At 46.1% G+C, this 143,724-nt stretch overlaps 6 protein-coding genes and 2 long non-coding RNA genes across 13 annotated transcripts in view; 2 read left to right on the top strand and 6 right to left on the bottom strand.

Moving 5' to 3' along the window:
* lingo2 (leucine rich repeat and Ig domain containing 2) overlaps positions 1 to 37,197 on the top strand; it is an 81,034-nt gene extending 43,837 nt beyond the window's left edge. The window contains exons 3-4 of the mRNA XM_030368938.1: positions 8,818 to 8,889; positions 34,365 to 37,197. Of these exons, the coding sequence (XP_030224798.1) occupies positions 34,396 to 36,204 (1,809 nt within the window). The 5' untranslated portion in view covers positions 8,818 to 8,889; positions 34,365 to 34,395 and the 3' untranslated portion in view covers positions 36,205 to 37,197. The remainder of the gene's footprint in view (positions 1 to 8,817; positions 8,890 to 34,364) is intronic.
* A 17,671-nt stretch (positions 37,198 to 54,868) lies between these two features.
* LOC115552751 (uncharacterized) lies at positions 54,869 to 62,076 on the bottom strand. Its single transcript, XM_030369066.1, has 3 exons — positions 61,726 to 62,076; positions 55,240 to 56,247; positions 54,869 to 55,039 (listed from the first exon to the last, which is right to left on the bottom strand). Exons 1-3 carry the CDS (start codon positions 61,789 to 61,791, stop codon positions 54,869 to 54,871), a joined length of 1,245 nt encoding a protein of 414 aa, XP_030224926.1. The 5' UTR covers positions 61,792 to 62,076.
* A 7,240-nt stretch (positions 62,077 to 69,316) lies between these two features.
* On the bottom strand, positions 69,317 to 83,523 carry anxa5a (annexin A5a). Its single transcript, XM_030367381.1, has 12 exons — positions 82,825 to 83,523; positions 79,009 to 79,093; positions 78,264 to 78,358; positions 74,759 to 74,872; positions 74,047 to 74,137; positions 73,879 to 73,958; positions 73,467 to 73,517; positions 73,251 to 73,344; positions 72,463 to 72,558; positions 70,774 to 70,832; positions 70,320 to 70,442; positions 69,317 to 69,686 (listed from the first exon to the last, which is right to left on the bottom strand). The coding sequence occupies exons 1-12, from the start codon at positions 82,825 to 82,827 to the stop codon at positions 69,612 to 69,614; spliced, it is 966 nt and encodes a 321-aa protein (XP_030223241.1). The 5' UTR covers positions 82,828 to 83,523; the 3' UTR covers positions 69,317 to 69,611.
* A 4,868-nt stretch (positions 83,524 to 88,391) lies between these two features.
* LOC115552244 (uncharacterized) lies at positions 88,392 to 90,894 on the bottom strand. Of its 4 annotated transcripts, none has more exons than XR_003978291.1 (5): positions 90,740 to 90,892; positions 90,534 to 90,654; positions 90,182 to 90,275; positions 89,561 to 89,682; positions 88,392 to 89,292 (listed from the first exon to the last, which is right to left on the bottom strand). It is a non-coding gene; the product is annotated as an uncharacterized LOC115552244 (long non-coding RNA). The 4 variants fall into 4 exon arrangements; XR_003978292.1 differs by having other exon boundaries at positions 88,392 to 89,211; XR_003978289.1 differs by having other exon boundaries at positions 88,392 to 90,105; positions 90,740 to 90,894.
* A 543-nt stretch (positions 90,895 to 91,437) lies between these two features.
* Positions 91,438 to 98,541, bottom strand: ccna2 (cyclin A2). The gene is made up of 9 exons (XM_030368146.1): positions 98,307 to 98,541; positions 97,918 to 98,200; positions 97,064 to 97,301; positions 96,522 to 96,631; positions 95,995 to 96,218; positions 94,555 to 94,759; positions 93,677 to 93,790; positions 92,101 to 92,234; positions 91,438 to 91,979 (listed from the first exon to the last, which is right to left on the bottom strand). The coding sequence occupies exons 2-9, from the start codon at positions 98,146 to 98,148 to the stop codon at positions 91,931 to 91,933; spliced, it is 1,305 nt and encodes a 434-aa protein (XP_030224006.1). The 5' UTR covers positions 98,149 to 98,200; positions 98,307 to 98,541; the 3' UTR covers positions 91,438 to 91,930.
* A 637-nt stretch (positions 98,542 to 99,178) lies between these two features.
* Positions 99,179 to 110,999, bottom strand: bbs7 (Bardet-Biedl syndrome 7). 3 transcript variants are annotated; one of them, XM_030368144.1, is made up of 20 exons: positions 110,703 to 110,999; positions 110,515 to 110,611; positions 110,315 to 110,380; positions 110,170 to 110,232; positions 109,785 to 109,960; positions 109,241 to 109,427; positions 109,033 to 109,105; positions 108,581 to 108,688; positions 107,216 to 107,346; positions 105,868 to 105,952; positions 105,341 to 105,443; positions 104,854 to 105,046; positions 104,160 to 104,234; positions 104,019 to 104,084; positions 103,465 to 103,604; positions 102,458 to 102,622; positions 101,965 to 102,074; positions 101,120 to 101,223; positions 99,918 to 100,041; positions 99,179 to 99,554 (listed from the first exon to the last, which is right to left on the bottom strand). In XM_030368144.1, exons 1-20 carry the CDS (start codon positions 110,720 to 110,722, stop codon positions 99,421 to 99,423), a joined length of 2,220 nt encoding a protein of 739 aa, XP_030224004.1. In that variant the 5' UTR covers positions 110,723 to 110,999; the 3' UTR covers positions 99,179 to 99,420. The 3 variants fall into 3 exon arrangements, with proteins under 3 accessions (XP_030224004.1, XP_030224003.1, XP_030224005.1); XM_030368143.1 differs by having other exon boundaries at positions 104,019 to 104,087; positions 110,703 to 110,998; XM_030368145.1 differs by having other exon boundaries at positions 104,019 to 104,087; positions 110,515 to 110,998.
* Positions 111,000 to 111,371: 372 nt separating this feature from the next.
* On the bottom strand, positions 111,372 to 118,785 carry tmem33 (transmembrane protein 33). The gene is made up of 8 exons (XM_030368147.1): positions 118,668 to 118,785; positions 117,360 to 117,440; positions 116,210 to 116,304; positions 115,108 to 115,295; positions 114,637 to 114,704; positions 113,806 to 113,939; positions 112,946 to 113,029; positions 111,372 to 112,516 (listed from the first exon to the last, which is right to left on the bottom strand). Exons 2-8 carry the CDS (start codon positions 117,411 to 117,413, stop codon positions 112,387 to 112,389), a joined length of 753 nt encoding a protein of 250 aa, XP_030224007.1. The 5' UTR covers positions 117,414 to 117,440; positions 118,668 to 118,785; the 3' UTR covers positions 111,372 to 112,386.
* A 1,311-nt stretch (positions 118,786 to 120,096) lies between these two features.
* On the top strand, positions 120,097 to 132,239 carry LOC115552871 (uncharacterized). The gene is made up of 3 exons (XR_003978388.1): positions 120,097 to 120,409; positions 130,954 to 131,256; positions 131,650 to 132,239. It is a non-coding gene; the product is annotated as an uncharacterized LOC115552871 (long non-coding RNA).
* The last annotated feature ends 11,485 nt before the right edge of the window (positions 132,240 to 143,724 follow it).

Here is a 143,724-nt window from a genome sequence, read left to right as displayed (position 1 = left end):
TGAGTAATGACACGGCGGCCCTGCAGGTGTGCCGCCCGCTGTTCCATGCGACGGAGCCACGCTCCACAGCCCAGACTACAAACCGTTAACCGGTGTGAGGTGTCAGCGGCCCCCTTCATTAGAGACAGAGTTCCCCTCTGAGGGGGATTCACGTCAGGGTGGACCTGCTGGGTCTCCTGATCAAGGTGGGGGGGGGTTGGAGGAGGAGAGGAAAGGAGGAGAGGAGGAGAAGAGGAGAGGCTTGCTCGTACGTTCAAATGCCTTTCTGAACACTGCTTCTCTGTCTCTTTCCTCACCCTGTCCACCTCCCTCCCTCCCCCTCCTCCCTCCTTCATCCCCCCTTCCCTCCCTCCTCACCCTGGCTCCTCCCTCCCTCCTCTCCTCCCTTCTTACCCTGTCCTCCTCCCTCCCTCCCCCCGCCACACACGCAAGCTTTTCACCAATCGGAGAACCAGACCATGTTAGGCTGAACCAATGTGTAGATGTAAGGGTCGTATGGAACGGATTATCCGTGACTAGGTGACCGGTTGACCAAGTGACCGGTTGACCAGTAGACCAGGTGACCGGTTGACCAGGTGACCAGGACTAGGACCAGGTGAGACCCCATGGCTGACCTCCACAGCGCGGGTGTCAGGGCGTGTGGACCAGCGGACGAGGGGACAGCGATGCCACAGTATTTTGCCGTCTGCTTCTGAGGACGATGATTGGTCGTGGAGTTGGACGGTTCTGTATTCTGGTGTGTGTTCCTCTGTTCCTGCTGCTTGTTACCGGCTCCTGTGTTGAGTCGCGGGCTGCGCTGACAGGACGCCGCCGGCTGAGGCAGAGTGGAGGAAATGTTGCACATTAGGTCTGAGCGGTGATGAGGCCATGGCCGCCGTGTTATCTGGAACGCACAGCTCACCGCCAGAGCGCCCACTGCCAGTTGTATTAAACTATCTATATATATAGATAAATATATATATATATATATATAATGTTCCACACACTGATGAGTCACACAGGCTTGACGGAATAACAAACAAACTCCAATTGTCTCTAAACAATCAAGATGTCACTTTTTGTACTGAGATCACTGTTCAAAAAGAGACAAGTGAAATCACTGGATAGCACCTCGTAGCAAAGCAAGAAGCCTAAGCCTTAACACTTAACCATATTCCTCTACTTTATTTTCAGAGTATTCCTTAAAATGTCTTAATCTGTTCTTAATATTAAGTGATAGACCTAACCCTAACTACCTCGGTAATGTTAGAATACCTTTAACTACCTCTGTTATGTTGGGATACCTTTAACTACCTCTGTAATGTAAGGATACATTTAACTACCTCTGTTATGTTAGGATACCTTTAACTATCTCTGTTATGTTAGGTTACCTTTAACTACCTCTGTTATGTTAGGATACCTTTAACTATCTCTGTCCTCATGTTAGGAGACCTTTAACTTCCTCTTTTATTTTAGGATACCTTTAACTTCCTCTGTTATGTTAGGATACCTTTAACTATCTCTGTTATGTTAGGATACCTTTAACTATCTCTGTTATTGTAGGATAACTTCAACTAACTGTTCAGATCAGTGAATGTCTGAACAGAGGTTCCAGAGGAGGAGATGCCTGGATGATGGCGGTGGTTTGTGGTTCTACCATCGGCTTTCCGGTATTCCGTGTTCTTTAGGGTCAGAAAGGAGTTTTAATTAACGGTCTTTCAGGAAAACCCAGTTAATCGAGAGTGAGCAGTTGAAGGTTAATTCAAATCCCCGAGCGGCGTTTCTCGTAGCGTAAGTCTCATGGTTGTACGAGTGTAGCGTGAGCTGCCTACTCATCCAAGGGCAGCTTGTGTAACACACCAAAGACCCTCCCCCACCTCCTCCACCTCCTCCATTTAGACTCCGATGGTGTAGCAGTTGAGCAGTTAAACACTGACCTCAGCTCCACCACGTCAAGTGTTTTTTTTATCACAAACGATGGACTACATAACCTGACTGAAGCCATGTTTTATAACATGTTTTATAACATGACTGAAGCCACGTTTCATTACATGGCTGAAGACATGTTTTATAGCATAACTGAAGCCATCTTTCATAACATGTTTCATAACATGACTGAAGACGTGTTTGTAACATGTTTTATGACATGAGTGAAGACATGTTTTATGACATGACTGAAGCCATGTTTTATGACATGTTTCAAATCATGACCGAAGACATGTTTTATAACATGTTTTAATAACATGACTGAAGACATGTTTTGTAACATGCCTTGAGCAATGTTTTATAACATGTTTTGTTTTATAACATACCATCTGGACTGAATCCAGATGGTATGATGCTAACTAATAGAGATTGCTTGATGTTAACGATAGAGAGGATGTTATTGATAGAGGAGATGATTTTAACAATAAAGAGGATGTTATTGATAGAGAGGAGGTAATGTTAACGATAGAGAGGATGTTATTGATAGAGAGGAGGTGATGTTAACGATAGAGAGGATGTTATTGATACAGAGGAGGTGATGTTAATGATAGAGAGGATGGTATTGATAGAGAGGAGGTGGGTAAAGCCTGATGGAACATGACGAGAAGGTGCTGGCTGCTCTTGAGTCATGTTGGTGTCATGTTAAGTAAAGACGCTAAAGACACCTTCAATTACACAGGTTAATTAACAGACATCAGTCATCCCTCCATCAGGACCCCTTCACTCATAGCCTTGTCATAACCAGAGTTTACTACTATCGTTACTGCTACTACTACTAAAGTAGGGTTAGGGAAGTAGTAGGAGTACTGTAATACTACTACTACTATAAAAATACTACACCTTTATTGGGTTATTGTCGCCCTGACTGTCTGCTTGCCCTTGTGTTGACCTCTGACACGCAGTTTTCCTCCCTTCATCTCTCTCATTCACACTATTCTTCCTCTGGCACTCTGTGCCTCTCTCTCTCTCTCTCTCTCTCTCTCTCTCTCTCTCTCTCTCTCTCTCTCTCTCTCTCTCTCTCTCTCTCTCTCTCTCTCTCTCTCTCTCTCTCTCTCTCTCTCTCTCTCTCTCTCTCTCTCTCTCTCTCTCTCTCTCTCTCTCTCTCTCTCTCTCTCTCTCTCTCTCTCTCTCTCTCTCTCCACACTGTCTCTCTGTCCCATTTTATCTTTTGCCTTCTAAATCCCTCTCTATCTCCCTCCCTTATTGTGACTCCTTACCTGGCTCTGTGTGTGTGTGTGTGTGTGTGTGTGTGTGTGTGTGTGTGTGTGTGTGTGTGTGTGTGTGTGTGTGTGTGTGTGTGTGTGTGCGCGCTGCGGTACTAGTGACCTACTTTCCTGACAAAAAGAAGCACAGAGGAGGTGGGGGGGAAGGGGGGAGGGGGAGGGAGGTGGGAGAACAGGGTGAGGTGGGAGATCGGGAGGGAGGGAGGAGGACGGGGTGAGGGAATGGGAGGGAGGAGGGGAGGAGGGAGGAGAATAGGGTGAGGAGGGAGGCGGGGAGGAGGGAGGAGAACAGGGTGAGGAGGGATGGGAGGGAGGAGGACGGGGTGAGGGGGGAGGGAAGGAAGGGGCTAGGCCTAGAGGGGGGAAGGCGCGATGGCTTCCTGTTCTCAGGTCTGTAGATTAATTACGCTGCTCATGTCGGTAACGCCAGACTCCTCACGACCATCAATAATGCATCCCACTGTCCCTCCATTTAATCTGGACCCAGCCTTCACCTGATACCTCCTCCTCCCCTTCCTCCCTCCCTCCTCTCCTCCTCCTCCTCCCTCTCTACTCTCCCCCCTCCTCCCTCTCTCCCCTCCCCCCTCCTCCCCTCTTCTGCCCTCCCCCCCTCCTCCCCCCTCATTCCCCTCTACTCTCTCCCCTCCTCCTCGCCTCTCTTCTCTCCTCCCCTCTAATTTCCTCTCCCTCCACCTCTTCTCCTCTCTCTACTCCTCTCTCCCCCCCTCCTCCCTCTCTCCTCTCTTCTTCTCTCCTCCTCTCCTATCTTCTCTCCTCCCCCCTCATTTCCTCTCCTCCTCCCCTCTCCTATCCTCTCTCTGCTCCTCTCTCCTCCTCCTCCCTCCCCCCTGCTGAGTGGAGCCTCATTGTCTCCCTGTCCACTGTGGGATTCAGCCCCCCCCCCCCCCCCCCCCCCCCCAGCTAGCTGATACTCCAGAGCCATCTGGGTTTACTGCTGCAGAGAGGAGGAGGGGTCAGGGGGAGTGGGCGGAGTCAGGGTTAGGGAGTAGAGTCAGGTTTAGGCAGTAGAGTCAGGGTTAGTGAGTGGAGGGGAGTCAGGGTTAGGTAGTTGAGAGCTGGAAAAAGGGATTGTTACCTGAGGCAGGTAGGTAATCTGAACTTGACCCTAACTATCAACTCTGACCTTGTCTCTGAACTCTGACCCTAACTCTGAACCCTGAGCCTAAACCTGACTTCTGACCCTTACTCTGAACTCTGACCCTAACCCTGAACTCTGAATTCTGACCCTAACTCTGAGCCTAACCCTGAACTCTCACCTTAAACCTGAGCCCTGACCCTAGCTCTGAACTCTGACCCTAACAGTGGACCCTGACCCTAACTCTGACCCTAACTCTGAGCCCAACTCTGAACTCTGTCACTAACCCTAAACCCTGACCCTAACTCTGAACTCTGACCCTAACCCTGAACTCTGACCCTAACCCTGAACTCTGACCCAAATTGTGAGCCTACCTCTGAACTCTGACACTAACCCTGAAATCTGACCCTAACTCTGAATAATAGTACCTTTGAATGCACTTATATTGGTGGGCAGGAAGTTCATTACCTTCACTAAAATACGGTTGTGCTTGTTATGCAGCCTTTAGAGACTAGCAGGGTGTAGAATGTACTTTTAATGCTACTTTTAATACTGTTATTGAGATATTCTATATCTTAATACTGTGTTCTTTAGATAATTTGTACCTTAAAAGCGGCCTATTTTAAAACCTCTAAAGAGGTCGACTGTGTTCATTAGATACTCCATCATGTGGATGCTCTGTAGTTAGGTTCAGGTAATGTAAATTTACCTTGTTTCTGTAATAACAATTACCAGAGCAGTAGTAGTGTGTGCGTGAGCGTTTGTGTACATGTGCGTGAGCGTTTGTGTACATGTGCGTGTGTGTGTGTGTGTGTGTGTGTGTGTGTGTGTGTGTGTGTGTGTGTGTGTGTGTGTGTGTGTGTGTGTGTGTGTGTGTGTGTGTGCGTGTTTGATTGTGTCTGAGCATGTTGATCATGGCTGTATTTTATTCTATTCTGCGGTGGTAATTCTCCACAGTAAATGGTGTCGTAAGGTTAATGTTGATTTAATAAGCAATTCATTTCAAGCTGTTGTTCTGGAATTACAGAGTAAAACAAGATTAGATATTCGAACATTTTGCTTTGCCCTGAACCAATGAAGAAAATCAGATTATGTTGGGAAAAATATCTTAATGTAGATAGCTTTATGACATAGGTAGCTATGACGAAGGTAGCTTTATAATGTAGATAGATATATCTAGAGCTTAATAGCATAGGTGTTTATATAACGCAGATAGCTTTATAATGTATATAGCTGCACCATCTAGAAAGCTTAATAGCATAGGTTGTTATTTTACGCGGATAGCTATTTAATGCAGGTAGGTATCTACAAACATAGTATGTTAACGTTGGTGGCTAAATAATGTAGCATCTAAAAACTCTTCTCACCCTAACACTAGCTCAGAGCTAACAGCGCTAGGTAACTTGAGAGTGGAGCATCTATAAGGTAGATATGTATGTATCAGGTTAGACCAATCAGTGATCTGCTCATTGTGTCTCGTCCCGGTCGTCTGGTGATCGGCCGACACACGTTGTCTCTGCTTACGTCCTGGTCCTTCATCACGGAGAGGAGGAACAATGCATCACGCTGAGCTGACAGTTTGTGTGTGTGGGACGCCAACTGGGAAGCACACACACCTGTCAGATAAGATAAGGATAGGATAACACCGCCACTCCAGTGAGGCCAGCTCCCCTTATTGGGTCCTGATTGTTATTACTGCAGTAACTCGTTTAGGTGGAGCTAGCACATGTTAGGACGTCCGCCCACCAAAGCTTGCAGGTGGAGCGCGTCTTCTCCAGCGTGTGAGGGCCGACATTTGGCTCAGGAGGTAGAGCGGGTTAAATAGTTACCGGAAGGTTGCTAGTTCAATCCCCTGCTCCTTATAGCTGGCTGACGCCCTTCGTGGTTAACTCTGCTGTCGGTGTCTGATTGTATGTATAAATGGGTGAAATGTATGTGAATGGATGAATGTTAGGCACTATTGTAAAGCGCTTTGAGTGGCCACTGGTTAGAAAACCACGTTGTCCAATCAGAGAGCCCCACGGTGTGGTGTCTGACGAGCTTACAGCCTTGTGGGGTTTGTGTTTCCTGTCTGTTTTCCTGCCGCTGCCCTGTATCGGAGCCGTCTGCACAGCTGGTCCAGTTAGCCGGCTGCGGTGAGGGAGTCTGCACCAGTTAATGTTCCTCTGGTGGGAAGGCGAGGACACTGGGAGGTCCAGACTCCTCCTGCAGCTCCACTAGAGAAGGACTAGAGGTACTATGAGAGGAAGAGGAAGAGTAGAGGTACTGTTAGAGGTTATGAGTTAAAGGTAGAGTAGAGATCATGACAAAGTTAAAGGTAGAGTAGAGGTCATGACAGAGTTAAATGTAGAGTAGAGGTCATGACAGAGTTAAAGGGAGAGGTGAAGGCTTAAAGGTAATGCCAGACCCTTCATGTCGGAGACTCAGAGCACAAATCTTCTATTTCCCGAGGCTGCCTTATAAATAAAAAAGCTACTCTCTTGTTTCCAGATAAATGGACAGAAGCCCTAAGGGAGGGGGAGACGGTGTCTTTGTAAACTCAAGAGCTAAACTCCACAGCAAAGCTGCAAGTGTTGAAAAGAGAAGGTCGTTTTTGCTCATCTCAACCACTTCTCGTTCCGTCTGTTGCACCTTCTCAGGGAAAGATACCCTAACCTCACACCGCTCTCAGTAGTTAACCAGTCATCAAATATTCACCATGTCTTTAGTTAACATGTTATCTAATATTTACTACCTCTTAAGTTAAACTGTTATCTAATATAATATATTTGATTAGTATAATAATATATTATATCTAATATTCAATACACCTATAGTTATCCTGTTATCTAATACAACAAATCTGATTATTATAATAACCTAATATTCAATATATATTATTCAATATGTCATGCATTATGTGAAACCGTTAATCGGTAGAAGAGCTCATCCTGAACAGTGCCATGAACTGCTCCGCCTCTGAGGGGGTCGACCCCGTGGTGTCCAGGCCGAGGTCGGTAGAACCCTCAGGAACCTTTCGGAGAACCTGAACCACTTGGTCTTCAACACGCATAATGACACGCAGTAACACACTCTGAGAGCTCAGCCCTGCTGTCCACAAAGGTCAGCAGTAAAACACCCCCAGCGTCAGAGATAATACCCCCAACACCGGGTCAGGGCTGGGGGGGGAACACCAACGACACGTCTCTATAGGTCAGGGCCCGTCGCTAGCGTTAACCTTAGCTCTCAAAATATCTCCTTGGAAAAACAGAAAGCTTTTAATCTGAACCATTTCTAACTCAGCATTACGGTTAATGGTTTAATAATCATAATTATAAATAATTTATTATGATTATATATTGCTTATCATTTGAGCTGGAATAGCAGTGGATTATTCAAACCGCTAACATTAGCACTGTTAGCATTAGCACTGCCAACATATATATATATATATATATATATATATATATATATATATATAAATAAACCCTGCTTGCTCTCTCCAGCCAGGACTAGACTGACTTAAAGAATCCTTTAGATTCAAGTAAAGACAGAGAGCAGAAGAGATTAAGAGTTTAAAACTAAACAGAAAGTACATCTCTGTGATTGACAGGCAAGATGGATTCCCTGAACCAATCAGCGAAAAGTTGCCCTTATTGGTAGGAATTATACGGGAGCGGTCAAAATCTAAAGTGGTTCACAGGAGGCAGGCGCTGTGGACTGAAACAGATTCTCACCGCACATTTCACTCTCTAATCGCTGACGGATTGGGAGGCTATTTCTAACTAATTGAAGTCAAAGAATAGCTCTTTAATCTTCCCTAGCGTTCAGGTCCAGGCTGCTGTACAGGAGGCATCTCCAAGAGTCCACACTAAAGTGATAAAAACATTTGCTGTTAGCCGTTAGCCATTAGCCATTAGCCGGTAGCTGTTAGCCGCTAGCTGCGGCAGAGGGGCCGCCCATCAGGTCTGATGGGGGACCCTCTGATTGGATGTTATACGTCCTGGCACTTATAGTACTTAGCATTGTGTAGCATCTTATCCTGGCTTCCTTTTTGTAGGAGAATGGGTTAACCTAGCGATTGTTATTGCTTGACACGTCTATCAACATCTTTACTGTACCGACAGCAATATGTTGCTTCTCTTTCTTCTGAGAAAAGTAGCCTATTTACTGTAAGTCGCTTTGGATAAAAGCGTCTGCTAAACGCCCTTGACTTAAATGTAAATAAAAAGACTGAATGACACTCATAAATCCCACAAAGAGATTCCTCTCTCTTAGCTATTCTGGAGTCATTCTGGGGTCATTCTGCTATCCTTCAGCCGTTAATAAAACCAAACAACAAACTAACTTACGGACCGACTAACGAGGTTCAGATCCTCTCTCCAGGCTGGGGGGGGTCTGATGTTCAGCATTCTTGGAGCCACCCCCCCCCCCCCCTGGGGTTCTGTTCTATTTGACTTCCTTCTCTCTGAGACCTCACCTGACGTCATTTGAAGCGGTTTGCGTCTGCGTTGATGCTGTTTTATAAACCCTGGTGTTCCTCTTGTGTTCCAGAAGAGCCGGGGGAACCGGGACAGACCTCCAAACAGCGGGCCATGGCACAGAGGACCCCTGCTGCTCAGAGCGGTGAGTGGGGAGGGACCCCTACAGAGACCCCCTAGTGGGAACACCTAGAGAGACCCACTAGAGGGACCCCCTAGTGAGCCCCTAGGCTATAGGGACCCCTAGAGAGACCCCCTAGTAGGACCCCCTAGAGCAGGCATCTCCAAACGGCGGACCGCGGTCCGGGTCCGGACCAAGTGACGTTCCTATCCGGACCCATGACCAATTAAAAATAATAATAATATATATATATATATATATATTTTTTTTTTTATGATTTCACTATACAAAGCATGATTATGTTAGTAAAATAATTTCTCACTGAAATACAAATTGAAAGGCAGAATAGTCTGTTGTACAGCATAAAAACAGCAAAAAGCAATGATCTTCACAAAGCGAAGATCATGCACTCACCGAACTCCCCCCCTCCCTCCGTCTGTCACGGCATGTGCGTAATAGCGTCACTCAAATAATAGCCAATAAAAATTTTTGTTTACCGGAAGAGCGATTTGGAATGAGAAAATGGCTTGCTCGAAAATAAGGAAATTTGACCCCGAAAACAGACATTTTAGAGATGAATAGACTGACCAATACATGTTCATTCTCCCGCAAGGCAGTACAAAACCTTTGTTGTGTATTTTATGTGTTGAAACCATGGCGCTGGAATATGCGGCATTACGAATCCAAACAAAGATCCTTCGAGGAAAAGTATCCCCAGAAGTCAGAAGTAAGAGTGTGGAAAATATCCGAGCTGAGAGCTCAGTATGAGAGGTCTACGCGTATCTTCACATACTCATTTACAGGCCAGCAACTGGCAAATGAATGCTCACTTAAGATTGCATGGATTTTGGGGCAACATAAAAAAACTTTCAGTGACACGACTGTTGTGAAGGAGTGCTTGAACGCCGCTGCCGAGACGTTACTTGAAGGTAAACAAAGGGATGAATTGTGTGAAAAAATAAAGCAAATCCCAATGTGAGCTGCAACGACAACCAGAAAATCCGAAATGTTATCAGATGACGCACTGTCAGCTTCATGCGGCTGTTCAGAGTGCCCCATCCTTAGCCATTGATCTGGATTGGTCTTCAGATGTAACGGATATGCCCAGCTTTTGGTTGTGCGATTGTTTTATCAAGACAAGAAAGAGATCTGTGAGTACCTGTTGGGTCTAACACCACTTGAGACACTGTTTTGCTTGCTTGAAATGAAGGCCTAATGCACCTCTTTTGTGTTTATTTGAAATGTAGGCCTGGTGTACCTGTTCTGCTTACTTCACATGTAGGCCTTATGCACTTTTTATGTTTACTTGAATTACAGGCCTAATGTACCTGTTTTGTTTACTTGAAATGTTAATATGCGTTACTTTGTCTTACTAGTCTTTCATGGTTAAAAGTAAGCTATTTGGAAATTGGAAATAAATACACCTGAAATTATAAGGTAATATGCTGATTGTATATATATGTTGATTGTATTTGACAAAAGAAGGCTATTATGACGTGGTGTTTCGGACCTTCCTTGGAAGGAATTTTTAGTAACTGGACCTTGTTAAATTTTAATTGAAGACCCCTGCCCTAGAGCGACCCCCTATAGGGACCCCTAGAGGTACCCCCTAGAGCAGGGCTCTACAGTGCGCCCATTTCACTCGTATTTGCAAGTGAATATTTCGGCGTGCGAACGAGAAAAACAAAACAGGAGCACGCGTGCGAGTGACTTCTCCTAACGCTAAGTAACGCGTTAAGTAACCTAACTACTTTTTCATGTAAAATAGATAGTCGATAGAAAGGGCTTTAAAGAGATTGTCAAAACACTCGATCCCAGGTACGCGTTACATGCCCGCACACACTTCAGCCAAATTGAGATGCCAAAACTATACGGTAAGGTCCTCAAGCAAGTGGAGAAACAAATCCATACTTCTAAACATCAGTGTGTTTCAGAGATAGAAGTAACTTGAATTAAAAAAATATATATATATGCAGTTTTGCTGCCTTACCAGTATTTTACCCCTTCAGAAGCATTTATATCGAAATTAGCAGATACAATTAACATTGGTACCTTGATATAATACCGTTACCGTTTATGCCTCAAATCATACCGTGGTATAATTTTTTGTCCATACCGTACAGCCGTAATTTGAAGGAACTATCTAATGTTATATTCAAGGGAAGTCAATCTTTTTGGAGCAAAAATAACAGCTATTTGTTTGCTTGATTCAACTAACGTTAGTTGAATATGTTTTGATGTGATATAATTTACAATAATATTGTATTTTTAGGACCGAGTCAACGCCGAGTAGGCCTACTGCACGAACGTAGACTTTGCATATAGTCATTAAATTCTAACAACATAGGGCTATTTTGATAAATAATCTGGCAAGGGTGTTGTCCTAGGCTAGTTCACCAACAGCAAATTTATGTATTATAAAGGGCCACATTTTCCAAGTCTGTCATTTGAAAACTTTCCCTTTTGTTGTGTGCTAAAACCGCTGTATTGAATATTCACACCCAGGGTAGCTTAGTTTTCGAGTAGCCGTGTATCCGATCAGTCAGATGATTCCCCCCCCCCCCCCCCCCCCATTGCAATTTCAGCACGCTAATAAATGAAATGTTCCAAACAAAAACCTAAAACCATTTTTTTCTCTGTGCTCCTAAATCTTTTAGCTTAGGGGCACGAGTGCTCCTGAAAAAAAAAGTTAGCGTAGAGCCCTGCCCAAGAGGGACCCCCTGGTGACCCCCTAGGCTAGAGGTACCCCCTACAGGGACCCCCTAGTAGGACCCCCTAGGCTAGGGGGACCCCCTAGAAGGACCCCAAGACACACAGCCCTCAGGTCAGCCATGACGCTATGGGGTGAAGAGAACCTTCACCCCAGAACCTTCACACTATGATGGAAGCCCACCGTGGCTTCCACCCAGTGCTCCCAGCTGCAGCTCTTCCCTCTGTACTGGGAGTCGACAGTAACTTGGTCGGTGGTAATCAGGACCAGCATCTCTGTTTCCTCTGCTACAGGAAAAACAATCAATTATTTACGATGTCATTATCGCTACAGCTGTGTGCCTGTTTCAGAGAGAGAGAGAGAGAGAGAGAGAGAGAGCGCCTATTTTCACAAACACTGTTTGCAGAGTGATGGACAGTAGTGAGGTTACACCCTGCCCAGGTTACACCTGTTAGAGAACTCGTATCTAACCTGGTTGGACTAGTTAAAGAACACACCGACCAGACTAGTTGGAGACCACACTGACTAGTTATGTAACAGACATACTACAGTGCATTGCTACTTAACAGACGAGACAGCTACAGACATCCTCATGCCAGTACGGCATCTCTGCATTTATATGAGAGGGAGAGAGAGATTTTTGAGACATCTTGGGTAATGATATGGAAATATGGTAACGTATAATATATTTATGAAAGGTCTTTCCTTGGTTGTTTGTTATTCCGGTCTGTTGTGCACAGACTGACGGACGGGCTGAAGATAGAATGGGCGAGAAGAGAGGAAGGACTCCTCCTCTTCATCACACCTCCCTCCTCTTCTTCATTACTCGTCCCTCCTCCTCCCCCCTCCTCCTGATCACTCCTCCTGGGTATACAGCGAGGTGGCGGTAACCCACCAAACATAATAAACATTATAAATATATAAATATTATAAATATGCTACGCATGGTAGGACTGCAGACTCTAACCATCGGAGAGGGCGCACGGAATACAGACACGCTCAATATTTCATGGAATACTTTAGCACCGCTCAGTCGAGATGGATGGAAGGGCGGTGGCTTACAGCTATCATAACGCTGGTTCAAACCAGTCTGACACCACTTCATACAGAGACCGTTCAAACCGGTCTGACACCACTTCATACAGACCATTCAAACCGGTCTGACACCACTTCACACAGACAGTTCAAACCGGTCTCACACCACTTCATGAAGACTTTTTTTTAAACAGGTTTGACACCATTTCATACAGACAGTCAAGCCGGTCTCACATCATTACATACAGACCATTTTCAATCAGGTCTGATACCACTTCATACAGGCAGTTCATATCGGTCTCATACCACTTCATACAGACCATTTTTAAACACGTTTGACACCACTACATACAGACAATTAAAACAGGTGTGATACCACTTCTTACAGACAGTTTTTAAACAGGTCTGACACCAATTCATACAGACCGTACGGTTCCTTCCAGGTGGAGATAGGAGTAATGAAGAGTCACATCTCTAAGGTAAAGAATTACTTTAGCTCCTTGATCTATAGATCAAGACTGGAATCTCCTTCTAATACGCTCCTAGTAATGTATCTCGCTCTCACCCTCTCCCTCACCTTCTCCCTCAACCCCACCCTCACCCTCACCCTCACCCTCACTCTCACCCTCACTCTTGCTCTTGCTCTCGTCGTAGAGTTAGGGGGTCCGGGTAAGCGAGTGAGGGGTTTTCGGGTTAAGGGCCAGAGAAGAGGGTTAGGGCATTAGCTCAGTGTAAGACATCAGACTTTTCCCATTAAGGGAACGCACTCCACCCCTCTCAGAGCGGAGTTTATTCCGAACTGGACAGAGGTTAAGACAGGAGAGGAGGATGAGAGGAGGCAGATGAAAGAGGGTTTGTGAGGGAGATGAGAGCCAGCACAAGTGCCGCTGGGGCCCTTGTGATCACCAGCGTCTGTCAGATATTCAGGAAAATAAACAATAAGCAAAGGCTTCAGGAGCCTGGAAGCCCCGTGCTCCGCCAGGGGCCTGGAGCCATCTGATGCTGCCTGATATTAACTTTATATTAGCTCACCTCGGGCCCTGGTTGCCTTATTACAGCGCATTTAAACATTTAAATCTGTCTTCTAGGGGAATCGTCACACTTGGCTGTTTACTACTATCAGAGTGTGCTGTGTATTTAATACAATAACATAGTACTGCTCTATACTTTTGCTGTGTATTTATACAATAACACAGTACTGCTCTATACTTGTGCTGTGTATTTATACAATAACACAGTACTGCTCTATACTTGTGCTGTGTATTTATACTATAACACAGTACTGCTCTATACTTGTGCTGTGTATTTAATACAATAACACACTACTGCTCTATACTTGTGCTGTGTATTTATACTATAACACAGTACTGCTCTATATTTGTGCTCTTTATTTATACTATGCCAGAGTACTGCTCTATACTTGTACTTTGTATTTTATACTCTAACAGAGTACTGCTCTATACTTGTACTGTGTACTTTATACTATAACAGAGTATTGCTCTATACTTGTGCTGTGTATTTTATACTATAACAGAGTACTGCTCGATACCTGTACTTTGTACTTTATACTTTAACAAAGTACTGCTCTATACGTGTGCCGTGTAGATTATACTATAACAGAGTATTGCTCTATTGTTGTTAAATATGTGTAGTCTGCAACGTCAACAAAGTTTCTGTAAACTATCTGTCAACAAATTGGACCATTGATGTACTTTTTCCAAATCCAAACAATTGAAAACCAAATCTCAGTTCAGTGATGCCAATAATCCCATTTTAACGTGATTTTACCATGGATAAGGAGTTTATGTTGCAGCTGCTTTTATTAGGAAGTACATTTGGCTATCAGGTTATAAATATCAATGATTGTATCGATTACGGTATTAGATGGATGAATGTATAGATTAGGGTTTATGCAGATTAGATTAGGGTAGTAGGGTGAGAGTAGATGGATATAGGTTAGATTACGGTATCAGGTTGAGTGTAGATGGACATAAATTAGATTAGATTGGGGTAGTATGATAGTATGATTTGATTTGGGTATTAGGGTTAATGTAGATTTATACATAGATTAGATTAGGTTAGAGCATCAGAGTTAATGTAGATTGGAATAGATTAGATTAGATTAGGGTAGTAGGGTGAGTGTAGAAGGATATAGATTAGATTAGGGTATCAGAGTTAATGTAGATTGAAAAAGATTAGATTAGAATAGGGTATCGGAGTTAATATAGATGGACAGAGATTAGATAAGATTAGGATAGTAGGGTGAGTATAGATCCACTAATTGGTATCCCGTGCAGGATGTAGGGTTGGGCGACATCCGTCCGTTCCACTCGGCCGCCTCCCTCCTGAGCAGGGAAGGGGCCGGGGAGCCAGGTATGCTGGGGCAGCGAGTGTAGAGGAAGGGGGGAGGTTGTCAGTTTGAATCGGCTCAGGGCTGGAGTGTGTCAGGGTCCAAAGATAGAGATTCTGAAGGATGAGGCTAGTGACTCACCGTCACCATTAGCACTCTGCTAACTGAGGTCAGAGGTGACTCAAGATTTATTTTAGGGCGAGGATGGTGTGCTAATGCTAATGAGATATGCTAATGCACTGGCTGGTTGTTTGCCAGCATTTGTTGACGAGCTAGACGGAACATCGCTGGCATTTCGCTGCCATTTGATCGTCACACAGCCGTTTCCTCGCTGTTGAGTTGTGTAGCAATAAACACTAAATATCACTCAAACATGTGAGCTTCATTCATGGTCTGTCGGATTATCTGTCCGTCGTGTCCGATTACAGCAACCTAACACGCAGTAATTAACATTAACAATTACAACAACCTATCATGTATTTATTAACATTAACAATTCCATCAACCTATCATGTAGTTATTAACATTAACAATTACATCAACCTACATTGTAGCTATTAACATTAACAATTACATCAACCTACCAAGTAGTAATAAACATTAACCATTACATCAACCTAACATGCTGAAGGTATCACATGTAATCTAGTTAGGAACTTGGTTTAGTTATGACATGTAACCGGGAGTCTTCGGTTTAGTTATCACATGTAACGTGAAGTCTTTGGTTTAGATATCACATGTAACCTGGATTCTTTGGTTTAGTTATCACATGTAACCTGATTAGGAACATGCTTATCCTTTATTATTATTATTATTATTTATGTGAATCGCTTTGGATAAAGGCGTCTGATAAACGCCCTTTATGTAAATGTAGAACGTGGTTAAGATATAAAATAAACTTGGTTAGGAACATGGTTTAGTTATCACATGTAACCTGTAGAAGCAGGAGGAACATGAGATAAGGTACCCCTGTTTGTACTGTCCTGTATTTCTGTTGCCGAAGACAACAAAAGGGAATAACAAAATGTCTTCGGTAACACAAAGGTACACAACATGTCCTAGGGAGGAAGAACGTTAGGTTTGAGAAAAACATGAGGACTACCAGCAGGCACAGAGAGAGAGAGAGAGAGAGAGGAGGGAGAGATGAGAGGAGAGGGGAGAGAGCGAGCGAGAGAGGTGTGGACCTCTCTCTCTCTCTCTCTCTCTCTGTCCATATTGTCCATGATTTTTTTAGTTAATATAATTTGTGTTTGAAATTGTAAATAATTATACTTGAAGGAAATGCTTTTGTTTTGAGAATTCAAAACAAAAGTATTTAGTTAGTTATCACATGTAATAATAAATGACTCGTCCTTCAACATATATTTGTGTAAAAAAGAAGAAAATACTTAAAAATCCTATCAATTTAGATTAATATCGATTAGTTTCGAGATGAGAGGAGAGGGGAGAGAGCGAGCGAGAGAGGTGGGGACCTCTCTCTCTCTCTCTCTCTCTCTCTCTCTCTCTCTCTCTCTCTCTCTCTTCCCCCCCCCCCCTCTCTCCCCCTCACTCCTGTCTCCATCCCCTCAGCTCGGCATGGGACATGATGAATGTGTTGAAGGAGTTTCAGACCATGACAAAGCCATATTTGAATTGATTTATCTTCTGTGTGGTTCTTTCAATGGGGTTTCGTTACAGTGATGGCAGCTCCAAGACTGAGGCTGAGATATCGAAGCCAACTCTCGGATTGAGGCTGATATATGTAGGTTGCCTCTCGGATGAGGCTGAGATATTGAGGCCACCTCTAGGACTGAACCTGAAAGATGGCTGCCTCTAGGAGTAAAACTGCATCTCCTAGCTCTGAATCAAGCTAGCAGGCCTAGATCTGTCTCCAGCTAGCAGGCCTAGCTCTGTCTCCAGCTAGCTGGCTTAGCTCTCACTCCAGCTAGCAGGTCTAGCTCTGTCTCCTGCTTGCAGGCTTAGCCCTCACTCCAGCTAGCAGGCCTAGCTCTTGCTCTTGGCCAGTTAAGCGTCTGTTGAAACAGAGATCCCAGGTGACAAAGAGCACAAAGTAATGAGTTTGGAAGGCCAAGCTTTCTGGCAGCATTGCTCCAAATCCTTTTAGCTGAAGAGGGCTTGGCAGTTGTTCTGTCTCTCGCGATGGAGAGAAGGAGCCCAACTCGAGCTGCAGCTGTTTCGGGGCCGCTGCTGGTCTCTGTGTGTTCTGGCAGGAGGAGAGGATTTGTAACGGAGCTATCTAACTGATCACTGTCGCTCGGTCCAACTGGAGGCTTTAGCCCCAACTGACCCGCTGTGAACACGATAGGCCGCCTGGTTACACTATACTGGGTGGAGCTGGGTGGAGGACCTCCTCCTGGTGTCAGGAGGATACACTATACTGGGTGGAGGAGCTCCGGGTGAAGCTGGGTGGAGGACCTCCTCCTGGTGTCAGGAGGATACACTATGCTAGGTTGAGGAGCTTGTGGTGGTGTTGGGTGGGGGACCACCTTGTCTAGCTGGATGGGGGACCACCTTGTCTAGCTGTCTAGCTCCTCCAGCTTTGCCCTAGTTAATATTTCAGCAGAGCTGTTTCAGACAGTGCTGGCATCAGTTAAGATAGCGCTAACCTGAGCTGCCACAGCCCAAGAGACGCCTCTATCAGCGTCTCTGCTGCTTCTGAAGTATCTCCGTATCTGTAGTCTGACAGAGGAGACCACCATGTTTGTAGTCCGACCGAAGTGACCACCATGTTTGTAGTCCGAGGTTTGAAGCGCCTTTTTTATCTTGCGGATGCGGCTCTATCGACCAAACAACCGAAGCTCAGTAGATCCATGTAAATCGTTGTGTTTAGCACCCGCTTGATTTATCGACAGCCGTTGCGAGTTGCCCACCGACCTCCAACGTTATTTAACTCTGGGACAAATATCTCCTCTACACGATTCATCAGGAGCACAAAGGTGTTTTTTGGCACTCCCAGGGGCCTCCCTGCCAATCACCGAGCGTTGATTGGATTAGTGCCAGCTCCTTTGCCCGAGCTTCCGCTGAGCGATCAGAGATTAGACGAGTGTGAAGTTCACCTCCCTCTCTCAAAGACAGCTCGGTCCGGAGAGGAGCCTGACGCGGCGGCGGACTCGAGAGGAATGCCAACGAGGCCGTCGCTGTCGGCTGCTCCCAGGATGTGCCGGGAATGCAGGAACACCGCTGGGATCCCAGCGGGGCCGGTGACCGCGGGAGGAGGAATATAGAACACTGTACACTGAAATATTGAAGGGCGCTGTATGAGCCTTGGAGCACGGTGATCCTTAAAGGGTCCGGACATCTGGAGTTAGATGTCATTCTTATGTCCAGGATTCCAGATCCTTGTCCCTAACCCTACTTTATACCTTATAGGTGGAGCAGGGCATGTCTCTTTGTGTAGCATCGGGTAGGAGGTGGAGCAGGACATGTCCCTGGGTGTAGCATCAGGTTCTAGTAGGAGGTGGAGCAGGACATGTCCCTGGGTGTAGCATCAGGTTCTAGTAGGAGGTGGAGCAGGACATGTCCCTGGGTGTAGCATCAGGTTCTAGTAGGAGGTGGAGCAGGACATGTCTCTGGGTGTAGCATTGGTTCTAGTAGGAGGTGGACCAGGACATGTCTCCTGGTGTAGCATGAGGTTCTGGGAGGAGGTGGAGCAGGACATGTCCCTGGGTGTAGCATGAGGTTCTGGGAGGAGGTGGACCAGGACATGTCTCTGGGTGTAGCATGAGGTTCTTGGAGGAGGTGGAGCAGGACATGTCTCTAGGTGTAGAATCAGGTTCTGGGAGGTGGTGGAGCATGTCCTTGTGGTGTAGTATCAGGTTCTGGGAGGAGGTGGAGCATGTCCTTGGGTGTAGCATCAGGTGGAATAATGATCCATCTCCACCTCCGGTGGAGCAGGTTTCATCCCGGCTCTTTTAAGACTTGACAACATCTGAACAAACATTCTTCTCCTCTGATGAAAAGGAACTAGAACGCGAAGGCACTTCGAGGCATTTGAGAATCATTTTATCCCTTATTTTCCTTATGGTGTCATCATGAATAGTGTATTGTTGTGATAAATTACTGTACTTTATTGGTTGGTTGATGTGAGAGTTGAGGACCAATGGGAGAGGACATTTCCAGGGGACCATATCTCCTCCGAATGAATAATTTTGTACTTCTCAACCCCATCTGAATAAAGAGAAAGTGCAAAAGCCGACCAAATGAAATATAAAGTTTGCAATATGAGCTGTTCGTTTCAGATCAACACTTGGATGATTACAGCAGACAACAGAATCATCACTGGTGTTGTGACTTTTGGTAATACTAGAAATATTCATTGTTACAGTGGACTCTTTGATAATTTGAAAATAATTCTAGTCTATCTTTTCCAATGATCGTAGTTTATACTTAATATTGACTGTATTTTATACTTATAATAATGGCTGTAGTTTATCTTCAACGATGACTTTAGTCTATATTATTTACTAATGACCGTTAATATGTAATAATGATTGTACTGTACCAGTTCCTGTCTGTCCAACTGAACTATTATAGACATGGTCAGTACTGTAGCTTTAGCTAGTAGCTAGCTAAAACAGTGTTAGATAGCTAGCTAGCTCTGTGAACTGGCTAGTCAGCCTGTGTCTGTAGTTTATATATCCTGTTCCATCAAAGCCTGGTTCTGAATGATGGATGAGGTTATGTGTGCTGCAGCCCCCCCCCCCCGCCCCCACACCAGCTGCTGGGCTGGGAACTCCTCACCTGGTATCTTTGTTTCTGCAAGTGTCCAAATGAGGAGTTAGGAATGTGGAGTGGTCTCGCTGGTGATCACTTCACTGAGGCCTCCAAGTATCTGGTTAGTTAGGATTGATTAAAGGGTGAGGCTATTTGCACCCCTGGTACAATTATCAGTATGCTATTTGTACCCTGGTGCAATTAGAAGTGAATGCTATTTGTACCCTGGTACAATTATCAGTATATGCACAAAGAAATGTGTTCTATTAATTTATTTCACCAGTGCAAATATCAATGTGTATGCTATTTTCAACCCGGTGCATTTACCCTGGCATATTGATCACACAATGTAAAAAAATAAATAAGAACTGCTGCAGACAAATTAAACCTTAGAGAGGTTCTCTGAACGTTTTAAGTACAAATACTTTTTGTAAACACCCATTATTGCCTCGGATAGCATTGGGAATAGTTACGCTATTTTGCATTGTTAGCCTCCTCACCCGCTGTTTTACACAAGTAAAACAGCTTACTTTAACCTTTGACATATTGGCAGAATCAGATGTAGTGTGTTAGTATTCTCCAAGTCTTAGGGCTTGTCCTCAGAATATCAGGGAGGCACTGAATTTGAAACTTTATGACACAGGTGGTCTGGCCTACTGACAAGCGACGGGATCATAAAAGCGTGACAATTTGACAAAAGCGTAAATCTGACAAATTAGTTATCCGCCGTTTTACTCATCTAAACTATATTACGCTACAACTAAGAACTATGTAAATTAGGTATCTTGTTAGACTTCATGACATTTAACAAAAAAAATAGGCTATAGAATATATAAAATACATGAACCCCATTCATATAAAGTACACGAATGCCCGGGAATGTGCAAAGTACATGAATGCCCGGGAATGCGCACGCATGCGCGATGCCCATGCGCATGGCAAAGGGTGTATTTAGCTCAACTGTGTGGCCAAGGCTAAAAGTACCAGGGGTACGAATAGACAAATATTTAATGAAACCTGTTGCTATGTCTTAATCTAGGACTTAACATAGAACTGTCCCTAAACCTAGCCATATCCATAAACTTATGGATAGGATATCCCTTAATCTTATCAATATATCCCTTAACCTATACTTATGCCTTAACCTAGACTATCTATACCTGTCCCTAAACCTAGATATTTACCTTAACCAAGACTTTCTATACCTGTCCGTAAAGTAGGGCTGCTCGATTATGGGAAAAATCATAATCACGATTATTTTGGTCAATATTGATATCACGATTATTCAAACGATTATTTTTGAGTTTGAAAACATGCATTTATTGACACAATCAATTATGACATAGAAACACGTGTAAGTATCCAAAATAAAACCTTTTTTGTGTGTAAGTGTACTGTCTGCCACAACATTCTGAATCTAACATTTGATTTTTATAAAACATTTCATGAATACAATATATTCAGCCAAATGCACTGACGAGTGACTCGACTGAAATAATACATTCCCTATTTAATGTCTAGAGAACAACGGTCCCAGCATTTCTCCATAGCAAAGTTAAAAGTCACAAAGCCATAACAAACACATGGCTAATAAAAATCATATTGTTGTGAAACAGAAATACATATACAAGATGTACTTGGCAGTTCTGCCTTAAAGAACTCTTAGTTAAAGTCTGCTATAGGAGCTTGTTATCGTTCATCAAACTGTAACGTTACTGAAACTTTAATATTCCACACGGTAGGTCTACTCCAACATGTCTGTCAACAGTCGATGCTGCTGATTGGCGGTTCACTGGCATGTCCCGCCTCCTGCCAACGGCATACTTCCTGATGCAGCACGCCTGCCTGTTAGATTGTACTCCCTCTCGCCGCGTTGAATGCTTTCGCATGCGCGTCTCTTTCATAAACTTTCATAAACTCTCTAGGCCTAATGTAAAACGGAAAATGTCAAATTAATCGTTTGAACTCGATTATACGAGTTTGGAGATCGTTTGACCCCAAAATCGATATCGCGATCGAAATTCGATTAATTGCACAGCCCTACCGTAAAGCTAGAGCTACCCCTTAACCTAGACATTTCCCTAAACCTAGTCCTATCCATAGACTTAGATCTATCCTTTAATGTAGACATTTCCCTTAGTCTAGACCTGTCCCTTATCCTAGATCTCTTACTTAACCTATGTTTGTGTGTTTGAGTGAGTGTGTGTGTGGGTGTGTGCGGGTGAATATTTACATATGGGCATGTATTTTTACAGGGTATATATGGTATATGTGTGGGCGTGTGCATGTGTGTGCATGTCAAGATGAATGGACTGTGTTCCTCCTGACTGACGCCACACAGATCTACTTGTCCTTCGGTTGCCATAGAAACTACTGTTTTGATAACAACTAGTGCGGCAGTGGAAGTGTGTGAGGCGTCACGGCCCCTCTCTGTGGCTGTGTGGGTAAAATAACTCAGAACTCAGAGAGCGAACCTTTCATTTAGAAAGCCCTCCTCCCTAACTAGTAGACGGGTTAGAGAGCCCTCCTCCCTAACTAGTAGACAGGTTAGAGAGCCCTCCTCCCTAACTAGTAGACGGGTTAGAGAGCCCTCCTCCCTAACTAGTAGACGGGTTAGAGAGCCCTCCTCCCTAACTAGTAGACTGGTTAGAGAGCCCTCCTCCCTAACTAGTAGACGGGTTAGAGAGCCCTCCTCCCTAACTAGTAGACGGGTTAGAGAGCCCTCCTCCCTAACTAGTAGACGGGTTAGAGAGCCCTCCTCCCTAACTAGTAGACGGGTTAGAGAGCCCTCCTCCCTAACTAGTAGAAGGGTTAGAGAGCCCTCCTCCCAAACTAGTAGACAGTTTAGAGAGCCCTCCTCCCTAACTAGTAGACGGGTTAGAGAGCCCTCCTCCCTAACAAGTAGACGGGTTAGAGAGCCCTCCTCCCTAACTAGTAGACGGGTTAGAGAGTCCTCCTCCCAAACTAGTAGACGGTTTAGAGAGCCCTCCTCCCTAACTAGTAGACGGGTTAGAGAGCCCTCCTCCCTAACTAGTGGACCTGTTAGAAAGATGGAATCTTTCTAACAATCTGTCAGGTTAATATCATGACTTTAAAAGCATCTACTGACTTCCTTTAACAAATTAACGAGTCAAAATGTTGAGATGGACGGTATTTGTTGTACCAGGGCAGTATCTTTAGTGTCTTTTTCTTTCTTTCTTTTATGCTATGCCGACCCGCTTAGCACACGTTTCTCCATTTTCAATGTGAAATTGACCGTTGACCAAGCACTACGACATTAACGTTCCGTCACGTTATTTTTTTTTTAATGTGATGTATTTATTTTACAAATCAAAAACATTAAAATCCTTTTATGACCAAAGAATGAATTTTGAATTTTTTTAAATAAATAAAAAAATAATCTATCAGGGGCCGTGGACATGTGCCCACTTTGCCCATGCGGTAATCCGTCATTGCCAGCGGCCCTTTATAACGACGGCACTAGCTTAACGAAGATCTCACAGAGTCGCTCTGCCCCCTCTCAGTCCAGAACCCAATCTTTCTGAGTTCCACTGTGTTTGAGCAGTGCTGAACAGAGTGGCCCTTCAGCGGACGTGTGGGCAGACAGTGGCTCAGTGCTCAGAACACACATCGATGGGTGGGGCTGTGGTCATAGCTTCAGTTACTAGGTCTTAGATGCTACTCTAGCTATATATGCTACCACCCTATAGTGTGCTGTTTCTTAACACGCTGTATATTAGATGAGGATGATGCTACAGTTACAAGCTAGCAATAGCATGTAAAGATCTGACATACCGCTATTCAAGCTATTGCATGCTAATATCTTAGAATGTATGTTAGGTTACAGAGCAGTACAGACTGACAGGGATTATGAATATCTGAATTGGCTGCAGATGTTTTGGTGAGAAGGTTTACTTCACCACTGACCTTGGAGGAATCGGTGAAACCTGCGTCAGAGATGTCCTCCTCTCCTGGTTTATCAGCAGACAATACCCAGCTGACGTCAGCACCCCGCCGTGTGTGTGTGTGTGTGTGTGTGTGTGTGTGTGTGTGTGTGTGTGTGTGTGTGTGTGTGTGTGTGTGTGTGTGTGTGTGTGTGTGTGTGTGTGTGTGTGTGCGTGCGTGTGTGCTTCACCATCGGTAGAATCTGCTAAAGAGTTGTTGTTGTGGTGACAGCAGATTCTGCAGATTGGTTCATATTTTGACGACACAATAAGGATCAGTGCGTATGGGACAGGAGTTTCATAATGCTCTACAGAATACACTGGTATACAGCTTCATAACATGAAGCTCTAAGCTGTATCATACTTTAGCTATAGCTTGCTGAGATCTTAATGCAACTCTAGCTATATGCTACAACTTAATATTGTGCTGTTTCTTCATGCTGTATATTGGATGAGGATGTTGCTATAGCTACAAGCTAGAGAAGTATGCTAAGATCTTTCATGCCTATATAGCTTCATGCTAGCAAGGTATTGAATGCTAATATCTTAGCATGCTATGTATTGGAATCTGCTGCAAATACATCCAAACTATTATGTGCAAATATTTTAGGAGGCTAAATCAGCTATAAGAGTCTGCTGTGGTTACATGCTACACATTTAGCAAGCTATAGCTACATTGCAACATGCTATGTGTGTAAGGATGTGTGTATGCAACCATCGTGTGTGTGTGTGTGTGTGTGTGTGTGTTTTTGTGTGTGTTTTTGTGTGTGTGTGTGTGTGTGTGTTTCCTCATTGTTCCCAGTCAAAGAAGGTGGAATAATGAATCCATCTCTGGTTTCTGCTTATAGCGAGAGGAGGGACTTGTGTCACCATACGTTATCAAAAGATATTTCTAAGGCATTATTAAACGCTTTAAGTAGCTCCTTAAATGGCCATCCAAACTGCGGCCTTTCAGCCGTTGTGGAATCCAACGTCGATTCAAATCAATACGCGTTTACAGCCAGGGGCTGGCCTTGTGCGTGTGCATGAACATGTGTGTGTGTGTGTGTGTGTGTGTGTGTGTGTGTGTGTGTGTGTGTGTGTGTGTGTGTGTGTGTGTGTGTTTGTGTGTGCACGTGCGCGTGCCTACGCGTCTTTTCTGAAGTGCTCTGAATTTCGTTGTGTCAGCGATGTTCTCTCTGCTATACAGGGGGTGAAAACAGGGTGAGGCAAAGCTCTCTTCCTCTCTCTCTCTCTCTCTCTCTCTCTTCCTCTCACACTCTCTCTCCCTCTCGCTCCCTCCCTCTCTCTTCCTCTCTCTCTTCCTCTCTCTCTCTGTCGCTCTCTCTTCCTCCCTCTCTCTTCCTCTCTCTCTATATATGCATATATTTATATGCATAAAGACGGTCTTTGTCTCTCTCACTATCTATGTATAGTATGACTCTCTCTCTCTCTCTCTCTCTCTCTCACTCTCTCTCTCTCTTTTATTTTCTTCAATTATATAGTCTCTCTCTCTCTTCTCTTTAATTATGTAGTCTCTCTTTCTCTCTCTCTCGCTTCTCTCTCTCTCTCACTCACTCTATGTGACTCATATCTCTATCGTATGTATCTCTCCCTATCTCTCTTGTCGCTCCCCCCCTCCCTCTCTAACTATTCTGATGTGAACGTCCAGAGATATGTTGGGATGTCTCGCTCCCCGGTCCTGACAAGATAAGCTGGGGAACATTGCATATCACGCCACTATATTGTTTGATTCAGATTAGTAGAGATTTGAGCACATATCTCCTCGCCCGTGGAAACACCAAGGGAGGATTGTTTTGTGTTTAGGACCAGAAGTTGTGTTGGGTTGGATGTTTTATTCAGTGCGTCTTTGGTCTCAGAACCGCGGGTTGATTGATGGGAGATGTGATGAACATCGGAGGATTACAACACATTGTTCTGCTTCCTCTGTTCCACTGAGGATCAACAAACCATTCATCAACCAACACTGAACCCAGCCATTCATCAACAGCCTATTCATCAACCAACACTGAACCAAGCCATTCATCAACAACCCATTCATCAACCAACACTGAACCATTCATCAACCAACACTGAACCAATCATCAACCAACACTGAACCCAGCTATTCATCAACCAACATTGAACCCAGCCATTCATCAACAACCCATTCATCAACCAACACTGAACCATTCATCAACCAACACTGAACCCAGCCATTCATCAACCAACACTGAACCCAGCCATTCATCAACAACCCATTCATCAACCAACACTGAACCATTCATCAACCAACACTGAACCCAGCCATTCATCAACCAACACTGAACCCAGCCATTCATCAACAACCCATTCATCATCCAACACTGAACCATTCATCAACCAACACTGAACCAAGCCATTCATCAACCTACACTGAACCCAGCCATTCATCAACAACCCATTCATCAACCAACACTGAACCATTCATCAACCAACACTGAACCCAGCCATTCATCAACCAACACTGAACTCAGCCATTCATCAACAACCCATTCATCAACCCACACTGAACCATTCATCAACCAACACTGAACCCAGCCATTCATCAACCAACACTGAACTCAGCCGTTCATCAACAACCCATTCATCAACCCACACTGAACCATTCATCAACCAACACTGAACCCAGCCATTCATCGACCAACACTGAACCCAGCCATTCATCAACAACTTATTCATCAACCAACACTGAACCATTCATCAACAACCCATTCATCAACTAACACTGAACCCGTCCGGGTGTTCACAGATCAAACCCTGTATGCAGATCAATGGAGATGAAGGTTGGGGTTAGACACACATTTCAGCTAATAGGAGTGGTTAGACACATGGGTTTAGCAGGTTAGCTAGTAGGTAGGGTTAAGTCGTAGGTAGGGGTAGGTAGTAAGGTTTAGCAGCTGAGCTAGTAGGAAGGGTTAGGCAGTAAGGTTTAGTAAGTTAGCTAGTAGGTAGGGTTAGGCAGTAGGATTAGGCACTAGGTTTAGTAGGGTAGGCAGTAGATGGGGTTAGGCAGTAGGTTTACGAGGGTAGGCAGTATAGGTTTAGTCAGTAGGTAGGGTTAGGCAGTAGGTTTAGTAGGGTAGGTAGTAGATGGGGTTAGGCAGTAGGTTTACGAGGGTAGGCAGTAGGTAGGTTTACTCAGTAGGTAGGGTTAGGCACTTGGTTTAGTATGCCAGGCAGTAGGTTTAGTAGGCTTAGGCAGTAGTTTTTTTAGGGTAGGTAGTAGATAGGGTAACTAGTACGTAGAATTAGGCAGTGGGTTTAGTAGGGTAGGCAGTAGGCAGGGGTTAGGCAGTAGGTTTACGAGGGTAGATATTAGGTAGGGTTAGGTAGTGGGTTTAGTAAGTTAGCTAGTAGGTAGGGTTAAGCAGTAGGTTTAGTAGGGTAGGTAGAATTAGGCAGTGAGTTTAGTAGGGTAGGCAGTAGGTAGGGTAAGGCAGTAGGTTTAGTAGGATAGATAGTAGGTAGGATTAGGCAGTGGGTTTAGTAGGGTAGGCAGTAGGTAGGGTTAAGCAATAGGTTTAGTAGGGTAGGCAGTAGGTAGGGTTAGGCAGTAGGTTTACGAGGGTAGATAGTAGGTGGGGTTAGGCAGTAATTCCTCCAGCATGCGGCGGACTGCTCCAGGAGCTGATTAATGGTTCCCGGGGGAACAGGACAATGTGTTTACTACAACACTTTGATGCTGTTTACAATGTGGAGGTGGTGCATTGGACCAGCCTGCTGCACACTCTGGGGTTTAATTAGAGCGCTAACGAGATAGTGGCCCGGCCTCACCCTCACCGCTATGGCAGACACACTCAGCACTTCAATTATTTTCATAGTTTTGTTCAACAGGTTTTTCTTTCATCGGATTGTGCCTCATTCATCACATTTCTTTATTGGAACTTATTTTATATTTTTCACCTAGTGCTAGTTCGTTAGCGTACTGTTGGTAGCTTAGTGCTAGTTGATTTGTGTACTGTTGGTAGCTTAGCGCTAGTTCATTTGTGTACTGTTGGTAGCTTAGTGATAGTAGCTTAGCGTACTGTAGGTAGGTTAGTGCTAGTTCCATAGCGTATTGTAGGTAGCTTAGTGCTAGTTATTTAGCGTACTGTTTGCAGCCTAGTGCTAGTAGCTTAGCATACTGTTGGTAGTTGAGTGCTAGTAGCTCAGTACTACTAGCTTAGAGCTGTATCACTTTAAGGAAACAGGCTAAACATACCCCACCCACCATGACCTCATCACCATGAGCTCATCACCATGAGCTCATCACCAGGCTAAACATGACCTCATCACCATGACCTCATCACCATGACCTCATCACCAGGATAAACATGACCTCATCACCAGGACCAATCAGATCCCAGGTTTAGAGGTCATTGGGGTCAGAGTTATCTGCCCAAGAGAAGAAGACCAAACGTAAACATGGGTCCACAATGAGCATACATCAACGATGGACACTTTGGAAGGGAACAGAACCTCTCACATCACATCAGGTATATATTTCAGCGTTACGGCCGCAATCAGCCAGCGGCCGTTCCAGAGCTCCTCTCGTCTCCATCACCATGGCGATCGAAGGCCAATAAGGAGCGGACATCTTTGTGACCGTGTCCCCCGGGAGTGACTGTGAAAGTGGCCATCTTGACTCCTCCCTGGGGGACCCTCCCCCCTCCGCTATGCCCCGCCCCTCTCTTTCCCCCTGACCCCGCTCAGCCACGCTCTGCTCTGATTGGCCCTTCACAGGTGTACTACGGTCTGGGCCGCCGTCCATTCTGATTCGTATCGTTTGATTCTGATCATCCTCATCATCATCATCATCATCATCATCATCATCCTCATCATCAACATCATCAATCTTCATCGTCTACCGTTCTGCATCCATTCTGCTTCTTTCTTACCATGGAAACCTAACATCTGTAAAACCCTGCTGTATTCTTGATGTTGATAATATTTTTACAACATCATCAACATGTTGTTAATGTTGTCAAAACATTTTCAACATTAACCACATGTTGATAATGTTGTTCAAACATCATCCACATTAACAGCACATTACGTAGTGACATAAGGTGCTGTTTGTGGACATAATATAGAAGTAAAAGAAACAAATGTAGAAATAGCAAGAGAGACGTTATAATTAAAACAGTAAATGGCATTTGTGTTAATAAAGAGTGCCAGTGGAAGGGTTCTAGATCTACCGTGTAGCTCACGATAGATTTATGGCGCTTATCTGAGAATAGAATCACCTTCCTGGGAGAATATAGCCTACAGCCGTAATGGAACGGTAACAGTGTTATTGTAGGGCAAAGGTTGCGATATTGATTAGTTGAAGAGATAACAATCAAGTGGTCTATGGTTCTCTCATGACCCGAGACAGAGAAAATAACAGGTTCCTCTACAGCGGGGGCTGGTGCCTTCATGAATAATTCCAAAAGTGTCCTTAAAACTGACGCCGCAACGACTGTCAGGAATAGTGTAGCTCAGCACATGATGTCTTAGAACAGACTCGTCGTTTAGCAGGTCACAGAAGAACAGAGAGGAGAGAGGAGGGGATGAGGGAGGAGGAGAGGAGGGGAGGATGGAGGAGGTAGGAGGGAATTGGAGAGGAGGGGAGGAGGTGAGACACATGTGATTAACACATTCTGTTCCCGTTTTGACTATCTTGATAAAACATTATTATGTGGTAATACAGTTTTATTTAAAGTCTGCAGTATTTAGAAGTCTGTCTTGAATATCTTGTTAAAACATTATCATGCCATAACACAGGTCTATGTTCAATCTGAGGTCTGTACTCTATAGAGTCTGTCTTGTTAAAACTTTACCATATGCAGGTAATTAATGTACGCACTTAATGTACGCACTTATTGTATGTTGTACGTCCTAGCACTTAAAAAATAGTACTTAGCATTGTGTAGCATATCCTAGCTATCTTTGTTGTATACGGGGAATGGGTTAACCCGGTTCTATGAACATCCTTACTGTACCGACAGCGATATATTGTTGTTTATCTTCTTCTGACAATTTACTAATCGTAAGTCGCTTGTGATAAAAGTGTCTGCTAAATGCCCTGAATGTAAATGTAAAGGAGGTCTACGTTAGATCTAAGGGCTATGGTCTATAGACTCTCTAGTCTAGAGTCTTGTTAAACATAACCAAGCCGTTACACAGGTCTGTGTTCAGTCTATCGAGTCTGCCTCAGTAATGACTCTCATCCATATGTGCATTCTTACGTCCACAGATTGCAGCATTTCATTTTGTTCACTCCAAACAAACAGACAATGCTGGCCTATTTGTGTGTTTGTCATGAGGAGGAAGGCTGGGCTGCGAGGCAGCAGCCCTACTCATCGCCTGCAGCTCGTGGTGATTCAGTAGTGTGACTTGTTAGGCTGAGGTCCCGGCTCTACATTGTTCTGAACTGTGTCTATTCCAGGAACGACTGGCATTTACACAAACTAGTTCCATTAGAGCACTCGGTGATGAGAAAGATGATGGTGAGCAGAGCTGATAGCAAACACAATGGAAAACTTAAGTTTGGACGCAGGAAACACCACGACTCATAACGATAGGATTGGATGTTCATGTTCTTATATTGTAACATTATTAGCGGATAATACTTAATGGTATTGTCCCCGTAGTTGTTTGATGCATTAGTGATTAGTCGTATTCATATAATCATGGATTGTTTTATAGATGCATCGTACAGTTCATCAGCATAATGTTACTGAACAGGCTCATTAATATAAATTACCAAATGAATAGCTTGTAGGTGTAGGAACTCTGCACGGCTTCTGTTGTAAGAAATGTGAAAGGGCTAGAGTAAGGATTCTTAGGCTTAGGGTTCTTGGGTCTGGGTACCAAGGTAAGGGTACTTGGGTTAGGGTTCTTGTGGTACTACGGTTGGGATATTTAGGGTTAGGGTTCTTGTGGTACTGCGGTTAGTGTAATTAGGGTTAGGGTTCTTGTGGTACTGCGGCTAGGGTATATCGGGTTAGGGTTCTTGTGATACTGCAGTTATGGTATATCGGGTTAGGGTTCTTGTGGTACTGCGGTTAGGGTATTTAGGGTTAGGGTTCTTGTGGTACTACGGTTAGGGTATTAAGGGTTAGGATTCTTGTGGTACTACGGTTAGGGTATTTAGGGTTAGGGTTCTTGTGGTACTACGGTTAGGGTATTAAGGGTTAGGGTTCTTGTGGTACTACGGTTAGGGTATTAAGGGTTAGGGTTCTTGTGGTACTACGGTTAGGGTATTTAGGGTTAGGGTTCTTGTGGTACTACGGTTAGGGTATTAAGGGTTAGGGTTCTTGTGGTACTACGGTTTGGGTATTAAGGGTTAGGGTTCTTGTGGTACTACAGTTAGGGTATTAAGGGTTAGGGTTCTTGTGGTACTACGGTTAGGGTATTAAGGGTTAGGGTTCTTGTGGTACTACGGTTAGGGTATTTAGGGTTAGGGTTCTTGTGGTACTACGGTTAGGGTATTAAGGGTTAGGGTTCTTGTGGTACTACGGTTAGGGTATTAAGGGTTAGGGTTCTTGTGGTACTACGGTTAGGGTATTAAGGGTTAGGGTTCTTGTGGTACTACGGTTAGGGCATTTCGGGTTAGGGATCTTGTGGTACTACGGTTAGGGTATTAAGGTTTACGGTTCTTGTGGTACTACGGTTAGGGTATTTAGGGTTAGTTGCCATAGGGTGTTGTCAGAAATATCAAAGGAGCGTCAGAGTTAATCAAGCGGCGTCTGCTGTAATTAGTGGGCTTAGTTGCGTGGATGAGTTGGTTTGGGCACTGTGTGCTGAAGCAGAAGGCCGCCGCTGGCCTCGGGCACTCTTCTGTTTCGCTGCTCCACAGATTTATGCTCACATTGATCCCTATTAGGCCCACTGGTCCTCACTGCTCCTTCTGGCCAGTGCAACCCTGAGAGCAGGATTTACAATTAACAATTCTGCTTATGATGAGGGCAAAAACATGTTTTAGTTTAGTCGTTATTGTTATCATAATTCATGCAAAGCCCTGAGACTTCACAGTATCCCGCTCCGCTCCTCAGTGATCGAACCTCCACGTCTGCCACAGCCGGCTCAGGGATTAATTCAATACATGACAGTTTAATAGCTTTATCTTGCAATTATGCTGGTGACAATTACTCATCGACAGAATTAAACCATTTGAAGACTCACACAATGATTACAATTCCATTGTGTGTGTGTCATAGCATGTTGTACAGGGTCCTACCATGTTGAATAGACCTTCTGCCATTTTCTTGAGCACCCAATCATGTTCTAGAGTGTCCTACCTTGTTTCAGAGCACCCTACCTTGTCTACCGGGTATTGCTCCTGTGTGTGGAAGCTGTTCTCCCACAGCGTTCTCTCCACTCACTCTCCCCTCTCTCTTTATTGACATGACTTTGTTCAATACCGGTCCATGAAGCCTCTGCAGGGAGTTATAGGAGGAAAGGGTCTTGTTTGTTCCCATTGATTTGTAAATTACCTTGTAAAGGCAACAGTCAACAGTCAACAATATGTGGATCAAAAACACTTCATTCCAAAAGTCGATTGGATTTCTCCCATGGATCAGCTGCCTGTGATCAGCCATAGGTTGTCTGTGATAATCCGTGTTTCCACACCGCCTCAGCACACAGGCCGTGAGCAGGCTGCTGAGAGAGTTGCTGAGTCAGGATCCATTAGGCGTTATCTGTCCTCCCAGGGCCGCGGTGCTGATGAGGACCTTCCCGAGGAGGAGGGAAGGCTTAGAGGGGCTGCTCTGCATATCTTAACAAACCATTTCATTCACCAGGTTGACTCTGCTTTGTGCTTCTTTCAAACACAAGCTCCATTGAAGAGACGTCTCACAGATACGATACATACCTTTGTTTACAAAGGTGTTTGTTTAGACTATTCATTGTGAGAAACCATGATGCATTTATGTCTATTATTGATTATTGTAAAATATGAAGGTTTTAATTTGAGCTCCATGCTGATAAGCCTGCAAGTGTAAAGGTTAATAGGGCTTGAAGGGGTTAGTATGTTCAGGGTTAGCATAGTAAAGCTAAGTATGGTTAGGGTAAGCATGCTTTGGGTCAGTATGGTTGGGTTAGTAGGGTTGGGTAAGTATGGTTAGGGTTAGTATGTTCAGGGTTAGCATAGTAAGGCTAATTATGGTTAGGGTAAGCATGGTTTGGGTCAGAATGGTTGGGTTAGTAGGGTTGGGTTAGTATGGTTAGGGTTAGTATGGTAAGGGTTAGCATAGTAAGGCTAATTTTGGTTAGGGTAAGCATGGTTTGGGTCAGTATGGTTGGGTTAGTCAGGTTGGGTTAGTAGGGTTTGGTTAGTAGGGTTAGGGTAAGCATGGTTTGGGTTAGTAGGGTTGGGTTAGTCAGGTTGGGTTAGTAGGGTTTGGTTAGTAGGGTTATGCTAGTATGCTTGGGTTTAGTAGGGTTGGGCTTAGTAGGGTTGGGTTAGTAGGGTAGGGGTTAGTAGGATTGGGTTAGTAAGGGTTAGCATGTTTTGGGTTAGGGGTCCCCCTCAAATCTTTGACAGAAAGACATTTAGTCGAATCCGTCTTCAATCGTCTAATCACCATGTCATGTTGCTTGTGTAGCAACGGGATATTCCATGAGGAAGATGGGGTGTTGCATGGTACCACAGTATAGTAGCGGCGGGATGTTCCATGAGGAAGATGGGGGTGTTGGATGATACTACAGCGTACTCAGTCTCTCGAGGAGATCCTCCAAGATTTCTGTGTGCAATTCTCTGTTATGTTTTGTTTCGCTTTCAATAAACGTCCTTATTGTTAGTTTAATAACCCCTTTGTGTAATGGCAGTGGCTGTATCCAATCCTTTGATTTCCTAAGTAGAGCACATTCTAGACCGCAAGTCTGGCAGAATACAACATATGAGGAAAAAACTTCCAGAGTTTGGCAGCCTTTCAAAAATATTAAAGATGGTTCCAAAAAAAGTCAACTTCAAAGTGTGCCAACAGCAGCTGTTGTTTCGTACACTGCCGGTGAGATGGCTCTCTCTGTTGTAGCTCAGTAGTCCATGTTCGCTGTTCTGATAAATTGACGCTGTGTTGATGTGTCAAACGCTTGTACAGTCTCTTTATTGATGGGGTTGTGTCACGATGGGAATATCGTTATCAGACAGAGCTCTCCGCCTGCACATAGACTGCCCACTGAATTCAGATTGTTTCTATAAACCACAGTGTATTATATTTTCATACGATATTGTATACAAGTATAGATATTGGACAGAAAATATAGGCTACTATGAAGTTGCTTTTATTTTCTGTCCAATTGGATGCAGATGCTGACATAAAAGCACATATTTTTTTCATATTGTAAATTAGTTTGTGGAGGCAGTCATTTCTCGCTGTGTCTGGCCTGGAGACAGCCGTGGAGAACCCCACTGACTGATCATATTCAAAGAGGAACATCAGATTAAACCATGCAGACACCGCTAACACTTTCTCTCCAGGTGTCCAGGACACCCCTAGTTGGGTTATTAGGGTGGGGATGATATGGTTAGGGATAGTAGGGTAAAGAGTTAGTATTGTAATGGTAAGTAGGGTTAGTCTTAGGGGGGTATGTGTTAAAAGAGTTAGGTTATAAGTAGGGTAAGGGCTGTGGTTATAGGGTAGGATTTGTAGGGCTGGGGTTAGTAGGGTTAGGTGATATGTAGGGTTATCATTAGGTCTCTGGTCATTTTAAACATAAAACTGTGTATCAGCTCTAACCCTGTCTCCTGATCTCTCTGCAGAGCCGTGACAGGGTGGACTTCGACCGGAGTCATGATGGCCTCATGCTGGCCCCTGTTCCTGGGTCTGGCCCTGCTGGCGGTCCTGCTCGGTGCCGCTCGGGGCTGTCCATCCCGCTGCGAGTGCTCCGCCCAGAGCAAGGGGGTGGTCTGCCACCGCAAGCGCATGCCAAGCATCCCAGACGGCATCCCCATCGAGACTCGGCTCCTGGACCTCAGCAAGAACAAGCTGACCATGATCAACCCCGACGACTTTTCTGCCTTCCCCGGTCTGGAGGAGCTGGACCTGAGCGGGAACATCGTGAGCTACGTGGAGCCGGGCGCCTTCAACGCTCTGTTCACCATGCACACGCTCAGCCTCAAGAGCAACCGCATCAAGCTGATCCCCCTGGGAGTGTTCACAGGATTGACCAACCTCACAAGGCTGGACATCAGCGATAACAAGATAGTGATCCTGTTGGATTACATGTTCCAGGACCTGCACAACCTGAGGTTCCTGGAGGTGGGGGACAACGACCTGGTTTACATTTCTCACCGTGCATTCAGCGGACTCTCCAGCCTGGAGATACTGACTCTGGAGCGGTGCAACCTGAGCGTGGTGCCCACGGAGGCGCTGTCCCACCTGCACAACCTGGTGAGCCTCCACCTGAGGCACCTCGGCATCAGCTCCCTGCACCCGTACTCCTTCAAGAAGCTGTTCCGCCTGCAGCACCTAGAGATCGACAATTGGCCCTCCCTGGACCTGGTCCCGGTCAACTCCCTGCATGGCCTCAACCTGACCACCCTCTTCATTACCAACACCAACCTGTCCGCCTTCCCCTCCCAGGCGCTGAAGCACCTGCCCTTCCTGACGCACCTCAACCTGTCCTTCAACCGCATCCGCCACATCGAGGCGGGGATGCTGCTGGAGCTGGTGCGGCTGCGGGAGCTGCACCTGGTGGGGGCGCAGCTGTCCAGCATCGAGCCCCACGCCTTCCAGGGCCTCCGCTGGCTCCGGATCCTCAACGTGTCCCACAACCACCTGGACACCCTGGAGAAGGGTGTGTTCCAGGCGCCCGAGGCCTTGGAGGTGCTGCTGATCGACCACAACCCCCTGGTGTGCGACTGCCGGCTCATGTGGCTCCTCCAGAAGCGTCAGTTCGTGTTCTTCGGCGAGGCGCAGCCGGAGTGCAGCACACCAGAGGGGATCCGCGGCCGCGCCTTCAAGGAGTTCAAGGAGATGCTGCTGTCCTACTATGTGACGTGCACCAAGCCCAAGATCCGGGAGAACCGGACGCAGACGGTGACGGTGGACGAGGGCCAGCAGGCCCTGCTGCGCTGTACGGCCGAAGGGACCCCACGGCCCACCGTGTCCTGGCTGTCGCCGAGGAGACGCCTGCTCACCAGCAAAAGCCACGGGAGGGTCCGCGTCCACGGCAACGGGACGCTGGAGATCGTGTCGGCGGAGGTACAGGACAGCGGCGTGTACCTCTGCCTGGCGTCCAACACAGCGGGGAACGACTCCCTGATGACCTCGCTGGCGGTGAAGAGCTTAGGGTCGCTCTACGCCAACAGGACCCAGTACCACGCCGACACCGGCAATGCCACCGGCAACGGCACCGCCAACATCACCCTGGGCTTGGACCTTAAGACTATCCTGGTGTCGACGGCCATGGGCTGCTTCACCTTCCTTGGGGTAGTGTTGTTCTGCTTCCTGCTCCTGTTTGTGTGGAGCCGGGGCAAAGGGAAGCATAAAAACAACATTGACGTGGAGTATGTTCCGCGCTCCAAGTCCAACGGGACCAACGTGGATTCGGCCGACGCACAGGCCGGGCCACGCCGCTTCAACATGAAGATGATGTAACCGCTTTTTTAGAGACGGGAATCCAGAGGACATTCAGATGCCGGAGAAGATTATGTATTTTTATTGTAGACGGGATGGAGCGCCCTCCTGGCGTCGGGAGCGATGAGGGGCGAGGAAGGGGATTGCGTGATCTTGTGATTCCCGAAATGCATTAAAGTTGACATGTGTTCTCGCGTCGTTGCCAGAGCGACAACTTCTTCAATTTATGGAAGGGGCGACGGACATCCGCACCACAAATACTGAAAGTAAAGGACCTCCTGCTTTTGGGAATGTATTAAAAAAAGAAGGCAAACAATCACGGCCGTTTGGGGCCCCAGACTTGGCTGAACCGTGTACAGTGAACATTTGTATCCAAGCTATTACTCGACCTTAGTCTTGCTCCATGCTTCTTCTCTCACTCTGCAGAGCCACGCCCATCCCTCCCTATGTTCGGTACTTTGCACATGTGTACCCCTGCTTCATTGTGTCCATGTTCGTACGTATCCATCCTGAAGAACAACTCATAGCAATACTCATAGGATGTGTAATCCTGGAGCTTCAAGCAGACCTGGAGCAGGAAGGCTTCTGTGGGGGACCATCAGATATGAAACCTGTTCCTCGATTGACTCCACATTATGGTATATTTATATTTATATATATTATTATTAAATATACAAATATTTTATTTATCAAACATTCAGAAGGTTTCCGAACGGAGTCCTTGATCGATACGTGGGCGGGGCGAGCGTTTGAAACCTCCGCCATGTTGGACCAGGTAGCCGGTCTCTGAGAGGAAGTGGGTATGGCCGAGGAACCAATCAGCTGTCCTGTCTCATTGTGTCTCCTTCCATTCTTTTGATCATGCTTGGCGCCATTTTAAAGTGACTATCATATTTTCCCCCGTAACAAAGTTGTGGTAGGTTCCCATTTTGTTGTAAAGTCATTTAGATTCTGAAAAGTTAAAAAGTAAACAAAAAATCAGATGTATGTGAAATAAATGAAAATGTATTTGTACCATTGAGTTGTTTACAATGTTTAATAATACAGATCTTCTCCTCTGGTGGCTCTCTCTGGTGGCTCTCTCTGGTGGCTCTCTCTGGGATCTCTCTCTGGTCTCTCTCTGGTCCTATGTCTGTCTCTGGTCTCTTTATGTTCTCTCTGGTATCTTGTCTCTCTTTTGTCTCTCTTCATCGTCTCTCTCTATGGTCTCTCTCAGGCCCTATGTCTGTCTCTTGTCTCTCCATGGGCTCTCTTGTCTCTCTCTCTTTTGTTTCTCTCTCTGCGCTCCCATTATGGTCTCTCTTGCCCTGATCCCTCCCTATGGTCTCTCTTTCTGGTCCCTTTCTGGTCCCCCTCTCTCTTTGGTCTCTCTATGTGGTCACTCTCTTCGGTCTCTCTATGTGGTCTCTCTTTGGTCTCTCTCCGCTCTCTCTTTGATCCCTGGTCTATCACTCTGTATTCTCTCTCAGCTATCCTACTGGGATAGAGAGAGAAGGAGACAGTGAGAGAGAGTGTTAGGAGACAGAGGCGAGGGAGAGAGAGAGAGTGTTAGGAGACGGAGGAGAGGGAGAGAGAGGGAGAGAGAGAGAGTGTTAGGAGACAGAGGAGAGGAAGAGAGAGAGAGAGTGTTAGGAGACAGAGGAGAGGGAGAGAGAGAGAGAGTGTTAGGAGACAGAGGAGAGGGAGAGAGAGAGAGAGAGTGTTAGGAGACAGAGGAGAGGAAGAGAGAGAGAGAGTGTTAGGAGACGGAGGAGAGGGAGACAGAGAGAGAGCGAGAGAGAGTGTTAGGAGACAGAGGAGAGGAAGAGAGAGAGAGAGTGTGTTAGGAGACGGAGGAGAGGGATAGAGATAGAGAGGAGCGAGAGAGCGGCAAGAGAGGGAGGTAGAGACAGAGAGTGAGAGAGACGGAGAGGGGATCAACACAGTGACAGCCTCACGTCCGGGCACCATGCCAGGGCAGCTGCACATTCTGAGGAACCCTTTCAGAGACGCTGGGCTGAGCGATGCAGACAGGGAGGAGGAGGAGGAGGAGGAGGAGCATGGCGTTAGAGAGGGAGACCAGCAAATTAGATATACCCAGGTTATTTAGATACACCCAAATTAGTTAGATATGCGCAGGTTAGTAATATATACTAATGTTACTTATTCACTCAGGTTAATTAATATAATCAGGTTAGGGATATATATACTCAGGTAAGTTACTCAGGTTATTGGTATCACGTCAGGTTACCTACAGGTTAGTTATACATACAGGTTATCCATCTAGTCATGCTAGTTATCCCTAAAGGTTAGTTATATATACAGGTTATCCATCTAGTCATGCTAGTTCTCCCTCCAGATCACCTTCCCCTGCCCGGTGACATAAGAGGTAATAAACGCTGGTATGAATGATCCTACATTAGGGTTATCTGCCCGCAGAACCTCAGTGCTTTAAGGTGCGATCCTCTTGAGGACCTGATGCCTCTCCCGCTCGGCTCAGAGGAATGGAAATGCAAAGCAGTCTGCGGTCCGAAACCCTGCCCTGCTCACGGGCGCTGAGCTCCTTACCTCTCAATAATGGCACTTCTACCGTGGAGGCTCATCCCTGGAGCGACTGGAGGAGGCATGTCTCTGTGGATGTTATGTGGAGCTCTGAAGCCTCTCATCCTCATCCAAGACTAACCCCAGTCCAACTGCGCCCCAGAAGACCCCCTGGGGGGGACCTCACAGAGCGCAGGAAGCTGAATCATACCCGGTTTCCTGTTCAGAGACATTAAGAGCGGTTAAACCGCGAGTGCAGGAGAGAGATCCCATAAGAGTGCTTTGTGTCTATCTGCAGAATGTTGGTTTGAAACCTTAACTCTTCTTCTGAGAACCGGAGACCTGGTGTCCTGGAGATCCCTGTAGAACCAACAGACCTTTCTCCACTAACCCCTCTGCTCTCTCAGGATAATAACATCTAACCCACCCAGTCAGCTCCATAGCTACATCTATAGAGCTATATCTATAGAGCTGCACTTGTGATTAGTTATAGTCCAGCCCCATCTATAGAGCTACACCTGTGATTAGTTGTAGTCCAGCTACATCTACAGAGCTACACCTGTGATAAATTATAGTGCAGCTACATCTTTAGAGCTATATTCATAGAGTAAAATAGTAAAATACATGTTTGCGTCTCCACTATGGTCAAGTTTAAATCGAATTACCTCAAATGGTCCCGCCCAGGATGGACAAATGCAGAAATAATGTAAAGAAATAAAAGAATAAGTCACATATCCTCATCCTCGTCCTCATCTCACAATTCTAGTGAATAAATGTTGTACATAAAGAAACAGTGGAAAGAAATTAAATAATCTTAAGTAATAAAGCAGAGAAAAAAAAAAAGGTAAGAGATGGTGTGAAGAAACAGTGGAAAGAAATGAAGTAAGGATTTAGTGTGAAGAAATAAAATAAAGGAATGGTGGAGAAATGAAGCCATACCTCTGGCTAATGATGTCTCCTGTCTCCGTCTGTGGGAGAGCGCGAGACGTTTCCACGTCTTGATTCCCGGCAGAAGACAATGCTATTATCTGCAGCTACAGCGCTACTGGGCTCCCAGCTAGTAAATAATACAGCGCAGGCTCGGGCCACTGCTAATCCTGCTATTATTTCACTTTTATTGTTGGATGTGTGCTCATTATTCCCCATCTCCTCTGGCTGAAGACAGCAGCCGAAATTATTTCTGCTCCATTGTTTGCATTTTTATTTTTATAGAACATAAAACCCAGAGGAACAGGCTTGTCCCTGGCCTTCTCAGCGGGCACCACTTTAATACACTTGTTGTAATATGTTGTAGTAATGCTTTAATACACTCTGTCTTAGTCCCGCTTTAATACACTCTGTCGTAGTCCTGCTTTAATACACTCTGTCGGAGTCCTGCTTTAATACACTCTGTTTTAGTCCTGCTTTAATACACACTGTCATAGTCCTGCTTAAATACACTTTGTTGTAGACCTGCTTTAATACACTCTGTTGTAGTCCTGATTTAATACACACTGTCGTAGTCCTGCTTATAAACACTTTGTTGTAGTCCTGCTTTAATACACTCTGTTGTAGTCCCCATGGTTTTAGAAGGTTCCAGGTGGTTCCTGGAGGTTTCAGAGGGTTTTAGGTTTAGAGGGTTTTCCGAGGGTTTTAGAAGGTCCACGAGCGTTTTAGAAGGTCCAAGAGGGTTTTAGAAGGTCCCAGAGGGTTGTAGATGGTTTCAGAGGGTTTCAGAGGGTTCAGAGGGTTTTAAAAGGTCCCAGAGGGTTTTAGATGGTTTCAGAGGGTTTCAGAGGGTTCAGAGGTTTTTAAAAGGTCCCAGAGGGCTTTAGATGATTTCAGAGGGTTTCAGAGGGTTTTAGATTGGTTTGAGTGGTTCAGAAGGTTTCAGAGATTTTTGGTAGGTCCCAGAGGGTTTTAGATGGTTTCAGAGATTTTTAGAAGGTACCAGAGGGATTCAGAGGGTTTCAGAGTGATTTGAGGGGTTCAGAGGGTTTCAGAAGGTCCAGAGGGTTAGGAGGGCTTTGCTCTTGGCTACATGCTGGCTGTCTTAGATGTTAATAGACCAATCAAAGCTGGCAGCCTCAGAGCACGATAGGGACTGACAAGATGCATGGGCAGCCTTTGAAGCAGGTGACAGGTGCTGTGTCTCCTCTGGAGGCTGACAGACATCTCTATTGTGAGATAAATCTGTTACCCAAAAAACACCCAGCCGCCTCTATTGTGTTGAGGAAGTCTGTTTGGAGACCATTTACATGATCCACGGTGTCTGAAAATATTGTTGAAGATAGAAGTGTCAGAAAGATGTCAGACTGAGGGATGTTCAACCCAATGTAAACTAATAAGAACACTCATCCCTATGTTGACTTAACTCTGTTCTCAGAGTGACTATAGTATTTAGGCTTCAGCCTGGTAACGCTGGCTTATTGCTGTGACTGCTGCATGCTTCTGCTCTGTAGAAGGGACATGTTCCATGCCATCTCCCCTGTCCTAATTACACGACTCCTCCAAGAAAATACTGGCGAATTGAGGTCGATATCTGAGGTTTTCCCCTTGGGGGGTATGAACGAGTTACAGAGACTTTAATCAAACATTTAACAGATGTGATAAAGTCCCTGCCCACACAACCATGCTTCCACAGTATGTTACTGCGGTGTGCTATATGTTTTTGTTCCTTCTCTTTGCTATGTTATTGGTATATGTTACTACTGCTATATGGTGTTGTTTGTTCTCTATGCTATGTTATTGATGCATATTGCTACTGCTTTATCTTGTTATGTTACTTCTGTATGTTATGTTATGATATATGTTGTGCATGTTTATATGTTTCTTTGTGAATTCTCCCTATGCACTAGGGTTGGTCCTCTGTGCAGTGAGATAGTAAGTGTGTATCTGGTGAACTAGGGTGGGTCCTAGTAGTGAGATAATAAGTGTGTATCTGGTGAACTAGGGTGGGTCCTAGTAGTGAGATAGTAAGTGTGTATCTGGTGAACTAGGGTGGGTCCTAGTAGTGAGATAGTAAGTGTGTATCTGGTGAACTAGGGTGGGTCCTAGTAGTGAGATAGTAAGTGTGTATCTGGTGAACTAGGGTGGGTCCTAGTAGTGAGATAGTAAGTGTGTATCTGGTGAACTAGGATGGGTCCGCCGTGAAGGACAGCCGTAGCCAGCTAACACTCAGAATAGTTCATTCTGCAGGTTGTTGTTGGTTGTCATTGTGCTTCTCCTCAGCCTCGTTGAGACAAACAAAACATTCTCGTCGTATTTTCCCTTTCTCTTTCATCACATAGAGATACATCCGTGATTATTTTATGATCGTTCTATATCAGCCCGAGCTCTAGATAGAGCTGTGGCTTCCCAGCACGGAATGACACATGATGCATCTTGTTGTGAGGATGTTGGGCAGAGAGCTGCATGTCTTTGATGTAAAGCGGCGAGTCAAGGTAACAGAGTATCCCACTCTCTGAGCCGGCCCTGGCAGGCCTCGGCGGTCTCCCGCTAGGCCAATGAGGAGATTCTCTTTGTCGGCACAAGGCTTCTTTTGATCAGGTTGTCTCTTTTCTTACGTAACCCTTTGGTCTGATTAGACTTTCAAATTGGATAATGGTTTGTGTCAACATTTGCCAGAATAAATTTCCATGTTTCAGAACAGCGGCTGTAATTTGTCATGCGTTTTGTAAAAAAAAGAACACTCGGTAGAAAAAACGGAATGCGGCTCGATGTTGAATCTATGGACCCCCCCCACACTATCCGTCTCACATCTCCTACCCTACTCTGGACTTAGAGACTACTCTAGAACCTAAACAGCCCCTAAACACCACCATACCCTAGAGACCACCTTAGAGACTACCTTAGAGACTAGAGACTAGCTTAGAGACTACCCTACCTCATGCATCCCACCAGGGGAGTGGGATGTAGTCCTACCTCATGATACCAGGACGTTCTTCCATAGTCCTACCTTATGATACCAGGGACGTACTTCAGTAGTCCTACCTCATGATACCAGGGACATTCTTCAGTAATCCTACCTCATGATACCAGAGATGTTCTCAGTAGTCCAACCTCTTTATACCAGGAGGTTCTTCAGTAGTCCTACCTCATTATACCAGGAGGTTCTCCAGTTGTCCTACCTCGTGATACCAGGGATATTCTCCCGTAGTCCTTCCCAAGAGTGTAACTCCATGAGTGCCAGATGGTCAATGCACCTTGAAAGAGGAGCTCAGATCCTGACCAAGACGTTCACAGGTGGAAGAGAAACAAGGGAGGCGAGAGAGGATGAGAAAGAGGTGCAGTAGAACGAGTGAGAGGCGAGAAGCAGCCTAGCAAGACACAGAGAAGGAGGGAGAGGTGGAGCAGAAAGATAAAGCAGAGAGGTGGAGCAGAAAGATGAAGAGAAGAGATATCAACTTTTTTACCTCCGTCTTCTGAACCTGCTTCTTGTTGCCTGGTAACCACATTCTCTTTTGAAAGGAGCAAATATCATTCTAGATTCTCTAAAGCATCAGTTCAAACACTGTTAAATAAAGTCAGGTGTACCATTTCTTTGGATAATGTTAGGACTATTGTTGAGTATTAATATTGCAAGAGCAAAGATTTGTGGAAAATGAGGCAGAGTTTTGGATGTTTCTGAGAAACAGCCAAATGGCGCACCCTATGCTTTATATTTGTGAAGAAAGGAGATTAAGTATGAAGTTAAGTGGGAAGGCTTAATATGAGCTATGGACAAGCTAATTATGAGGACCTAGTATGAGCTAAGTATGAGGACTTAGTATGAACTAAGTAAGAGGACTTAGTATGAGCTAAGTATGAGCTAAGTCAGGGTGAGGGCAGCTCATTCACCTCTGGAGCAGCAGCACCTATCAAGGAGATTGTCCTGTTTTTATATTTACTATTCCAGATATAACTCTGAACTCCAAACTGATTTATTCTGTTGTCCTCATCGGTTTATTCTCATTCTGTATCCCAGCAGCCTACACAATGGACTGAACATCGGTCACATTATAGTATATATTAATGTATGTTTAATGACCCAAAAAATAGATAACCTTGAATACCGATCACAGAAGGCAGCAGGGGCGTTTCTAGGTTTCTGAAGCATCCGGGGCTTAGCCCAAGAGGGAATAGGACAGTGCGAGCGCGGTAAATTTTGTTGTATACTTTATTGTGCATGCACATTTTTTTTCATAATGCTTTCCCTAAATAAACCAAATAGGCAGGTAATTATAGCTTTGCTACCTGACTGCTGCTTATCCCCAGACATCTAAAGTTCCATTCAAATTATTTCAGAGTAAAATGAATACAAGTGAGACAGACCTTACATTACCTATATCAGGGGTGTCAAACTCATTTTCACAAAGGGCCACTCTATGATGAAATGATAATCACACTAAGGGCCGACACAGAGTTTACTGACATGCCTTCTTTTTAATCCAAAAAGTAAAGACAACATATCTATGAATATATTGCATACAACCTGCGTACAGGGTCATATAGGCTAGGTTCATTTCAACATTTTCGGGGACAAATTAAAGATTTTTTGAGCGTCAAACATTTAATTTCCTGCATTCTGGTGGATTCTTATTCATCTATCTGTGCCTTTTCTGCATCATTTTATGGTGGAAATATTTTTTTTTCTGTGAAGGAAAAGACAACATTCAGGTTCCTAAAGAAACAACTATTATGGAATATAATGCAGTAAGGCTCTCAGGCATCCTGGATTTTTCAAAACTTTCTGCAAATTGAAAACATATCACATGTTTTGGGTGTTTCCTTTTTAGGAATCATGACCACCAGTGTTAACTATTTATGACACTTAACATTGGTAATGAAATGACGGCCACCATTGGAAGGGTGGGCAGCTAGCAAGTTAGCTAAATTATAACTTAAGGCAAAAGTTAGAAACAAATCATGTTAGCATTCATCCTTAGTCAGTCATCAATATTGGCATGCTATTTAGCCTCATAGATTGGCCTACTTACAGCCCACAGAAAACTGACATATTTTCTTCAATGCAAGTTCATCAATTCATGGCTTAAAATCTTGAGCATTAGAACAGAAATTCCTAGCAGTAAACTACGCAAGAGTCATAACAAATGGGAGAATGTGCGACGTGCGGATATGGCACAGGCTCTGCATGCAGCAAAATATAAAAAAATATATATTTTTTATTTTTTTATTTTTTTAACAAAAAAGATTCGGGGCTAATCAAATTAGATCCGGGGCTTTAGCCCCGAATAAAACAGCCTAGTGACGCCACTGGAAGGCAGAGATCAGTTCAGTTCTCCGAAAGGTCAACCCCATTACTCTGATAAAGTGGAGCCCGCTCATTAATGTAAGGAAGAAGCAGGCCAACATCCAGGGAATAGGAATCAATTGAACTATCATGAGCTTTATGACACTGGCAGCTAATGAGTGGCCAATCATTAACTCTAAAATGCATTACTCTGCTATGGGGATTAGTCTAACTAAGGTTTAGTTGATTGTATTGGTAATCGAATGCAAAAGAAAAATCAGGTTCTTCCTTTGTAGCACACCTTAATGTAACCTACTGTGTAGCACACCTATCTGATGTAAAACTTTTAGGACGATCTTTTAGAAAAGACCACAGCCGGCATTTACGTCACAATTTAGGAGCACCCTTTTAGCATTAATGTCAATAATGTAAACAAAGCACATTTTCAACACTGAAGTGACGGTTCTTTCAGTCTAGGAAAGTAAAATGATGTATTTTTTGTCTGTAGTTTCTGTACGCACATGGTGGTGTAACCTCTGGTCTGCTACATGGTGGTGTAACCTTGGGTTTGATACATGGTGGTGTAACATCTGGTCTGTTACATGGTGGTGTAACCTGGGGTTTGATACATGGTGGTGTAACCTCTAGTATGATACATGTTGGTGTAACCTGGGGTTTGAAACATGGTGGTGTAACCTCTAGTATGATACATGGTGGTGTAACCTCTAGTATGATACATGGTGGTGTAACCTCTAGTATGATAAATGGTGGTGTAACCTGGGGTTTGATACATGGTGGTGTAACCTCTAGTATGATACATGGTGGTGTAACCTGAGGTTTGATACATGGTGGTGTAACCTGGGGTATGATACATGGTGGTGTAACCCGGGGTTTGATACATGGTGGTGTAACCTCTAGAAAGATACATGTTGGTGTAACCTGGGGTTTGATACATGGTGGTGTAACCTCTAGTATGATACATGGTGGTGTAACCTGGGGTTTGATAAATGGTGGTGTAATCTCTAGAATGATACATGGTGGTATAACCTGAGGTTTGATACATGGCGGTGTAACCTCTAGTATGATACATGGTGGTGTAACCTGGGGTTTGATACATGGTGGTGTAACCTCTAGTATGATACATGGTGGTGTAACCTGAGGTTTGATAAATGGCGGTGTAACATGTGATTTGATACATGGCAGTGTAGCCCACACCCTGCATGCTGGATCGTCTCCCTAACAGGTGAACAAACTCTCTTTTTAACTCCTATCTCCCAACAGTTGAACAACGCTATGCTCATGAACACGTAAACTGAGACCTAAATGCATAATACTCTGGTTCACCAAACACGGCGGACAGCCTCCAGCCATGTGCAGAACGCGCTGCTGTACTCCTAACTAGAACCACACAATGAAGATTCTCTCCTCCTTCCTTTTGCTGACAATTTATGCAAGGGCGAATATTAAGGTGCTACTACATACCTCTGAAATTCACAGTTTAGTATTCCTACCTGAGAACCTTATCATTCCATGCTGTCCTTCTCCGCCCTGCAGTTTTCAGGATCCTTCTATTGATTCCAGAAGTTCAAAAGAAACCTGCAGGAAACAGAGAGCTCTCTTATTGAGAGCCCATCGTGGAACAGCCGGCCCCCGTAATCAGGGAAGCTGACTCTGCTGAGAAATCCAAATCCAAACGTAACACCTACCTTTTTACTATCTCATTTGGCTGCTCCGAGTCCCTCTGCTCTCATTACAACAGCATCGACCTGTTGGCCGGCAGCAGCCCCCCCCCCCCCCCCCCTCCACCGCTGCAGATAGGCTCCAGATTAGAGGTTCCCCACATGTCTCCTGTCAGCCGAGACCCATCAAACCATAACTCTGTCTCTGTTTGAGTGTGCGGCGGTGGTCGTGACTGGGAGCCTGGACTGAGCTGAACGTAACCAGCTGGCTCCCCCATCAGCATCCCTGCCCCGTGGATAAAAACCCATTTCAAAAACCTTTGTCTTTACAATGTTTGCTTGTGTAATAATGATGTTTGTCAGTTATGGCGCCCATTGCACTCCCCACCCTCCCTGGATCCCCCCGCTCTGCCATTCCTCATGAATGTGAGAATAGTTAAGGGCTGTACAGATACGGGTGGCTAACCTGGCGTTTGAATCCTGTGGCTCCAACACGCCAACCCGTTAGATATCAAGGGAAGTCAGGCAGAGGCAAAGTTTACATGTAGCAGTAATTGTGGCCTCATTTGGGCTTCGCTAATCGCCCTCTTCAGGACGGCTGCATGGCCTCTCCTGGGGTCTGTCAGATAAGATCCTATTACTGCAAGGACACTTTGTTGACAATGAAAATAATGGCTTTGGATAGCTTTCAAAATTAAAATGCCAGCGGCTGTTATTGGTGATCCACCACAATCTTCTCCCGCGACAGCCTGCCCTTTGAGCGGCAGTCCGTGAGCCCGGAAGGTTCTCCTAGCAACAGCAGCCCCTGGTGCTACCTGCTGGATCAATACTGGAATCAAATACTGTGTTACGAGTGTTAGCCTACGGTTATACTGACCTACTGTGGAACTATCCGCCTATTGTATTACGTGTGTTAGCCTACTGTTTTACTGACCTACTGTAAGACTATGTGCCTTAGTTTTACTAGCATTAGCCTACTGTTTTACTGACATACTGTAGGACTATGAGCCTTAGAATTACTAGTGTTAGCCTACTGTTTTACTGACATACTGTAGGACTATGAGCCTTAGTATTACTAGTGTTAGCCTACTGTTTTACTGACCTACTGTAAGACTATGTGCCTTAGTTTTACTAGCATTAGCCTACTGTTTTACTGACATACTGTAGGACTATGAGCCTTAGAATTACTAGTGTTAGCCTACTGTTTTACTGACATACTGTAGGACTATGAGCCTTAGTATTACTAGTGTTAGCCTACTGTTTTACTGACATACTGTAGGACTATGAGCCTTAGAATTACTAGTGTTAGCCTACTGTTTTACTGACATACTGTAGGACTATGAGCCTTAGTATTACTAGTGTTAGCCTACTGTTTTACTGACATACTGTAGGACTATGAGCCTTAGAATTACTAGTGTTAGCCTACTGTTTTACTGACATACTGTAGGACTATGAGCCTTAGTATTACTAGTGTTAGCCTACTGTTTTACTGACCTAATGTAGGACTATGAGCCTTAGTATTACTATTGTTAGCCTACTGTTTTACTGACATTCTGTAGGACTATGAGCCTTAGTATTACTAGTGTTAGCCTACGGTTTTACTGACATACTGTAGGACTATGAGCCTTAAGGTGCGGCCACACCAGACGTGTATCTCGCGTAATTTTTACGCGAGATACGCGCGAAAAATGTTGCTTGACCATTTTGTGTCAAAAATGGTCGCATACGCGCCATACGCGCCTACGTAACTTGCCTAGATGAGTCCATGTCCATGCAAGTGAACGGAGCGTTCCCTCTTCGTCATAACTATCAAACCAAACATCCTTCACATTCACCGAGCGAACATTACGAAAGTAAAATGCACATTTCTCGCTAAAAATGTTTCCATAAACGCATTTAATGGCGTAACTATGTTACTATTGCCACCCAGACTGAAGAAAGTTGTCGGCCGTGGCTGCGCTGGAGTCCGAGGTAGGAAACCCAAACGCCGCCGTGTTTGGGTGATAGAGTTTAGATCGGGTTCGATTAAATAGTCTCGGATATCAATAACAATAATCGGGTTAAATAACTTCACATGGTGTGTCTGGTGTGTTTCCTGCATTCGTAGTGTTGATCAGGAGATATATAGTCCGCCAAGACGTTGAGGTTGCTTAACCAGAGACTCTGTCCATGCAAGTGAACGGAGCGTTCCCTCTTCGTCATAACTATCCAACCAAACATCCTTCACATTCACCGAGCGAACATTATGAAAGTAAAATGCACATTTCTCGCTAAAAATGTTTCCATAAAAGCATTTAATGGCGTAACTATGTTACTATTTCCACCCAGAATAAAGAAAGTTGTCGGCCGTGGCTGCGCTGGAGTCCGAGGTAGGAAACCCAAACGCTGCCGTGTTTGGGTGATAGAGTTTAGATCGGGTTAGATTAAATAATCTCGGATATAAATAACAATAATCGGGTTAAATAACTTCACATGGTGTGTCTGGTGTGTTTCCAGCATTCGTAGTGTTGATCAGCAGATATATAGTCCGCCAAGACGTTGAGGTTGCTTAGTAACCAGAGACTCTGTCCATGCAAGTGAACGGAGCGTTCCCTCTTCGTCATAACTATCAAACCAAACATCCTTCACATTCACCGAGCGAACATTATGAAAGTAAAATGCACATTTCTCGCTAGAAATGTTTCCATACAAGCATTTAATGGCGTAACTATGTTACTATTTCCACACAGAATAAAGAAAGATGTTGGCCGTATGCTTCTGTCCAAGCTCACTACTCTCTGCCAGTGACGTCGGGTCAAGCTCAACGCTGATTGGGCAACGCTGCTAATCGTCATGCGTATGAGCGTAAAAAGTTCAATTTTTTGAACTCTTGAAATGTACGCGATATACGCGCTTTACGCGCGTTACGCGCGTAAATATACGCGCCTCATACGCGCGTAAAATGTTGCTTTTACGCGTGTAACGCGTGTACGCGTCTCATACGCGTGTAAACCAATGGTTCCCTATGGAAAAAATGGCGATTTTATACGCGAGGTACGCGAGATACGCGTCTGGTGTGGCCGCACCTTTAGTATTACTAGTGTTAGCCTACTGTTTTACTGACATACTGTGTAACTATGAGCCTAGTATAGTATTAGTGTTTGAATTGTATTCTACTATATATATGTATTCTCTATTGTATGCCTACTGTGTTCGTATATTTATTATGTTTATTATAGTATAACATTTTAATTAATAGTTTTGATACTTGATCTGATATGATCTGTTATATTAATTGATAATGTTAATATTTAAGATCATAGGCCTACAATATTCTTTCATATTTATACAGTGTTATTCAAACGTTCTTCTATAAAATTGTCAAATTATCTATGAATATTGTTATTGTGAATGACGTGAGGCGCACACTCAACGACTTCACAAGAAGCAGGAATACAACATCCCCACCGTGCGCTGGACTGCGGTACTACACGAGAATTTCATGAAAATATTCACCACATTTGTTGAGTTTGGCAGGCATTTGTGTGACATCTCCTTTCCTGTCTCCTCTCCTCTTTCCTAAACTCATAATGATGGTTAGGATGAGGGTTTAGGAATCTTGAGGGTTTAGGGGGCTGTGTAATCATAGACAAATCAATTTTCTTTAATAAGGTCAAATATTTAGAAACACATGGCCTACTAATTATTACTAGTTATTTCTGCTAAATCATAGCAGAAAGTATATTTCCGTGCTAGTAAATGTAGCCTGACGTTGCTAAATGCTATATTTTCGTGCTGGTAAATCCAGCCTGATGTTGCTAAATTCTATATTTCTGTGCAAGTAAATGTAGCCTGATGTTGCTAAATGCTATACTTCTATGCTATTAAATGTAGCCTGATGTTGCTAAATGCTATGTTTCTGTGCTAGCAAACGAGCCTGATGTTGCTAAATGCTATATTTCTGTGATAGTAAATGTTGCTAAATGATAGCAACAGTCCGTTCATTTCCCATGACGCCTCCGCCGCTGCCCTTTCAGGTAATATGTTTCCTTGTTGTTCATTACCATATATGCTAATACATTAGCATATATATGCATAATGCAGGAGAAAATGGCATCTCAGGGAGATAAACCAATGAGCGGGCTGTATTTTTAGCATGCAAGTGTGCACCTGGCCCCGCGCACTCGGTTCCGCAGATTGGGTTGTGGACGCAGCCGCAGCCCGCACACCTCGAATGTATTTCGGAACAATCAACATTTCCCTGCTACCAGCTAAGGGAAGCAGTCCATCACTCCACAGCTAAAGTGAAAAGTCACTTCGTCTTTGACAACAAAGGCAGGAGAGGCACAATCATGTTCAAATGGAATTGTACTATTTCTCAATTTGACAAATCTCAAGTCTTTTTCATTTTGTTAGAGTGGTACTCTTATAAAAACATTTGAAACCTCAAAGCCACGTTTTTGTATCTGTCAGCTCACAGATGGTGTATAGACAATTACATTTAGAGTGTCGTACTACTTCTAGTGTCTTTACTATGTCTGGTGATCTTACTCTCTAACCCTAACCCTACTTTCTACACATAGCTTTACTCAACCATAACCATACTCTCTCGCCCTCCTAACCCTACTATCCAACCCTATTCTCTAAACCTTACCCTACTCTCTAATACTAACCCTAACATCAACCCCAACCCTAACCCCTTATCCTAATTCTAACCCTAACCCAACCCCAACCCTAACCCAACCCTAACCCAATCCCAACCCTAACTCGAACCCTACTCTCTACCCTAACCCTACACTGTAAAAAGAAAATAGTTGGATCAACTTAATTGAATCACTTCAATTGGTAACACGTAAATGAATTAAGTTTATTCAAATAAAAATAGCAAGTTAGACTAACCCAATTGTTTCAAGTCGGATCAAATGACTAAAATGTTAGTTTTCAAATAAACAATTTGCATCAATCAAACTTAAAATTAATGTACAACAAATTATAATGTCCTTTTTTTCCAACTCAATTATTTGCTATATCCTAAAGTAAGATACTGCTTCCTTAGAACTCAATATTCTGACTTGAGGTTAAGAATATTTTTAAAGTAACCTGAATGTGAAATGTAAGTTTACTCAACATAATTAAAATACTTTCTTACAATTACAATTTTAAGTTGGCTTTCAAAAAAATATCACATTTTCAAATCTTTTTTTTTTTTAAATACTTTATTATATGAAAGTATAAAACACAACATGCCGATATCTTCCAACACATTTCACATTAAATGCATACAGGTTCAATTTACAGTTTATACTAAATAAAGATTTTAGTCATTTTCAATTGCTTAACCATTCCTGTAACTGCATGCATTTGATATAGCAGTCGACAAATGTCGCTCATCCAGGATAGCTTAAAGGACAATTCCAGTACTTAGCACATTGAGCCCCCTTTCTGGGTTGTCTTTCATCCTAGACAACCCAGAAAGGGGGCTCAATGTGCTAAATACCGGAATTGTCCTTTAACTCAAACAAGTCCCAACAAGCACACAGGAGTATAAGTGATATTGCAAAGTATTCTTTTGACCTGCTCCCCTTCACTACCAGTGTTTGAGCCGGAGTGTGAGGCAAAAAGCTATACATTACAAATGTTTAACCATTCATCTAAATAAAGTCCAAAGTAGGAACCAAAGTATTATGCAAACATGCATTTTAACAATCACAATACTAATGCATAAAAAGTGCATAACAGTTTGGGGAAGCAAAATCTTTACCATATAGAACACCTCTACCAAGCAAATAATCCTGCAAGTTATTATAACGCAACTATCAACATTTCATCCTATATTTTGAAAATACATTTGAACTAGTAAGTCCAAATATGGTTATATTTAACCAACATATTAAGATAATATAATGAGTTTCTCAATATAATGACTTGCAGGTTGTTATTTTACTTCCAAAAAAAGAAACAAAAGTATACATGAAAGGCACTTAAATTAAATCGGACTAACAGTGTGCATAACGATGGATGACAACACCTCAGTTAGGTATTTGAGCTCTAAGCATTAACAGATTGTATTTTTTGTTATTTTGAAAACACATGGAAACAAAAATGTAACCTTTCCACAGAAAATGAAAAAAATTCCTCTACGAAAAACCTGCAACAAAATCAATGTGTATCATCTTGGTTTGAAGAATATTTGTCTCTTTAAACACAAAGGCAAAAAAAAAAAAAGAGGCTTGAGTTTCACAGGCCCCATGTCTTAAAGGATAAATGTGGTGTAAAATGGATCTGGGATGTTTAATATGATAACGAGATGGTATGTCCGTTTGGGAGCAAAATAGCGCCTCTAGACGCATTCTTAAGTTGGCTGTTTTTAGCAGATTCTACCATCGGTAGAATCCACGCTATAAACTTGGAATCATGGGGGCATCGTCTCATGTTAAAAACGAATAATAAGGGTCTTAAAATATAAAAAGAGGCATTGATAACTTTGTAAGTGTACAGATTGTTTATTAAAAATGACATTCTATACACACAATACCATCAGTAGTTCACCCGTCGACGCCATTTTGTATTCAAGACTCGATTGACAAACACAGAGCTTGTGACATCCGTGAACAATACGCATGCTCCATGTTCGCCAAGATACTTATCGAGTCTTAAATACAAAATGGCGTCGAAGGATGAACTACTGATGGTATTGTGTGTATAAAATGTCATTTTTAATAAACAATCTGTACACTTACAAAGTTATCAGTGCCTTGTTTTATATTTTAAGACCCTTATTATACTACCAAAGAAGTGTCGGGCTACCTCTAGCCTTTTAAGTGGTTTAAAATAGTGATTTTGTTTTTACCATGAGACGATGCCCCCATGATTCCAAGTTTATAGCGTGGATTCTACCGATGGTAGAATCGGCTGAAAACAGCCTACTTAAGAATGAGTCTACATGCGTTTTTTCTCCCAAACGAACATACCATCTCGTTATCATATTAAACATATCCCAGATCCACTTTACACCGGATTTATCCTTTAACATTGTTCTTCCCTAGGCCATTTTTGGGTCCAGAAAAGGAATCAATTGTGATGCGTGTCATTACTGCGAGCTTTGAAGTCTGCCATACAGATTTTGGACTTTGGGGGACATCTTGTGTTGCTCAAGGTGCATGATGATTTTCTGGAGCACTTCGAAAGTAAAACGAAGGGGTTTGGGATAAGCAAGGTTAGTGCATATAGCAAACCTAGAAGCAGGGCACAAGCTGAGGCAACTGAAGTCAGTCCATGCAACACCTTCACGCCCTCGATGACAATGCCTATGTCTTCAGGTGGCTCCTGCGGTCCTTCCCCGTCCTTTCGAATGACAAACACTGCCACAGTGAGATGCTCCAGATCCCTTTGAATGTCCTCTGGTCCAGAGTCCTGAAGTACATGACACAAAACATCACTGTCATCACTTTGCACTTTTATTCACGCCTCACATTAAAAGACAACTGCAAAATCACATTGACTTCATTTCACTGAATAGTGCTTTATGGATTGGAGCCCTTTATAGGCTCAGCCACACATCTCATTATTGGCCAAGCCTGGTATCATGACAGGGTCAAGTACTTTGTGTCTTGATGTTTTGCAGGACTCCGACCTTTTCACCAGAAGCTCTACGCAAGAATCACTACATATATTATAAATACAACATGTAGTCAATCCAAACAGGTTTCAGTAATTATAGTTGACAAAATTGTCTATGTTTTACAGGATAAAAATGATGAGATGAGCTGAAATGCAAATTGCTGTAGAAACGTACACGATATTCCTTGATCAGGTCATCTGCATCCTCGCCGAGGAAGATGATGAGGGCTTTCAGGACACACTCCCTTCGAAGATGAATGTCCTCAGTCTAGGACAATAAAATCTTGATTAATTTAATCTTCAAAATCTCTGAAACTCTTTTCACTAGGAGCACTGTGGCCCCTAACTGAAAATGTATAAATCTAAACGGTTCTGGATCTTCACAGCAACCCCTCTTCTGCTCCTTATAGTCACTGACGTCTTGTTTACATCCCATGCGGTTTCCTACTGGTATGCATTTGGTTCTAAAATAACACGTGCCAGAAATAACGAGCATAACATAACTTGGTAAATAAACAGGAGCGTATAGTGATTATTTTAGTTCATCTTCTTTGCTGCCAGCGGAGGCACGCTATTGCTCCCCTTAGCTACCGGTGCTGGAGCTAAGCTAATCCGGATGATGCATCTTTAATAGTAAGGGGTACCGTGACACCCTCTAAGCAACCAAGGAAACTTGTTATTTTTGATGCTCTAGATGTACCTGGTCCAAAATGTCAGCATTCTTTTGGCGTGTTGATCCACCTTTGGCCCGGATGACTCTGATTAGCTGACTTGAGTGGATGTCCAACTGGGCGAAGAACATATCCTCAAGAGGAACAGCCATGAGCCTCAGGAACTCTGTATCGATCTAAAACAAATGAGAGTGAATAAATAAAAAGGAAATGCAAATTACCTCACATACAATCTCAGTTTTAACAACGTCAACACTGAAGCCTGCATACACAACAGGCAAAATGTCAATGCAACGAAAAGTTTAACTGAATATGTAAATTCTGTCAATGAACAATGTTCAATTCAAGAGTCATTTCAGTTCCATTGTTACCATACCTCTTTCTGATGGAACAAGGCAGGCCACCGGTCTTTAAAGTCTTGAATGCTGGGTTCTTGGTTGACCACCTCTTGTCGTCTGTAGGCAAACGTGCAAGCCATTTTGTCCGTGATTACCCTTTCATTGTTCCTCATCTTGACATCTGTCAGAAGTTCTATTCTCTCTTTTTCCATGCTGTCCTGAGTTTCTCCAGTAGGGAAGGATGGATAGAAGTTGGCTTTGGCTCGTTTTGGCCTCTTCACCTTTTTAGCAGGGAAAGCATCCATCGTTGATTTCGATCTCAGGGAATTTACTGACAGCTCTGGACACCCCAGCACTTTGAGTTGAGTCCGGTAGTTTCCCATTTTGTACTTCAGTCGCTGTTTCCAGCCGTAGCAGCCATTGAATGAGCCAGGCTCTTTTAAACAAGGGTGCTTTTTGATTAAGGCCTCTGCAACTGTGCAGAAATGTGCATCCTCCGGGTAGGCCTTATATCGGTAAATTTCTTCAACTACTCTATTCAAGATATCAGATTTTATTCGGGAGCTCAAGGTTAACAACTTGTTTCCAACCTGGCACTCAGAATTACCTTTCACTAACTGCAACTCCGTGTCGTAGGAAAATTGAGGAATTGGAAATTCCTCTGGCCACTGCTTGGTTCGAGATGACAGAGACTCGGGGGATGAAAGCAGTATAGTGTCGTTTGATGCCAGTGAAACACAGTCATCCGACTCGGATGAAACAGAAGCAGAGGATGCAGTGGCACTGATCAACGTTGTTTGCTGGATGACCTTGATTGTCCCCAAATCCTGGAGTTCAGCAGTAGAGTTCAGATTGAAAAAGTCATTGCCAAAATCTTGGTCCATGTACTGCAGTTTCAAGCTGCACTTTAATCCGAACGTACTCCTTATCGTGCCGATAAGGTCATCTAGTGACTCTGGTATTCCATTGGGAAGTGTCAGTTTTTCAATGTTGTTGTCCCCCAAAATCACTTTAAGTCTGGCAGTTGTGGAATGAGCCATGGCAGTCTGAAAGGAGAGCAAGAGCACAATAAGGTGTGAGGCAAATAAAAAATACTGAACTATCCCTTTTTAATCATTAAAAAAATAAATAATTGATGTCCTGTAATTTACCTTCTGTAAGTGGACCACATTTGGCTTTCGGTATGAAAAATAAAATGTATTGAGAACAAAATAAAACATTACATGGAGAGGGCTCATCCTTTAAACATGGATATATCTTTTCAATGTGACAAGACGCATCCCTCCAATTTTGTAGTCCGCCAGTGGGTATGTATCATGTAGTTCTTGTGGCTCAATAAGATCCACTTTCTCGACTGGGGATGGTTTGAGATCAAAAGCTCTATAGTGTTCAATATACCATCCAATGAGCTTCTTCACAATGAAGATCAACTTGTCCTGCAGTATCACCATTTGGATGATTTCACCAAACTCTGGCAGTCCTCCCAGTGAGCCTTGGATCAAGATCATTCCACACTTGTAGTTTAGTCCATCATATGTCACGCTTTTGGCCATGCCCACTGTGTCCATATCTGAAGACATCTGTCTCAGAGCATTTGAAATGTCCTTGTTAAGAACATCGATGTGTACAGTGGAAACATTTGTCACTTCCAATAGAGGTCTGGTAAAGCTACATGCATGCAAATGATGGGCAATCTGATGCTGATGTCTCTCTGAAAGGGAAAGTAGCACATTTTTGAAGCACCTGATATTCCTGGCAACTCTTTTAAAAAAGCTATGCTTTGCTTCAAAACGCATCGTCCATAGGGAAACTAGTGGACCAAACTGTTGGATCAAATATGGGTAATGCTCTAAGAAATGGTGTTTTGGTTTAAGGTGACAGTCTGGGAAAACCTCTTGGAATCTAATTCTGTGCTCAGAGATCTTAAAATCAAGATATGCAATGGAGTCCTGGGTTTGAATGGGACTGACGACCAGATCAACAATACCCTTCAGGTCTGTTAAGATCTGCCAAGCTGGCTCTTCACAGGGAACTCTCCGCCCAATCAACAAAGGCAAAAATCTGATTAGACTCCAGTTCTCATGCACATTTCCCCCAACAGTTTTTCTGGACCCAAAACTGAGAGGCACAGGATGAGGTTGATTAGTTTTGTCATCCCACTTAAAGTTGAAAGATGATATTGCATCATTTAATGCAGGTAATGTGGTATACTTTTTTTTTATGAATACACTCAGGCAAAGTGCAAGTTCAAAAGGAACAATACCTTCGAAAAGATCATGCACGATATCAGGAGGAAACCCAGAAGTAACGTCAAAATAGGAGAGGTGCTTTGATAAAATACACTCCGATTTCACACCATAATAATTAGGCAACCCATTTTCCTCAATTGTTCTTAAATGATCAGCATGAATCTCTTTGGTTCTCAAAGGAAAGACGCCGCTTCTAACTTCTTGAGTCTGGATGTCAGCTTTTTCTGCAGTGCAAAATCTGCATACATATGACCCTGAGAAATTCTCTACAAATCCAGCAATACCGTGTGCCCCAAGGTTGTCAGCAACCACACACTGAACTGTGCCTTTTATTGTTCTGCCCAACTTCGACACAAATATCCCTTTCTGTTCCAAAATGACTAGATCATTAAGAAAAGGTTCCAACACTTTATCATAGCCATAGCACTTCAGATCAGTACTTTTGATTAAAGCTGCCAAAAAGATGGAGGACAAAGCAGAGTTACAGCCCGGTGGTAAATTGCCCAGAATCCAATACAAACCACAGATTTTATGCTTCCTTCTGGATGTGCCAAGGGGATTACATATTTCAAAATCGTCAATATATAATATCAAGGAAATGCTTTCCTGTTTAGACAAAAGTCCATTTTCTTTGAACAAGGCACCATCAAAGAAGGATCTGTATATCTGTGCACAAGTTCCATGTGGTTCTTTATCTACATTATTCAAATGAACAGCCTGATCCAAGATTGTCTGGCAGTCAAGAATTTGTACCAAAGACTTTAAAATTGAAATATATTGGAATGACTTTCTATTCTTTTGGTCTAGTATATATTCCACTGGTTCCACACATTAAAGTGTAACTTATAGTAAGCCTTTCGCCTCCAAGCACTGGAAAGTGGGCCTTTATCTCCAATTGCTTTTTTAACAGGGTTTGAATCACAGAGTGCACTGGCTAGTTTTTTAACCACTGACTGGTCAAACTGGCAACCATTATCTTTTAATACTTGGCTAATAGCCTTTTGAGTGATTGGCAGAGAAAGAGAACCAATCAAATAGTTAAACTCCTGCAGAAGTTCATCTACCGCAGCATTTGACACAAGAAAGATGTTTTCTAACTTAAGAAGGACTGACGCAAGTTGAAGCTCGATATCCTTCTCTAAGTTCTCAGGATCCACATCGACAAAAGCAGAATCTAAATCGTCATTGCTCTCTATACGTTCCCCATCTGAAATATCACTGGCAACACTGGCAAAGGATTCTGTAACAGAATTATTACCAGGCTTAAAGATATTTCCTGTCCCAGAATGTTTCCTGTATTTATGGCTTTTGAAGTTCTCATATACGTTGGTTTTATATTCACAGTCTTGGAACACGCATGTAACAGTCTCCTTATTTTTAAGATGATTAAAGATGTGTTGAAAAAATTCCCTCTCAGTGGAGAGTTGATTATGACCACAAATATGGCATGTGAATGTTGATACGGCTTTGTTGATAGCTTGTTGGGCAGGGTGATTCCTTGATAAATGGCTCAGTAGGGCATTCCAAGTCTTGAATCTACATGTACAATGTAAATAGGTACATGGATATGAATGTAGGGCTGTCGCAATAATCGCAAAAATGAAATATCGCGATATTTAGAGCACACTGCGGTAGATAATGGGCCATCGCGATCACCGCATATGACCTGGTGCGGGTTGCGCGTTCATGAAACTGACCGTGGAATTCTAGAATGAAACGTGCGTTGCCATGATAACCATTCATTAACGTTCATTAATTTAGTAATGGTGAACTTGCGTTGGATAACGCGAGTAACGCGCCTAACCTGACGCTTGATCATTGTGTGGTGGTTCAACGCTTCCAACGCAGCTAGATGAGTCCATGTCCATGCAAGTGAACGGAGCGTTCCCTCTTCGTCATAACTATCAAACCAAACATCCTTCACATTCACCGAGCGAACATTATGAAAGTAAAATGCACATTTCTCGCTAAAAATGTTTCCATAAACGCATTTAATGGCGTAACTATGTTACTATTTCCACCCAGAATAAAGATAGTTGTCGGCCGTGGCTGCGCTGGAGTCCGAGGTAGGAAACCCAAACGCCGCCGTGTTTGGGTGATAGAGTTTAGATCGGGTTAGATTAAATAATCTCTGATATAAAATCTCTGATATAAATAACAATAATCGGGTTAAATAACTTCACATGGTGTGTTTGGTGTGTTTCCAGCATTCGTAGTGTTGATCAGGAGAGAAATTGTCCGCCAAGACGTTGAGGTTGCTTAGCAACCAGAGACTCTGTCCATGCAAGTGAACGGAGCATTCCCTCTTCGTCATAACTATCAAACCAAACATCCTTCACATTCACCGAGCGAACATTATGAAAGTAAAATGCACGTTTCTCGCTAAAAATGTTTCCATAAACGCATTTAATGGCGTAACTATGTTACTATTTCCACCCAGAATAAAGATAGTTGTCGGCCGTGGCTGCGCTGGAGTCCGAGGTAGGAAACCCAAACACCGCCGTGTTTGGGTGATAGAGCTTAGATCGGGTTTGATTAAATAATCTCTGATATAAATAACAATAATCGGGTTAAATAACTTCACATGGTGTGTCTGGTGTGTTTCCAGCATTCGTATCAGCAGAGAAATAGTCCGCCAAGACGTTGAGGTTGCTTAGCATCCAGAGACTCTGTCCATGCAAGTGAACGGAGCGTTCCCTCTTCGTCATAACTATCAAACCATTCTCCATGGCAACTGGTTCCACACAAACCTTCAGCTCCGTTGTGTCCGAAAAGTTCGCTGACAAAACTCCGGTTACGGGTGTGTTTTGAATTTAAATGTGCATTATCTCGCTTAAACGGCATTTTAAAAAATTGTGCAATAATATCGCATACAAATACAATATTGCGCCCCCTGTTTTCACCGCGGTGAAAATTCCTCAACCGTGACAGCCCTATATGAATGGCCCCGTCCGTAGTGCCTATGATTCAGTTTGTAATGCTTGAGCAGCTCAGATCTTCTTTTTAACACAATCCCACAGTCCTTGCATCTCCACATGAAGCGGAAAACTGAAAAAACAAAGAAACAGGCTTTACTGGGAGTTCCTTTGTAGGTTTACTTTTTTAAGGAGATAGTGGTGGTGGAGCCAATTTAAACACAACAGTTTAAACAATCCGTATGCCACTGTATCATCCTATCATCCACCGTATGCCATGCTTTTGACTTGAATCATAAGCCCTTTTTTTTTAAATGAAGCCCCTGGAGTAGCCCCAGTTTCATTTTATAAAACACAATAAACTCGAAATGTGTAGCAGCCTTTGCAACCTCATGCAACGGCCATAGTTGCCCGTAAATAGTAATTGAAATGCTGCAAATTAATATTTATTCACACGGACTGCGTAAAAGGTGATCGTTGTAAATGGTATGATAAATAATAAACTGCATTCCTATCTGACTGAGGCATCAAAGACAGCAACAACCTTAATATAAATGACAATAAATTCCATAACATGCAGGTATTGTTTAAATATTACAGAACATATTTCAATAGTTATTTGGGAATAACATATCTCTGTATTCATGATGCTGAACGTTTTTAAGAGGATTGAGAAACTGTGCCTTAAGGGATACAGTTATCAAGTCTGGCTTAAGGGAAATACACACATGCCCATTGGAAGTAATTTGCACTCCACCTTAACTGTTGAAATTGATTTCGGTTCAGATGGTATGACCAAACATTTCATGACATTAAAGCCATAAACAAATCACTGTCTTTTAGGGATGCAAACAATTAATCGATTATCGATTGTCGATAAGAGATTACTCGATTAAAATAAATTACTTGCAATTAATCGCATTTTTAACCCGTAATTCCCCAACCGTCCACGTGAGGGCGCGCTTGACGCCAGAGGTACTTGACGCACACGCGGGAACACAAGCGGGAACACAAGCGGGAACACAAGCGAAGCAGGACAAGACAAAGAAAAGCGGGACACTGACACGATGAAGAGGGCAAAACGGAGTGCAGTATGGAGCCACTTTAAGTTGGTTAATGACGACAAAGACGCCAAATGCACAATATGTGGAAGTATTTTAAAGTACAACAACTAAACGACTTTGTTGAATTACCACCTAAATGTGTCACATTCAGAAGGAAATTCAGCTTCTCAGAAGAATTGCCGCTTATCAATTAATCGATCATCGATCGATAAGATGAAACAACTATCGATTAATGAATTACTCGATAATTTGCATCCCTACTGTCTTTAGCACTCTAATTCTGCAGTTTAACTTACCTTTGGGTAGTTTGATGAGTTGTGTCCAGGGCTGATGTAACCACCACCAATCAGGGAAAGAATCATGAAGAGCAAATAGAAAATGAATTAATATTAAGGGAGTGGTGATGTTTCAATTCAGTGTTGAGCTTGACAATCAGGTTAATTTCCGCAAATGTGGGAAAGAGGGAGAAAACAATGCAACATGAGCAGCCAGCCAATGTAGTTGGCCCGAAGCTCTGCTTCAGGGCTTCGTCATTCAGTACGTTAACATGCACATTTTAATCCGATTACAGCCATAGTTCGACTCTGCTCCTCAATTGGACAACTGCAATTGTCCATGAATTCGATGCATGTCATTTCTCCGATGCTAGCCCACAAGTCCGACGTCCCTTATAGGGGGCAACCACATTGACCGTAAAATAAATGCCTTTAAGTATCCACACTGTTGTGCAAATAAGCAGCATAACCAGTAAACTACATGACTTGCATTTACTTTCAGTAACAGTATTACACCACAAGACTACCTCGCACAAGGTTACTAACCAAAGGTTTACTCCAACTCTCCGCTAGCAAACTGACAAAAATGCTAAAAGGAATAGCAGCAGAGCAGTGGTGTTGTTTAATTAGCGGCCGGATTCACCACTGTGCTTCATGAGAACGAAATCGACCTCTCTCGTCGCCTGTGTCTCACTAAATACGTTAACGGAGACGATGGCGGCAATAAAACACCCACCCCCACACACATCTTAACAGAACTGCGCAGCACAGTTGCAAACACATGTAAGCCTAAATGTATCCGTGTTAATGTGCAAATAAGCAGCTTAACCAGTACACAGTAGTATGACATACGTAAACTTAAGACTACTTTCAGTAACAATATTACACCACGAGAGCCCCGCGTGGAAGTTATTTGCACATGTTATTAATTTAGAAAAATGCTAAATGAAATAGCAGCAGCGCTGCTATTGATCAGTTAATAGCAAAACGATCACTATACTTTTTAATGCCACATTACCTTTAGCACACCAGTGGTTTGAACATATGGCTAACACATTTCACAAAATCCGTTAAATGCATCGAACATGTTACGCTAACCTAAAGTTAGCATGACTTAACTAGGGGGCCTGCCCGTAATTCCGACGCCTCATTGCTCCGACGTCTCAAAGGTCCAAAATATTTCCCATTGGAAAGGCGCATTAGGCCGACGGTTATGTAGGCCTATTCGGCATATTGAACCGTCGGCCTATAATGTGCCTCTTGTTTGACTTATCGGACAAACGGCCCTTCGGAACACTGGGTTCCGTTTTCGTAAAATTGAACCGTCGGCATTAGTGGCATCTAATGGGAAATATTTCGGACCATTGAGACGTCGGAACAATGAGTCGTCAGAAATTACGGCATGGCACCTTAACAAGCTGGTCCGGTGTTTCAGTTCAAGTGGTGACCGGTTTAACTGGTGACTTTCAGCCGAATGCTTCGCTTGTTGTCGTGGCTACGCCAGATGTTGAAAATCGGGACAAGACACGTAGCTGTCCTTGCGATTGCCTCTTTGATTTGTTATTCAATAAAATGTCAAAAACATTACAATCTCATTCGTTTTTGGAGTGTAATTGGAAGAAACTTGTCACGTAGAACCGTTCTAAGCCGAAATAAATGGAAAATGAATGTTTAAAATATGATACATTACGGGATTCGAATTCATACCATTGCGGGGAAAAAATATAACAATCCGCAATTCCATTCCATTGTGCCGTTGACCCACTGGGGAAATTACCGCCGTAGTATAATAGAATTCGCAAATACTTCTTGAAAACACGAAAGGCAGCCAGATCAACTTGTGACCCTACTTTCCATGTAGTTATGACCATGCATTGGTCGCGTATCCCAAAAATAAGACGCCTTTACATCCAGTTAATCCAAACCTAATGTTGTGTTGCCCTCCACTGCTTGAAACTAGCCAAAAACCCTGTTATGCGCTCATTCGATCATTTCGGTCGCCTGATGTGGTGTTGTCGCGTCCTCCTTCTTTATATCCTCTCTGTAAGCAAAGCAGCGACTTCGGAAATCAATGTGACGCAAGGCGATATCTCTTTGAGACACAACGTTTATTCACATGAAAACATACATTACGAGATTCGAATTCGTACCATTGTGGGGAAAAATATAACAATCCGCAATTCCATTCCATTGTGCCGTTGACCCACTGGGAAATTCGCCGCCGTAGTAGGCTATACTAGAATTCGCAAATACTTCTTGAAAACACGAAAGGCAGCCAGATCAACTTGTGACCCTACTTTCCATGTAGTTATGACCATGCATTGGTCGCGTTTCTAAAAAATAAGACGCCTTTACACCCAGTTAATCCAAACCTAATGTTGTGTTGCCCTCCGCTCTTGAAGCGTGGTAAAGTTAGTTTTTATTGGACGTTGGATATTCGACACATTCGAAAATTCTATTTAGCACTGGCTTCGATGGACGAATTTGTGTCAAACCAACTTAGATGTGTTAATACAAGGCCTACCTATGTAAAACAAAGCACCATTTGATTTTATAAAAAAAAATGTAATGTTAAAAAAGGCCATAAATCTATTATGCGGCTTGACCTTTTGACCTACCCATAGCAAAACACATCTGGTGTAATCAACTAACTGCCCCACACATAACACAAAGCTTATTTTCTCAAAACACCTACCCTTTGATTTTATAAATATTTTTTTAACATTAAATTTATTTTATAAAATCAAAACGTGAGTTTTTGGAAAAAATAAGCTTTGTGTTATGTGTGGGGCAGTTAGTTGATTACACCAGATGTGTTTTGCTATGGGTAGGTCAAAAGGTCAAGCCGCATAATAGATTTATGGCCTTTTTTAACATTACTTTTTTTTTTTATAAAATCAAATGGTGCTTTGTTTTACATAGGTAGGCCTTGTATTAACACATCTAAGTTGGTTTGACACAAATTCGTCCATCGAAGCCAGTGCTAAATAGAATTTTCGAATGTGTCGAATATCCAACGTCCAATAAAAACTAACTTTACCACGCTTCAAGAGCGGAGGGCAACACAACATTAGGTTTGGATTAACTGGGTGTAAAGGCGTCTTATTTTTTAGAAACGCGACCAATGCATGGTCATAACTACATGGAAAGTAGGGTCACAAGTTGATCTGGCTGCCTTTCGTGTTTTCAACAAGTAAGCCTATTTGCGAATTCTAGTATACTACGGCGGCGAATTTCCCAGTGTGTCAACGGCACAATGGAATGGAATTGCGGATTGTTATATTTTTCCCCACAATGGTACGAGTTCGAATCTCGTAATGTATGTTTTCATGTGAATAAACGTTGTGTCTCAAAGAGATATCGCCTTGCGTCACATTGATTTCCGAAGTCGCTGCTTTGCTTACAGAGAGGATATAAAGAAGGAGGACGCGACAACACCACATCAGGCGACCGAAATGATCGAATGAGCGCATAACAGGGTTTTTGGCTAGTTTCAAGCAGTGGAGGGCAACACAACATTAGGTTTGGATTAACTGGATGTAAAGGCGTCTTATTTTTGGGATACGCGACCAATGCATGGTCATAACTACATGGAAAGTAGGGTCACAAGTTGATCTGGCTGCCTTTCGTGTTTTCAAGAAGTATTTGCGAATTCTATTATACTACGGCGGTAATTTCCCCAGTGGGTCAACGGCACAATGGAATGGAATTGCGGATTGTTATATTTTTTCCCCGCAATGGTATGAATTCGAATCCCGTAATGTATCATATTTTAAACATTCATTTTCCATTTATTTCGGCTTAGAACGCTTCTACGTGACAAGTTTCTTCCAATTACACTCCAAAAACGAATGAGATTGTAATGTTTTTGACATTTTATTGAATAACAAATCAAAGAGGCAATCGCAAGGACAGCTACGTGTCTGGTCCCGATTTCCAACATCTGGCGTAGCCACGACAACAAGCGAAGCATTCGGCTGATAGTCACCAGTTAAACCGGTCACCACTTGAACTGAAACACCGGTCCAGTTCGTTAACTAAAGTTAACCCTTAAGACGTACATTTTTTGACCCATACAGGCAGAACATTTGTTATCTGACAAATAAAATTGGTAAAACATGACTTTGTCTACATTAAACGTACCGTTTTTCAGAGTGACCTTGACCGCGTGGATGATGAGATTGACGAGGAGAAAAAATGTCCGCTTCAGCTACAGAAATCTGGCTGGAAAAGACATTGGGTGTGTTCGAAACCGCCTACTTGCTTACTGCTTACTACCTACTAAATATTTGGCTTACTTCTCGAATCCTTAAATAATGATTGAGTAATCCATTTGAGTAATCGACGTTCAGAAGACCTTCCTTACTTAACCACCTCAGATGACGTGAATCAAATGACGTGTCAATAACCTACCGGCCGGGCGTCGTTAATAAATATTATAAATAAACATATAAACGTCACATTTAACGTCACAGTACACCTTCAACCTAAGGATTTGCGGTGATATGTTAAAACAATTATTAAACAATTATTAAAAGCACTGCTGCTGCGGCTCCCCGTTTAGCGCCATTGCTTCCACTGTTCTTTTGAATAGACGCAGTGCATTCTGGGGCGGTTGAGTACGTCTAGTAAGCTAGCGATGCTTACTCAAAATCTTTCCGGAAGTAGAAGACATTCGATACTACTCGCTTACCTAAACTCGCTTACTAAGTTCTCGCTTACCCAATTTGACGTCATAGTTAGTAGGAGTAGTAAGCAAGTACGCGGTTTCGAACACACCCATTGACGTTCAACAAATAAACGTCTACGTCATGACGTTAGGCAGGGAAACCTAATTTAAGCGCTTTCATTTCCATAAGAAAAGCAGGTCAATGTAATAAAGTACAATTTCAATTTGATATAATACACAAAAGTACAGTGCCGTCGCTAAAGCAGAAATCTGAATCAGACTTATTCAAAACAGTGCTTTACTTCAACTTTTCAAAAATATACTTTTTAGAGTGTATGCCTAACAAGGTCATAGCTTCCCAGCCCCCTTCAAGCCCCAACCCACGCTTCACAAGCATAACAAGTGGGTCGGCCGGGGCTTGACCGTATGTGACCGTAAGTCCCAGCGCCTACGGCCAGGGATCGGGGTAACCCATTCAACCGCCGAGCTATTGGGTGGTCCGACATCGGTCTCTGTTCGAGCCGTCGTGGACCCCAGCGTCCCTGACCCACTATATCCAGTTCTCTGGGCACTCATCAATTCCCCTCCTTTTTTTGTCACCTTTATTTCACCAGTTTTCTTCACATACACATGCCAATCAAAACAACCAAAATTAATAAAACTAAACGAAGGGAATGGGAGATATTGAGGTGCCAGTGCACCCAATGTCGCAGCTTTTTGTACCACGACCGAAGGCGGGAAGAGCCGTTGTGTTAATCGGCTGCAGGCATTCGTCCGTTTGTCCTGCAGCCGTCCAGCGCTCTGTCGCCCCCTGGTGTCCGATCCCACACCGCGGAGATCTGCCCACGGACCACAATCAAGAGATTTAGAGAGATAGAGACATTCCCCGAGGGATTGACTCCATGGATGGACGCGCTGGAGGAACTTTCTAGTTCTGAACAACTTTTAATGGAGTAAATAGCGGCAGCAGATGAGCTGCAGGTTTAAAATATGGAAACAGGTCAGGCGACGCGAGGGCTGCGCTTCCATTTGAATCCTTAAACATGCTAATCGTTTGTTTCCTCCATCTTTGCATATTGCTGCTTTTTGAGTTTCACAAAAATATGGATATGAAGCGATCATACAATAGCTCTCTATAGAGTGACAATTTGACTCTTGCCAACAATTATAAACAAAATGCAGAATCGAAATGGGATTTGGTGGGCTTTGGTAGGCTTTTCGATAACAGTAGCCTATATTCCACTTCCAGAACTAAATGAAGTAATGTAGGCCTATTCATCAGGAGGAGAGTCATGTGTTCATCATGGGGAGAGTCATGTGTTCATCATGAGAGTCATGCATTCATCTTGAGGAGCCATGTGTTCATTATGAGAGTCATGTGTTCATCTTGAGGTGTCCTGTGTTAATCATGAGTCATTTGTAAATCATGAGAGTCATGAGTTCACCATGAGAGTCATGTGTTCATCATGAGAGTCATGTGTTCATCATGAGGAGTCATTGATGTGTTCATCCTGAGAGACATGTGTTCCTCATGAGGAGAGTCATTTGTTCATGAGTCATGTGTTCATTAGTGTCATGACTTCATCATGATGAGACATTCATGTGTCCATCTTGAGGAGTCATGTATTCATCATGAGAGACATGTGTTCTTCATGAGGAGAGGCATGTGTTCATGAGAGTCATGTGTTCATCATGATGAGTCATTCATGTGTCCATCTAGAGGAGTCATGTATTCATCATGAGAGACATGCGTTCCTCATGAGGAGAGTCATGTGTTCATGAGAGTCATGTGTTCATCATGATGAGTCATTCATGTGTCCATCTAGAGGAGTCATGTATTCATCATGAGAGACATGCGTTCCTCATGAGGAGAGTCATGTGTTCATGAGTCATGTGTTCATGAGAGTCATGTGTTCATCATGAGTCATAAGGTCATCATGAGGAAAGACATGTTTCATCATGAAAGGCATGTGTTCATCTTGAAGAGTTATGTGTTCATCATGATGAGTCAATTGTTCATCATGGAGAGAGTAATGTGTTTATCATGAGTCATGTGTTCATCAGGAGAGTCATGTGTTCATCATGGGGACAGTAATTTGTTACTCATCAGAGTAATCTGTTCATCATGAGGAGAGTTATGTGTTCACCATAAAGAAAGACATGTGTTCATAATGAGTCACGTGTTCATCTTGAGGAGACTAACGTCTCCTAGCATATATTTCACATATATTAAAGTACACATCATATTCAGTTAGGTAGTAATGGCAGACAGCGGCCACTGGGAATCAGCATCGACACATTTCACATGATGTTAATGTTGACTCGCTGATTGGCAGCGCCGGTAACCCCCAGCAGAGGGCGCAACTAGCACACTGTGATGCGTTCTCTACACAAATGTACACAAAATGATACTGAACCCTAGAGCCTATTGAATACCCAATGCCTAGGACCAAAGACCAAACCCTAGACCCACCCAATAAGAACCAATGCAGAAGTGTACACACTTACACACTTATTCTATGTTGTACGTCCTTGCATATAGACAGTACTTGGCATTTTTTGTATCGACTTATCCTAGCTATCCGGGAACGGGTTAACCTAGCGATTGTGAGTGGTCATGTTCCTCAGTCAGTAGAACAGGTTCTTCCACCCCCTTGTGGTTCATCAGAAGACTTCCACTTCCAAAGCTTTCAATCTGTTGACCAATCCAGGGAACAGCTTCCCTTACTCACCGAACACGACCGGGGGTTTAATTAATAAGCAGCAGACGAGCTTACATGGACAACTTTAATAATTCACCTTCACTCACCGCTTCTCAAGCGATTAACGTGCAAGCATGCAGACACACACGCACACACACACAAATGCAGACACACACACATGCATCCATCAGTGTCACGTGACGTAGAAGAGGAGTGACTAGGGAAATCAATAGAGATGGTCAACGTTAACCAAACAGACATTTAATGAGATAAAAACGAGGACAGAGCCCAGCGACACACCATGAATCTCCTTCATATCGTTAGATTTAATATGTATAGATGATACGGGCTCATTAAAGCTCAAGAAGTTCAGAGGGAAGCTTGAGATGTGATGGGGTCATCGCTCTGAAACTCCCGGATATGGCTGACGTCCACGACAACAGACGGGGGTCGATGAGGAGGTGGTCTCGGTCCCGGTCCTGGTCCCGGTCCAGGTCCCAGTCCCGGCCCAGGTCCCGTTCCCAGAGGGGGCATCATCAGAAGTCTCTGGCGCGGTCGTTCCCACCGCAGAGGTAGAGGAGAGCCTTCCCATAGTCCCCCTTGGTGTCCTCCTGGGAGGGGGGGAGGTTGGGTTACGAATTCAGACCACTCACGTTCCGTCTCAGTTGCCATGGAGACCACAAGGGAGTGTGGGGGGGCGGGGGGGGGGGCGGTTGGTTGAATTAAGTAGTGATGACTGATAACATCAACGCTGGATTGTAGCGTGCCGTCACCGCTACGCCACGTTACGTAATTGTTACATCACGCTACGTAACAGCTAAGCCTCTGCTACAATATGCTACGTCACCGCGAGGTCAATGCTCTACAGCACGCTACGTTGGCGCTAGTATAGAGCAGACAAACATAGAGAGGTGAACTATTTCTAGAGAGGAGAGCTGTAGATCTAGGTGAACTACTTCTAGAGAGGAGAGGTGTAGATCCAGGTGAACTACTTCTAGAGAGGAGACAGATCTAGGTGAACTACTTCTAGAGAGGAGAGGTGTAGATCCAGGTGAACTACTTCTAGAGAGGAGACAGATCTAGGTGAACGACTTCTAGAGAGGACAGGGGTAGATCCAGGTGAACTACTTCTAGAGAGGAGACAGATCTAGGTGAACTACTTCTAGAGGAGAGGTGTAGATCTATAGGTATGGATCTCGGTGAACCACTAGGAGAGGTAAAATCTATAGGTATAGATAGTGTACCTGGATGGTGTTGTACAGCGACACTTTGTAGGTTTGGCAGAAGACCTCTCTGATGTCCAACATGTCCACCTCGCTCCGGGACACCATGACCCGGATCAGGGTCCCGTCGTCCGTCCCCGCACGCTGGCCAATCACAGACAAGTTTTAGAAACACCCACACACGCTGGCCAATCACAGACAAGCTTTAGAAACACCCCCACACGCTGGCAAATCACAGACAAGCTCTACAAACACCCCCACATGCTGGCAAATCACAGAGAAGCTTTACAAACACCCCTACACGCTGGCCAATCACAGACATCCTTGAGAAACATGCAAGCCAATCACAGACCAGCTTTAGAAACACGCTGGTCAATCACAGACAAGATTTAGAAACACCCCTGCACACTAACCAATCAAGTACGATTGTGTGTGTGCGTGTGCGTGTGTGTGTGTGTGTGTGTGTGTGTGTTACCCTCATGGATCCATAAAGCGACACAGCGAAATAGGCGGGAACACTTCGAACGCACTTCACTGGTAGAAGAAAAAAAAACACTTATTATTATACTACTGCTACTACTACTAATAATAATATTACTACTACTGCTAAGAATATTACTACTACTGCTAATACTATTAATATCAACACTGCACTATTAATACTACGAGTATAATGTAGAATAGTGTATAGTACACCATTGCTACACTATTTATACTTGTATTACAACAGCGTATACTACTGCTTAATGTGTGTCCATCTATCATGTGTCCATGTGTGTGTGTTCATCCTTCATGTGGTCACCCTTCATGTGTTTATCCTTCATGTGTTAAAGGGATACTTCACCGGCGGAGACATGAATCTGCATTGAAAGTGGGTCATATATTTAGTCGAATAGTAACATAAATTTCAAATTTTGTGCCTCCTTGATCGAGAAATGGCAGACAGTGACTTTCGGCACTTGTGGATTGAAAACGACAGCTCCCACAATGCCAATCAGTGGTCACTCCCTGAGGGATGTAGCATAACAGCCCATCAGCGTTCACTCCCTGCAGTCCAGAGTTAACTGCAGCATGGAGGAGAAGTGATTGTTGCCGTTTGCGGACTCCCGGAGCTCTATATCTAAATAATATAATATGATATAAAATATAGGTATCTATATGATATAATACAATATATAATATTACGGTCAAAAGCTGTGTCCGCCTCCGGATGATATTATAAATTAAAAACTGCGTCAGGTTCTCGGACGTCTCTGATACTTCCAAAACAGGTAAAGACTCGTAGTGGGGTTTATCTCGGCCAGACTCCTGCACGGGTTCGGTTTACCCGACGGGTGAACCGCACAATTTCGATGAAACGGGGGAAAAATAATGTATGTACTGTATTGGACACGGGTGCTGGTCGGGTCGGATGCCTGAACAGCACGTGTCGGTCGCAGGTTTTGCGATTGCGAGCGAGACTTCTCCGTTGCTGGAGATGTTATTCAGGAGCGGAGGAGTCAACCAAAATCGTGCTGGCGGAAGACTATCGCGGTCCACAATCGCGGGCAACAATCCCATTCTCCTCTATGTCAGAGTTCAGTCTACTTCAGATTGATGTGGAAGTGGAAGAACCTGAGACGTCGGAGAACCCGACGGAGTCATTTGAGACGATATTATGAATAAACGAATGCGTTGGGTTTTCCGACTTCTCTGGTCCTTACACATCAATCTGAAGTTGCAGTTCAATCTGGACTTCAGAGAGTCAAAGCCAAAGTTTCTTCCCCCAATTCCTTCTCCAACATGGCCGAGAATCAATACACGGGTCTCCACTTCGGTTTTTCCTCATGCAAATTTGCATCTGCCATGGTCGGAGGTTTGTGTCGGTCTAGTTCTCTAGCTAAGTGGTGGAGAAACATGGCGGACATTGTGTTTACAAATTTGCGGAACCAGTGGTTTGTAGCCCTCGGCCCTTCTAGCAGGCAAGCAAATTTCTCCTGACCTGACGTCAGACGCGTCATTTGACGTCAGGTCAGGAGAAATGTAAGGAGGACAGCTGGGCCAAGGGCAGACTGGGTTAGACTGAGGGAAGAAAAAACAGTTTTTTATATTATAATAGCGATTTTATAATGTTAGAATGCCGGTTCTGCATCGGTGAAGAATCCCTTTAATGTGTTCACCTCACCGATGGCCACCATGAGGTTCTCCAGGTTACCGGTGGTCTCGCTCTTGATACTCTCCTCGATGTCAGTCCCGGCCAGCTTCTTATAGGCAGCGAACACTGGAGGAGAACGTAAAGCTACCACTTATTGTGTGTGGTATGACCTGACACTTAATGTACGCACTAATTGTGTGTTGTACGTCGTGACACTTAAATATTAGTACTTGTGTGGCATCTTATCCTAGTTATCTTGTTGTATACGGGGAATGGGTTAACCTAGTGACTGTTAGTACTTGCCACTTGGTTCTATGAGCATCCTTACTGTGCCGACAGCCATATATTGTTGTTTCACTTCTTATGACAAATGTACTTATTGTAAGTCGCTTTGGTTGAACGCCCTGAACCTGAATGAAAATATCTATCAATACATAATGTAACACACACGTGGTGAGGGAAACATCCTGTACATATTCAATCATAAACGATTCAGTCACGTTCACACTATTGTTATTTTAAATGTTTTGAAGTGTACATATCAAACAGTAATCTGGGTTATGGCGAGTTAGCTTAGAGTTAGCTTAGACTTAGCTTAGGTGAGTTTGGTTACTATAGTGACTTAGGGGGTGGGTGTGGTTAGTAAAGATAGTAAGGAGGTTAGTGGACAGCAGTGAGTTAGGGGGTGGGGCTGGTTAGTAAAGATAGTAAGGAGGTTAGTGGACAGCAGTGAGGTAGGGGGTGGGGGTGGTTAGTAAAGATAGTAAGGAGGATAGTGGACAGCAGTTTGTTAGGGGGTAGCTAGAGAAAGACCAAACCCAGTCTGAGGTGTTCATGACTCCTCTTGCCCAGGATGGAGATGAACACCTCTTCATCTGTTCCCACCTTGGAGGCTCCTGCCTCAAACAGGTCCTACACACACACACACACACCCACACCCCCACACAGTTTAAGACTCGATGTAAACTGGTTTTAAGACTCAGTGTAGGCTGGTTATTTATTGGTTTTAAGACTTCGTAAAACTGGTTTCCTACCTTGGCGTCTTTCTCAATCTTTCCCTCGTTAACCCCTTCTTCCCTGCTCCCCTGGAGAAGGACAGACAGATGACAGACAGGCAGATGACAGACAGACAGACAGACAGACAGACAGACAGACGGACAGACGGACAGACAGACAGACAGACAGACAGACAGACAGACAGACAGACAGACAGACAGACAGATCAGACAGATCAGACGGATCAGACGGATCAGACAGATCAGACAGACAGATCAGATGTCAGACACCACTAGGTGTCACCATAAGGTGATTCCAGGAAGTACAAATCCAGCTGTATATCTACCTCCCTCCTCCTCCCCCCTCCTCCCCCCCCCTCCTCCCTCCCCCCTCCCCCCCTCCTCTCTCCTCATCCTCTCTCTCCCTCCTCCTCCCTCCCCCCCTCCTCACCTGAAGGAGGACTAGCAGGAGTTTTTCGTAGTGGCCCGACGTGTCGCTCATGATGTCTTTCTCGAGCTTCCCGCCAAACTCTGAGAGGAGAAGGAGAAGGAGTAGAAGGAGGAGGTGAGGAGGGGAGGAGCAGCTGGTCTAGGAGGAGGGATGAGATGAAGGTGAAACCTTTCTTGTAGGTCTTGATGACTTCCTTCAGCCGCTCTGGGCTCCGCGACGCCAGGACCTCGATCAGAACCTCATCGTTCGTCCCTGCACCCTGACGACCAATCAGAACACTCCATCCTCAGTTAGACATACATAGACTGCTACTATAACCAGGCTGCTACTGTAACCAGCCTGCTACTGTAACCAGCCTGCTACTATAACCAGCCTGCTACTATAACCAGGCTGCTACTGTACCCAGCCTGCTACTGTAACCAGGCTGCTACTATAACCAGGCTGCTACTGTAACCAGGCTGCTACTGTAACCAGCCTGCTACTATAACCAGGCTGCTACTGTAACCAGGCTGCTACTGTAACCGGCCTGCTACTATAACCAGGCTGCTACTATAACCAGGCTGCTACTATAACCAGGCTGCTACTATAACCCGGCTGCTACTATAACCAGGCTGCTACTATAACCAGGCTGATATTATAAACAGGCTGTTACTATAACCAGGCTGTTCTCATAACCAGGCTGTTATAGCATGAGGATAACATGTTGAGTTAGCATGTTAGCATGTTGAGTTAGAATGCTAACATGTTGAGTTAGCATGCTAACATGCTGAGTTAGCAGGTTAACATGTTTCATTAGCATGCTAACATTTTGTGTTAGCACGTTAACATGTTGCGTTAGCAGGTTAACATGTCAGCAGGTTAACAGTGGCCGGCTGAGTACCTTGAGGGCCTTGTTCAGCAGCGAGGCATCGTAGAGGATCGGGGGGGTCATCAGCGCTACGATCAGACTCTCAAACAAACCGTCCAGCTCAGACTTCAGATGGCTCACCAGGTCCTGAGAACACAGATCACTAGGAATCAATACAGTATCACTGTCTCTGGATTACATCTCTGCAGATCTGAACAATATATAAAGAGAAAATCATAACATTTTCTGTAGCAGGTTTCAAAGGTTTCAATTAAACAAATGATCCCCTATAAGGGGGGTTATTTGTTTATCAACACGGCTGATGCGCGAGCAGAAAGGTGGCGAAAAGATCATTTGTTTGACCGGTTGCAATGGTTATCTCCATGTGGCTAATTGGCAGTTGCGGTGTTAATTTTGTCAGCTTACTGTTACATTAAACTGTAATCAGAAAAATTGGTTATATGCTATAGATCCTATAGTATCTGTGCTATAAAGGCTGGGACGAATTTCGAATTATAAACATGTACACTTTATGTTGAAAGTATAGGCCGTCGCAATTCACATTAAACTGTAATCAGAAAAATTGGTTATATGCTATAGATCCTATAGTATCTGTGCTATAAAGGCTGGGACGAATTTCGAATTATAAACATGTACACTTTATGTTGAAAGTATAGGCCGTCGCAATTCCCATTGAAACGAATGGCGCGGTGATTATTCTTCAAAACGAGAGCTGGTAAATTGTGAAAAATTATTTAAACTGTAACCAGACAACGCGTTTATATGCTATAGACCCTAGAGCAGGGGTCTCAAACTCGCGGCCCGCGGGCCAATTGCGGCCCGCGGGACGATATTTTGTGGCCCCCTACTTGATATCAAAGTTAAGTGTTAGTGCGGCCCGAACGTTTTAATTGTATTTATTTTTTTTTTGCCGAGTCGCTGCGCTTGCCCATTGGCCTCATTTATAAAGCTTGCTGCGCACAAAAACCTTGCATAAGACGGAGGTGAAATGTGCTAGGCCAACGGTATGGCTTCTCCCAAGTCTGTGTGCACTGGAGATACGCCCTTTCTGTGTGTATCTCTTTCCAAACACCATGCACCTGACCGGGTTCTCTCCTGTTTGACTCCTCTGATGTATTTCGATCTTACTGAAGCATCTGAAACTAACCGCTTAGCAACCGAGTTCCTGAAGTTGTGGAGCTTCATATCCCTGAGCATGAAATGTGCGTCAGTTTTTTTTCACTGCAAACGTTGGTAGGCTATTTATAGAAAATGTCTATGTTCTGACAGGTTTGATTGCATTTTATAACTGCATGGGCCTGGATACGTCGGTAGGTGTGTGTGTGTGTGTGTGTGTGTGTGTGTGTGTGTGTGTGTGTGTGTGTGTGTGTGTGTGTGTGTGTGTGTGTGTGTGTGTGTGTGTGTGTGTGTGTGTGTGTGTGTGTGTCCAGTGGGAGAGGAAATATCGACGTGTGAAAGAGTGTTTTGTATCAAGTTGAGGCCGACACATATTAATCTAAATTTATATATCATAAGTTACACATGTATTAAAAAAAAAATTCGGGTTGAATTCGGGCTCGGGCTCATAATTACAGTTAATGTGTCGGGCCGGGCCGGGCTCGTACAGAACATGCACGGGCCGGGTCGGGCTTGACACACACAGACACACACACACACACACACACACACACCAACATTTGCGGTGAAAAATGCTTATGCACATTTCACCCCGTCTTAGCAAGGTTGTTGGGCGCAGCAAGCTTTATAAAAAATAGATATATAAAGCCCTGGGCTTTATATATATTTTTTTTTTTAAATAAAGCCTTTGCTGTGAAAGGGTTGGGACCCCTTCCGGAGGGGCTTGTTGTCAAGTTTGCTAACGCGAATAAGCAACATTAGTCGCTTGGTTGAAACGTGATTCCGGAGTGACACAAAGTGGCAGGAAAATATATCCTGTTCTCCAGCCCCAGTCATGTCTTTCTCAAACCTGCCGTGAATAGAAAGGTTAGTGACGAGCACAGACTATTTCAGGAAAAGTGGGAGACGGAATACTTTTTTGTAGAGCACAGGGGCATCCCAACGTGTCTTATATGCACAGAGAAAGTTGCGGCGCAAAAAAGCATTCATGTTACAGAACTGCTAATAGTAGAGGTTGAGAAGACTGGATATTTGTACTTTTTTGTGGAAAACTTAATGCGGCCCAGCCTCACCCAGAATCTACCTCCAGCGGCCCCAAGGTAAATTGAGTTTGAGACCCCTGCCCTAGAGTATCTGTGGTATAAAGGCTTGGATGAATTTCGAATTATAAATAGGCACACTTTACAGCCCCTCCAGAAAAATGCGGCTTTTTTTGTGAATGTGTGAAAAATCCTTGATTATGCGGCACGTTTTCTTAAAAAATGAGATGAAATATGCGGCATATTTATGCAATTTTATGCGATGAAATTGCGGGAACTTCCATAAATAGCGGGAGCTTGCGAAAAAATGTGCGTGATTACGTCACTTCATAACGTTCCCATGGCAACAGGGGGAAATGGCTGATGTTGTGTGAAGTAAACGCAACATTTTTCAACTGTCTGCTACGATATATGTGACTTTTGCAACGAAAATGCGGGATTATGAAATAATGCAAGCCCCGCAGAAATCGGCATGTGGTGAAGGTGCGGCATATTTGAAAAAATGTTGCCCCCGCATGAATATGCGGACTTTGACTGATTATGCGTTGAATTATGCGATCGCATAATCGCGTTTTCCTGGAGGGACTGACTTTATGTTGAAAGAATAGACCGTGGCGATTTCCATTGAAACAAATCGCGCGGTGATTATTCTTCAAAACGAGAGCTGGTAAATTGTGACAATGAATGAATCAGACAACGCGGTTATATTGACCCTCGAGTATCTGTGGTATGAAGGCTGGGACGAATATCGAATTATAAATATGTACAATCCACAACGTTAGCTCTCTGGCTCATAGCTCAGCGGACTAGAATACCTCCCGTTGACAAGTCGTAGCTACAGTCCGTCCTATTTATGTGAAAAACGTTGTATTTGGATTGTAAAACTCATGGAAATATGAATGGTTGATCTTGATTTCTTTTCTTTGGCAAGTGACCATGGTATAAGCGGGATAATGCCCTTCGAGGTGTCAAAAACATGTTTGATCGATCGTAATTAAAGGGGACTACTTTTGAAGGGAGATTAACTCAAACAGAGTATACATTTGATAAGCATGCAATACAAATAAGAAAAAGCATAATTATTAAAGTATTTGAATTGTTTCATTATGGTGGCAAGCAAGAAGTAGAATAAATGGGATTATCAGTCTAATTAAAAGGGTTTGTGCAACCAACCGCACAACATGACATGATTGCGGCTCTTGTCGTCTTGTCTCTTTCTGCCAACGACATGCGCGTAGAGTGGGGAGTGAAATAAAGACGTAGACTGATAATCCCTCTATAACAACTCCCCGAAGCCATGGGGGCGTGTCTTCAGGCTCCGCCCACATAGTGCATGGGGTGTGTCTTCAGGCTCCGCCTACCTTCTTGTAGCTCTTCTTATAGGCCTCTTTGATCTCCTGTCGCTGGCCGTTGCTACGAGCCGTCAGCAGCATCAGCACCGCATCCTCGTCCGTTCCTGATCAATACATCTGATCAATCAATACCTGATCTATAAATAGATCAATACCTGGATCAATTAATACCTGATCTATAAATAGATCAATACCTGAATCAATTAATACCTAATCTATCAATAGGTCAATACCGGATCTCTCAATAGATCAATACCTGATCAATTAATAATTGATTTATCAATGCATAAGTCTATTTCTTAGGTTAGAGATGGTTAAGGTTAGGTTAAGGGTATAGATGTATAAGTTAAGGTCAGAGACGGTTAAGGTGAGGTTTGAATTCAATTTATTGTAAATGTTTTTATTTCGAACAAGAAATAGAAAAGAAAAGCAATAATAAACAGTAAAATAAAATGATGAAACAAGTGGACGGTTACAATAAAGTAATATTTACACACAATGAATGGGTTGGAGATGTAGAGAGCTGGTAGCTCAGTCATCCTGGCTCCGCCCACGCTAACGACACGCTAACGACAAGCTAACGACCAGAGAATGACACTTTAACGTCTCTGGGACTGACGGGGGGATAGGAGTTCAAAGGTCAAACTGTCAAACAATAATCTAAAACCCATACATGGAGGAGGAGGTGGAAGGGGAAAAGGAGAAGGAGGAGGAAGGGGAGAAGGAAAAAGAGGAGGAGAAAGAGGAGACTGACCTATTCCTTTCATAGCCTTGTTCAGGAACTCGGCATCTGATTTTGGGTTGAAGTTGACGAAGGGACGGACAGTTCCTCGGTAATCCTAGGACCAGACCAGACCAGAGCAGGTAGGGGTTAGACCAGGGGTCTCAAACTCAATTTACCTGGGGGCCGCTGGTGGCAGATTCTGGGTGAGGCTGGGCCGCATCAAGTTTTCCACAAAAAAGTACAACTATCCAGTCTTCTCAAGCTTTACTATTAACAGTTCTGTAACATGAATGCTTTTTTGAACATGAATGGCTCTTTTGAACATGAACGACTTTAAAACATGAACCTTCTTCAGAACATGAAGTGTCCTTCTGAACATCTTGCCTACTCCTTACTGCCAGAGACCTGGCAGCGCTTCCTCTCACACAGCTCCTGCAGGGCCCATGCAGGGCTTTATATATATTTTTTTTATAAAGCTTGCTGCGCCCAACAACCTTGCGAAGACGGGGTGAAATGTGCAGTTGCATTTTTCACCGCAAACGTTGGTGTGTGTGTGTGTGTGTTAGGGCTTTGACTTTTGCCCAAAAATCATATTCAAAGTTTGTTTGTTTATTAATATTAATATTCGAATATATTCGAGTATTTATTAACAATATTTTGACCATTAAATGCCTTCAGTAAGACCTGAGGTGCGTTCAAGTTCAGCGAACATAGGCGAACGTTCGCAACGAACGCGTTGACATTAAACAATTAATTCTGAACGATTTTTGAACACCGTTCTAAACAAACTGTAAACGAAAAAAATGGATACGAAGGCCATGGTATTAGCGGAAGCCTCCATGTTAATGGAAGAGTTTACAGAAGAGGGTTTGCAAGTGGTCGACCTCGTTGAAAGCCTACTGCAGACAACCAGTACGGAAAATTCAAGAATAGAGGGCTACGTCACCGAAGTTGTACCCACTTACTGCGATATAACGTTCAAATCGCATTTTAGGATGTGTTACGTATTTTAAAAATCTAAGCTTCCCTCACTTGTCCACTAGGAAGTAGGACCAAACATATAAGCTGCGTTACCCTCACATAGCCACAAGGGGAGCATGACGTTATTGAAGGCTGCTCCTTCTTCACCTTTAATTAAGTGAAGAAGCCGAAGCCATAACGTCACCCCGGCCACGCCCACTAGGCCACGCCCACTGCATAGGCCACACCCACTTGACGTCCTGTACGGAGGACGTCGAGTGAACAGCCCAGAGATTTTCAGCGACACCCGCCTCAACTCGGCCTCAACTTGATACAAAACACTCTTTCACACGTCGATATTTCCTCTCCCACTGGACACACAGGAACACACACACACACACACACACACACACACACACACACACACACACACACACACACACACACACACACACACACACACACACACACACACACACACACACACACACCCCTACCGACGTATCCAGGCCCATGCAGTTATAAAATGCAATCAATCATGTCAGAACATAGACATTTTCTATAAATAGCCTACCAACGTTTGCAGTGAAAAAAAAACTGACGCACATTTCATGCTCAGGGATATGAAGCTCCACAACTTCAGGAACTCGGTTGCTAAGCGGTTAGTTTCAGATGCTTCAGCAAGATCGAAATACATCAGAGGAGTCACACAGGAGAGAACCCGGTCAGGTGCATGGTGTTTGGAAGGAGATACACACAGAAAGGGCGTATCTCCAGCGCACACAGACTTGGGAGAAGCCATACCGTTGGCCTAGCACATTTCACCTCCGTCTTATGCAAGGTTTTTGTGCGCAGCAAGCTTTATAAATGAGGCCAATGGGCAAGCGCAGCGACTCGGCAAAAATAAAAAAAAAAAAAAAAAAATTAAAACGTGCGGGCCGCACTAACACTTAACTTTGATATCAAGTAGGGGGACACAAAATATCGTCCCGCGGGCCGCAATTGGCCCGCGGGCCGTGAGTTTGAGACCCCTGGGTTAGACAGTCCAGAGACAGGTCATTAAGGGGCAGGTGGGGGTTAGACTATACAGGACAGGTCATTAAGGAGCAGGTAGGGGTTAGACAGTACAAACAGCTCATTAAGGAGCAGGTAGGGGTTAGACAGTACAGACAGGTCATTAAGGAGCAGGTAGGGGTTAGAGAGTACAGACAGGTCATTAAGGAGCAGGTAGGGGTTAGAGACTACAGAGACAGGTCATTAAGGAGCAGGTAGGGGTTAGACAGTACAGACAGGTCGTTAAGGAGCAGGTAGGGGTTAGGGGTCATCTTGCTCGAGAAGGCCTACAGGTACACTGAGGACGTTGGGGATCGAACCCAGAACCAGTGGCTCCAGCCGGTATGTAGGTTGGAAGGATGTGAAATAGTACTAATCGACATTATAACAATGTGTGTGAGAGAGAGATACAGACCAGGACCTTCCTTATCTACAATGAGGACCGTGAGCTTCTCTCCAGCAGCCTAATGGCTCTGCAGTCCTGCCGCTCAGCTTCAGATGGCCGTGGATCTGAGCCGGTCCACCGCCTGAGACTGCTGCTCCATTAACCCCCCATCAGGCACCACTCCCATCCAGTCCAACGCCTCCTCAGGAGAGGAGGAGGAGGAGAGGAGGAGTAGAGGAGGAGCAGAGCCACACAGAGGAGGAGGAGGAGAGACACCCACAGGAGCAGAGAAGGAGGAGGTAGGAGAGAGAGAGGCAGAGAGAGAGGCAGAGAGAGAGAGAGAGAGAGAGAGAGAGAGAGAGAGAGAGAGAGGCAGAGAGAGAGAGAGAGAGGGGCAGAGAGAGAGGCAGAGAGAGAGACAGAGAGACAGAGAGACAGAGACAGAGACAGAGAGAGAGAGAGAGAGAGACCCCAGACCTCCCAACACGGCCAGGAGATGGAAAAAATGTGAAAGAGATGGAGCAGTCGGTGGACCCCCGTAGCTCCGGTCACACGATGTTGGGGAGGGGGGGCTGGGGCGGTAGAGGTGAGCCGAGACTTGTCTGTTGTTCCGCTCCGGTGGAGCGTTCAGCGTGACAACACGACTTTAGATCAACACCCGCTCTGCTGAACCGCAGACCCACAATGTCAGAAAGGACAAAGCCTGGCATTTAATTGCAGTAGTTTTGGGAGTGGAAGGTGAGTACATTAGGTTTAGGATTATCGCGGGATCTCGTGATCTCGCGGGAATACGGCTGGCTCACAAGGCAGCGTTGCACTAACGCGCCCGGTGGAAATGCAAGCAGGGCAAAGTCGCGGCCAAGACGTGCCGCAGCCGTAACGTTGCCGTAACGCGTCCGGTGGAATCCCCGGGTCAGACCCACAGCGGCTGCAGGACTCTGATCACGATCCACCCCCCCCCCCCCCCCCCCCCCCCCCCCCAGACGTTGTCTTCCATCCATAGACCTTACAAAAAGTGAAAGGGGACATATTATACCACCAGGTGTGAGTGTGATTAGCCTTACAAGCCGTTTCAAAAATATGCCCCATATGACATCACTAGTGGGCTTGTCCACCTAGATCTGTGCTGGACAGATGAGCAACGTTTACTTCAGTCCACTGGGTAGGCTGGTAGACCTGGTAGACCTAGACCACACCTGGTGGTATAATATGCCCCCTTTAAAGAAACAAATCCTCATATTTAGTGTCGAAGACGGGTCTTGTCCCGACCGGACCTGGTGGTCCGAGAGAGTTAGTGAGACGCTGTTCGGTGGATCACAAAGGTAAACAACTACTAGTCGACCAATACTAGTCTGGGGCCAAAAGCACGTGACCTTCCACACCGAGATACTATACATGAAGCTAGCCGGACAGCAACACAAAGCCCTCCACAGAGGAGTCCTACTCACCATCCTGCTGAGACCAACGAGCCGGAGAAGAGGTGGAGGAGGTGGAGACGAGGTGGAGAGGAGGTGGAGCAGAGGTGGAGACGAGGTGGAGGAGAGGTGGTGCAGGTTCCTGGACAGAGGAACAGTTCAAACTCCACTTAGGTACACAACCGCAACTCTCCTTATTAACAGACTAATTGGTCGCGGCGTAACGAGGTTTCCCCGGAGAGGTGCAGGTCTTACCACGGGCGTGGGCGAGTCGAGGAGAGGATCTGCCCGTCGTCTCTCCGCTCAGCACCTTAAGGTGCTCTCTGACCCCCATGTGACATCACCGTGACGTCACCCAACACCGCGGTGTCCTGTGTCATCCGGCCGGATCCACTGCCCCTCTGGTCTCCAGTGACCGACGAAACCCTTCACCGGGCCCCACAATGTGTCCAGTGACCCAAGTTATGTTCCCAGTGCCACCAGAATATTTCCAGTGCCCATCAGGATACTTCCAGTTCAACCTTAATCTTTCCAGTGCCACCAGAATGATTCCAGTGCCCTCATTAAACCTGAACAGTAAACAGAATCTAATCAGGGGACGGAGTGAAGAGGGAATGATTTTTTTAGAATTAATTTTCCTACGTCCTCCCTAAATTTCTCCAGAAGGTGAGCCAGCTGTTGGATTGTTCTGAAGTCTTCTTTTGAGGTAACAGAACAGAGAACAACAAACCCTTGGATGAAGAGCCTTGAACACCTCATCACTGAAACACACGAGTTATGCAAACAGGAACAAGAAATCGTATTTCATTTGAAAAGGCAGCAAACCATTTGGTACTTTGCGAGGGTGCTGTGATGGAACGTTACCAGATGAAAACATGAAACATTAACTTATTTAAACCTTTTGGAGATCTTTCTAACCTCAGTGATCCTCCGTTTGTAAAAGTACACAGTACATGAGAGGCAGGGGTTGCATTTGCGTGGTATTTATTTATTCAGCAGTGTACTGGGAACAGCGCCCGGTGATGGAGAGAGCACCGTCTCAAAGTGTCAGCCGGCCGGGGAATCAATCAGTCAGACGACGGCCTGTTGACTTTCTAAATAAAGCTTTAAATATTTAAACTCATGTCTTAACATCTGAGAAACCACCTTGTTGTGGCGTTCTCGGGTTCTGCTGAATCCTTCATGAGGTTCATAACATCACAACACCACCGGCTGGCTGCTGTTGCCACGGCGATGGGACCCGGGTCAGGTGACAGCTGGGAGACATGAGACAGGAAATGGGTCAATTAAACATCACTTCCTGGGGTCCCCCACCCCCCCTCGTGTGGATCGTGGGGGGTCTGACCGCTGGACCGGAGCTCTTAGAGTCATCTCACAGAACAGGACGTTCAATCGTGTAGTTAAGAACGGCTCTCATTAATAATATATAATAATATATCATTAATTATGGTTACCTCGGCTGGGCTGCGTTTCTACTGCTCTTAGTTTGCACATAGTTTATCGTTTATAGTTAATAGGTTTAATTTTATTTGTAATAGAATTCATTTATTCTGGCTGACCGAAGTTTTCTGCTGTGACACCCGCATCACTGAGTAGAACATCTTTTCAGCCAGCAATGCTGAGATAATAACATGTATTATTTAAAGATTAACATCTTCAGGGGAACAACATGTGTCTTAGATAAGTAGTTAACATCCAAAAACCCAACACCTATGTCTCTAGAGAGAGGGACAGAGACCGAGTGACAGAGAGAGACAGAGGGACAGAGACAGAGGGACAGAGACAGAGAGACAGAGAGAAAGGTCTCAAGATTCAGGTCTCAATTTTACATTTTGGTATTCGTATCAATAGTTAATGTTTATTTGATATGATGATTTATGAGTTTGACATTTCTGTTTGTTTTGTCAGGGGCTTTGTCAGAAGTTTCGTCACTCATGTCATTAAAGCTAATTCAAATGGCATTGAGAGAGAGACAGACGGACAGATAGACGCACACAACCACACCCATCCACACCCAACACCCATGCACACACAGCGAGCGAGCAAGCGAGAGACGTTAATTAGAGTGAGGAAAAACATTCTCTCTTCTCTTTTCTAAAGACAGTGAATGACCACATATTCGATTGACCCAACTATTGATCTGCATAACCCTAAACAGATCAATATTGTGTTCATACAATCAGGCCAATGATTAATTGAAGTGATCAGTTATTAATGGCTGAGACACATGACTTCCGGCTAAATCGGCAGTCTCGAGGGACAGAGAGACGCATGACACGGCCAGATGGGATTAATTATGATTGGTTGAGCAAAAACAACAAGCCCGCGCCTCAGAAAATGATGGTTTGGAGGATTTAGCTGCGTTTGTGCTGCAGTCGTGTCTCTCTATTAAAAGGCGTCCCTCAACACATTCATACTATAATAAAATATACATAAAAAAAAATAACACACTTCGTATATAGTTGTGCGCTCGTGCGCGTCCAAGCCAGGTAGATAACACGTGTAGTGTGTGTGTGTGTGTGTGTGTGTGTGTGTGTGTGTGTGTTGGGGGGGGGGGGGGGGGGGGGCTGACATCGTGTGTGTTCGTGATTTAAATCATCTCCCCTTCGAGGCCGGAAGCGCATCACATCGCATCGCGCACTGAAAAGCCAGACGCGGCAGATGGACGCTGGGTCGTAATTATGTGTCGTGGACATGAGAGACAGAAGTGACGTCACTGTTTACCTCGCGAGGACCAGGTGATGGCAGACAACCGGACGTCCTGCGTCATCGTCTCATGGTAAATGGACTGCAATTATACAGCGCTTTACAATACTGCCTAATATTCACCCATTCACACACCGACGCGGATTCAGCCACGCAGGGCGACATCCAGCTTGTCTGGAGCAGTCAGGGTGAGGTGCCTTGCTCAGAGACACCCCAACACTCAGCTAGGAGGAGACAGGGATCGAACTAGCAACCTTCTGGTTACCAGCCAACCCGCTCTACCTCCTGAACCACATACCGCCCCTCATGGACATCATTAAAGAACGACTTCCGTTCCAACTACATGCTGACGTGTTTTAGGAGAAATAAGTCATGCCGGCTATTTCCTTAAAATAACAAGCCTCAATTTGTCTAAAGGTTGGATCGGACACACGTCACCTTTAAATACCCCCTTCAAGAATGCATTTTCAAATTAAGAGCCCTTGTTGCCCGGGGTCTTAAAACCTACACTAAATCCATGTCAAGACTAAGTGCTTTTCGTTAGGAGTTAAATAATGCATTCTTTAATAAGTTTAATAAGCTGATTCTCGACTGAGAAGTGTGAAGGGCTTTTACTCTGAAACGTCGTGTTTTATTGCAGACGATACTGCTACAGACTGACCCCAAAGCTCTCCTTTGTTTTTATTGTGCGTCTGAATAGAGAGATCCAGTGTTGAGGTGTAAATTAGCCCTCAGCGCTGGCGGAGAGGATCGATTCCCTTCACTGCCTCTCCATCACATCCCCTCCTGGCGGAATCCAATCCCTCGTTTAGAACCGGTCCACCAGGGAGAAGAGGAACAGCTCTGGTCTCTGGACTGGAACTCCCCAGCCGGTTCAGAGACAGAGTCGTGCTGCACATGGAAACTGAACATGTTTACATATTGGGGGTTCAGCCATCTTGGTTTTACATTACCTTTCGGATGGGGTGTAGGTAACCTTCCTTCGAGTTGTTCTCCGTCAGCGTTCACTCCCCCTTCCTCCACCTGCAGCAGTCCTCACTCCGTCCTCCTCATCTCTTCAGACAACAGGTTGTTAAGGCTCCTCACCGCTGAGGTGACGCAGACGGTGGACGCAAGGCGGTCCACAGCGATACTCCGCGGTCTGGGGGTCCACAGTGATATTTTGGGGTCTAGGGGTCCCCGGGACAACTCCGGGGTGTGGGGGTCCCCGGGACAACTCCGGGCTGTGGGTCCCCGGAACATCTCCGGGGTGTGGGGGTCCCCGGGACAACTCCGGGTGTGGGGGTCCCCGGGACATCTCCGTGCGTCTCTGGTGGTCCCCCTGAACCCCCCCCCCCCCGACCCGGCCGGGTGCGGGGGTTAGCAGTAGGAGCAGCGGAGCCCGAAGCAGGGCTCCGGGAGGGAGCGGGCGCCCCCCCGGCCCGGGAACCCCACCGAGTGCTTCAGCTGGCGGAGGAGCAGCCAGAGGAGGAGCCCCAGGAGGAGGAGGAGCAGCAGGAGGAGGCCCAGGTACAGGCCCAAGTTCAGCCCCCAGCTGAGGGCCAGCGGCAGCGCGGTGGAGGTCTCCAGGTACCGCCGGGGGGACACCATGACCAGGAGGAGACCAGGAGGAGGAGACGAGGAGGAGACGAGGAGGAGACCAGGAGGAGGAGACCAGGAGGAGACCAGGAGGAGACCCGGAAGAGGAGACCAGGAGGAGTAGACCAGGAGGAGACCAGGAGGAGGAGAGCAGAAGGAGCACACCAGGAGCAACAGACCAGGAGGAGGAGACCAGCAGACCAGGAGGATCTGACAGGAGCTGCTCTGCTCCGGCAGGGCTGTGGCGTTGTGAGGGGCTAAACCCTCCATCAGGAGCAGACTCCCTCCTCCCTCCCTCCGTCAGGAGAGGAGGGAGGAGGAGGCGACCACAACCCTCCAGGAGAACCACTGGGAACCAGGCGCCACCACCATAAGGGCAAATTATTCACATGTCATTAATTTAATGATTCTGCAGACAAGTGCATTAAGCTGTTAAGCAGAGTAATGACGAGATGCAGAGTTTAAAAAAGCTGCTGGGGTAGTATGAAATAATGCTTGCAATATATTTTTAATTAAAATGATTTGAAGTCTGAATTATGTGGTTCGATTAATATCATTACCATACCGTTGTTCATTTGCAAGACACACCAGCAATAAACCAACTCTCCCGCCTCTTTCTAGCCCAGTCCTCCCAGTACACAGCGGCTCTCTGCTGCCCCGCAGCGGCCAATAAACACATGAGTGAGGCTCTCCGCTGCCCCCCAGCGGCCATTAAACACAGGACTGCGGATCTGCTGCCCCCTGGGTCCAGTAATAACAGGGGCTGTTTCTGAAATGTTATACTACATACTACATACTGCATACTGACACAGTATATACTGTGCACTACATACTACTCCCCGCCATAGTATGCAGTATAGTATGCAAGTATGACAAGTATCATGCAGTGCACTACACAGTCACATGACCAAACAATTGTGACGAATTTGACGTGTCAGACTGGCGGGGTTTTCGAGCCGGCTCTCCCCTAAATTTACGCATATATATTTTTTTTTTCATAGGCCGATATATTTTTTTACCATTTTGAACATTTTCATATTTTACCATTTAACATGTCACACTTTTCCATTGTTAAGTCTAACAATGAGGCAAGGAGGCGCAGGAGAAGGGCACTGCTGAATAAAACGGCAGTTGCGGTAATATTACAGCAGCAGGAGGCGCGCTATGTAAGTATAATACATAAATTAGAGATAAGTTAGCAGTGGCTTTATTGGCTTTAACCTGTTAGCTAGGAATTTATGGACAGAAGAACAGTTTGATATTATTCTGCCTTAAAGCAGTAAGACAGGAGTTAATAAAACCTCAGTGAGACAACACAAATAACAACATTTTAATCAAATATAGTAAAACTATTTGTACATGCATATCAATGAAAATGGATTTAAATAACAGAGTTTTCCCTTCATTCAGGTTGACCTTAGGGGTCAGTATTGTCAGCTGAATGACAAAACCCCAGCTGTTTCCCTTTTTTTTGGTGACGGCGACCTAAAGAAAGACTTCCGTCTTTCTAGGGAGTCCGTGAATGCCCTTGTGGAGGCCCTGGTGGATGAGCACATCCATGGCTGGGGGAGAGAACTGGAGGTGGCAGTTTTTCTATACTGGCTGGCCAGTGCCACCTCCTACAGAGTGGTCTCTGAGGCCTTTGATGTGCCTCTTTCCACCGTCCACATGATTGTCCATCGGGTTGCAAAGGGAATACTGCAGATCTACACAAAGGCTGTATGTTTCCCGTCTGAGGCTGAGCTGGAGGTCATCGGAGCGGGGTTCGCCCAGCTGGCTGGTTCACCTGCCTTGAACCGTGTGGCTGGGAGCATTGACTGCAGCCACATTAGAATAAAGCCTCCTGGGGAATACAAGGAGGATTATTATAATAGAAAGTTGTTCCATTCAATTCAGCTGCAGGCCATTTGTGACCATAAAGGGCGCTTCCTCAATGCTTTTGTTGGCCTTCCTGGCTCAGTCCATGATGCCCGGGTGCTCAGGTGGAGCTCTGTGTATGTGCAGCAGCTGTACCCACCACCTGGGTGGTGCATCATAGGCGATGGAGGCTATCCTTGCCTTGCTACCCCCATCTGCCTGATGACCCCGTTCCGGGAGCCAGTACAGGGCCCCGTACAGGCCAGGTACAGCAAGCACCTGTCAAAGAAAGGCAAGGTGTGTTGTGGAGAGGGCCTTCGGGATGATGAGACCAGGTGGAGATCCATCTTTCTGAAGGCCCTTGAGGTAAAGAAAACATAATACATACAAGTGTGTGTGTCAATGTGCAAATGCTTATGAAATTTAAATGAGCATAAAATGACAATATGAGAAAATGCTTGTATTCACTGTTATTCAGTAGCTTTCCTTGGCATGCAATATCTGTCTGTTACAGATTAGTTTCTATATTTGTCTTATGTTGAATAAGATACTCAAAAGTAATTAAATGCATATTTTAAATACATCTAATTTAAAATACTGCCCATCTCTGCAAATAGGTAAAGTCAACCTTTGCCCCAGTGGTGGTGTCCTGCTGTGTCTTCCTCCACAACTTGTGCCTATCAAATGGAGACTTTGTGGAGCCAGGAGACTTTCCACAGGATCTCCCCGACAACAATGAAATGCAGCATGCTGTGGAACCAGGAGACAACATCAGGCGCAGACTGGCTGCCACTGTCTCTGCACCAAATGCCTGCATAGATGCACTGAGAGATCATGTGTACTGAACATGGTCTGCACCCTGGAGACTCATTTGTAAATAGTTAAATAGTATACCTGTATATAGTTCTTTGCTTTTTCCTAGTGTTGTCTTTTGTCTGTGTATGCCCCATGTTCCGTCTTTTGTGTTTTATTAACCTTGTCCTGTCTTACTAACAATTATATTCACAACTTGTTCAATAAAAATGATTTGTTATGACTAAATTATTTTCTAAATTATATGAAAGAGCAGACATGAAATGCTTATTTAAATGGTCCTTTATTTCTTTTGTAAGAATACTTTTAATTTTGGTGGCCTCCATCTTCCCCTCTAGCCCCTGGACCTTAATAAATTCTCTACAAGAAAAGGGATGAAACTAAACAGTTCTTTGACTACATGCAAAAGATGTAATGTCTCACTAAACCAACTTACTCGAACCCCTTCTGCGCCGCATTCCTCCTGCCCGTGAACATGCCCTCATTCGTAGATCTCCAACTGATGAGAGCTGCGGTGTCTACATCAGTCCCTACAACAAGACACACTACTCTTTTAGTCTCCGTGCTATTGGTATTGCCGCAACAGAAGTTAAATCGATAGCGATATCTGACAAAACCCGGCTGCTGTTAGCTGTGACAGCTTCATTCATTAAAGCTGATGTATGTATATATTTGCCATTTGCCGCATTCGCTGTCGGTTGAGCCATTTGTTCAGTTAACAATGAAAAACACACGATTACAAATACATACGAAAGCTTATCACATCAAAATAAACAACTAATACTTACATTTATATTCATCGCTCACATTTTCCGCCGCCATTATTCGAAATGTTCAACGGTTTTTTTCCAACGGTGCCGCGTTGCATTATGGGATACAGTATCCGACGTAGTGAGCTCTGGATGTATACTAGGAATTTTTGCCCGATTAGTACATCATCCGGGTAACTGTCATACTGCAAAAAAACATTTTTCGCGTACTGCATACTACTTACTACTTTTACGTCACGATCAGTATACGAGCAGTATGTAGTATGCCATTTCAGAAACGGCCAGGGAACGGATCTCTGCCTCCCAGCGGCCAATAATGGCGAAGTCACGCCCCTTCCGGTAGAGCCCATGGGACCTATGAGATCGAAAAATATGAATTCAAAGGAGAGAAAGTAATTAGTTTGACCGTTTATTGTGCAATTGTTCAGTTAAAGGCTGTAGAAAAAAAACACGAGAAAGACTACACGTCTCGTATGTGACGTCGAGCTCCCTGCTACTGGCGTTGACAAGACCGATAATCTCCCCATCGGCATAACCGAAACCCTCCACATGCTGACTTGTTTTCACCTTTCGATGCTTTTATCCTCCCCTTGGAAACAAAGCTGTGACGTGGAGCAGAGATCGACATGAGTTCCAAGTGCGGGAGGTGACATGCATTTGCGTCGAGCAGCAAAGGGCTGTACTTCACAAAGCGGCCTCACACAAAACCTAACATTATCAGACTTCCACAAACATATCTAATCCAGTGTAAATAAAGAATGGGACTAGAAAATAATTACTTTCCAATGAAACCCATTCATATTTTTCACTCTCATAGGTCCCATGGGCTCTACCGGAAGAGGCGTGACTTCGCCACGCTCAATACACAAGAGCAGGACTGCGGCTCTCTGCTGCCCCCAAGCGGTCAATAAAACACATGAGCTGAAGTGCAGTCTACAGTAGGATTTATTTACAACAGAGCCGGTGGAGTGACAGACGACCGAGACAATAGAGCAGACCCCGAGGGCGGGCTGGAAGACTTGCGGTGCATCCCTGAGGCAACGTGGGACTGCATTCAACCGGACTGGCAGTGTGTATAAAATATGTACAGAACATCAAACACACTTGGTAAAGCCATGTTGTGGCTCTGAGGAGAACTGGCGTCACCGTGGAGGCGGGTACAAAAACATTTAAAAAAAAAATAGAAAGACTGCAGAGAAATGCATTTTTTTTTTGTACATCGCATGAAGAGCACGCAGGCGCGGCCCGCAGACAGACCGTGATTAACGAGGCGATGACCTCGCTGAAGCGGTTAAAACAAGTCCCCACAGGACAGTAGAAAAATAGAGTTAAAATTCCTAAACCGCCGGCCGCCCTAAAAGTGGGCGAGGTGGCTGGTCTACGATGTGCTGGTGAAGAGACGTGGGGGGCGGGGGTCAGATGTTCAGCGTGGCCGGGGGGGTGATGAGAGACACCTCGTGGTACCTGGGGGGGCAGAGGAGAGGTCAGTGGGAACATACTATAATAAAATATACATATATGCTCTGAGAATATTAATGGTGTCGACCCATCTAGTTTGGGGGGGGGGGGGGGGGGGAGGGCTTACTTGGCACTCTTGTACTTGTCGGGGACCGACTGCTGGGCGTGCTGCGAGGCGCCGAGGAACATCTGGTGGAGGTCCTGGAGACACGGGGTCAGGTCCTCCACAGAGTAGCCCGACACCTCCCATAGGGCCGCGGGCTGAGGAGAACCAGAGCGTGAGGGAACCAGAGAGTGAGGGACAGGAGAACCAGAGAGTGAGGGACAGGAGAACCACAGAGTGAGGGACAGGAGAACCACAGAGTGAGGGACAGGAGAACCACAGAGTGAGGGACAGGAGAACCACAGAGTGAGGGACAGGAGAACCACAGAGTGAGGGACAGGAGAACCACAGAGTGAGGGACAGGAGAACCACAGAGTGAGGGACAGGAGAACCACAGAGTGAGGGACAGGAGAACCACAGAGTGAGGGACAGGAGAACCACAGAGTGAGGGACAGGAGAACCACAGAGTGAGGGACAGGAGAACCACAGAGTGAGGGACACGAGAACCACAGAGTGAGGGACACGAGAACCACAGAGTGAGGGACACGAGAACCACAGAGTGAGGGACACGAGAACCACAGAGTGAGGGACACGAGAACCACAGAGTGAGGGACACGAGAACCACAGAGTGAGGGACACGAGAACCACAGAGTGAGGGACACGAGAACCACAGAGTGAGGGACACGAGAACCACAGAGTGAGGGACAGGAGAACCACAGAGTGAGGGACAGGAGAACCACAGAGTGAGGGACAGGAGAACCACAGAGTGAGGGACAGGAGAACCACAGAGTGAGGGACAGGAGAACCACAGAGTGAGGGACAGGAGAACCACAGAGTGAGGGACAGGAGAACCACAGAGTGAGGGACAGGAGAACCACAGAGTGAGGGACAGGAGAACCACAGAGTGAGGGACAGGAGAACCACAGAGTGAGGGACAGGAGAACCACAGAGTGAGGGAGAGAACCAGGAAGGTTCATGACCATTTAGCAGACTCTTTTATCCAGAGTGACTTACAATAAGTCCATTTGTCAGAAGAAAGAAACAATCTCTGTCGGTACGTAAAGGATGTTCATAGACTCAAGAACCAAGCACTAATAATCACTCGGTTAACCCATCCCCCGTACACAACACAGATAGCTAGGATAAGATACTGCACCAAGTACTGTTAAGTGCCAGGACGCACAACCTACAATAAGTGTGAAAGGGGGGTGTGGGGGGATGCCATGCAGAGAAGGCCTGCACGATAAATAGTCATAAAGTGGCGATCTCGATTTGCCCCCATGTGGATTTTAGTTTTAATTTACAGGTGCGTGGAGTTGGTTCAGTATTTATAAAAGGCCAGCAATTAAAGACAATGTGCTGCTACAAGTACAGAATAAATCAATCAGTTTTTGATACTGCACTTTAGTCAGTTATAAAGGGCCATATGAAACACCCGAATCGTGCAGGCCTAATGCATTGTCTAGTGACCTCTGAACAAGTGAGTTTACTGCGAGCTGGTGAGTGACTGAAGGTGAGCGCCACCATCAAGACTAAACCAAGTCGGTGTTCATCAGAACATGTAGCCTACAGGCCGGCTGTCCCGGTCCCCCAGGCTTACCCAGGACTCTCCTGTGATGGTGTGGTGGGCGAGGAGGAGGGCGGCGGCGGCCGTGTGTGACGGGAGGTACTTGAGGAACGGCTCAGAGTCCACCAGGCTCAGCTCCGACAGGTACTGCGGAGGAGGAGAACGTTCTGCTGTTAGAGAGCGGCTCTGGGAACCGACTCGGGAGAGTGCAGTACAAAACGCACACGATATAATAAAACTAGAGCTGTCAGTTAAACGCGTTATTAACGGCGTTAACGCAAACCAAATTTAACGGCGTTAAAAATTTTATCGCGCGATTAACGCAATTACTTTATATATAAAAAAAATAAAAAAAATTTTTTTTCTTTGGCTCAAAACAAAGAAGCAGTAGCCTGACTGCTATGTTCAAATGACATTTGTTCAAAGCAGTCGTTTAATTGCACTATAGGCTCTTTTTTTGTATCGTCCTGTTTTGATCAGTGTATATGCCAATGTTGTTATCAATAAAAAATCATTTGCACAAGGCAAGCCGATGCACTTCACCATGTTGATAAGAGAATTAAAATGAGAAGAATTATGGGACAAAAAAATCAAGGGATATTTAGCATAGAAAAAGAATTTGCGATTAATCGCGATTAATTAGAGTTAACTATGACATTAATGCGATTAAATATTTTAATCGCTTGACAGCTCTAAATAAAACCCATCGTTAGTGTCTACTCAAAGCTGCAGCTATGGATTTTAAAAAAACAGCCATGGTTGTTATCTTGTTACTTGAGAAATACCAAAAAATAATATATCGTATTCATAAAAGTCCAACAGAGCAGCCTCCAGCCCATCGCCGAGATCCAACCAGGTAGGGACTAGTTTACAGGAGCACCTCTCCAGCGCTAGGGTAGGGGTCCCCTCACCATGGCCAGGCTCTCCACCCTCTTGTTGAGGGCGTGGTGCAGGAAGTACTGCGACAGGAACTGGTTGATGGTGGGCGCGGCCAGGTCGAAGGAGAGGACCTTCAGCACCAGGTGCTCCATCCTCAGGACCTGCTTCTTGGTGTAGGTGTCGTCCGTGATGTACACAAACTCCGCCACCTCGGGGGGGTAGATCTCCTCAAACTTACTGCGGAGGAGGAACACAACGATTGTCTTAACGGAACCTTCTGAAGAACACTTGAGCAGTTCAATTGGAATAAACCTGAAGCTGATCGGTCCGTCTCTGAGGGCTTAAGGCCAAACTACACCCCGACCACGTCCTCTGGTGGACTGTTTCCCCAAGCACTGTGTGGTTATGGCGGCTGCCTTAATAGGGCCCCGACTTGACTACCAATGTATAAAAAAAAATTGATAGATATATTATTTATTATCATGCCTTAAAAGTCAAAAAACTCGTAGGGTAAGGAAACATACTTCCATCAGGTACAAAGAATAAAGATAAATAATCAGTGGTGCAACGGTTCACGGGTTACTCGTGACCCGTACGGATCAACCCTCGGTTCGGGACGCAAGTGATCCGCTGATAAAAAAAATTAAAAGAAGTTGTGCGTTCACGTGATCAGCGCACTTTTAAAGGACAATTCCGTTATGTAGCACATTGAGCCCCTTTCTGGTTTGTCTAGGATGAAATATAGTGGTTGACACACCGAAATGTTGACTATTGGTCCCGTCTCAGGTATTTGGCTCATTTCAAATTCACCCCTGCCTGCTTCAGAAGGGTTGGCTTTGGACATTCACGATCCTGTCCTTAAAAACAACCCTAAACATTCATTTTCAGAAGTGTGCAACCCACCGAGTGGTTAGGGGTGTTCGTTGATGTTCCTAATCAAGTATCGTAGCGAAATACAGTTTGTCGTGTTTTATTTGGCCTTCCCCTTTCGTACAGCACCTCTTCATTCTGTACAACGATGAGCGAATTCTCGTTTTTAAATGAGAACAACCTACCCACCATTCGCTCCCGCTGGAAAAAAATAAAAAAATAAAATTCCCTACCTACCCATGACCTCAACTGACAAACAGGAACCAAATATATATATTTTTTTTAGGCCCCATCTTTTTTGTTGTTGATCCGAAAATTATCCGACCCTCGACTCAAAAACCGTGACACGGTACAAACCGTGAGTTTTGTGATCTGTTGCACCCCTATAAATAATGCATCGTAACACTGTTCACAATAGTCATGCGATAAAGCTTTTTGACCCAACCACAACCACCCTGACTCAGACCTGGGGGGGGGGGGGGGAATCTTTTGCCTAGGGTTGCAGGATATGACCTCACGGCGGACATATCCTGCAGTTCCACGGAGGACGAAAGAAAATGAACCCTCCATAGGGACTGGGCCGGTGGACGCGTTTGACTTACGAGGCCAGCAGCATGGCAGCCGTGCCGACCAGCTGAAGCTTCCCCCTGAGCACCGACATGGAGGACAGGAAGCGGTCGATGTAGTTGACGGCCAGGTACAGCGTCTCGTTCTGCAGCTTGTACTCCTCGCCCACCTCCACCAGCCAGTCCACCAGGATGGCCCGCATGCTGCCCGTGATGTCGGGCTGCTTCTTCATGTAGCCCGCCTTGGGACGCATCTTCACCTGGGAGAGCAACAACAGACAGACGAAGCGCCAGGAGAAGCAGAGAGGACAGAGGAGGGATAGAGAGGGAGGGCGGCGAGCAACCACAGACAAGACGCACACAGAGAGACAAGTTTAGTCACATGGGCCATGCTCACTGTTTAGAGGAAGCAGACTTCTAGTATTCATGAGGAGAACCAAAAGCTTCCTCTTCGGAAGCTCTTCCTCTTGGAAGGTGTGGATCAAAAAGATCCACCTTGAAGAGAAATGCATGCTGGGAACGCAGTGAACTTTGACACTACATAAACAAGCAGGAACTCTCACCTCCACCTCCCTCAGGTAGGTGTGGATTTCCTTGGCGTACTCAGGGACCTCGCTGGGGTCCTGGGTCCGTTCCTCTCCATCTATCAGAGACATGTCCATGGGGGAGTCGCCTGGGGGAGACAGACTGACACTCAGGGGGGAGTACAGTAGAGCCATGACACGCTACAACGGTCGAGAGAGAGAGAGAGAGAGAGAGAGAGAGGGAGAGGGAGTGAGGGGAGCGAGAGAGTGAGGGGAGCGAGAGAGTGAGGGGAGCGAGAGAGTGAGGGGAGCGAGAGAGTGAGGGGAGCGAGAGGAGAGAAAGTGAGGGGAGCGAGAGGAGAGAAAGTGAGGGGAGCGAGAGGAGAGAAAGTGAGGGGAGCGAGAGGAGAGAAAGTGAGGGGAGCGAGAGGAGAGAAAGTGAGGGGAGCGAGAGGAGAGAAAGTGAGGGGAGCGAGAGGAGAGAAAGTGAGGGGAGCGAGAGGAGAGAAAGTGAGGGGAGCGAGCGTGCTAAAGAAGCCTGATTAAATGAGGTATAACAAACTATTTCCTCTACAACCCACCAAAGCTGACGTCCATGGCGGAGGGGAGGTCCAGGGGGGCGAGGGGTTGCCGGAGGCGGGTCATGGCCGGGTGCAGCAAGGACCCCTCGGCGGGCTTCACTCTTGGGGCGGCGGGTCTCCTGGAGACGGCGCAGTCAGGCTCGTCCACGTGGATCTGGAAGACGGGCTGCTTGGAGGTCTTCTCCGCGCAGCTCTTACTGAAGTCCTCATTCTTACAGGTCGGCTGGGATGAGCCTCCCTGGAGAGACGAGGATACGGATTATTGATGGGAAAGTAGAGCGTCACAGACGTCAAATAGAAATGTTAAAGGACTGCATTTTCACAGTGCCTTTCTAACCATTGGCAACTCATACTGCTTTACAATATTGACAAACATCCACACACCGACGACGTTGTCAGCCACGCAAGGCGACAGCCAGCTCGTCAGGAGCAGTCAGGGTGAGGCGTCTCGCTAAGGGACACCTCGACACTCAGCTAGGAGGAGCAAGGGCTGGGCTGAGCTAATAACCTTCTGGTTACCAGTGAACCCGCTCTACCTCCGGAGCCACATGCCGCCCAGACATGATACAATGTTTTAATGTTTCGTAGGTTCATCGGGAGAAGGACAACAGAGCAAAATGCGCATGTCAATTAAGGTCTTAAGTAACCACTTAAAATGGCGGACACGTCTGATTAGCGCGTTTTGTTGAAACATGACTTAATAATCAGAACGTCTGGTCACAGTCTCAGGTCACTATAGTTGCCCTTGAAGGCAATCCAAGCCCCTAAACTCAAAATTTATGAAACTGATCGGAGTTGCAGCTCTAATAGCAGGTTAGCTTAGCACCGATAGCCTAGCACTGGTAGCTCCCGACCTGTTTGCCGGTGGCGCGCTGGTTCTGAGCCCGGCTGGGAGCGTTCTGCTGCAGGCCGCCGAGCACCGTCCTGGGCGGGAGGTTCTCCTGGTTCTCCGGGGCTGCGGCCCGGGTCTTGGGCGGGAGGTTCTCCCGATTCTCCGGGGCCGGAGCCCGGCTCTTGGCGGCTCCTCGGAGCCGGGAGACCATGTTCTCCTGGTTGTGGAGCTCTGACAGCGGGGCTTCAGACATCTTCAGACCTCCAGAGACACAGAGAGGAAGGAGGGCAGAGGAGGACCGAGGTCTGCACCGGGGATCAGAGACACGGAGGGGGTACGGTTAGGGTCTGGAGCGGTGGGGTTAGGTCTGCATCTTATGAGGGGGTAACCTAGCAGCCTGAAAGTACTTACACTCAGGTCCGGAGGAGAAGGACTGAAGAGGGCACCACGGGACGAGACTTCAGCCTTAAACACGGACACCGACCACTCAACGTAGCACTTTGAACACAAAGACCATTAAAACACAATTGCACAACCACTAACTCTCCATACTATGCGGTTCCCAAACAGTGCAGCAGGTCGCTTCTTTCTTACTGTGCTTCTATTGCAGTTCAAGTAGCCCGCGACTATTGAACGGACCAATGGGAGGCAGTGCAACCCGTGATGCGTCGGGACTACGGCGGCCGGCGGGGACATTCTGTACGCGATGTCTCTAAATGTCTAATTGAAACAGGTTCGTATGTAATTATGAAGTGAGTCAATTTAATAGTAAGGTTTAAAAGTTTGAATTCGGTGGTTTGCGCAAAAAAAAATAGAAGACATCATTGTACTTCATACCAACTTCTCTCAGTGTTTATATTTTTAATTTATTCATTATTATTACTTTTTTTTTTTTTCTTTAACATCTATTTAATTGTACAGGTTCGTATGCAATTATAAAGTTAGTCTCCTTAATAGACATATTAAAGACTTTTATTGAGGTACTAACTATTGTCACCTCATCCTTGTACTTTATGCCAAGATTTCTTAGCATTCATATTTTACTTTTAATACTTTTTATTACTGGTCTTTAATATTATACATATATATAATTCTAATCAGATATTTTATTAGCACTGTTATTTGTTACAATTGAAGATGCCGGAAATCCAAGCATTTCCCGGCCATTCATTAAAATATCTCCTGTCTGTCTTAATTATGTCTAATGTCTGCTTAATATTGGCAAAATATTTGGCATGAAGTCATTTTTAAAATAAATGTAAGTAGCATTATGAGTAATACTATTTAAATTAAATGAACTTTATTTTACACACATATTCACTTGAAACCTCTATAAAATGTATATTTGCATGAATTTATTGTCAAAGATCCATTTAGGTGTACATTCTGTTATATCCGACCTATCAACACTTGTAAAATTACCTTCTAAAACACATTTTTGACAGATAAAAAATAAGTATATCCTATTATATTCAGACTATCCAACATAACTCTTCTATCCACAACCCGTCCATGGACCACCAAACTAGGCTTCACTGAAGAAGTCCAGCAGGGAGTTCAGGTCGTAGTTATCAAGTATCTCCAACAGTGCGGACACCTTGGTCTTCACGTTCTGACCTTTGAACTTGAACTTATCGATGAAGAGGTCTGTGATCATCCCTGCAGAGAGAAGATAGAGGTATTACAGACGTGATACATGATTAAACATTATCTCAATGAATGCTCAGATATGGTGAGCGAGTATATATGTGATTGTTATGAGAGATATATAAGATGTATGGATAGTCAAAGGTAGAGTACGGTGATAGTTAAAAGTACAGTAAAGGGATAGTTAAAGGTACAGTATGGTGATGGTTAAAGGTACAGTATTGTGACGGTTAAAGGTACAGTACGTTGATAGTTAAAGGCACAGCATGCTGAGAGTTAAAGGGGAAAGTATGGTGATAGGTAAAGGAACAGTATGGTGATAGGTAAAGGAACAGTATGGTCATAGTTAAAAGGTACAGTATGGAGGGTCCTCACCGTAGAGTCTCTCCAGGTGCGCTGGCTGCTTCTTGTACTCGTCCAGGAGGTGCTGGGACTCGTCCAGGATGCTGCGGTACTCCGGGATCAGGAAGTCAGCGGTGCCCTCGTGGACCTGCAGCTCCTGGGGAGGGAGAGGGGGAGGGGGGGGGGGGGGGGGGGGGGGGAGGGAGATAGGGGAGAGTGAGGGAAATGGGAGAGTGCAAGGGAGGAGGGGGTGTGAGGGAGAAGGGTGAGAGTGAGGGAGATGGGGGAGTGTAAGGGAGAAGGGGGAGTGAGGGAGAAGGGGGAGAGTGAGGGAGATGGGGGAGAGTGAGGGAGATGGGGGAGAGTAACATAGAAGGGGCTGAGTGAGGGATAAAGGGGAGGGTGAGGGATATAGGGGAGAGTGAGGGAGAAGGGGGAGAGTGAGGGAGAAGGGGGAGAGTGAGGGAGAAGGGGGAGAGTGAGGGAGAAGGAGGAGAGTGAGGGAGAAGGGGGAGAGTGAGGGAGAAGGGGGAGAGTGAGGGAGAAGGAGGAGAGTGAGGGAGAAGGAGGAGAGTGAGGGAGAAGGGGGAGAGTGAGGGAGAAGGGGGAGAGTGAGGGAGAAGGAGGAGAGAGAGGGAGATAACAGATCAGCACACAGGGACACCTCTTAAGGCCGATATATGCTGTTTTAGACGTAACGCGTAAGCACGTATGATACATAACCCCCCCTTGCGCGGTAAAATATCCCCCCTTACGTGCTTAAGTGCGTCGCCCAAAATTCCTGACTATGCGATTAAAACACTACGGCCCTACGCAGCTCGCAAAGACTGATTGGCCAGCTAACCACATCCTTTCAGGAGTCTCACATTTCCGGTTTTACAGCATAATAGCGCCATTTTTAAAAGGCCGTGACAGAAGCGAATGAAGAATTTTGAAGCAGGAGAAGAAGAAAACACAAGAACGAATTATGATAATTATAAATATAAACAAGCCAGCGATTTCCACTTCCACGCCCACAGATTTTTTCGTTGCTCCCCCTACTGTTCTGGCGGAGAATCCCCTTGCAACACGCGCAATCCTTAAGGAACCTTAAAGGAACCGTAAATCAAAACTTGTCTAAAACAAGTCCCTTGTGTAAATTACGTGCTTGCGTCTCTGCGTCTAAAACGACCCTAAATCGGCCTTTAGGCGATTGATCCAGAATGTGGTCCAGGCGTTCTGAGAGCTGATCTGACCTTCAGGGCGTCGATGAGCTGGACCTTCTTGGCCAGCATCAGCTGGTACTCCAGTTTAGGGTGGATCATCCTCAGGGTATGGCTCACCGACTCATCGTTTATATCTACAGTCAATACACAACCATTCATCAAATGATTGTGTATTGACTGACTCAATACTATGATTAACATGATCAATATATCTACCACACAGTCAATACTACGATAAACATGATCAATACATCTAACACACAGTCAATACTAGAATAAACATGATCAATACATCTACCACACAGTCAATACTACGATAAACATAATCAATCTATCTACCACATTGTCAATAATACAATAAACATGGTCAATAGATCTCGCACACACACTCGCAATTTATATCTATAATAAAATGTGATGTTAACCTTGTGCTATCTTAGTGTAGTGATGCAAGTGTTGTGAGGTGTTATGGTATGTTAAGCTGTGTTCAAAATCGCTCATTCACTATTCCCTATATAGTGTTTATGATACAGTGCACTATATAGGGAACGAACAAACGAGAATCCGGACACTATGCTGAACATTTCTAAACGACCGCATTGCAGTGTGGTATACGGGAGTAACATGTAGGGAACATTGTTTATTCACTCAAATTTTGGGTATATTATGTCCACATATAGTGAATGAAATTAACCACTGAGAATTTGAACACCACTACAAAATGGCGAGCTCCCTAGTATATAGTGCATTATATCCGTGATAGAGAACAATTTCAAACACAGCTTTAGTGTTATGTCAGTGTTTGGCGTGATGTGATGTTGTTGTCATGTAACAACGTCATGTGACGGGGTCATGTGACGGGGCTGCCCGCCCACCGTAGGAGACGCTGAGGTTGATCTTGCGCTGTGTGGCCTCCTTGGAGAGGACGTCACTGAGGATGGAGATGGTGGAGATGTTGTCCGAGCGGAACTGGCCTTCCCCTTTACTGGAGGAGAGGAACACAGCTGCCTTCATCTGAACATAGGACAGTGTGTGTGTGTGTGTGTGTGTGTGTGTGTGTGTGTGTGTGTGTGTGTGTGTGTGTGTGTGTGTGTGTGTGTGAGTGAGAGGTGTGTGTGTGTGTGTGTGTGTGTGTGTGTGTGTGTGTGTGTGTGTGTGTGTGGGTGAGGTGTGTGGGGGCACGCGGTGTTAACACGGCTTCATATTGCAGAGTGATATTGCTGATGCGCTCACTGGCGCCATCTGGGGGAGATGGGCGGTACACCTCGTCTACCACCTCTCCCCTGGGCCACCTGGGGCGCTGGGTCGGAGCCGGGCTGCCACACTGCGTGTGTGTGGGTGTTGGTGTGAGCATGTGTGCGTGTGTACCAGTAGGTGGCCTCCAGCTGGGTGCCCAAGAAGGTGTTGGTGAAGTGCAGGGTGACAGTGTCGCCGGCAGGGGTCTTCTCCGGGACCTCGGGAAGACAGAAGCCCACCCAGGAGTGGATCTCAGCCAGACTGAACTGACCGGACAGACTCAGACGGCTCATCGGACTGGGAGAGAGAGAGGGAAGAGAGATATCATGAGAGAGAGAGAGGGGGAGGGGAGACAGACAGCATTAGAGGTAGAGGGAGAGGGGGAGGGAGAGAGAGACATCATGAGAGGAAGAGGGAGAGGGGGAAAGAGACGTCATGAGAGGGGGAGGGGGAGAGAGACATCATTGGGAGAGAAGGAGGGGGAGAGAGACATCATGAGAGGGGGAGAGAGAGAGGGGTAGTGAGAGGGGGAGAGAGACATCATGAGAGAGAGAGAGGGGTAGAGAGAGAGAGAGAGAGAGAGAGAGAGAGAGAGAGAGAGAGAGAGAGAGAGAGAGAGAGAGAGAGAGAGAGAGAGAGAGAGAGAGAGAGAGAGAGAGAGAGAGAGAGAGAGAGAGAGAGAGAGAGAGAGAGAGAGAGAGAGAGAGAGAGAGAGAGAGACAACATGAGAGGAAGAGAGAGAGACATCATGAGAGGGAGAGAGAGACATCATGAGAGGGAGAGAGAGACATCATGAGAGGGGGAGAGAGACATCATGAGGGGGGGAGAGAGACATCATGAGAGGGAGAGAGAGAGACATCATGAGAGGGAGAGATAGAGCCATCATGAGAGGGAGAGAGGGGGAGAGAGAGACATCATGAGAGGGAGTGAGGGGGAGAGACAACATGAGAGAGAAAGAGAGAGGGGGAGAGGAGACAGGGACACTACTTTAGTTATGAGAGCGGGAGTGAGGGGGGGAGAAAGACAGGGAAATGTAGAGATAAGAAGAGATAAGAAGTGAGATGTGAAGGTGGAAAAGACGAGTAGCGATAAGTAGAGATAAGTAGAGATAAGAGGTGTAGTATTAGGGCGGTGCTGACCGCTCCTGCTGCAGGCTGTGGGTCCTCTGGTGGAGCGAGAGCGGCTTGATGGGGTACTGACGGAGCTGGCAGGTCTTGGGCTGCAGGCGGGGCGTGACGTAGGCCCGCAGGGTCCCGTACTGACCCTCGATGGACCGCACCTGGAACACAGTATTATGGTCTGTCTCCTGCTGGGAACACACACCGAGTGATACTGAAAGTGAAAGTGAAACCAATCTCCATCTCCAGCTCTGTGGACTCTCACACCAGGCCCTGATCCAGGAGCTGGGCGGCCTCTGGTCCTCTGACCGAGAAGGGCAACGCGTGTGGGACCACGTTTGGTCCTCATGTGACCCCTGACCCCCAAACCCCAGGGAGTCCTGCTGCGCTACGAGACGTCAACAGCAGAGCCGTACTCTGTTAGCCCCGCTGCTAACGCTAGGAGCTACATGATGGAGGAGGAGGAGGAGGAGGAAGGCTGAGTATCCATCAGGTATACCATCCATCCTCCTCTTCCTCCCCAGGTCTGACCAGGAGGGAGGAAGAGGAGGTGATGAAGACGAGGGCCGGCTCACCTTCAGCTCCAGCCTGGTGGTGTTGGCCTGGCAACGGTACGTGGCCAGCAGGAAGTTCCCGTTGGGCTGCTGAGGTCAGACGGAGACACGGGTTAGCAGAGGGTACGGTGGGGCGGCTGTGACCTTTGACCTGAGCCTCACCTCTGAGTCACACTCGCTGAAGCTGACCACGGCCGAGTTCTTATCCACGTCCAGCAGGTCGATGGGCACGTCGCTCTGGGGAAACACACACACACACACACACACAGCAGTGAGCAGGCTAGCCCTAGCCGTTAGCTCCTCTGGACTAGCATGCTGCACCTCATCATTAGCGTTCATGCACATCACGGGAATCAAAAGAGCATGTTTATAAGCATACTCAACCTCACGATTGCACGTGTATTGGCATATTGAGCCTCACAATAGCATTGTGTGAGCAGGTTTAGCCACCAATAGCATGTGTATTACCTTGTTTAGCATAACGAAAGCATTTGTATAAGCTTGTTTAGCATCACAAGAGCAGGTGTTTTAGCATGTTTTAGCCTCCAACAGCACTAATATACTGGGTACCACAATGCTTTGATCCTCAACAAGCTAATACACATGCTATTTGAGGCTAAACATGCTAATACAAATGCTAATGTGAGGCTTACCATGCTAATAAACATGCCATCGTGATTTCCACCGTGCTAATGCAAGTGACATTGTGATGCCCCCACACACACACACACACACACACACACACACACACACACTGTCCTATGTTCAGATGAAGGCAGCTGTGTTCCTCTCCTCCAGGGCCGTCAGCCCCCGCGTCAGCCCCGCGACAGCCCCGCGACAGCCCCGCGTCGCTGACCTGCAGCAGCAGGTTGTCGATGGCGGTCTGGACCTCCAGCGTCAGGCTGTAGCTGGCGTCGTCCTGGCAGAGGGTGAATTTGTCGTTGATGCTGAACACGGGCACGGCGGACACGGCCGATGGGGACTGCGCCGTCTGCTGGTAGCGCTCGCGGCCCTGCAGCACCTGGCCCTGCAGCTGCTCCAGCTCCAGCCTGGGACACACAGGGGCATCGTGGATAATGTAGGCACTGCACGACTGAACACGAATGCACGTGTTACAATGTGGTTAATGGTTGGTTGTCGGTCGTGTAATGGTGCCTTATGGGTAGTGTAGTTAAAGGTTTGACCTGTATGTGCTTAGGGGATATGAAATTAAATGTTGTTACATGTATGGGCGTAGTACAGTCGAGTTATGGGTGGTGTAGTAAGGCGTGGGTCTTCCCTGGCCCTGTCCCCTGGCCCTTTCCCCTGGTTCCGTCCCCTGGCCCTGTCCCCAGGCTCTGTACCTGAGTGCGGCCACTTTGGTCTGGGTCTCCTTGCTCATGCGCAGCTCGTCCCCGGGCCCCGCCTCAGCCTTCTGGGGCTCTGTGGTCAGACCGGTCACCCAGCCTGGAGACAGCAGCACGTCAACACACAACGCATCACAGCAACACACTGCACCCTATCGATACAACACGACACACAGTAACACACACCAACACACAGTAACAGACAAACACACCACTACACAGCAACACACAGTAACACATTAACACATAGCACCACGTCAACACAACGCGACACAGCACCACGTCAACACAACACACACACCAACACACAGTAACACACCGCACATGGTCAACACAAGGCGACACACAGTGACACACCGCACCACATCAATACAACACGACACACCAACGCACAGTAACACACAGCACCACGTCAACACAACAACACACAGTTACACGTGACTCACGTCAACACAACGTGACACACTGAGACACGTCAACACAACGAGACACACATCAACACACCGCGACAGATCAACCATCACCTGTGTAGGTGGCGGTGATGACCTCATCGTAGGAGTCCTTTCCGACACACCCCCCCTGGATGGACGTCACGCTCTCTGACAACACCTGGAGGAGGGGGGGGAGCCGTCAGGTTCTCACACTCTACCTTTAATAAAGCAACAGTTAATCAGGCAGCTGATGGCTAAATGAACTGATGACAGAGAACTACACCGTCCAGACCGGACTCCCATACAAAAATTTGGCCGCCGTTAGAAATATGAGGTGCAGCAAAAAAAAATAGAGTTGTTCAGATACCGATACCGGTATCTGAAATTCCTCCGATACTGCCGAAAACACAGTATCGGGTATCGGCGAGTACGCAAGTCAATGTTATGATACCATCACGTTACTCATTTACTACCCAGGGAACAGAGATCATCCCAATACGTAGTTATATTGCAATCCTTAACGGTCAGAGGAGGAAAGTCGGAACGGTAAACGTGTCATCTCCGACCTACGTGCGATCGAGCTACCAAGACAGAAAAACATGGACGGACACTTGGACGCTAACTACAAGAATAGAAATGTATCATTATAAATATTGATTATAAATGTAATTAATCTAGTTCAAGAACAATCTAGAACAGGTTATATTAGTAGTTACGATGCTAGATACTGTATCGATATGTACCCGATATCAGCCGAAACTCAAGTTCAGGAATCGGGAAGGAAAGAATGGTATCGGAACATCTCTATCAAAAACTCTGCAGGTGCCGTGACCCCTCCCAGTAGGGGTCTTCTTGACCCCCTCCCAGTAGGGGTCTTGACCAGGGCCGGAGTGGGACCCTTTTTCAGCCCTGGGGAACATGTGGCCTAAGTACAACGGCAAGTGGGCACTGGGCGCAGTGTAAGGCTCCTACCAGTTGGGAGTGAGAATGGTATCGGAACAGAGAGACATACATGCAAATATGATGTGCATGTATTTACCTCTATGTCAATTGTGGCACCCATTGCACTCCTGACCATCCCTGGAAGAAGGGATCCCCTACTATGTGTTTCTTCTCAAGATTTCTTCCTTGCTGATTTCAAGGGAGTTTTTTCTTGCCCGTGTGGGGGCATGGGTAAAGGGGGGTGTCATAAATATTTGGCCTGTTAAGCCCTTTGAGACTGTAATGGTGATTAAGGGCTATACAAATAAAATTGAATTGAATTTAATTGAGTGACCCCGCACCGAGGCCCAAAACAAATAAATAATAATTGAACACCGGCACTCGCAGCCCAAAAGTCAGACCGGCCAATCGGGAATGGTCCCAGACCTCCCAATTAGCCACTCCGGGCCTGGTCTGTGACCCCCTCCGGTGAGGAGGAGCAGTCCGGCCTCAGACTCACGTGCTCGTAGCGCAGCGCTGGCTCCCCGGAGTCGTCGAAGCCGTACACCTCCACGCCGCCGTCGTCCCGGCCAATCAGCAGGTCGGCCACTCCGTCCCCTGTGATGTCGTAGGTGTCGATGCAGAGGACCCCTGGAGGGCGGAGGAAGACCACAAGCTGTGACCCCGCCTCCAACCACACGCTGTGACCCCGCCTCCAACCACACGCTGTGACCCCGCCTCCAACCACAGGCTGTGACACCGCCTCCACCCACATGCTGTGACCCCGCCTCCAACCACACGCCGTGACCCCGCCTCCACCCACATGCTACACCCGGCTAGTCTCGGGTTGAGGAGTCTGCTACATCACTCTGAATAGAGTGAACACGAGTGCTACACCGCTTTGACTATTGTGATTCAGAGTTCTACATCTCTCTGCACAGAGTGAATATGCGTGCTACACCGCTCTGATTGGAGTGAATAAGAGTTATATATCACTCTTGATAGAGTGAATAAGAGTGATACATCACTCTGGACAGTGTGAATAAGAGTCTGCTACATCACTCTGAACAGTGTGAATAAGAGTGCTACATCACTCTGGACAGTGTGAATAAGAGTGCTACATCACTCTGAACAGTGTGAATAAGAGTGCTTCATCACTCTGAACAGTGTGAATAAGAGTGCTACATCACTCTGAACAGTGTGAATAAGAGTGCTACATCCCTCTGGACAGTGTGAATAAGAGTCTACTACAGGCCTATTCAACTAGCGGCCCTTGGGCCAAATGCGGCCCCTCTTACATTTTTTCTGGCCCGCAAGAGGTTGCAAGCAAAAAATAAATAAAATAAAGGAGAAACATAGTTGCATGCAAATCAGGTTTCTGTGTGTAGCTGGTGATACTAGCCAGTATCAGTACCCCACAATCAGGAACTGGCATCACTTATTCTGACAATGTCTGGCTCAACCGATACGTGTGAGTCTAGCTTTTCTCATATGAATGCCATCAGAACAAGGGCACGTTGCTCCATGACCTATGAGAAGCTGCATGAGTGTCTCAGGATGAGCAAAACTAGGCAAACAAGGCAGTGCATCTTTCTCACTGACTCACTGGCTCAAAATGTCTCATATGTACAGTAGTTCTGTTTTGTGATGATTCAAACAACATTGTTGAATTCTAAATACGTGTCCAAAATATGTGAGAACAAAATATTTTATAATGATACGATTAAAAGTCAAGAAGGAAGGAATGCGTCAGACAAGTTTATTCCATGTAGTAGTATTATATATATTAAGTTAACACTACTTTAAGTACGATTTATTTGTAGTGATTTATTCACGTAGTTTTACTCCGTGTGGCCCATGAACCCATGGACAGTGTGACCAGTACCTCCTTTCTTCTGCTCATTGTCCATCTCCCACTGGGCGCTCGCTGACGACTCGCCCATCTTCAGCAGGCCCACCTTACCGTCCGCTGTCCCGTAGAGCACGTCCTCACCTGTAGTCAGGGGTCAACAGGACGCGGGTCAGCTTCCAGACCGTAGTTGGAGCCGACCTGTTCTAGTAGGTGCTGTTCTTTGGTGTGTGTCTTTGTTTGGATAAAGCATTATCAGATTGAATATTGATGGTAAATGGACTGCATTTATACAGCGCTTCTCTAACCAGTGTTCACTCAAAGCGCTTTACAACATGGCCCAACATTCACCCATTCATGCACACATTTCCACACCAACGCTGGAGTCAGCCGCGCAGGGCGCCAACCAGGGGGCTCAGCCTCACTCTCTCCTGGGAGGAGTCTGCTAATGACTTCCATTTCGATGAATGGGACGAGGGGTGACTTGCCTCCATCTTTGTTGTACAGCTGTAGGACTGAGGGGGGGCCGGGGACCTCCACGTCATACAGGAGCTCTGAGCCCTGCATGGTTACACTCACAGTTAGGAATGAACACATAATATGCTGAAATCCTGGGGGTGTGTCTTACGACCCTAACCCCACCCACCTGGAGGTGTGGCTAACGACCCTAACCCCACCCAACCTGACCACACCTACCTGCAGCACCCTGAGGAGGCGGTCCTGGCAGGCGAGGACAGGCGCGGTGCGCTCCAGGTGCGGTGAGGTCACACAGGTGATGTCGTTGATCTTGTCTCCGGACAGGAAGTAGTCCTGGTCCTTACAGTCGCAGTAGTGGTTGTAGATGTAGCTAGCGCACACGAAGAGGTCCGCCCCCGACACGCGCCTGACCAGCCAATCAGAAGGAGGGTTAGTGTCACAGCCAATCAGAGGAAAGGGTATGAAATGGAAGAGTTACTGGATAGTAGGTATGTTAGCATAAATACGACTGTTAATGGTGTTGGTGTTGTAACTGTTTTAAATGCTCATGTAAAAGTTAATGTAAAGTTAGTGTAAAGTTTAGTGTAAATGCTTATGTTAATGTTTCTGAAAAATGTAATGCTAATGTTAGAGTAAATATTAATGTTAGTAGAAGTGTAAATGTTAATATTGATGCTAATGCTAGTGTCCAGTGTAAAGAGGAGCAGTTCCTAGCGCCTCATGCTAGTGTAATAAGGCTTAGCTCCTAGCCCCTAGCTCCTACATGGCATTGATGCTCTCGGTGAGGTTGGCCTCGAAGGTGAGGAACTGTTTCCCCTTCTTGGTGAAGCCGCGGACCTCGGATCCCGAACACACAAAGATCTTCTCCTGGGGGGTCCCCAGCGCCCCCCCCAGGTCCAGACGGCTCACCTTCTGACCGGGCAGGGTCTTAAACACGGGCTGGACACACAAACACACACACACACACAGGTCGGGTCAAGGTTTATAAAGCACATTTAAAACCAAAGTCAACTGAAGACGATTTAAAGTTGAAAACAAAATGATAGACGATAAACAGAACTGTTGAGAGAGCGTTCTGCTTATTAACGTTGTGTTCATGTACAAAAACGGTAGAGAAACATTTAGAGAGACAGTACAGAGACACCTACCACCGGCTCGCCCTTCTTCATCCCAAAACACGTCACCACGCCGTCTTGGTCTGCAACAGCCACCTGAGGAAGAGGAAGATGAAATCAGTGTGATGTTCAGGACAGGATTTAAGATGCTGACCTCCCCCAGTCAGACCACCAGTACCTTCTGGGTGGTCTTCTTCCCCAGGGCTGGCAGCAGTCTCATGGTCTTCTGGGAGGTGACCCCGACCTGTGGGTCATAAACGTGAACGTCTCGATCAGATATATCACACGTTAGATTATGAATGTGTTTTAAGAAGTACAGCTGATGTCGTGCTCAGCTAGATCTGACCGTGGACACAATTTAGTGATACTTAGGATCACCTGCATGTAATCCACTCGGTTCAGGTGGAGTTCCATGGTGGTCAGTGGAGCGGGACCACAGCGGGTGGAGGAGACACGGCTGAGAGAAGACCTTGACCTCAGGGGGTGGAGGAGACAATGGTAGAGGAGACGAGGAGACACGGCTGAGAACCGGGGGCTGCTGTTCAGATCATAGGACAGATTGGTACCTCAGAGAAGAGCCGTTCATGGCACCGAGCGGTGATGGAGGAGCAGCCGAGGAGCGGTCAGGATTATCCGACACACGGGGATTAGCGAGGTGGTTTTACGTTAGCATTAGCCTGCTGTTAGCTTCTGTTAGCCTAGCTTTCAACCCGCTACCACTAACCCCGACACATGACTAACTACAGCTGGACAACGTTAACCGATGAGTCCATCACTGCTCTGGTGGACGTCTCGCTGAAACGTTCTTCACAACAGGTGGACGCACTGGCCCGTTGTCCTGGCAACGAAGCATCCCACCAAGCGTGCACCTGGTTGGCCAAGCGTCGCCGTCATGGATGTAGACACGTTTTGATTGGTTGGCCTCATATTCCCCGCTCCGCTCACTATTTGGTAAACAATAAACTCTTATAATAAATGTTTGCACTGTTTCAAACCAAGAAAAATAAAAGCATGTAATAAAGTTCCTGCTTTACTAAAAAAAAATGTAAAAAAAATCTATAAATAAGAAAATATATACTTATAAGAAATAAAAAATAATATCATACTCCGAACTAAAGGGAAACATCTTCCACCATATTCCAATGATTTGATTTTAAAGGTACAGGTTTGGTGCAAAAGTTGCACATTAATTCAGGTTGAAGTTAGACTCGAGTTAGATCGAAACATGTCACGCATTCAGAATCATTCTTATTTAATCTTAATATTTTATTCATTTAAGGAATTATTATTACTATCTACAAACATAGAATTTTGAATACGCAAATAAATACATTTAACATGTCAAAAAATCAGAACATGCGGTACTCCAGGAAGCGACACTAGCAGGAAGCGGATGAACGAATCAGAGTTCAGACGGGGAGGTTCAGCCGCGATGCGATTGGCCGCTCACATTCACTCCCGGAACCCCAAACATGGAAATAGTGGATAATTCAGCGCAACTTGTGTACAATAGACCTTCAAATTTAAAATACATGTTACTTATCAAGACACACCTACCTACCCCAACCGATGCAGCTAAACTTAAGTTAATGGCAATTATTAGAAGTTTAATAGCACAAGTAGTAAGACATCATAAAATCCAAAGGTTATACAGAAAAAAATGAATAGAAATATCTCCCCCCCCCCCCCCCCCTCCTCATCCATGCGGCCTATCGGAGTGCGGTGTGAAAAAAACGCCACCCAACCGTCAATAATCTCAGAGCGCTACCGTGGCCACGGCCAGCAGACATCACATAAATAAGACCATGGTACCGAGGGGCGGAGCTACAGCCTCAGCACGACGTAGCTCCTCCCACCCTGGGGACAGACCACGCCCTTCCAGGCGTCACAACCGATTGGGGGGGCGGGGCATGGGGAGGAAGGGGGGAGGAGCAAAGAAGAAAGTCCGGGTGTAAGATTATATAAACAGAAAATAAAAATAAAAATGAAAAAGAGACAGCAAGACGGCTCAGTGCTAGCAGGCCGGACGTCGACGGCAACCGTACGTGGAGAGAGAGATAGAGGGAGAAGCAGGGAAAAAAACATTGGTGGACATTCAGAGAACGTTTTCTTCTGTTGGCATGGTAACGTCTGTTCCTCCCCTCCCCGAGTTTGAGCCTGGTCCCTCTCGGCGGGCCGGGGGGGGCGACCCAAGAAGTTTAAAACCAAAACAAAGGAGTGTGGGGGTGGGGGGTGGGGGGTGGGGGGGGCTCAGACCCCGGTGGGCGCCAGGCGGCTGACGAAGGCGATGCTGCTCAGACACATCTTCCTGAAGAAGGCGGGGCAGGTGGGCTTCATGATGAAGTGCTCCAGGAGGACGCGCAGCTCCGTGAACAGGGTGCTGGGGGGGAGGGAGAACAACGTACGTTACACAGATAGAAGAGTGTACGATACACAAAGGGGATCAGACAGACAGACGTATACAGTGCACGGAAGAACTAAAACGGACTACTAAGGTAGAAACAGATAAACGTCAAGATGAACGCGTGAACCAACAGATTAGTGGATAAGAGTAGAGATGACCGTGGACAACGTACAAAACAGATAAACATGTTTGATACAGATAAACCAATAAACATACAGGTCAGCATGCAGACAGCCACGACCACCCACCGCTCTCGCTGTGCTAGGAGTTAACGGCCTAGAGTTAAAGAGGTTAAGCGTTGGCGGGCTAAGCGTTGGCGGGCTAAGCGTTGGCGGGCTAAGCGTTGGCGGGCTAAGCGTTGGCGGGCTAAGCGTTGGCGGGCTAAGCGTTGGCGGCCTAGCTTACCGGCAGTAGGGGTTCCTCCTGGACGTGTAGCGCAGGCTGAGGAACCGGTAGTAGATGAAGGGCTGCAGCATACTGCCCTGACCACTGGAGAGACAAGAACATTAACCCTGACCACTGGAGAGACAAGAACATTAACCCTGAACACTGGAGAGAGACAACAATAACCCTCACCCCTGGAGAGAGACAAGAACATTAACCCTCACCCCTGGAGAGAGACAAGAACATTAACCCTGACCACTGGAGAGAGACAAGAACATTAACCCTGACCACTGGAGAGAGACAGTCAACATTAACAAGAGCAGCGGTAACTATTTCAGGAGGAGCATATTGAGAGCAGTAAAACGTTTACATTCAGCAGACGCTTTTATCCAGAGCGACATACAATAAGTCAATTTGTCAGAAGAAGAAACAACATATCGCTGTCGGTACAGTAAGGATGTTCATATAACATTCTTACTGTACGCAGTTAATGTGTACCTAAATTGTATGCACTTAATTCGTACATTACGTGCCAGCACGTACAACATACAATATGTGCCTACATGAAGTTCCAGTTCTTCAAACCGACTAGCACCTCACTGGCTCACATTCAGAACACACTTTCACACAACAAGATCAGGCTCAGAGCTGCTGGCATCAAGGCCCACATTCATTAGCTTCTACTAGCCAGGAGAATATCAACAGTCCTACATACTGGTGCTACAAAAAACTGACCAGACTAATTGAGTTATGGTCCATTATAACAATACTATCAAGATGATTGCGTTTCAATAGAACATTTAAAGCCAGATGTTCCAAAGTGCTCCCCAGTAATCTAAGGAGGAGGATAATGATAGCAGGAGCTGGCCAGCGGTCCCTACCTGAAGAGCATGAAGACGGTGGCGGGCATCAGGAAGATCTCGTTACAGGCGATGAACTTCAGGATATTCTGCTGGTTGGCCGTCAGCTTGTCCAGGAAGTTCCTTATGAAGCCGAGGCTGGTGGGGCCCACGGACTGCAGGGACCAGGACACACTCAGTAAGACCCTCAGAACAACCAGGACACACTCAGTAAGACCCCCAGAACAACCAGGACACACTCAGTAAGACAAGCCAGGACACACTCAGTAAGACCCCCAGAACAACCAGGACACACTCAGTAAGACCCCCAGAACAACCAGGACACACTCAGTAATACTTAAACCAGGACACACTCAGTAAGACTCAGACCACGACACACTCAGTAAGACTTAAACCAAGACACACTCAATAAGACCGTAGTCAACCCAGGACACACTCAGTAAGACTCAAACCAGGACACACTCAATAAGACCTTAGTCAGACAGGGACACACTAGCTTGTGGTGCTGTGAATTCTACTTCCAACTAAACTGACGTATTGACAAACAAAATGGCCGGTTTGTGACCCCATCCCGCCACTGCATTGGGTTCCATCTCCGCAGTGAGAGCAGTCCTCCTACTAGTCCAACCTGTCCCCTTCAACACAGCGCGGCATGTTGCCAACAACCTCGTTAGCGACGGCAGTAACGAACCTCCGACCCGTCAGTGGAGCCCTTTGTTAGACATGACCGTCAAACTTGGTGACCACACCCTGCTGGCTTCAGTTGTAGTACTTCAGGGCCTTGCTGGTGCGTGTTCTACATCACGCTAGTGCTGTAGGGCGATGTTGGTGCTCGGTAGGGGGTGGACTTACGTCGAGGACCTTCTTGGTGTAGGTGGTGGCGTGGAGTAGAGAGAAGAGGAAGACTGGGAAGATGCTCACTGGGAACTCTGGTTAAGGATCTAGCAGAGTGGCTCGACACAAATCGTACAGATGCATGATGGGTAGATCTCCTACCCAGTGGGCCGTAGCACGTGGTGGGCTGACCCCTTATACGTGTTGACGAAACCCAGATTTACATATTTAGGGCATTTAGCAGACGCCGTTACCCAAAGAGACTTACAACAAGTACATTTGTGACCTTGTAGCGGGTTAGACTAAATTTAATGATGGGGTGCCAGTATACCCGTATACAACACAGATAGCTAGGATAAGATGCTACACAACTTAGTACTATATTCATGTGCCAGGACGTACAGGTGAACTCTGAACAAGTGAGTCTTTTTCAGAAGCTGCGGAGCAACTCTCCTCATGTAAACACTACAAGCACTACAAGGAGGATACTGGTGATGGGGTAGGAGTTGACCAGGATGAGGGAGTACAGCAGGTAGTGGCAGCTGTCCTCCTGAAGCGCCTGGGACAGGAAGGCCCGGCTCAGCTGGAAGTGGGGCAGCCGCTGATGCAGCCGCAGGGCGCTGGTCAGGGCGTTGGCCAGCAGGGCGCGCTGGTAGAAGTTAGCCGCCGCGTGCGCCCTGCAAGACACACACACACACACAGGGTTGATTATGGTTGCACGTTCACGCAACTACCACGCAGATTCTTTGATGAAGTCCTGAACCTTTATGGTTCTACGCCAGGTTTTAGTAAGCTGACCAATCACAGCCCCTCACCTCGACGGAAGTTTACAATATTTTGGAGGCAAACGTCAGGCCCTTGCGGTGGATGCAAGGAGGGTGCGCAAGGACGTAAGCAGTCCATAACCCCCTCTTGTACGTGAACGTGGGACCATAGTCAGCCCTTTAGAGTATGTAAATAAGTCTAAACGTCTTCCAGGTCCTATCTTCCAGTCTTTGTCCACCTGGTTCAGTCGGCTGACCCACACACTGATAACCCCCGCCCAGCCAACCCTTCAGCACGTCACCGGGGGTCTCAGTTCAGCTGATGCCGCCGCACTGGGTTACGCCCAACCCTCCTCCACAAAGGTCAAAGGTCAGCTCTGTCTCCCCTGCACAGTCCCAGGTCAAGTCTAAGAACCCCCACCATTAGGACTAGAGACGTTCCCATAACATTTGTTCCTTCCCGATACCGATTCCTGATCTTGAGTATAGTCCGAGCTTGATCATTTACATTCATAATCTATGATTATAATAATACAGTTGGGTCCTTGGAGTTAAGGGTCCATGCATCTATGCTTTTCTGACTTGGTAGCTCCAACGCACGTAGGTTAACGAACGCAGCATACGAACGCAGCATAACACTGCACTGTTTGTGAAGTTCTTTGTGAAGTAGTAAATGAGCTAGTATCTGTTTCGGAACATAAACTTGCGTACTCGCATTACCCAATGCTGCATTTACGGCGGAATTCATGCTACTGGCATAGATATCAGAACAACTTTACCAAGGACCATGTCCCCCCCCCCCCCGCCCCCCGGGGCCCCAGACGTACCCAAGCAGCGGCAGGATGAACATGACGGAGCAGTAGACGGTGAACAGCCGGGACAGCCACATGGCCGTCTCCAGCTTGTTGCTCAGCAGGAATTGCTGCGGAGGAAAAAGTTCAGCGATTCAAAGCAGAGAAGAGTACCATCCCAACACATCCTGTCCCCCAGGACAGTGAAGGAGTTAGGCATCGTCATTACTGGGTGAGGTGTGTTAATGGAGTGATGCCTTTTAACGAAAGAGTGAGGTGTAGGGTTTGTTAATGAAGGAGTGAGATAAGATGGCCCAGTTCAGGCTCAAGATAACACTCACACCCCAACAGTTATATCTGCCTTAAAGATGACTTCAGCCCGTAACATCACATTCAGGAACAGCTTTCTGATCAATACCATGTTTGAAGGAAATGGAAAGCAATATTGTCTAAAATACATCAGTTTACTATACATGACAATTCCTGATCGACATCTATTAATGTTTCCTATCGACGCACAATCCTGTCAGTCAGGGCTGTCAGTGACGCTGCTAATAGAGGTTCTAGAGAGGTTTAATAGAGGTTCTATCGAGAGATTGCACAGAGTGGTTTTATAGGGATTATATAGAGGTTATAGCTACTGCTGCTATATGCAGACTAAAGGACGGGTTCTATGGACAGGTTATACAGAGCAGTTCTTAAAATAGGTTTTGAGAGCGGTTCTATAGAGGGATCCTAGAGAAGTTCTATAGAAGGGTTCCTAGGGAGGTTCTATAGAGGTTATATAGAAGGGTTCCTAGAGAGGTTCTACAGAGAGGTTATATAGAAGGGTTCCTAGAGAGGTTCTATAGAGCCAACATTCTACAGGTCCTAGAGCGGCTATATAGAGCGGTTCTATAGAGGTTCTATTGAGGGGTCCTAGAGCGGTTCTATAGGGGTCCTAGAGAGGTTCTATAGGGGTCCTAGAGAGGTTCTATGGAGAGGTTCTATAGAGGGCTCCTAGAGAGGTTCTATAGAGAGGTTCTATAGAGGGTTCCTAGAGAGGTTCTATAGAGAGGTTCTATAGAAGGGTTCCTAGAGAGGTCCTAGAAAGGCTCTATTGAGCGGTTCTATAGAGAGGTTCTATAGAGGGGTCCTAGAGAGGTTCTATAGAGCATTTCTTTGGATGTAGGAGGGCCCCACTCACCAGGGGCCCTGTGCGTGGGGCCGGGGGCGGGGTCTGCTGGTCGGTGTCGGACATCTTCGGAGGATTAACGTCTTTGTTTTGCTGTAGGAAAAAGAAAACACGGATCAGCACCTCCTTAAGAGACCGTCCTGTTGCCTCACTTTGCTCTAACCCCTTCCCCATTGACCCCTTCACACACACACAGGCCCTCACCCCTTCACCATTCACACCCAGGCCCTCACCCCTCCACAAACATAGGGTCTCACCACTTCACACACACAGGCCCTCACCCCTTCACCATTCACACCCAGGCCCTCACCCCTCCACAAACATAGGGTCTCACCACTTCACACACACAGGGACTCACCCCTTCCCTTCACACAGGGTCTCACCACTCCACGATTCACCCCTTCACACACACACACCGGATCTCACCCCTTCACACAAACAGGGTCTCACCCCTTCACACACAGGGTCTCACACAAACAGGCTCTCACCCCTCCACACACACAGGGTCTCACCCCTCCACACACACAGGGTCTCACCCCTCCACACACAGGGTCTCACCCCTCCACACACACAGGGTCTCCCCCCTTCACACACACATGGTCTCACCCCTTCGCACACACAGGGTCTCACCCCCTCACACAAACAGGCTCTCTCCCCTCCACACACACGGGGTCTCACCCCTTCACACACACAGGGACTCTCCCCTCCACACACACGGGGTCTCACCCCTTCACACACACAGGGACTCACCCCTTCACACACACAGGGTCTCGTCTCACCCCATCACACACACACACACACACACACACACACACACACACACACACACACACACACACACAGGGTCTTACCCCTTCACACTCACACACACACACACACACACACACACACAGGGTCTCACCCCTTCACACTCACACACACACACACACACACACACACAGGGTCTCACCCCTTCACAACCAGTAGCACTAGCACATTAGCTGCTGCAATACTAGCAGAGCCCAGTGGCCAGGCTGCATTAGCACTAGCATTAGCACTCACTAGCACTAGCACCTTAGCTGCAGCACCACTAGCAGAGCCCAGTGCACAGGCTACACTAGCACTAGTATTAGCATTAGCACTAGCGCTGAACCAGCAGGATGTCTAGAATATTCTCGCCAGTGCTAGCTCAGCATGCTAACATGTTAGCCGTGTTGTAGCTAGTCGCTCAGGTAACGCGGAGCGTCCCGGGAGGAGACCGCCCGAAGAGCCGCTCAAGGGGAGGGGAACACGGCGGCACCGGGCTACATGTTCACGGAATAAGACTTTAAAGCCACTTACGGGCTGAATAAGCGGATGAATGATCCTCCGGTGGGCTCGTGATGACGGCGTTCAGAGTCCCACGGTGCTCCGGTGAAACGATCAGCTGACCTCCTCTCGATCCCGAAGGGAATTACTATCGCGATACTTACGCGCTGCACTGCTTCAGTTGGATTTCACAATCCATGTAGTCCGATGGTCTTGTCGTTGTAATGTTTATGAATACAAGGGTATAACTGGACTTAAACATTTACAAGTATACATGTATAAATAATAATAAAGAACTGTTTGTCACTGCGTAAACTACAGGTGGAAAGTATTCCTGTCCAGAGTTTCGATTTTATATATTTATTTTAACGCACACCTGTTATTTTGTAGAACTGCCACGAGAGGGCGGCCGAGCGCTGTTGTAGACATGACTATGGTACCCTGCGGACATGTTTCTTATTTTTCTGTGTGTGTGTGTGTGTGTGTGTGTGTGTGTGTGTGTGTGTGTGTGTGTGTGTGTGTGTGTGTGTGTGTGTGTGTGTGTGTGTGTGTGTGTGTGTGTGTGTGTGTGTGTGTGCGTGCGTGCGCGCGCGTGCGTGCGTGCGTGCGTGTGTGTTTGTGTGTGAGGAGAACACGAATCGTCCAACGGGACTGGGACCATCCATATAGGATGTAGGCCTAACCACAGCTCTCAACAGAAGATACACACTCAAGCCTCTATAGCCTCGATGATAACTATCGGTTGATGCTCCTCGATGCATATATTTATGTATGAATAGCCTGCTACACGTATAGGCCTATACTTGAATCAAGCACAGATTCATCTTAACATAATAAAATAATGTCTCTGGACCCTGAATACATTGTTTTGTACACTGTCACACCCCGGCTCAAGGGAAGGACAAAGGAGGAGACCACGCAAGACCGGTAGTTTTACCAAATTATGATCTATTTAAACCAATTCAAGATTAACCTAATAAATGATGCGTGAATGTCAGTAGTATATATCGTTCAAAAAATACCACAGTTAAGCCTCGGTTCCCTGTTTCTGCAGAATGTTACTCCGATATATATATATGAAAAATCTATTGGGTTAGATGACCCAGATAAATATATATATATATATATATATATATATATATATATATATATATATATATATATATATATATATATATATATATATATATTATTATTATTATTATTATTATTATTATTATTATTATTATTATTATTATTATTATTATTATTATTATTATATATATATAATTATACCGGTAAATATAATCTAAACGGTGGTATAGTTCCGCGTCCCGCCACCAGAGGTCGCCGCTCGACCGGTTTTATTTAGGTTTTTCATGAACGAGCTTTCACCGGGTTGAAGATAATTATTTTAGCTCTAAGTGCATCTTATTTGGTCCCAACATGTTTTAAAATCGTATATATGACTGCTACAGTAGCCTACCACGTATGATCCAAGAGGGTTGGCACAGAGTGTTGTCTGTGGACGCCATTTGAAAATATAGGCAGTGTAAGCACTGGAGAATCTAATTATTTCTTTGCAAAACCTAATTAGGCATTAAAAAAGGTTAACGCCAGCCGCCTGAAACGTTTTTGTTTAATAATCCCATTACTGACGGCTCATCATGTATAAAATGGGGCAGGAGGCGGAAGCCAACTTTCACTTGTTAAAGAGAATCCCTGAGAAATAGTCGCAGAGTTTGGAAACCATCGTGTTGGGAAGCAGCGCGTAATGACAGAAGGTCGTCAGAGATGTGAGTATCCTCTCTATTTCAGTGTCCTCTCTATCTTCCGCGTGGCTCTCCGCTCCACTGCTCACCAGCAGAAGAAACATCTGATCCACGGTCAGGAACACAATGTGGATTTCGGTGCTTTGGTGAAATGATGTGAACGGGAGTGTTCGTTAAGAGAAGCTCGTCACGTCGTGACGAGAGAATTCCTTGAGGACCTTTCGGCCGTCTGGAGCCCCTCTCCGCGGGGGGCCAGACCCAGGAAGGCTCAAAAAGTCTCACTTTCACGCGTTTAAACCTTCTGCGTTCAGTCGCGTTTTGCTGCGGGCATCAGTGAGGTTTGGTCACATTTATTAATTTAACTTATCCGCCAAGTTTTTTTACATTAATCATTGATCATAATGTCACGACTCAAAATAAAGAATAAAAATAGGCCTTTAAAAAACGACCCTCTAATAAAATACAAAATAATACAATAAATACATTAAATAAATAACTCACATCATAAATCAGAGCGCCAGGCTGTTATAATAATCATGAAGATGGTTATTCTCGTTATTTAGAGGGTCATGTCGTGGTTTTTATTTGTCACGTTTATCTGCAACATCTTTTATATGAATCATAACGGCCAGACTTAAAATAAAGAATAAAAATAGGCCATTAAAAATTCCAATTCTCCTCGACTTCAACCCCTCGCCGACCGAACCTCTTCAACGCTATATTCTCTATACGGAGAGAGTAGGCCTATAGAGCCTGGTTCCCCGGAGACAGACGGGGACCGGCCGCTGGTTCCGGGGGCCACGGCGGTGGTCTCGGGGCGGGCAAGCCGCTGGTCCTGGGGGGCCACGGTGGTGGTCCCGAGGGGCGAAGCCGGTGGTTCCGGGGGGCGCAGCGGCTCCAGACGGGCTAGAGGACCCAGAATCGCCCCGTCCGCCCGCTTAAAAGCCAAACCCAAAGAAACCGCTTCACGTTCCCCAAACAGTTCGACTGGACTGTAATAGGCTATATTATAATTTGGATGTATTTTACATTACATATCTATTCACCTAATGGACACCGAACTACACGCGCGGATCATTTATCCACGACAGGATCTCTCCAATGACCCCCGTCGGCCTCAGAGAGACCGCATGGAGACCGTCCGGTCCTCAATTCATCATCTCTCAACTGAATTTTGTTCTACACCGTCTTTTATTATTATTAGGCTATTATTATTATTATTATTATTATTATTATTATTATTATTATTATTATTATTATTATTATTAATAAGAGTAACCTATTATACTAGCCTATATTATAACTTTATAATCTTATAAATGTCTTATAGCTTTCCATTCTTCTTATTCAGAAGCAACAGGCGCACCGCCTGTTGCATCCGAAAAAGAATTAAAGATGATGGTTGAACAATATTTAGTTTTAGTAATTTTATTATTGATCGAAATGATAAGAATTGCATTAGCCTGGTCTCGCGCGGGCAGGTAGACCCCGCTCCTCCAACCAGCATGGTCTCACCTAGGGAGCTCTAACGGCGCTTATTCGCTTGACATAGGACTAATAAATAATAAGAAGAATAAGAATCTGGAGGAAATGTCGGCCATCGACGTACACAATGAAATAAAATAAACAAAATAGAAATACTTGAAATATTGGCCTCACAATGATATTAGTAAACCATATATCCTACATTTAAGATGATGATATAGGCTATATTATTATAATTATGACATCAAATAATATTTGTTGCATAATAATACCAACAAGGCTAATACTATTCCGATTTATTTTATTTTCTGGTGTGGTTAATAATGTTAATAATTGTATTGTCATTATATATATATAATCTATATAATCACAGGATTCATATAGCTTACATTTATACATAGGCCTATATATTATTAAATATTATTATATATTCTAAGGCTTATTGACACAAATATTGTTATTTTCAGTAATGTATTTAAGGTTCATTCTAAGAATGTAAACCCAGTTGTGGGTCCGCCTGGTTTGACTCAGATCAGAGGATGAGGGAGTGTCGGCCTTTTGGGTCGAGTCCCGCTAACCGGGTTACCCTGAACCAGTCCACTCTCCTGTTTACACATGGGCAGTGGACTGGTTCCTCCTCCGTCCTCTGAAAGCGTGTTTGTTTGCGGCTGAATGGGGTCTGAAGGGATTGATTCGGGATTGTCTCAACAAATGGTTTGGGCGTTCCGTCATCGGTCACAGCACGGCCGGCCTGTCGCGGAATCACAGGATTCATCAGATAGTTCAAACACGACCTTTTGGAGCCTCGAACAATACACTGCAACACCGCGCCGTTTATAGAGACGCACAAAGCCCTATAATGACACAATCAATTAGAGACACAATCATCACAGCCGTTTATGCACACGTTTATTTACACACACACATTTATTCATACACAAACAGTTACACGCACGCACACATTTATTAAAACACACACATTTATTAACACACACACAAACGCACACACGCACGCACACCCTCACACACACACACACACACACACACACACACACACACACACACACACACACACACACACACACACACACACACACACACACACACACATTTATTTACACAAACACATTTCCACAATAACCTTTTTAAACATTCAGGCTCGAGGAAATGTTTATGCTCGACAATCATGAAATATATAATATAGTACGATTCACAAAGACAATATAGGCCTAATATAGAATTTAAGTATAGGCTCATGACGACCATAAAATATAGACAATAAAATATATTATGAGCATAAATATTAGCTGTAATATAGACTGATGACTGTAATAATATATTGATCATCCTGCGAATACAATAAAATAGACTCATGACAAGACAACAATTATGAATAAACAAAAAAAGAAACAATTATATATTTTTAAAGACTCGACTCATGGCTTGTGTAAATTATAAATTATAAATATAGACTACGGACTAAATTGAATGAAAAGTATACTTATATCTAAACCTTAACCTTTTATTTATTTATTCTATTTTCCTGGTGAATTCTTCGCGTTAAAACAAATCCGTGGGAGGCAGAGACTCAAGACGGCAGAGAAAGAATTCATAGATCTCCTCTAGAGAAGGACATAGGATCTAAGGACACTGAGGGTCTAAGGGCACTTAGGATATATGGGCACTAGGGTATAAGGACACTTAGGGTATAAGGACACTTAGGATCTATGGACACTTAGGGTATAAGGACACTTAGGGTCTAGAGAAGGAAGTAGGGTCTAAGGACACTTAGGATCTAGAGAACGAAGTAGAGTCTATGGACACTTAGGATCTAGAGAAGGACTTAGGGCCTAAGGACACTTAGGGTCTAAGGACACTTAGTATCTAGAGAAGGACACTTAGGATCTAAGGACACTGAGGATCTAGAGAAGGACACCTCTCCTGAGGCTCCAGACCGGGTGGTCAAAGTGGGGGTCCCTCAGGGACCCCTAGACCCTGAGGGGTGCCGCAGTAGAACGAGCTAATAAATATAACCCCGTAGGGTTCGTTGTTTTATTTCCTAATACGTGATTGGCCTCTTTCCTTGTTGAACTTAAACCACAGCTGCCTTATTGTGGAGTTTAGTTAAAGCATTACCGTTAATGGGGTCTGTGTCTGAGTCTCTGGTCCCCACGACGGATAATGGCGCCACTCATGAGGTCCGAGCCCCTCATGGGGTCGTGACCGTTTGGGAAACCGCTCCGGGCCACAACACGTCGGGGCAGAGGGGACTGGAACAATGTTTAAACAATAACCACGAAATATAGCCGCGGTTAGCCGGCGAGATTTAGCGTTATTAGCTTAGACCAAGCTATAGTAAGCTAACAATAGCCTTACGCTGAGATAAGATGTTCTTTATTCATCCCCCCTTATTGGTGTTCAGAGAGAATATTCGAAAGCATCTAAGAGAGTCAACAGCTACTTACTCCTATACAATTCTTAGCATCCAGGCCTTTGTTACAAAGCATTATCAATCTATCATGTAAACATGTGTGAGATACGAGTTATAGTCCCACAGACACCAACAGTGCACTGTGTTGCTATAGCATAGCCTTCTACCTTAAGCTAGCCTGTAGCCTAGCCTAGCCTAGACGTGGCCTTGCCACTGCTATTTGTGTCCAGGTCTATATTTATTATGCAGACTAGCCCACTTAAAGTGTTTGATTAATCAAATATTTGTTGCAATGATATCCCACTCAAAAAGTAATAACAACACATTAACTCTCCAGTTTGAGTGTGTAGAGTGTTAAGTCCTACACTCTAATAATGTCAGATAACCCCGCTGTTATTCAGTCGATGAAATCTCTGATTTCACCCTAATCTGCATCATCTGTAGTATCTACATATGACTATGTATATGCATCTGCATAGTGCATCTCTATTTACATATCATTTGTGAAGCCTACTTTTAACCAGGCAAATAGTCGAGCTAATCCAACATCTCAGCGATCATCTTTCATCCGAGATAATGTTTGAGGCCCACCGGCCTTCATGACACGACATAGAGTACCAAACCCAGACAAAGAGCGAGTTACCAGAGGTTATAAACTATCTCCTTGTTGTTATGAAGTGTGGCCCTAACTCTCAGAGGTGTTGACACTGTAAGGCTGGGAACCCCCCCCCCCCCCCCCCCTCTCTGCTGTACTGCTGCATTAGGCTTTAATCCCAATTTAATTAATTCAATATTGACAGATTAAAAAGCGCCACAGTCACACCTTGCCGGCGGACGCTGCGCTCCCATTGGCCGGTGGGCCGGGGGGCGGTCCCCCGGTCCTGTTATTGCTTATCAAACACGATCCGCAGGTGAATTAATCAGGTGGGGGGGGCAACACGCACATCCTCTGGCGGTAACGGATGGCTGCACAATGTGACGTTATTATTTCCCGTCATTTCAGGAAACAAATTGAACATTTATTGTATATATATTAAAAATTATACAGTAGTCTAGGGGGGCTGCTGTCGCTTTTATTGCCGAGCGGTGAGGGAGGGTGGGGGGGGGGGGGTCTCCCGGGAGCCATCCCGGCTTGTTACCCGGAACACCACTCGCAAAATACCCAGAACCCCCAAATTGATTCACAAACAAATTCATAACTCTGGGATTCAAGCAATTTTAGCCGTGTTTTCCTCTCCCTGGCTTTGAGACGTGGCTTTCAGAGGAGGGATGGGGCCCTGCTCTGAAAGCCTCATCCCGGGACTCTCCGTAAGGGTTCCGGGTCTGTCTTTCTGTCCATAAGGGTTCAGGTTCAGGGTCTGTCTGTCTGGGTCCCGGGTCTGTCCCCCAGGGTTCTGGATCTGTACTTCAGGGCTCAGGGTGTGTCTGTCCAGGTTCAGGGTTCTGGGTCTGTCTGTCCATCCAGGTTCTGGGTCTGTCTGTCCTTCAGGGTTCTGGGTCTGTCTGTCCTGCAGGGTTCTGGGTCTGTCTGTCCATCAGGGTTCAGGACAGGGTTCCGGGTTCGAGTCCCGTTCACTTCCCACTCTGTGATGCTCCACATTATGCGTCGTCCTGGGGGTAAAACATCCACTCCTCCGGCCTGTGGGGGCTCCACAAACACGCCGGGCGTCCCCCACAATGCAGACATTGTCCGGGGGTCTGGAAATAGCGAGCGGCCTGACTGGCGGGTCCGGCGGTCCAGACGCCGGGAGAGACCGGGCTTTGTCTCTCCGGGGAGATGAATGAGGCGTGTCACACACATGATTGGTTTGCACTATTAAATTGTCAAAAAGGAAGGATTTCTCTAATAGCGCCTTTTGGTCCAGAAGTATGGAGTTCAGAGGGGGGGTCTGGTAGGGGGGGCGAGGGGGGGGGGACGGGGGGGGGCGACGCCATGCTGGGACGCTCCGCTGTGGTCCGGCCAAAGGTCAACCCCAGTTCTCATGGGACCAGTTAGACCAGACCAGTAGAGACCAGTAGACCAGTAGAAATCGGACCAGTAGAGACCGGTAGTCCAAACCAGTACAGATCAGTAGAGACCAGACCATTAGAGACCAGACCAGTAAGACTAGACCAGTAGAGACAATGAGATACCAGTAGAGGGAAGACCATTAGAGACCAGTAGAAACATGGACAGACCAGACTAGTAGACAGCAGACCAGTGGAGACGAGTGGAGATCTTTAGAGACCAGAGGAGACAAGGAGAGACCAGACCAGTAGAGAACATTAGAGACTCTCAGAGTGCAGTAGAGAGAAGACAGACTGGAGTCTGGAGACCGGACCAGAGACTGAGAGAGAAAGGAGACTAGAACTGTAGAGACAGAGACCAGGGTGACCGGTAAAAAACAGTGAGACCAGTAGGGAGACCAGTAGACCAGAAATGCCATCAGAGCCCAGAAGCTCCCAGTTCGGACCCCAGAGGACCAGTAGAGGGGTCTGAGCAGATGTCTTCAGGGGACGGGATCATAAATTCAACTCGCGCATTCCTGGCGACGCAATTCCAATGAGGTCGGAATGGATTTTACGCGTTTTACGCATCGTATTTGTAACCGTTCGTTTAATTCTTATTTGATGACGTCAGATGTCAGATCGTGCGTTAACCTGAATAAAAGAAGAACTCCCGCGTGATGCGCAATGCCCGTCCGCGCACCGCCCTGACCTGGCTCCGTTGGTTTATGGTGACCGTTAACAGCTCATCCATGTTGACTCCGCCACTCGCACCCTTTGTCCCCATTGTGCGCCCGCCCCTCACGTGAAGATTTATGCATTTTTGATATCAAATTCCTTCTGTCATCCAGACCGCTCTCTTGTTGACTTTTCTTGACCCGATGACACGACCCCCCCTCCCCAAACTTTCCCATCTTCACTGCTCCCCCCATCCCCCCTCCTCTCTCTCTCTCTCTCTCTCTCTCTCTCTCTCTCTCTCTCTCTCTCTCTCTCTCTGTTTGCTCAGCGCTTGAACTTCGGAGCGACGTGTCCCCGTCCTGTACTCTGAACCCGGTACCTAACCCCCCCCCCCCCCGCGCGCCCGCCCAGCGTGCTAATTAGTTCAACAAACGCTCGCCCCTGACTTCACGGCCCGCGCGCTGAGGAGGTTTTGTTCGCGCTCAGCTGCCGCTCAGCGAAAACTTTAGCTCCTCGCGCTGACCCGAGCGACCAGGGGCTCCGCGCGACCCTGTCCGGAGTCACCCCCACCCTCACGAGGGCAAAGGCCACCGGCCGAGGGCCCCGGGAATGGCACCACCAGCTGCTCGCGGTGACACCGGCTACAATGGCGTGCGGTGAGCAATCGTTCTGCGGCTTGTCAGCACGCGGACAATGTTGTTGCGCCAATATTTATTTACTGTCAGAGACCCGCTACGAGCCGCACAGCGGAGAACCGCAGCAGCAACATCAACACCAACAGTGGCCTCCAAGGCTACCCCGGCCGACGACGGCCAAGTCCCGCGATACTTCCGAATGGAGGGCGCGCCAGGGGCAGAGCGCTCTATTCAGTATCGCGGGACTTGGCCGACGTGGGGCCGTTTAGCCGCACCGGGATGGACGCTAATTGCGGGGCTGCAGTCCCACTGTGGCCCGGGGGCCCGTCAGCGGGTAATTGACAAGGCCGTGTCTGTCTGGCAGCAGCTGGCTCCCGCCCGGAGGACTTGGGCTGAAACGCAGTTAGCGGGAGATTTATGGAGGCCCCCCGGGCGACGCGGGTTAAGTAATATCGCCTGGTTCCTCTGCGCGCCGGTGTTTAATAAGAGGAGCGCGCGTCGATTAGGGCGGACAGGTGACTCCACTGTTGACGTTATGAATCACAGCCCAACAAGGCGAGCTGAGACGACCCCCCTCCCCCCCCCCCATCCCACACTCGTCCCATACAACTACCCCCCTATCGTGCTATACACCCCCCCCCCCCCCCCCCCCCAGCCTTCCCATCCCCCAGTTCCAGGATACACAGAAATATGTTTGGTGTTTTTGTCAAAACAAACGCGAGAGTGTTTTACCAATAGTACGGACCAATAGTACGGTTTCGCACACACACGCACACGCACAACGCACACGAACACACCTGTACGCACACTGGCATAGAAGCACATGCACGAACACACGCACACACACACACACACACACACAAACGCACACACACGCACACACATACGCAACGCACACAGATACAGACATATACACACAGCTAACGGTAGGCTATATATACTATATGCTTTATCCTGCTTCTATGCACGCACAAGCGAATACGCACACGCGAACACGCATGCACGCGCTATCACGCACGCGCACTGGGAAGCCGCTGTTTCCCAGTGGCTGTAAAGAAACGCTTTCTGCTCCTTTTGAACCCAATCGGCGGTTTCTCTCCGCGGCGCTTTTCTCCCGCGCGCCCCTTTCTCCTCGCGACACAATGGGACACTGCAGCACCCTGCCGTTCGCGCGCGGTCGGGGTTCTGCGGCACTGTGTTCCGCGTCTTTGGATTTCATCAATCAAAATGACGGAGGTTTTCCATAAAAATGCTGAATTCGGGTCTGGGACCGAGAAGGTAGAAGCTCGGAGCTGTCCCCCCCCCTCCCCCCCGATGATAAATGGCGCCCTTTGATGCGCCAAGAGAGACATATACGTGCCGCGCGCACTGGGAACCAACACACATCCGGGAGGAATGCGGCGCGAGTGACAGAGGGTCCTTTAACGGCATCTGACGTCACCTAATCGATGCGTGTGATCAGGGGGATACCTGCAGGTGATGCAAGGTCTAACTGCGGGCCTTGAACGGGTGTGTGTCTCTCTGTCTCTCACTCTCTCTCTCTCTCTCTCTCTCTCTCTCACAAACTCACTCTCATTCTATACATCTGTCTCACTCGCTCTCTCTCAAACTGACTATCACTCATTCTACATATCTCTCATTCTATATATATCTCTCATTCTATATCTCTCTCTCATTCTCTCTCTCTCATTTTTTCTCCCTCTCTCTCAAACTCACTCTCACTCTCTCATTCTGTCTCACTCACTCTCACTCAAACAGACTCTCAAACAACAGACTCTCTCATTCTCTCTCTCTCTCTCTCTCTCTCTCTCTCTCTCTCTCTCTCTCTCTCTCTCTCTCTCTCTCTCTCTCTCTCTCTCTCTCTCTCTCTCTCTCTCTCTCTCTCTCTCATTCTCTCTCTCAAATTCACTCTCACTCTCTCATTCTATATGTCTGGCACTCACACTCTCAAACTGACTGTCTCTCAATCTGATGTTATTTATAATTTCTCTCTCTCTCTCTCTCTCTCTCTCTCTCTCTCTCTCTCTCTCTCTCTCTCTCTCTCTCTCTCTCTCTCTCTCTCTCTCTCTCTCTCTCTCTCTCTCTCTCTCTCTCTCTCTCTCTCTCTCTCTATATATATATATATATATATATAGATAAGTCGGCCTATATGTGAATATCTCTCTCGCACTATTATATTTATATTAGAATATATAATATATAATAATATATTATATATTTTTTATAATTATAATATACCTACCTTTGTATACACATAAAGGTACAGTTATATTATAAAAGTGGGGCTGCAGTAGTTATTATAATCACAGCACGAAGCGTCGTGATCCCAACCGAGGTTTCTCAGCACTTCAGTCATTCAGACCAAAGTGATCGAGGCGTGATTGAGGGAATCCGAGGTTTTTTAATCAAACGCGGAGCAGCGAGACGAATTTATGAATCATAAATCCGTCCTCTGGTCCCCAACGTGAGCTTTCCTTAAGCGGCCTCGGAGTGCTGGCTAATCATCCCGTATTGACGCGGTGTCCGCCCGGGGTCAGGGGTCAACTGGCAGATTAATGGTACCGGGGCTCTTTGATAACCGCTCGCGGTGATTACAGCGCTGCTAATTGGCCCCCGGACGCGGGGAGCTCCGAGGGTCTCGAGCGTTTGTCGGGATTGAAGAATTGTTTAATTTCAGCGGCCTGCAAAGCCGCGGTGTTTCCTGAGGTGAGGGCCTGTAATAAAGCTCTAATTGACGGGCGCGGCCCCACTCCCCGCCCCGCCGCGGTATCTTTATTGCGGGCGGGAGGACGGAGGCTGTAATCGGATTGCGGGATTCCTCCCGGAGCGGAGCGCGAGGAGAGAAATCGTTATTAAAAAAGTTAAGGGCAGCGCGCGAGGCGACATGCCGTCGAGGTTGGATGAAAAACACAAAGTGATGTCAGAGGCACATTTTCACCTCGTCTCTACGCATCTCTGCCGCGTCTCCAAGCTAGATTACTTTCTCACCGGTCTGAACTCTGAGGTAGGCCTACCCCCCCCCGTTGTGTTGTTGGGCCTCATAATACGGTGTTTTTTAAACACACGCTATAATCATCATCTAGTGTGTGTGTGTGTGTGTGTGTGTGTGTGTGTGTGTGTGTGTGTGTGTGTGTGTGTGTGTGTGTGTGTGTGTGTGTGTGTGCGTGTGTGCGTGCGCGCGTTTGTGTACACTCGCTTGCGTGTGTGTTTGTGGTTGTGTGGGCGTACGCGTTGCGCGTGCGCGCGCGTGAGTCCGCGCGCGGTGTACCCACCAGTGAGACGTCAGTCAAAGTAGCCTGGCCGCCACGGTAACACATCTCACTCTTCCTCCCCCGTCTCTCTCCCTTCTATAGCTTCCTGGAAGCCTGTGATTGGCCGGCTGTCTGGGCTGGCGGATGATTGATGACGGCGAGGGCAAGGGCGCGCTCCGACAGAAGAAAGGCGCATACAGGCTCCATAGAGCCGCTATGAAGGGCCCGCTCCTCCACCTCCTCCACCTCTTCCTCCACCTCCTCCACCCCCACCCGACCCATGGCTACAGGAGGGGGGGGGGGGGATGGGGAGAGGTGTGTGTGTGTGTGTGTGTGGGGGGGGGGGGGGGTCTGTTACTTGGCTAATCCGTTTAGCCATTGAGCTAGCAGCCGTCTGATGGAGGGGTAAGTGCAGCGACGGATGTCTATGTGTGTGTGTGTGTGTGTGTGTGTGGGGGGGGGGGGGGGGGGGGGAGAGAGAGAGAGAGAGAGAGAGAGAGAGAGAGAGAGAGAGAGAGAGAGAGAGAGAGAGAGAGAGAGAGAGAGAGAGAGAGAGAGAGAAATTATAAATAACATCAGATACATTTAATAATCTAAATTATTGATGTTAACGATCAGCATACTGTATTGATTAGTGGTTAGTGAAATTAACAAAGAATAAGCAAAGACCTCGATATATATTTATATCTATATATAGATATAGATGATCTATCTATAGATATAAATATAGATATAGATATAAATATAGATATAGGTTAAAGTGCATGAGTGCATGATTACAGTTTTCTTTCACTCTAGTCTGTAACAGGTGCACCACGCATGCGCAGAAGGAGATGACCCCGGCTCACCGAGAGCCGCCGGGCTGGCCAGACATCAACGCTGTGCGGCCGGACGGCTGGAGTCCGGCCCCGACCCCCGGCTCACAGCGGCGCTCAATGGCACAATTAGCCGGCAATCTGCTCCGAGCGGCGGGGACACGGAGCCCCGCGGGCCGCTCGGCTGGAGCTGGCCGGCCGGGGCGCGGGGGCAGCGGGGGCGCTGGCCCGCCGCGACCCACTCACCGCAGAGCGGGGGACAAAGAGTGAGCTGTTATGAAGCCTGCTTAACCATTCACCGATCAATCAACACCGTTTCCTTTTTTACACAATAACTGTGCTGGAGATGACTGCAATATTCATTTTGGAACAAAAAGAGCTTTCTCCCGTTTAGTTCTCCATGGAGGAAATAGTATGGATGGATTTTTACTGTATAGTGGCCTGATTTGAATAATCATGGATAAATGATGTCTGTAAAATACGATGATAAATGTAATAACATTTATATTGTTTATATAAAATGTGTCAATTTTTTAAAATGATAATAATCTGATAATAAACAATAAACAGAAATTGAAAGAATTTATCTTGGAATTTGCTGTCTGTTCGTTTATTAATATACAGGCTATATTTGAGTTCATGATTGTATTATAATCATTATTAATATTATTAATATTATTTAGGCTACTATACTGCACATTTAATCTGCATATTAAATGTATTTCCACACGAAACACAAGAGAACTGAATCGACGGGAATAATAGTGATATCACAAATATAATTCAAATATGTTTACTAAGAATACTGTATCATAAATACTATATAACTGTAAAACTATCGTTTCCTCTGCTGTGAAAACGGAGAATGAACCAACATTTGTACTGTTGTTTTAGAAACAGTGTTTTACTAAATAGCTTCACATGCTCTCGCTATCAACCATCCCTGATTACATCAACTATCCCTGATTACAAGGCAGCGTCCAATCACAGCCCGCTAATGAAACACAGCGGGGGTGAATGCATGGGGTCTCCTAACCAGGTTCCAGGGGCCTTAACGATCATATCTGAGTCGTAATCAAGCGATAGGAACCCATTCTACCTCTCCAGGTGTGGTGGTGACAGTCGTCTAAACGTGGTCTTGTTATCGTATTTATAATAAAATAACAGTGGTCTGTTTCAATTGGAATAATACAATGACGACCATAACAACCAGCTAGCCTACAGATGCTAACCACTGGATTAACATTCAGCTATTTAATGCTAACAGTCCAGAGTCAACGGCTGCTCCTGCTTCTTGCAGCTTTTGGGCTAGAAGCTAACCGCCAACTTTCTCAGCTTACAGCCTGATGCCAGAGGCTAACGGCTAGCACCTAATGGGCTAGCAGCTAACCGCAGACGTTCCCAATCAACTGCCCCAGGCCAGAGGCTAACGGCTAGCAGCTAACCGCTAACATTCTCAGCTAACTGCCCAGCCAGAGGCTAACGGCTAGCAGCTTAGCGGCCGGCGCTGGGGTGAGCGCGAGGCCAACCGCAGAGCTGTTGTCGGACCGGGGAGCGTAACGATAATCTGATCGGCCGGGTATAGGAGGCCGGGCCGCGGCGGATGTTACAACATCACAACATGGAGTCAGGGCGCCCTCTCTCTCTCTCTCTCTCTCTCTCTCTCTGATGCTGATGTTGTGAGTCCGGGTCTGGAGGCTGGTCTTGTGATGCCAGGTGTAGGGGGTCCTGGTCTTGTACAATCTGGGTCTAGGGGGTCCAGAGAGGCTTGTCTTGTAGGGTCTGGGTCTAGGGGGTCCTGGTATTGTAGAGTCTGGGTCTAGGGGGTCCTGAGAGGCTTGTCTTGTAGGGTCTGGGTCTAGGGGGTCCTGGTCTTGTAGATTCTGGGTCTAGGGGTCCTGAGAGGCTTGTCTTGTAGGGTCTGGGTCTAGGGGGTCCTGGTTTTGTAGGGTCTGGGTCTAGGGGGTCCTGAGAGGCTTGTCTTGTGGGTCTAGGTCTGTAGGCTGGTCTTATAGAGTCCGGGTCCAGGCCCTAGTCCCAGCGTTATGGGCCTGGGTCTAGAGGGTCCTGGGAGGCTGGTCATGTGGGTTACGGTCTTGAGGCTGTGGCCCTGGTGAGCAGCAGGCGGCCCCCTATAGCAGCCGGTCGGGGGGCCCCTCAGAGGCGGATAATTGAATTCCGAGCCCTGATTGGATTCTCCTGCTGCCACTCTGAAGTATGACTCCCAGCTACCATACTTAACCCTCCTGGCCCACACACACACACACTCACACACACACACACACACACACACACACACACACACACACACACACACACACACACACACACACACACACACAGACACACACACACACACACACACAGACAAACACAGACACACACAGATGCACACAAACACACACACACACACACACACACACACAGACACACACACACAGAGACTCACACAAAAAACAAACACACACACACACAAATATAGACATGGATAGATTCACACACACAGACACACAAACACACACACACACACTCCATGTTGGCCTGCGTTCTTGTTTTTCTGTGCTTGTCTGATCGGGTAAAAGTGGTCATTCCTCACCATCTGCTCTCTCTCTCTCCTCACCTCACACAGCCTCGCACGCCCATCACACATTACCCCAGAGTCTCCTGTTCCCTGGTTCCCCTCCGCTCAGGTTCTGGATCAATGCTTTGACCCGGAGGAGGGTTAGAGGGCGGTTAGAGGCTGGTTAGTGGTTGGTTATACCGGTTTGAGCCGGAGGCTGGTTAGAGGCTGGTTACACCGGTTTTAACCAGAAGTTGGTTAGAGGTTGGTTCGAGGCTAGTTAGAGGTTGGTAAGAGGTCGTTTAGAGGCTGGTTAGTGGTTGGTTATACCGGTTTGATCTGGAGGCTGGTTAGAGGCTGGTTATACCGGTTTTAACCAGAGGTTGGTTAGAGGTTGGTTAGAGGCTAGTTAGAGGTTGGTTAGAGGTCGTTTAGAGGCTGGTTAGTGCAGGTTACACCGGTTTGAACCGGAGATGGTTAAAGGCTGGTTTTACCGTTTTTTAACCAGAGGTTGGTCAGAGGCTAGTTAGAGGTTGGTTAGAGGCTAGTTAGAGGTTGTTTAGAGGCGGGTTAGAGGTTGGTTAGACTGGTTCTGCTCCGACTGAGCCTTGGTACACTAACATCAGATTCAGAAAGAGATTTATCATAAATTTAGATTGAGATATATTAACAAAGGTGAGCAGGTATTATGTTTAATAACTTATTTAATAATATTTGATAACCGATGCAATAAAATGTCATAACTTATATAATATTATTTAATAACTGAAATAAAAATATATCATAACCTATACAATCATGTTTAATGACCTATTTAATCATATTGAATAACATATTTTACTAAAACCTGATTTAATCATATTTAATAACATGTGTAGTTCTATTTAATAACCTGTGTAATCATATTTCATAACCTATATAATCATATATATAATCATATTTAATAACCCATATAATTATATTGAATAACCTGTATAATCATAATAATCGATAATCATATTTAATGATGGATATAATCATATTTAATGACCAATATAATCATATTTAATAACCTATGTAATAATATTTTATAACCTATCTGAACATATTTTATAACCTATCATATTTAATAACCAATTTAATGACCTATGTAATCTTATTTAATATCCTATATAATCATATTTAATAACCTATTAAATAACCTATATAATCATATGTAATAACCTTCATATTGGGTCCTGAAGGAGCCGGTATATAAAGTCAACACACACCCCGGTCCCGGACTGGTTCGGGACTTCACTGCACCGCTGTCCCCATGGCAACGCTCCTCCGTAACCGGGGCAACGTGCCGTCGTCACGGGGCCGGGCCCGGCCGGGCCGCGGCGGACCAGATGAATGTTAGTGTCGGCGCAGGCAGAGACATGCGTGATGCGATTATCCTCTATTGCTTCCTGTAACGCAGACGGTCTCTTCTGAACAATAAGCAGCAACCGGCGGCCGCGACTTATTGTCCCCCGCTAAAACCAGATCCACTTCAGGAGCGCAGCGCAGTGTACGCTCTGTAGAATAAACTCAAATCCTATTTTTGTGGGAAATTATCAATACATCTTGGAGAGGGAGAGAGAGACAGAGGAGAGCGGAGTACAAGGGAAGACCGGACAGACAGGGGGAGGAGGAGAAGGAGGAGAGGAGGAGGAGGAGGAAGAGGTGGAGATGAGGAGAGGGGGAGGAGGTGAGGGGGGGGGAGGAGGAGGAGGAGGAGGAGGAAGAGGTGGAGATGAGGAGAGGGGGAAGAGGTGAGGGGAAGGAGGAGAGGAGGAGGAGGAGGAGGAGGAGGAAGAGAGGGAGGAGGAGGAGAGGAGGAGGAGAGGGAGGAGGAGGAGGAGGGGGAGGGGGAGGGGGAGGAGGAGGAGGAGGAGGAGGGGGAGGAGAGGGAGGGGGAGGAGGAGGAGGAAGAGGTGGAGATGAGGAGAGGGGGAGGAGGTGAGGGGAAGGACGAAAGGAGGAGGAGGAGGAGGAGGAGAGGAGGTGGAGTGGGAGGAGGAGGAGAGGGAGGAGGAGGTGGAGGAGGAGAGGGAGGAGAGGAGGTGGAGGAGGAGGAGGAGGGGGAGGAGAGGGAGGAGAGGAGGAGGAGGGGGAGAAGATGAAAGATGAGGAGGGTTTCACGGAGAGAGTTTCACGTGATGTCTGAGCCGTTTTATTGACAGGCGGGTCTGATAAACCACAGCTCCGGCAGAAAACAAACAGACTCCATCTTGTGTGCCATTAATACTCAGCAGGACGGATGTTTCCAAAAGTGGAGAGAGGAGAGAGGAGAGAGGAGAGACGAGAGTACATATGTGAACCAATAATCATAGGAGGGATATTACTGCCCTCCAACAACACGCGATAACCCTGAGATTAGATTCTCCCAGCTGGAGTCTTCCTTCCTGCCAGGTTAGACATTAGCCTGACATGTTGTGTTTCGCTAAGCGACAAAGCATTTAAATAAACAAGATGAGCAGAAGGAGGGAGTGCTACATGAGGACACACCTGGGAACTGAACAGGTGAGATGTACTCCTGATGGACTTCACCACTCCACAAGTTTATCAGGAAGCCTTTGAAATCACCAACACCAACACCTGACCCCCAGCCTCAGTCATAAATCCCGTTATATAACTATCTATATAACTATCTCTCACTCCATCTATCCATCCCGCTATCTGTCTATCTTTCTTTCTATCCATCCCTACCTCTCTCTCTGTCTGTCTCTCTGTCTGCCTGTCCGTCCCTCCATCCCTTCATCCCCTCCCTCCTCCTCCCCCTCCCTCCTCCTCCTCCTCCTCCTCCTCCTCCTCCTCCTCCTCCTCCTCCTCTCCAGAGCCACTCTTCATAGTGATTCGATTAGCTCGAAGGCAGGGCATTAAGGAGGACATTTCTCCTTAACCACCTGCTCCTGCCCCACCTCCTCCTGCTCCTCCGTCCAATTTTACACCATCAATCTTTCAGCATTCCCCCCCCCCCCACACACACACACACACACACACTCATCACCTCCTCCTCTCCCCCAGCCCCTAAAAGCCCCGGACTGGTCTATGGAGGGGGGCATGGGGGGGTCAGGTCCCTGGGACCCCCCCCCCCCCCCCCCCCCCCCGGCGGGGCTCTGGGAGCGGGTGGTGGGGGAGGGAGCCTGGGTTGGGTGGGAGTCTCTGTGGGGGGTGAGGCCATTCTGTGGTTGACTGGAGCCTCACAGAGTTTAGAAACACACAACAACACACACACACACACACACACACACACACACACACACACACACACACACACACACACACACACACACACACACACACACACACACACACACACACACACACACACACACACAAACACACACACACTCTCTACTGTGACCGCGCTACCGGCCCTAACCCGAACTCTATCTGTTCTGAGATTCGTTGTAATGTGAGGAGACTTGGATGAGCGCTCGTCTCTTGATCAGTTCAGAGCCGCTGGCCTCGTGGTGTTTGTTGTGATGTGGAGAGTCTGATCTCTCGCTCTGCTGGACCCACGGCCAAGAGAGACGGCATCGCCGACAGGTCTGGAGGAAGGAGGTGAGGGGGGTCTACTCCAAGGGAGGCCTGGTCTGGCCCTAGGCTAGTCTAGCAGGTTTTGGTCTATGGTTAGTCTAGTAGGGTCTAGTCTGGTAGGGTCTGAGTGTAGCCCAGTAGGGTCTGAGTCTAGCCCGGGTCCAGTATAGACCGGTCAGGTCGATGGTAACTGAATGGCCAACTGAGTCTCTGTCCTGCTGGTATTGACCGGCCAGTCAATACCAGTAGGAGAGGGAAACACAGGACCAGCTGGGGGCCTGCTGTGTGTGTGTGTGTGTGTGTGTGTGTGTGTGTGTGTGTGTGTGTGTGTGTGTGTGTGTGTGTGTGTGTGTGTGTGTGTGTGTGTGTGTGTGTGTGGGTGGGTGGGTGGGTGGGTGCGTGCGTGCGTGCGTGCGTGCGTGCGTGCGTGCGTGCGTGCGTTGCGTGCGTGCGTGTGTGTGCGTGTGCGTGTGTGTCAGGATGTATACTTGGTATGCATGGGGATTCATGTCATAGTACCACAATCCCGACACACACACACACACTCACACACAGAAACACACACACACTCACACACACAGAGTAGGCGAGGATACCTTAACTCAACTCTTCAGAATAGTTCTTACCACTCGCTAACACTGCTAGTGATGCCAATGGTACTAACAATGCAAACATTGCCAATGTTGCTAAGGATGCTAACAGTGCTAATGATGCTAACACTGCCAACAATAATAACAGTGATAACTTTGCTAATATTGCAAATGGGGTAAACAGTGCTAATGGAGCTAATGATGCATAATGGCATTTAGGTACCATTCTGCACACAGACAGAGACACACACACACACACACACACACACACACACACACACACACACACACACACACACACACACACACACACACACACACACACACACACACACGCATGCACGCTCTGCAAGGACCATGCAAACACGCACACACTCACAGATGCACACGCACCCACACACACACACACACACACACACACACACACACACACACACACACACACACACACACACACACACACACACACACACACACACACACACACACACACACACACACATGTTGTGCACAAAGTGAGGGACAGAGAGTGAGCATGCATGAGCGTGTGTGTGCGGGAGTGCGTGCCAGTGCCTTGGGATGCCCCCCCCCCCCCTCCCCTCCCTCCCTGTGGGGAGAGAATGCAGAGACAGGTGCATTGCTCCTCAAATCGAGTTAGCAGGGAGCTGCCACATCCAATTGGACTAAATTGATGTGAGAGTTTGTGATGTCTGCTGAGGGTCTTACAGCAAAGGTCAGCACGGCGGGCTCCATGACATCCATCTACACCCCCCCCCCCCCCCCCCCCCCCCCCCCCCCCCCCCCCCCCCCCCCCCCCCGACCCCCCTGCCGCCCCCTCCCCCGGGCTGCTGATCTGCATGCACAACAACAAACAGAGGAGACTCGGACCAGAAGGACACACAGGAAGTGGCCCGCGCCAACCGGCCGCCATCTTGTTTGTTTTGAAGACAGGAAGGGAGGAAAGGTCTGAAAGTCGCAGCAGGACAAAAGACGTTGCGATGGACTGGTTTATAAACCGCTTATTGTTCCTGTTTACCCGATTTATAACTGGAATATAAAGCTCTTATTGTTCATGTTTACCTTATTTATAACAGGAATATAAACAGCTTGTCGTTCATGTCTACCCTATTTATAACTGGAATATAAACGGCTTATCTTTCATGGTTACATGATTTATCCCAGCAGCAGCAGCGCAGCAGCAAGGTGTATCTTATGGTTAGACTGCCTGGTCTCTTATTGTCGTGATGATGAACAAAGCACGGTTGGTTTTCATAAAGACGGGGTTCTGTGTAGCGGAGATTACACGACAGACATATTTCACGGCCTTTGTGCTGCGAGATATTGAACAAAAAACACAAGTCCTCTGAGAGCCCTGCGATTGGATTAGAGGAGGAGCTATTATTGGAATGCAATGGTGTTTTTTTTTTTACTCATACAAAACTCTATTATTATTTCATCCCATCTCGTCTGTTGCCCCGGCGACCAGAGCTGGCGGCTGATTGGCTGAGAGGGTTCTACTGGAGATGCAGGAAAGGAAGAATCTCCAATTTGCTTTTTGTTGTCAAAATAAAATGATGTAGATCACGGGGATGATGTTATTAAGAAAGGAAAGAGTGTTGACATGAATTAACGTAATGAAGGTATTTATATCATGTCAACCCACTTATACATCTACTACTAAATAAACCCTCCAATCAGAAACTAGGTTCTTAAAGAGGAGGAAGATGAGGATGATGAGGGTTGTAAATGGCCTCTATCTCTCTAGAGGACTTAAGTTACACATATAATATATATATAAGTGCTTGTCACTTACAAGTGCTTATAACATGACTTTGTTCTGATATAACATGGACTTGTTTTCCACTAATTATAACGATTAAGAATATTAATAGATATCAATAGATTAATAGTATCTAATTCCTTTCCAATTGGTTTCTAACCTGGCTTTTTAAAAGTTATTACTATAGTACTACTAGTAAGTCTAGTATTAGTCTATACTAAGGAGGAGTAGTATTACAGTAGTTCTACTGTATTACTGTAGTACTGATGTAGTACTACTGTAATTCTGCTGTAGTACTACTCTAGTACTACAGTATTACTACAGTACTCTCCGGTCCCAGTTCCTGCTCCTTTATTATCTTCTAGATGATTCGCTGACGAGGGGATTCACCTGCCGGCCCACTGGGCTCTGATTGGCCGGGGGGGGGGGGGGGCCTGCTGCATAAACATCACCTCTAATAGGTCGATTCATCACCGTGGCGACGGGGGAGTCGGGGGGACCTGATCACATTCCGGCGGCGCTGATGAACACCGAGCTGCTCGCTGCACAGAAGTGCCGATCGGGCGATCTGTCATGAGGAGACCTCAGAGAGGAGCAGGAGGAGGAGCACGTAGAACCACAACACATAGAACCACTCAACAGAGAAGAGCAGGAGGAGGAGCACGTAGAACCACAACACATAGAACCACTCCACAGAGAGGAGCAGAGGGAGGAGCACATAGAACCACAACACATAGAACCGTCCTCAGAGAGGAGCAGGAGGAGGAGCATGGAGAACCACAACACATAGAACCAATCCTCAGAGAAGAGCAGAGGGAGGAGCACGTAGAACCACAACACATAGAACCGTCCTCAGAGAGGAGCAGGAGGAGCAGCACGTAGAACCACAACACATAGAACCACTCCTCTGAGAAGCAGGGGAGGAGCACGTAGAACCACAACACATAGAACCACTCCTCAGAGAGGAGCAGAGGGAGGAGCACGTAGAACCACAACACATAGAACCACTCCTCTGAGGAGCAGGGGAGGAGCACGTAGAACCACAACACATAGAACCACTCCTCAGAGAGGAGCATGGGGAGGAGCTCGTAGAACCACAACACATAGAACCACTCCTCAGAGAGGAGCAGGAGGAGGAGCACGCAGAACCACAACACATAGAACCACTCCACAGAGAGGAGCAGTAGGAGGAGCACGTAGAACCACAACACATAGAACCACTCCACAGAGAGGAGCAGAGGGAGGAGCACATAGAACCACAACACATAGAACCGTCCTCAGAGAGGAGCAGGAGGAGGAGCATGGAGAACCACAACACATAGAACCACTCCTCAGAGAAGAGCAGAGGGAGGAGCACGTAGAACCACAACACATAGAACCGTCCTCAGAGAGGAGCAGGAGGAGCAGCACGTAGAACCACAACACATAGAACCACTCCTCTGAGAAGCAGGGGAGGAGCACGTAGAACCACAACACATAGAACCACTCCTCAGAGAGGAGCAGAGGGAGGAGCACGTAGAACCACAACACATAGAACCACTCCTCTGAGGAGCAGGGGAGGAGCACGTAGAACCACAACACATAGAACCACTCCTCAGAGAGGAGCATGGGGAGGAGCTCGTAGAACCACAACACATAGAACCACTCCTCAGAGAGGAGCAGAGGGAGGAGCACGTAGAACCACAACTCATAGAACCGTCCTCAGAGAGGAGCTGGAGGAGCACATAGAACCACTCCTCAGAGAGGAGCAGGAGTATGTGCACGTAGAACCACAACACATAGAACCGTCCTCAGAGAGGAGCTGGAGGAGCACGTAGAACTAGAGCAAATAGAACTAGAGCACATAGAACCAGTCCCCTGAGGAGCAGGGGAGGAGCACGTAGAACCACAACACTTAGAACCACTCCTCAGAGAGGAGCATGAGGTGGAGCTCGTAGAACCACAACACATAGAACCACTCCTCAGAGAGGAGCAGAGGGAGGAGCCCGTAGAACCAAAACACATAGAACTGTTCTCAGAGAGGAGCTGGAGGAGCATATAGAACCACAACACATAGAACCATTCCTCAGAGAGGAGCAGGAGGAGGAGCACGTAGAACCACAACACATAGAACCGTCCTCAGAGAGGAGCTGGAGGAGCACGTAGAACCACAACACATATAACCACTCCTCAGAGAGGAGCAGGAGGAGGAGCATGTAGAACCACAACACATAGAACCAAACACATAGAACCGCCCTCAGACAGGAGCTGGAGGAGGAGCGTAGAACTAGAGCAAATAGAACTAGAGCACATAGAACCAGTCCTCAGAGGGGAGCAAGGAGGAGGAGAGTGTAGAACCACAACACATAGACCATAGAACACCTAGAACCAGTCCTCAGAGAGGAACTGGAAGGAGGACAGAGAAGCAGAACACATAGAACCAGAACACCTAGAGCCAGAACACCAAGAACCAGAGCACCTAGAATCAGAAAACAAGGGGTACGGCCGTGGGATCTGACACAGATCGCCGGAAACACCGTGAGTGTCTGTTCTAGTCGTTATAGTTCTGTGTTACAGTGGCATTCTGCTGGGAACCAGGGTGAGGGTGAGGGTGTGAGGGGTGAGGGGGTGAGGGGGGTTAGGGAGGGCGAGGGGGTTGAGGGGGGGTTGAGGGGTGAGGGGGTGAGGGGGTGAGGGAGTGAGGGGTGTGAGGGAGGGTGAGGGCTGTGGGCGATGGGGGGGGTGAGGGGGATTGAGGGGGGTGAAGGGGTTGTACATCAGATGTTCCATCTGGTTACTCTTTAGGGATTGCAGCCAATCAGATCAGTGCTGGTGGATCAGCGAGGCGTCGGCGCGGAGAGTGGCGGGAGACCTCCGCCCGGACCGGAACACAGCAGGACCGGGGGTCCGGGACACGGCCTGGACTCATCAGGACCGGGGGGAGGAAGGCGGTCTGTACCCGCCAGGTGGCCCGCGGCGCACTCAGCGGTCTGAACATGTTACACCACATGTTGTAGAATAACTCATAGTCTTAACATGTATTTGGAACATGTTGATGAATACCTATTCTTTACATGTTATAGGAACCCAACTTGTTGTAGAATCACCTTTTGTTTCATGGTTTTGAACATTTACATTTATTTACATTTAGGGCATTTAGCAGACGCTTTTATCCAGAGCGACATACAATAAGTCCATTTGTCAGAAGAAAGAGAAACACCTATATAACACAATATATCTCTGTCGGTACGGTAAGGATGTTCATAGAACCAAGTGCCAAGCACTAACAATCACTAGGTTAACCCATTCCCTGCATATAACACAGATAGCTAGGATAAGATTCGACACAATTACTGTTTTTAAGTGCCAGGACGTACGACACACAATAAGTTTGCAAGATGGTTGGGGGGGAAATGGGGGAAACATTTCAGAAAATGATGTCAAACAACCAAAAATGTTTCACACGAAGTCTGCTGGAGATGAATGAATGAATAATGAATATGTTCGGTGTTAACTTGTTGTAAGGTTAGCAGTTTGAAATATCCTGATTCAACAATGGTTTAGTTCATCATTATTGATGAAATCCAACAGGAGATTAAATTA

This window comes from Gadus morhua, chromosome 10, assembly GCF_902167405.1.
Source record: "Gadus morhua chromosome 10, gadMor3.0, whole genome shotgun sequence".
Taxonomy (NCBI): Eukaryota; Metazoa; Chordata; class Actinopteri; order Gadiformes; family Gadidae; genus Gadus; species Gadus morhua.
Note: the sequence above shows the minus strand (reverse complement) of the source record. Positions and strands in the feature narration are given on the sequence as shown.

Bases quoted from the DNA above. Each gene is read 5' to 3' on its own strand.
- LOC115552751 (XM_030369066.1), bottom strand. From the start codon at position 61,791: ATGATTCTTTCCCTGATTGGTGGTGGTTACATCAGCCCTGGACACAAC. The intron at 56,248-61,725 runs GTAAGTTAAACT...CTCTCCTTTCAG, and splicing joins ACTCATCAAACTACCCAAAG to ACTGCCATGGCTCATTCCAC. The intron at 55,040-55,239 runs GTATGGTAACAA...CATTTGTTTTAG, and splicing joins CCTTGTTCCATCAGAAAGAG to ATCGATACAGAGTTCCTGAG.
- anxa5a (XM_030367381.1), bottom strand. The intron at 74,873-78,263 runs GTAGGCGGAGCC...CTGTGTTCTCAG, and splicing joins ATAAGAAGAGCTACAAGAAG to GACCTGGTGAGCCATCTGAA. The intron at 73,345-73,466 runs GTAGGAAACCAG...GTGTGTGTGTAG, and splicing joins AGATTGAGAAAGACGCCAAG to GACCTGTTTGAGGCAGGAGC.
- ccna2 (XM_030368146.1), bottom strand. From the start codon at position 98,148: ATGTCTGAAGCCCCGCTGTCAGAGCTCCACAACCAGGAGAACATGGTC. The intron at 92,235-93,676 runs GTAAGCCTGGGG...GGTTCTCCTCAG, and splicing joins CCATCACAGGAGAGTCCTGG to CCCGCGGCCCTATGGGAGGT. The intron at 91,980-92,100 runs GTAAGCCCTCCC...CTGCCCCCCCAG, and splicing joins GACAAGTACAAGAGTGCCAA to GTACCACGAGGTGTCTCTCA.
- bbs7 (XM_030368143.1), bottom strand. From the start codon at position 110,722: ATGAACGGCTCTTCTCTGAG. The intron at 105,444-105,867 runs GTGATGGTTGAT...TGCTGTCTCCAG, and splicing joins CATCACCGCCACCTACACAG to GCTGGGTGACCGGTCTGACC. The intron at 102,075-102,457 runs GTACACACGCAC...CCTCTCCTCCAG, and splicing joins CAGCTGGAGGCCACCTACTG to TAAAGGGGAAGGCCAGTTCC.
- tmem33 (XM_030368147.1), bottom strand. From the start codon at position 117,413: ATGTCCGACACCGACCAGCAGACCCCGCCCCCGGCCCCACGCACAGGG. The intron at 114,705-115,107 runs GTATCCTCCTTG...CAGAGTTCCCAG, and splicing joins CAACTCCTACCCCATCACCA to TGAGCATCTTCCCAGTCTTC. The intron at 113,030-113,805 runs GTAGGGACCGCT...TTGTCTCTCCAG, and splicing joins ACCGTCTTCATGCTCTTCAG to TGGTCAGGGCAGTATGCTGC.